General features: G+C 40.9%; 1 protein-coding gene, 1 long non-coding RNA gene and 1 pseudogene across 2 annotated transcripts; 2 read left to right on the forward strand and 1 right to left on the reverse strand.

Annotated features, from left to right (window-relative positions):
• Positions 1-37,263: 37,263 nt before the first annotated feature.
• On the reverse strand, positions 37,264-99,996 carry MRPS9 (mitochondrial ribosomal protein S9). Its single transcript, XM_025463135.3, has 11 exons — positions 99,809-99,996; positions 88,032-88,211; positions 66,448-66,510; positions 66,327-66,357; positions 57,293-57,372; positions 48,015-48,100; positions 47,108-47,183; positions 44,490-44,655; positions 42,834-42,942; positions 39,174-39,343; positions 37,264-37,458 (listed from the first exon to the last, which is right to left on the reverse strand). The coding sequence occupies exons 1-11, from the start codon at positions 99,941-99,943 to the stop codon at positions 37,367-37,369; spliced, it is 1,188 nt and encodes a 395-aa protein (XP_025318920.1). The 5' UTR covers positions 99,944-99,996; the 3' UTR covers positions 37,264-37,366.
• Positions 99,997-100,044: 48 nt separating this feature from the next.
• LOC125755940 (uncharacterized) lies at positions 100,045-101,241 on the forward strand. Its single transcript, XR_007413546.1, has 2 exons — positions 100,045-100,501; positions 100,938-101,241. It is a non-coding gene; the product is annotated as an uncharacterized LOC125755940 (long non-coding RNA).
• Positions 101,242-107,068: 5,827 nt separating this feature from the next.
• LOC125755870 (heterogeneous nuclear ribonucleoprotein A1-like) lies at positions 107,069-121,283 on the forward strand (annotated as a pseudogene).
• The last annotated feature ends 18,665 nt before the right edge of the window (positions 121,284-139,948 follow it).

Genomic DNA, 139,948 nt, shown 5'->3' on the forward strand with positions numbered 1-139,948 from the left:
ACACACAAGAAAGCCCCTGCACAATTCCCACAAGGAGGTACTATTGAGATTCCCCCGTTACTGTTAAGAGCCCCCATTCTATGCAGCCTTCTACCAGCGAATGGATGTATTGATCTGCATGGACACCGATGCGTTCTTTGGTCCTTCCTGTTACAATAGAAGAGTGGAGGTGATTCCGCCTCCTGTCCTCTCCTCTCTTGCATCCCCGGGTCTTCTTTCCAGCATCTTCACCTCCTTTCCTAACATCCACTTTATCCCCCATCTTCATTGACCCATTCCATCAGAATTTAAACACACTCAGGCAGAGGCATCTTGACACAGGACCAAACCCTCCTGGGGACCCACCTTTCCCTCTTGCTTCTCTCTGCGTGGCCCCCGACTCATGCTCTCCCCCACGTAGTGTGGCTTTCTGCCCACCACCCACTGAGCCTGTTCTTGCCAAGGTCACCGATGATCTCACTTGTGCTGAATCCAGTGGACACTCTTGAGTCTCTACCTGACATCTATCAGCACTGGGTTGACCCGGTTGACCCCCCTCACCCCTTCCATGGAGGGCTGCATTTCCTTGATCTCTGAGACTGCTGCTTTATTCTTTTTGTCTCTCTGTCTGGTCCTTTGAAACCTTCATTTTCCTCTCTCTCTCTCTCTCTTTCCTTGTCCTTTGAATGTCACTGGACCTCATAAGGCTTTTTCTTTTTCATTCAACATTATCCATTCACTCTCATGGCTTCAGATACCAGCCATAGGCCCCCCAATCCAGGTATCTCTCTCTGTCCCTTCTTCTGGGTTCTAGACTCTTCCCCTCTCTGCCCATCAGACACCTGCATGTGGATGGCTCATCAAGTGGCCTTCATTCCTGACTCCTCTTTCTCCACTCTAATCAAATTGCCAGGTTTGGGAGAGTCTATTGTCTAACTCAACCCCCTAGTCCATTTACTTCATTCCGCCACTACTACTCCAGGCTGTGCCACTTCCTCTAGGACACATGTTGATACTGTGATTTATAATAAATATGTATTTGGTCTTCTCCCTGTATCTGTGCCAGATCCTAAAACCCATAGGATTTCCTGAGAGATAAGAGTTATAAGGGGGTCTTCTGTTATCCGTAGGAGCTCCCTTTTGAGGACACCTCAGTTTATGCTAATGAGGTGACAGAGTGGGGCCCCTAGATCACCTCACGATGGAGCTGGTCATTAGAGAGACTAACTGGCTGGAAGGTTGGAACTTCCAGCTTCATCTGCCAACCTCTGGGAAGGACTGGGGGGCTGCATATCAAACTTTATAAAAACTCTTGAACGATGTGATCTGTTGAGTTTCTGGGTTGCTAAATACATCCACATGCTGGGAGGGTGGTGTGCCCTACTTCCATGGGGGCAGCAGCTCCTATGTCTGCCACCTTTCCAGACCTCACCCTATGTACTTTTCACCTGGCTATTCATCTGTATCCCTTATAATATCCTTTATAAAGAACTGAGAAACGTAAGCAAGTATTTCTCTGAGCTTTGTGAGCCATTCTACAAAATTATCAGACCCAAGATGGGGGTCGCAAAAATCCTGATTTCAACCAGTTATTTAGAAGTACAGGTGGCAAACTGGACTTGAGACTGATGTTTGAAGTGGGGGCAGTCTTGTGGCGCTGAGCACTTACCTGTGAGATCCAATGTATCTTCAGGTAGCTGATGTCAGAATTGAGTTAAATCTGTAAGACATCCATTCAGCGTCCGATGGAATTGGGGAATTGCTGGCAGTATCACAAAACACACAAGAATACGCCAAATCTTGAGACAAGCTGCTAATCACAGTATTTAGTAGTATTTACATCACCATATTTATTTTTGAGCTATTTTGTTTTATTTTTAATATTTAGTTTTAAAGATTTTATTTATTTATTCGTGAGACACACACACACACACACACACAGAGAGAGAGAGAGAGAGAGAGAGGCAGAGACACAGGCAGAGGGAGAAGCAGGCTCCATGCAGGGAGCCCGACGTGGGACTCGATCCCAGGCCTCCAGGATCATGCCCTGGGCTGAAGGTGGCGCTAAACCGCTGAGCCACCCGGGCTGCCCATATTTTTAATATTTTTTTTATTTATTCATTTGAAAGAGAGAGAGCATGAGCAGGGGGGAGGGGCAGAGGAAGAGGACGAAGCAGACTTTCTGCTGAGCAGGGAGCCCCATGTGGGGCTCGATCCCAGGACCTTGAGATCATGACCTGAGCTGCAGGCGTATGTTTAACCAACTGAGTCACCCAGGTGCCCCTTATGACCTATTTTAAGAAGCATTGATGGTTTCTCTCCACGATTAAAATATAGGCTCCATGGGAGAGGGATCTTGCCTGGTTTACTGATTTAGCTTCAGTGCCAAGCATACTACCTGGCATGGAGGAAAGGAGAGCGGGAAGGATGAGGAAATACAGAATGATGTCTGGTTGAATTTCTTAGGAAAAAAAAGGAAAGGCTGAATGTTTCTTCCAGATCTGACGCAGAAGAATATGAAGAAGTTAAGTGTGGAAACTGAGTGATGGGTTTGAGCTGCCAGGCCCTGGACCTCAGACTAGGCTAGATCTACATCTCTGAGGGACAGAGCAGAGAACTTCACCAGGTTACATGTGTGCCCTTTGTTGGGTGAAGGATGTTCCCCCGTTCGCCCACCTCCCCCAGTCACACCCAAGCCAGTACCTACTCATCCGTTTCTTCCTGGTGGTATGTATCACTCACCATAATTGTCAGCACCCTGCCAGCTCATAGGCTCTCCAAGGAACATATCCCACCCCCTTGTTCTCTGCAACATCTCCCTGCTAGTCCTGTGCTGGGCCCAGACTAGATGCTAGTTAAGATGAATAAATAAATGAAAAGCTTTTACTTGCAAGGAAACTGACCATGAGAGGTTAAAGTTCTTATCAGAGTCAAAATAGCTATAGATATTTGAACCTTTGTCTGAAAATCTGTGCACTTTCTTCTCTATGTGGCTGACACTCCTGTGCTACATTTGAAACATTCAGCCATTCCCTACATTTCACCAGCCCCATCGCCAGTGGACTTATTGCCACCACCTATTTTTCGCCCTCTATGCCTCTATGATGAATGAATGGATCAGAGAAATCATGTAAAAATACAATTTACATTATTTGGAATTCTCGCATTCCTTTTGATGTTTTTTTTTTTTTTATGATCTGATTTAAGATGTAAGATATCAAGGCAAAACCAAAGTAGTTTTTGGCTGTTACTTTACCATTTATGTTAGATTATATTATTTTTCGGTACGTTCACCATCCCTCCCCAGGGGAGAATTACACGTTCCCACCCTACTGAGGTCAGACCTGCTCATATGACATGCTTTGACGTATAAAATCTGCATCAGGTGTTGTGCTTCTGAGCAGAAGCACAGAATTGCCATGTGGTCCTGCCATCTTTTTCCTTCCCTCTGCCCCAAGACCAGCCACATCCCAGACAGGAGCGGCTCCAACAGCTGGGGTCTGCAGTAAATAAATCTTGGAGCAGAGCCATGGCTGACCCTGTGATGTGAGTGAGTTGCTGCAAACCACTGAGATTTATGCTTGTTAATTATGCTTGCAGCGTGATTTAGTGTGAATTCACTGATAACCCGTCTACAATGCATCTTATCGGTGGCCAGCAAAAATAAATTTTGTTGAGTATTTTTGTCTCCTACTTCAAAGCATTTTACCTTTAGACAATGGATTAGAACAACAATCACAGCTTAGTACTCATGAATTTCAACTGCTTCAATCAATTGGATGTTTTCCTCTATCAGTGGCCTTGGTAAACTAGGAAGGATTTGAGGTCGAGTCCGCTCCTGCATTCACATATGGTGTGACTTTGAGCTTTCAGTTTTCTCATCTCCAGTGAGGAAGAGGGTGAAGGCCTCCAGCATGCTATTGACACAGAATATGAACTCAGTGTATTCTGGGGATTTTTGAAGGTGGGGGGGAATGTACAAAAATTCCACCAGAAACTTTAATTTTTCATTTGGTTCATTCCATCATTAAATTACATTTTTCATAACTCAAAGATTTACCTCTTGCAACAAACTTTCCTTGATGCATATTAACCACATTTGAAACTTACCTGGTCCTCCAATGTCCATTAAGCCCTCTCAGCATGTGTGCAGATTATGTATTTGTTTTTTTCTTACTTGGCAGCAGAAATTTAATGGAAATGTGTGGAACTAAACTGATTTTTGTGTTTTGCACATCTATGAATATTACATATATGTGTATCAGATATGACTATAACTCTGAGACAAATTTTTAAATGAATTTATTGTGTAGCATTGGATTTAAAAGAATTTGGGTGCCTGTGGCTCAGTTGGTTGAGCATCCAACTCTTGATTTCAGCTCAGGTTATGATCTCAGGGTCCTGGGATTGAGCCCTGCATCTGGCTCCGTGCTCAGTATGTAGAGTCTGCTTGTCCCTCTCCCTCTGCTCTTCCCACAGCTTGTGTGCTCTCTCTCTCTCTCTCTCTCTAAAATAAATAAATAGATAATTTTTTTAAAAAAGGATTTGTGTCATATGTATTAATAAAACAAACACCTGTCACCTCACCACCCTGCCTCGCCAACATATTTCCAGTACTGTCAAACTTCTTGTCTGCCCCTGACCTGTCCCATCATCTTGCTCTCCCTAGAAGTGATCACTACCTTGAAAATACTTTATTGACAATCATGCCAAACATCACCTAACCCATGAGAGTTCACCCCTTCAAAGTAGTCAGTGCACTGCTCAGAATATTTTTGATTGGCCCTCATGGAATTACCTTCGGAGCTTCAGCATGTACTTCAAATATCATCACTTACAAGGATTTATTTTTCAAAACAGTAAAGTGCTAACAGCACTCCCTATCATGTATTCAATATTTATTATATACCAGGCACTGTTCTATGATCCCTGGATTTATAGCTTCCTTAGTCCTCACTATGCCCCCGAGTCTATTTTACATCTAAGCAATGGAGACTTAGCAAGGTAACTCATCCTGAGTCCCTGGTTCGTAAGTAGCAAAGCTAGGTAAGTCTGTCATTGTTGAAACCTCATCCTACTTACTGCTGTGTAACCCTGAAAAAGTCAGCTTGTGATCAAGGGGAAAAGTGGGGTTCATCAGGACAGGAAATACCACCTGTGATTAAAAAATAAAAGCAAAAGGCACCTGGGTGGCTCAGTCGTTAAGCACCTGCCTTTGGCTCAGGTTGTGATCCCGGGGTCCTGGGAAGTTCATGGAAAGGGTTTGGGGTTTGAATTGGATAAAGAGTCCCAGGGCGACTGTCTTGGAAAGGCTCAGCAAGGTTTGGAAATGTGAGCTTCAGGCTTGTTAAATTGTTAACACCATGCGTACATACCTGTCCTATCCCCTTTCCTACACAGGCGCTCCCCTGCTACATGAATCACTCTCGCTGCCAGTACACCACAGCATGTGAACCTTCTGTGTTGATAAAGAGGAAGACACAGAAGGTGATAAGGTGATACCCAATATTTGATTCCACTAATCTTGCATTTCTCTTTAGAAACAAACACTGCTATGCATGTCTGTGATCAAAAGATCCAACTAATTTTGACAAAAGTACAAAAATAATTCAATGGAGGACGATGGCGCTGAGCAGTGGAATAGCCATAGGCAAAAAAAAAAAAAAAAAGTGAACCTTGACTTCACATCATACCTCATGCAAAGAAACCTTATTCAAAATGGGTCGCAGATTTTTAAAAATGTAAATGTTAAGAATGTAAATCTGTGAAGTTTTTAGGAAAAAATAGGAGAATATCTTTGGGACCTAGAGCTAGGAGAGGCATTCTTAGACTTGACATCAAAAAAAGGATCCATAAAAGGAAAACTTGATCTTCCTGAAGTGCACTTGGTCATCTGCTTTGCTCCTCAAAAGATCCCATTGTATATAAAATATCCCATATTACAGGATGAGAAGCTACAGAGGAACAGCAAACCACACATCTTATAAAGGACTTGTAACGCAATATGTAAAGAACTCTCAAGAGTCAACAGTAAAAAGCCAACAATCCAACTAGAAAATGGGCAAAAGACATGAATGGAAACATGACATGTCTTTGCAGAGGGGGATGCACAGATGGCCAATGAGCATGCAAGAAAGTGTCATCTGCTATTCAGGAAATGCAAGTTAAAACCACAATAAGACATCAATATGTACCCACCAGAATGGCTAAAATTTAAAATGGTGACAACACCAAATGCTAGCAAGGATGTAGAGAAACTGGATCGCTCACACATTGCTGGGGGGAATGCAAAATGATGCAGCCACTCTGGCCAGCAGTTTGGCAGATTCTTATAAAACCAAACATGCAGCTGACACAGCAATTGCGCTCCTAGGCCTCTGCCCCAGAAAAATGAAGACTTAGGTACACATAAAAACATGTGCACAGACGCTCATCGCATTTTAATGCAGCCTCAAATTGCAGTAAGAGATATTTTAAGTTGGAGAGAAAATTTAAAATCAGCCATATTCATCAGTGCTTGCAAAAATAACTCCCTCCCCCCCTTAACACAATACAGTCAGTAGCTTAAAAATGCCTTTTATGAAATTCTTTTCTGCTTTGTAGATGATAAAAATCAATGAATAATCAGGAAAAATTCTTATATGAAAAGAAGGGAAATTTTCCATTTAATTTATTAATATTCCAAGAAGAATTTCTAACACCTGAACTGGCTTTTGATAAAAGAGAAATAGAAAACCCCGTGGTTTAAAGGCAGAGCCACTTTCAGACCTTGGTCAAGAGCAGCAGTGTCTCCCCCCACAACATCCTAATTCCGCTTGTCATCTAAATGAATCATCAGAAATTCCCATTTGGCTTTATTTCTTGCCTTTCTCATTAGAAAAGCCCATAAACTTTAAACTTTACTTGTGCTAATGTTTAAAAACAAACCTTGCTATCTTATTTGCATAATATCCGAATATTGTTTGAAATCTTGCGTTTATCTTAGTTAACTTTGAGCTCAGAGACACGCGAGCACTAACATGAGTTAAGCCTCCTGGGACTCCCCCTCCACTCTGAAATCCAGGCCCCCCTGCCTGACGCTTTTGTCATCATCACTGCTGGCCTGCGATGCCTGCCATGAGGGGAGAAGGGTCTCAACGGACCAGCCTATGCATTACAGCTTCCAGAATTGGAGGGATTCCTCCCTCAGTTTGGTGCCGAGTCCAAGCCTTAGCTTACTATGTGCCAGGCACTGTACTGAGCATCCTACATATGTTCATTTATTCCTTATAGCCACCTTATGAAGTAACTAGTATTTCCCCCCATTTTACAGATAAGAAAAGTGATGCACAGGAAGGCAAATAAACTGCTCAAAATCTGCCAAACAGGTGGCAGAGGTAGGTTTCAGACTAAGCAACTCATAGTTCTTAGCTATGCTGTCTCCCAGATGAATTAATGAGTGGATGGATGGATGGATGGATGGATGGGGGGATGGATGGATGGATGGGCGGATGGATGGATGGATGGATGGATGGGGGGATGGATGGATGGATGGGGGGATGGATTGATATACAAATGATTGAATGGACAAATGAACAAGTTTGTCCCAACAAACAGAATCCCCATTAGTCTGGGAGCTCTATGGTTCTCAGGGACTATCTGTGGCCTCCACATGTCAGCATTTAGCCTTGTTCTGGCTCAGGACTAGCTTTCTCATGAATGCCATGGCTGCCAAGGTATAATATCATGAGTCCATGGTTGGGAGGCAGGAAACATGGGTTCTTATTTTGGCTGTACCACCAACTTGTTATATATTTTCAAGTAAATCAATGACCTATTTTCCCCACCTATAAAGGAGAGTGTTTAACTAGAATAGTCTCTAATATTTCACAATTCCAAGTGAAAGTCCATCAGCAAGACCAGAAATATAGGAGATGGGCATGAATCAAACCTCACAGACACAGAGGGTGAGGCACTGGAGATCCCTGCAGAGGCTGTGTGTTGTTCAAAGTCATGGTCCAAGAGACCACAGTAGTGTTGTGTGGCTGCAGCTCAGGAAGAGGTAGCAGATGAGGCCAGAAAAGGTGAGCTGAGACTGATCCTCAAGGACTTACAGCACATGCTGTGGTGTTGCAACTTTGTAGACAATGGGAGACACTAAGTTTTTTTAAACTCTGGCAAAAAATGCATAAAATATTTTTAAACCATTTTTATGTGAACTGTCCAGTGGCAGTAAATACATTCACATTGTTGTACAATCATCACCCCCAACCATCTCCAGAACTTTTCCATTTTCCCAAACTGAAATTCTGTGCCCATGAGACAGTAATTCTCCATTTGCCCTTCCATCCTCCATCCCCTGGCAGCCACCTTATGACCTGTTTCTATGGATTTGACTATTCTGGATGCCTGAAAGTGGAATCACACAGTATTTGTCCTTTTGTGACTGGTCTATTTCACTTACATAATGTCCTCAAGACTTATCCATTCTATAGGACGCATCAGAATTTCCTTCCTTTTGAAGGCTTAATAATATTCTATTGCAGGATGCCTGGGTGGCTCAGTGGTTGAGCACCTACCTTCGACCCAGGGTGTGATCCCGGAGACCAGGGATCGAGTCCTGCATCAGGCTCCCTTCTGGGAGCCTGCTTCTCCCTTTGCCTGTGTCTCTGCCTCTCTCTCTCTCTCTGTCTTTCATGAATAAATAGATAAAATCTTTAAAAAAATAATATTCTATTGCATGTACACACCACCTTTTGTTTATCCATTCATCCATCCATGGACACTGGATTGTTTTCACCCTCTGGCTATTGCAAAGAACACTTCTATAAGGATGGATGTACAAATGTGTTTGAATTGAAAGATTTTGAGTAGCATACAGGCTGGAACAGATTTTTCTTTTAGAAAGTTCCACCTGGTGGTGCAGAAGAAGAGGATGATGATGATGATAACAGCAATGAACATTTAATGAGTGCCTACAATATGCCAGGTGCTGTCTCAGGTGCCACACATGTACGCACACGTAGTCCCCATCCTGTCTCACGCCTACTCCCTTGAGGTAGATGCTGTTATGTTTCCCTCAAAAGGAAAGAAGTTAAAGAATCTGCCCAAAGCTGCAGAAGATACAGTATGTAATTGAATCAGGAAAGTCTGCCCTAGAACCTACCTGCTCTCTTGATGGCTGGGAGAACAGGCTACAGAATGGAGGCCATTTGTGGGGCTGTTGGAATAACCCAGGCAGGAGTTGACAAGAGTTGTGAGGTGAACTCAGGAAGCAGTGAAGGATGGACATGAGGGGAGAGATTGGAGAGCTTTAGGAGGTTGGATGGACAAGCTCCTAGTGAATAAGTGGCCCTGGATGTGAGGAAGGGGAAGAAGTCTGTAGTGATACACAGCTTTTGAACTTGATCACAGAGGTGGAGAGTGGTGTCATTCATTAATGCAACATGAGTAAACTGTCAGGTAAGTTTGGGGGCGGGATTCTATTGAGCACCTGCTGGATCTGACATACCTACAGGACCTTAGATAAGAGTCAAATTCAATAGAAAAACCGTGTTGGAGGCACAGATGGAAAAGCCATTGACAAAGGGAAGATTATGATCTTGGAAGCAGATGAGCTTGTTCATGAATCACGTGTGTAGAACTAAAAGAAGGGGGAGGTTGAATCCAGGATTGAGAGTCACAAAGCCAGGATAGAAGACACACTAGGGTTTGTAAATTTTAGAACCCACATGGCAGCATGGAGATAGGGCATGAGGCCCCATTGCATTACGTTCCATTTATCCCATTTGGGGGAACACCAAGGGTTAAGGGCTGAGTCTTCAAAGAGAAAACAGCAGACATCTGCAGAGAAACATCAGAAGGATAGGAAGACATGGAAGCCAAGGCAGGAGGAAGTTTCCAGAAGAGAGGTGTCATTTGCTTCACAGAGAGCAAATGCAAAGTGCCTCACAATGTCCCCTGACTTTTGCAGTTAACGTCACTGGTGGCTCTGGAAAGAGCCATTCCATTGAAGAGGTGGAAGCAGCAGCCAGATTGCCTGGAGTGAGGCAGGAAGGGGAAGTTGGAGCATCCATGGGGTGCGGAAGCACACCTGGGGAGGAGAGGAACTGACCCCGGGCCACTGGAGGGCCCCTGAGGAACTGTGGGCACATTCGCAGCATGGGGTGGGGGGACTCTGTTGAGGGTGCCCAGAGGATAACCATGGGCCCAGGCCCAGTGGGGGCAGGGTATGGGGGCTGGGATACGGTGCATGCACACAATCATCTACCTTCAGTAGGAAGGCCACCCCGGAACAGAGAGGGACAGTAAAGAATGTGCGTCTAAGGGACAGACTGTGGGAAAGCTGGAGGCTTCCAAAAATGAAAATGCCCAGTGCCCGTGTGGATGCAGGGAGACGCAAGTTCTTCTTGGGAAGTCATTTGGGAAAGTCATGAGGTATAAAGTCATAGCTGGGGCCCATCGACTCGATGAAGCCAGTTTGGAGAATTCACCCTAGGGACAAATGAAAAGAAAAGCATGCACCCAAATGTGCTTGTGGCATGTTGTTTACAATATTATTTTTTAAAAAGCCCATGTGGCTAACGGTATGAAAACTAGTTAATTATGGAACATATGCTCAATGGGTGGAATATTATGAGGTCATTAAAATCATAATTATGACGCTTAGAGCTGCACCGAAAACTGATTATGACAGTAAATGGAAAACCCATTGGGAAATCGTATGTATACTCTAATTGCAACCACATGAAATACGCCTTCACGTGAAAACACACCACAATAGAATTCCTAAAAATGATAGTAGCTGTTGGCTGGGGATAATGGTTAGATGATTTGTTTTCTTTCTCCACGTGGTAGGCTCCTTCTGAATCCTAATGCTACAGGTGCTGGTTAGAAAGATAAAAAACTAGCGTTGCATGTTCTGAGGCATTACCTCACCCAAAAGGGACCAGGGCTGATGCTCCCCGGGCTGTACTCCGATGGTACTGAGGTCCGCTGAGATGGATTTCATGGGGTGCAGTGATTCTGTCAGGCCCCCGTCCCATGGGATGTCAGCGCTGAGTGTGCAGAGTAACCGACCGGGCCTCCTGCGATCGGTGGTCAGCAGCACGCGGTGCACTGGGTGCTTCGGCAGGAGACACGCAGCCAAGCTCTGAACCACATTAGCAGCCCAGGGGGGCTTGGCAGGGGGGAGAGGCCTCTGCCGAGCCTGGACCCAGGAACCAGGGAGGTTCTCCCTCGGCAGGGGCTAGTCCTCACTCAGCCAATGCTCAGCTGCCCCCCAGCCTCTCTCCCCGGAGGCTCGCAGGGAATGTGGCCCAACACCTTATTTCTGGGTCTCAGGCTCTTATTATTGGTCTTCTTTTTTTTTTTTTTTGGTCTTCTTTTCTTTTAAGTCCTCCCTTTCCTTTTCTTTTCTTTTCTTTTTTTCTACATTAACATTTAGAGAGCTTATTAGAGGTTCAAAACATTGATGTAAATACATGTTTTGAAATGAAGTCAAACACTTGCAGGTCCATGTTGGGCCGCAGGGCAGCTTGAGGCGGAGCCTTGGGGACCCGTCCTCCTCCTGCACGTGCAAGGGTTTTCCTTCATTAGAAGAAGCTGCTGTAAGTACAGTTTCGGCTTCTAGTCTTCTCTAACAGTTCACCTTTCATTCAAAGAAATCAAGGTAATAAGAGGGAATTCTACGTTCAGAATGTAAGCGTCGGAAAAATCAGAATTTGGAAATTCATTTGCAATAGGTGGACTTTAAAATACAATTAGTGCCTGATGTTCTCAAGAGGCCCTACAAGGCACTGAGTCACCGAGAGGAAATTCTGGAAGGGGGCAGGAATCCCACTCCTCCGGCCTCTGCCGGCACTGAGCTGCTTATTCGATTGTAAACTACCCCATCTTGTGGCTGAACGGGGGAACTCAGCGCTGGAAACCTGGACACTCGTCACAGCCCAATCACTGTTCTCTCCTATCAAAGTTACGAATGAGCTGTAAAAAACCGAAACCACACTTAAAAGAAAAAAGTAAAATGTATCAATACTTTCATTGTCTAGAGCTATCGAGACACATATTTTATAAGTCGAGTGTAGGTACTTGACATTGGCACTTTCTTCTATGTAAGAAATAGTGGTTACCATGTGCCTGTTTTCACTTCAAATGAATCACCCCCATCCCAATACAGTTCAGGAGACAGCTGATTGGTGTTTGGTTTGCAGGTTGGAATAAAAATGGAGTATTTTCATATCAGTTAGGGTAACCACGGCCTCCGTGGGCCTCAGTTTCCCGATCTGTTGCAGGGGGAAGGGGTGGGTGTAGAGTCCCACCGGGGAATCCTGATCCTGCCCCCAGCCCTTCTGGTGCCCGTGGTCTCACACCGGTTCCGTACATTTATGGTGCCGCCCCGGGGAAGCATTTGGTCTGCAACAGTTAGTAAATGATTCTTTCTTTTCTTAAAATATTTTATTTATTTGAGAGAGAGCGAGCATATGAGCAGGGGAAAGGGGTAGAGGGAGATGCAGACTCCCCATGGAGCGGGGATCCCGACAAGGGGCTCGATCCCAGGACCCTGGGATCACCATCTGAGCCCAAGGCAGACAATTAGCCGAATGAGCCCTGCAGGCGCCCCAGTAAATGAGTCTTAGGTTCTCCTCTGCTTGAGACAGTCAAAGATTCTGTTCCTATCCTGAGAGCCAGTGGTTCTCAAAGTGTGGTCCTTGGACACTGGTAGCATCAGCCTCCGAAAAACAAACTCCCGGGGCCTTTCCGACCCCCTGAATCAGAAACTCAGGGAGGCAGGACCTGGATGTGGCCTAACAAGCCTCCCAGGTGACTCTGATGAACGCTTAAGTTTGCCATCAATGACACATCCCACCCGTTCTTACTCGCTTATCTCTCACCTCACTATTAATTTTCAAAGTTTCCCCTCCATGCAGGACTGGGGTACTGCAGTCCATCGGGTCATAATACGTGTTATAATATTAATTGGTCCTGCAGTTAGTGGCAAGGGTGCCACTGATAAAGGAACAGGGCAGAGTAACATCAGCTTTAGATGAATCAAGAATGACTTGAATCAGGACCTGGCTTTCCAAGTCGAGTCTGAACCTTTTCTCTACCTCCACCGTTAGCACTGGGTCCAATAGCATCGCGCCACCTAATTTGGCACAGGAGCCCCCTGTCTGGCCTCCCTGCTCTCCCACCCCACTTCCTACAGTCACTGCCGGGCACATCAGCCTCTGCTTAGAACGATCGTGACTCCCCTGAACCTCCAAGACAAATTACTGCCTAAGTAACTTGAGGGCCCTATATCCGCCCCCTACCATCTCTCTGGCCTCATCTTCTACTATTTCTACCCACGCTCCCACCCTCTGCTCCAGCCACATCTGCCTGTTCCTGGTCTCACCTCAGGGCCTTTGCATAAACCAGCCCTTGCCTGCAGCCCTCTGGTCCCGGATGTACCTGTTGCTCACTGTCCCGCTGCCTCCACATCCCCTCTTAAACTGGCTCCCTGTGACTTCACTGTTAAAGCTGCAGCCTCTCTGCCTCCTCCTCGATACCCCCTTCTTCCCTGCTTCCTGGCACTTTCCACACCAGGTACCTGACTTAGTTTACTGTTTGTGTCCTGGGTGGAGTGGGAGCCCCGAGAGCGTCAGAATTTTGTTTTCTTCTCTGGGACATCCTCAGCCACTTCACACGGGGCTGCAGGGAGTAGTGGTCACTTGCTGGGTAAGTGAAGGAGCATCTGGGCATCTCTGGCTTGGAGGGACCCTACTCCTCTTGGAGGGGCGTCAGCCCGTGAACAACAGGAAGATGGAACTCCACTGGGGAAGGAAGTGCTAGTGTGACCCAGGGGGGGCTTTAGTCTCCCGTGTGGTCGGGCTCTTTCCTGTCCAGCTGAACTTGGATTCAGAATCCTCCCGGTACAGAGATCCTCAGTCCTGCACCCAGTCGATCCATCCATGCGCTGTGCCCAAGGCTTTGGCTCAAAGGGGCTCATAAGGCAATATGTGTTAAAAGGAACTTTCTTTTTTTGCTGTTGTTTTTTAGTTTTGGGTTAAAAGTTGCACATCACAGACTCAAATCCCTCCTTCTGGAAGTGAGCTTTTATGGCAGAGCCTCGGGGAGGTGCAAAATTATCCCACACAAGCTCTTCTTCAGGCCCGGCCTGCCATGGAAACAGCTCAAGAGAAGGCTGGGTTGCATTTGGGAATTCAATTTACAGATCTCGCCCAGAAGTCCTTGCCTCCTGTGACTCCGTGATATGCTTGGAACAGCTCCCTGGGACCTCTGCCCGGCACCTCGAGGGCTGGCGCCAGCTTGATCTCATTCTTTCCAAGACTCTGGTATAAAAGTAACAGCAAAGTAGATTCAATACACACCTGTATTAGTTTTCTATGTCCGCTGTGACAAACCAGAAGTTTAATGGCTACAAATAGCCCAAATGTATTATCTTTACGGTTCTGTAGATGAGAAATCCACCTGTGAAGGTTTAGTCTCACCGGGCTAAAGCCAGGGTGTGGGTAGTCTGTGTTCCTTTCTGGACATACATCCCACCTTATCATTAAGGCTAGGAATTCATTTGCTGGTTAGATTAAAAATAGGGAATATGACATCGATTATTCAATGTTTAAATTTTCCTTTATAATTTTCCTAACTGAAAGGAAATATATAGATTTACTGAGCCATGAGCAAGTTTTTGTTACTTTGCTAATTCAGCTCAGAAGTTAAGCAAACGGTTGGACAATGTTTGGAAAGACTCCAGTACTATAATGAAATAATGATAGGTATATACTAGGTATGTTAAAAAAATTTTTTTATTGAAGTATAGTTGACACACAATGCTATATCACTCTCAAGGGTACAACACAGTGACCCGAGTCTATACGTCATGCTATGCTCACCACTAAGGTAGCTCCCGTGTCTCACCATACATGCTATTATACCCTTGACTCGATCCCCTATACCGTACCTTTCATCCTGGTGACCAAGTCTTTCCTATAACAGGAAGGCTGTAGCTCCCCCGCCCTTTCTCCCATTCTGCCCAGCCCCTGCCACCCCTCTGGGAACCACCAGTTTGTTCTCTGTATTTATGGGCCTGTTTCTGCTTTTTGTTTGTTTTATTTTGTTTTTTAGATTCCGCATATAAGTGAAATCGCGTGGTATTTGTCTTTCTCTGTCTGACTCATCTCACTTAGCACAATACCTTCTAGGTCCATCTGTGTTGTAGAAAATGATAAGTTCTCCTCCTTTTTTATAGCTGAGTAATATTCCATTATGTGTGTGTATAAATATATAAAATGTGTCATAAATTTAAAACACCCATCGATTTACTCCGAAGCCACTAGAGTCCTCAAGCCTAACAAGCACTGGGTCATGCTCCACACATAGTATGACATCTCAGCTCCCATTCCAGTCTTACCCATGAGTAGGCTCCATTTTGTGGAAGGAGCTAAGTTTGTAGTTTAAAGATCTGCTTCAGAGTTTTGGGTGGCTTATTGTTGGCCTCCAGATTCTCCCTTCAAGCCCTCTGAGGTCTGAAAGGATTTCTACCCATCAGCCAGGAAGTTCTAGAGAAGGAGCAGCGTGTGCAGACAAGGAAGGGTAAGATGCTGATCGTGAGCTGCCACTTTTCTTAACATACCACCTTTCCTCCATTCAGATCCCAAGTTCAGAGGCAGGCTGGGTGGAAGGCAGGTGGAGGGAGGGAATTCAGGAAGGTTTGGACCGGGAGAGATCTCAGATGGTGGTGCCTTGCAGACAGTCAGAAACACCTATCACATACGTGTGACAATAACTGGGGCTTATATTTAGGGAGCGTCTAGGCAAAGGCCAAAATTAATCCATTGTGCTTTTTAAAACATGCATTTCAAAGGTAGGAACAAGAAAATCAGAAATTAAGTAAGTTGACTGGACGATTTTGAATTTGTCTCATCTCAGTAAACTCAATGGGAATTCTTAGCTTGGTGGCAAGTAGAAGCCCCAGCCCACGGATTAACTTTAGGGGTACTGTGAACCCCTCAATGTGATTGTATGATATTGCCAGTACAGGACGCTTCTCTAGGGCGAGAGAGTCCTTTGCTTTCATCTGATTCCATTTGGCCACCATGGACTAGTAGAATTGTTATATGGTTTAAATTAGCATCATCTGGAAAGAAAGCAAGTGCCAACGGTGTGCCTGATGGCCTCTAGCCTGGATGATATTTGTTTGCAAACATGTCTGTAGAGAAAACCCCCAGCATCTGTGTGTTGGGCCACAACTAACGAAGCCTTTGTCATAGTCTGTGAGCAAGGTCAAGGCAAAGAGAAACGGGAGGACCCCTAGAAACCACGAATCTCAAACAAGATAATTAAAGCCAAGCCAACTTACAGATAAAGAAATAATCGTAGCGTCATCCTCAGGGACCCTGTGACACATCCAGTTAGTGTTGTTTTCCTATTGATTCTGTTCACAGAAGAAAAGTCCTGGGGAGAATGACCATCCATGTCACCTGCCTCTCTAAACCCGGGAACGCTCGATAAACTTGTCGCCACATATGATAAAAAGACCCATGTGATTCAAAGATAAGATCAGAGTGGGCTCTGTAATATCCCATACCTGGGGCTTGCCATCACCTCTGCTACCAGCAATGTTAGCATCCGCACATCTGCACTCTCTGTTCGTAGGAGCAGGCCAGGTTGCAAAGCATCTGACACAGGAAACCTGCCCTCTGGCTTTGGGAGCCATAAATCTTGGTTTTGTCACCTGGCCAAATTAGTCCAGATTTCTTGGTCCATTCATATACAGTTTGGGGTGCTGGGTAGTCTAATCAGGGAGCAGCCGAGATACCCCAAATCACACAAGGGTGGCCCATGAACCATCAAAAACATAGCGGTTTGGCAAACATCTGTGTCCATGGGAGGTAGTGCTAGAGTCACCTTTAATTTCCTTGACATGTTTGAAGATGCCATCTACAGACTCAACCCACAACGATATTGTCTGCAATATCGTCCTGGTGTGTCACCCAAGAAGGTTTTCAATATAAAGGGAAACATTTCCACCTATTGTCTTTATCTGGGCAAGGGATAGTCTTTGACCTTCTATAGAGGTTTTCCCAGGCCCAGTAACTCACCTGAAGAAGAGGCAGAGGGACAGTTCTCTAGGAGCGGACACCATACCCTGCCATTCAGCCGTTTCCCATACTTAGTCCACTGCGTGTTCACATTGGCAGGAAAGAAAACCAGTTCAGATTCTTTTGCACTATTTTGGATGTTGACATAGTCAACAGTCATATTCATTAGCCAACACAGCCAGCGTTTGGTAAACTGACAAGAGGGGCTGTTGGGTCTGTGCCCAACCTGTTGGAAAGGTTACATTGGTGAGAACAAGATACAGGTTGAAAGAGAGCCATTGTGGAAACTCAGAGGGAGCAGGGGACACGCTGCTCAGCCTTCTAACAAATGATTAATAAATGTGGGGGGTTATGTTCACTAATAACAAAAGAGATGTGTGTGTGTGTGTGTGTGTGTGTGTGTATGTGTGTGTAGGGGGGCCTTAAAAGAGAGGGGAAGGGATGGGTGGAAGCAAGTTTAATAACCAATGATCTTGGGAACGGTGGTCTACTTGGTGACACGGCCTCTAGGAGTGCGGACAGCACTGAGTCCATCTTTGGCGCTCCACCTTGGTCACGCCCTGGGGTGACCTGCCTCAGGGCCACATGCTCCAGGTGGTGCAGAGGGTTAATATAAGCCCTGCCCCAGGTGTGGGAAGGCTTGTTCTGATCTTCCCTAAGGTGGCACCCAGAAGGCTCCACTTTAGGTAACTAGTGGTGATCCCCTGGTGCACAGACGGCCACAATTTAGGCAACTACCTTGTGACCGCACCGCCAAGATCCTCATCCTATAAAAGTTGGGGATTAAGGTCTGGACTGGAGAGATAATAGATGAAGGGGGTCCTGGATTCCCCCCGTTTTGGTGAGTTACCCCAAATAAGACTCTGTAAACGGTATGGAGTGGCTTGCTTATGTTGTGGTCTCAAAGTGCCTTCTCAGCGGGAAGGATATTTTGCTGATCTTTCTCCACCCTCTGCCAAGTGGCGAGCTAGGCACAGAGCAGAAATGAAACAAGCACGAATAAAGGGGTGGTGCTGGGGGCAGCTTGCCGTCCTCACTGAGGGCGGGACAGCCAGGGGATTGCGCAGGAAACCCCAAACTGGCCAGACACCACACATGGGGAGACTCGGCCAGGTGTTCTGGATCAGTGTGTGAGAATGGGGCTGGGGGCACCCTGCCAAGGCCCAGGAAATTATACGTGAACTGGGAATCAAGCGTGCCATTTACACCCAGCACTTCAGAGGCCCAGACGCAGAATGGTTTTCCTCTGGTGGGAAGGACTGTGTTGTACAGTCAGGCCTAGAGGCCATGGTGTGTGGGACTTGAGTATCTGTCCTTGTCCCTGTGTTTCATCGGCTCACAGCTATAGTAGCTGCTCTGGTGGCAGATTTATGTGAAATTCAAAGATTCTGTCACAAGGAAAAACGGTTGGGTTGAAAACCAGGGGAAAGCAAAGGACATTGTGAAGGACAAAACGGCAGACAGGGAGCCCCTTCACCGTCTCTCCTAAGCAGCTGTGGCAAGATCTAATATTATCTGGGACCCTGGGAGAAAATATGGACAAACAACCCAATCTGGTCTTGCAAAGCCTATGGAAGGTGTTGCCTAAGGACTGGCAGTCTAGTCCCTTGGAGGAGGGCTCAGAAAAGCCACGTGTGTCCCTGAGAGCCCTTCCACTAACAGAGTTTCAGGGGTGGATCCGCCTTACCCCTACAGACCAGGGCGTTAGGCCAACATTGCCCTCTAGTGCACGCACTGAGGGGCGACCAGAGGCCCCATGTAGAATTAACCGTTTATTGGTTTTGCACTAACAAACAGTGTAAGACTGTACCAGCTCTAATATTCACTGGCTGAATGTATACTTATTTATAGAAGCCCCTCAAAATTTCCGGGAGAAATAAAAGCTCTTGATGGTTATGGGAGACAAATTGTTACCAACTCAAGTCCTTGGGCTCTCCAAGCAGTAGAAATTGGCTGGGGCCAATAGGAATTTCCAGGTAAAACTTTTGTTGGGGCTTATCCTCAAGCATAGGGAGAGGATCCTTCATGTTGGGCTTCTAAACAAAGGCCAGGGAAAGTTCTTGAAAAGACTGAGGCCAGAAAGGATTGGTATCTAAGCATGTAGGGGTGGGGAGAGATACAGGAAGTTGGGCACATAGGCACAGCGGACAGAAAATGGTTGTCATACATCGAATGGCTCATCAGCATGTTAAATCTCTGTTCCTGGGTGTGATTTTTAGTAGTGTAATGTGGACAAAAGATCATGGCAGGTCAATGCTGGGGTCCATCTTGATGCAGACTGGTTCGGTGTGGTCTTCACCAGTCTTTGTAGTTGAGTACTTCCTTTGGTAAGCATCTTGCTTCCACCTTCCTGCAACACCTGCTGCTCAAGAGACATAGAGTGTTATTTATCAAGGAACACTGGATTTTGTGGTCAGGATTGAGGGGACCTGAGTCCAGTCCCTACTCCATTTCAAAATTAGTAAGGTCAGACAAACTAGTCTCTACCTACAGCCCAGCAGGCTTCCTCCCCACTCTTTTCTAGTGTGTATTTCCCCCATTCCTGAGTGTGTTTGGGGTATAGATGTTTTACAGGATCTGGATCCAACTACAACAGCAGGGGAATTCGAATTGTGTATCTGAATAGTGAAACCCGCCACAGTGGATATGCAAAACGAGAACCTATATATCTGCGGGTTCCCAGAGAGTGACAAATATAAAACACTATAAGCTACCAGGGGTGTGCTATGAGATTACTGTCACCATGACAGAATTGGAGAAGGTGGGGGTCATCAGGCCCACTCAAAACCCATTCAATAGTCTTGTTTGGCCTGTAAAGAAATCTAAGGGAACCTGGCAAATGGTGATAGCTTATAGGGAACTCAATAAAGTTACTTTGCCCATCCATGCTGTGGTGCCTAATATAGTCTTATATTTAGAAAAAAATCATTGCGTCCATTAAGACCTACCATTTTGTACCGAGCCTATCTAATGCCTTTTTAGCATGCCATTAGGACTTGAATCCCAAGACCAATTCGAAGTCACTTGGAAGGGGTGACAGTGGGCCTTCCAGGTATTGCCCCAAGGGAATCTCTATAGTCCCACAGTTTGTCATGGGATTGTAGGCAGAGATTTGGAAGAATGGATATTCCCAGAGGAGATAGTGCTTTCTCATGATATAGATGATGTCAAGTTAACTTGTGATGATTTAGCCTCCCTATTTCAAGCAGTCACATCTGGCATAAAATCACAAAGATGGGAGGTAAATGGCAGCAAGATCCAAGGGCCAGGTCAATCAGTACAGTGCCTGGGTGCCATCAGGTTGAGCAAGACACAGGTGATGAGGGAGGTGGTCATCAAAGGATCCAAGCCTTCCCAATCCCTAACATGGTAAAGGAATTACAGGCTTTTGTTGGTTTATTGGGTTACTAGAGACCTTTCACTTCCCATCTAGAGCAGATATTAAGCCCTTTATCAACAAGAACCTTTTTTTTTAAGATTTTTAATTTATTTATTCATGAGAGACAGAGAGACAGGCAGAGACATAAACAGAGGGAGAAGCAGGCTCATCACAGGGAGCCCGATGTAGAGCAGTGGAGTTGTGTGCCAAAGGCAGATGCTCAACCGCTGAGCCACCAGGCGTCCCAACAAGAGGCTTTCTTAAAGGCAAAAATGGTAGTGAAACCAATGTAGGCCCTGGGGGTATCAATGCCCAGTGATGTGTGCATTCATATCCAGAGGGCTTGGCTAGGGCTTGAGGCAATGGCAAAATGGGAAATGAATCCCATTAGGATTCTGGTCTCCATTATGCCAGGGTATAGTCCCATCAAGAAACAAACATGAGCTGTATATCTCCTACTGCGATAGATGCAGGACTGATAGTTGACCTGCCTCTGAAGGTAGAACCTCTCTGCAGATGGGAGAGTGGATTTAGGACACGTTCAGCAAACCCGAGACTGCCTATGCCCAGGGAAGCACCTTACAGCAATGGCACCCTTATCTACAGCAGACCTTATGCCTCCCTACCCTCAGATAAAGGAAGGGGTAGGCGGGCCTCTGGCAGACACGTGGTATGCTGATACTAGTTGCTGGCGAAACCCACCTATTTGGTGTTCCTCTGCCATCCTGCTGGATTCTGATGGACTTGGTTCGAGGAAAGCTATTTGGGAAGGATGCACTAAACCCGATGTAGCTGACCAAGTGCAGCATGTGTCTGCTCAGAACCCATCCACACCAGCACCACCAGGCATGAGGCAGAGCCACAAGCTGCAGTCAAGAATGCTCCTGATGCCACCTCAGGTGACAGTGGGCACATTGGTTAGATAACACACCCTCTTTCTCACAGGCAAATAGATGGCATAGGCCCTCTGCCAGGACTGGAGGACACCATCATGCACTGACCTGTGTGGATGTCTCCACAGGACTTGTACAGACCTTTACCTGTAAAAGAGCCAGTCAGGCTGCCACTACAAAGAGATTAACAAATGAGAGGGCAGGTGTGGAACCTGATTTGGTTAGTGACAAGGGACTCACTGGACCAGCTCTGAGTGTCAAGAATGGGGAGGGGCCTGGGACATCCTGTGGACTTGTCATCGGTCACACACTCCACTGCTGCAGGCCTAATTGAAAGGATGAATGGACTAATGACAAACATGTTTAAGACTTTGTCATCAAATGGCTTCCACAGAGGATGGTCTCCACAATGAACTGAGGCAGTTCCATTCTTTGATGTCTCACCCACAGCAGGACAGACGTCAGCCTATAATGTGTAACCAACAGCATCCTCGTAGCTTGGGTACTCGGGTGTGGGATTGTCAGGAGGTAGAGGCCTATCCAACAGAAGAAGGGACTCATTTTGCAATGGCCACAGGACCTCCCACCTGGTAAGACTTTCGTTCATTGGAAATTAGCTTGGAGTGCACCTCCAAGTAGCTTGGTTTCCTAAGGCCTGCAGGCCAAGGGCTCACATCCAGTATTAGTATTATTATTTATTTTTTTAGAGAGACAGAGAGTGTGCAAGTGGGGTGCAGGAGAGGGAGAGAAAATCTCAGACTCCCCACTCAGCGTGGAGCCTGACTCAGGGCTCAGTCTTCACAACCCTGACATCATGACCTGAGCTGAAACCAAGAGTCAGACACTTAACTGACTGAGCCACCCAGGCACCCCTCCGGTATTATTCTTAACACTTTGACATTGGTCAGGGCGTAACACATGCCTATAACTTCTGGCCTCCAAACTTTTTGCTGAGGTAGAGATGTTCTTACGGGTACCAACTAAGACAACTGTGTACAAAACAGACACACTGATGATATTAAGGAACAAAGTATGTGGTATCATCCCCCAGGGAAAATATCTAAGCCAACAATGGTGTTGAGTCATGGGGACCATGACCATCAGTTTCAAGATCCTGGAAATCCATTCTAGAAATCCTTCCTTTAAGGTCATCTGTAGAGATTGTCTTCCAATTATCTCAGAAGTGATGAGCTGGGTCTTTTTTGGCATAGCTTGCATGAATCCAAGAGGATTCTTCTTTTATTTTCATTGCAGTGCAGGTGGTCAGCAGTAGCCCACAAGGTCCTTTCCAGGGAGGGGACAGTGTGTGTTTTCTTCTAAAGACCTTGAGGTATATGGGTCTCCTGGTTGAGAGGGATGGCAAGGCTTATCCATCAGTGGAGCTCATGCCCCTTTTACCTGTTGGTGGTACACTTCACTTCAAGTGGACTTGTTAGTGCTTGCATATAGCCGGTCACAGTGTTAAATGGTTCACTTAAGTTCCATGATGTTCACTTAATCCGGGAATGGAGGGTGTTTTGTTGTTGTTGTGTGTTTTTTTTGTTGTTGTTTTTTTTTTTTTTTTTTTAGAGAGAGTGTGTGTGAGTGAGGGGAGGAGCAGAGAGAGAAGGACAAGCAGACTCTGCTCAGCACAGAGCCTGATGTAGGACTTGATCCCACAACTCTGAGATCATGACCTGAGCTGAAATCAAGAGTCTGACGCTTAACTGACTGAGCCACCCAGGTGCCCCCAGGGTGGAGGGTTTTAAATGCCAGGAGGCAATTGGGTGTCCAAACACTATTTCCAGAAGGATCAATTCCATGATCCTATTTGGAGTACTCTGGATCTTTATAAGGGGCAGGGGTAATGCATCTGGTCATTTAAGCCTAGTTTCTTGGCCAGTCTCTCCTACAGTCCTTCTTACGTCTAAATTTTATGTTCTACTTGCCCTGATGATTGAGGATGGCATAGAGTCTGAAACTGTGATGAATATCCCAAGTCTCTGCAAGCAGGTAGTTTATCTCTGCTGTAAAATGAATCCCTTGGTCTGACTCAATCCACAACACAACAATGAAACGTGGAATAATCTGTTAATTTCTTTACCTATTTTGGCATCAGCACATCTGGTCAGCTAGCATTCAGTCCATCCACCGAGCACACTGCAAAAAGTGAGGGGAGTCCAAGCCTGGAGGCAAATCTGTAGAATCCATTTGGAACACCGCTACTGTGTAGGCCCAGGAGGACTTCCTAGGGTATGTCAATTTCTTCTAGAAATTTGGTGAGACTGATAAGTGGGCCCACTGGGTGATCACCTGGTCAGCAATTCTGTGGATGTCAGCAATTGGGCAGAACCAATTGTCTTTTAGTTCCTTACCTATCTCCTGTCTGTACATATGTCCCATTTGGTGGGAGATAAGTGAAAGCCAACAAGGCCAAAGGAAAGTGGCCGCGGAAGTCTGTTTGGCCCAACGTGGAGTCCATCTGCTAACTTGTTTGGCACCTTTCAGTATCCATGTGTCTGTTTCAGACTGGGGTGGGCGAGCATTTGCCTGATAGTCGTACCAGTCAAGGATAAAGGCAGGCTTAGAAGTTGGGTGGAGAAAGGAAGAGGGTTCTGTTTGGGGCTGCACTCTTACCAGCCCTGGCTTCCCACTGCTTCCTTAGGACGTAACATCCGTTTCCTCAATGTGGGCTGAGCAGGGAACGTTGGAGATTTTAGGAGGAGGAGAGTAGCTTGTAATAGGGCAGCAATCATATGCACATTGGCAATGAGAGTACTGCAGAGGTTCCAGGGCCGAGGGATTCCTGGATTGCGCCAATAGCATGGCAGGCCCCAAAAGCCTATCTGGAGTCAGTGTAAAAAGCAGCAATTTTCCCTTCCACCAACAGACAAGCTGTGGTGACAGCCAGCGTTCAGCTGCTGGGGCTGATTTTATAGCGAGCAAGGAAGGAGTTGGCCACCAGTGTTTCACTTGGGGATGCTATGGCATAGCCAGTTTTTACATTTCCCTGGAAATTCCATTTATAGGAGCCACTACAAATGAGAAGGAAATCTGGGTTATCTAAGGGGGTGTCTAGGAGCTCCTCTTGTGGCTTTGAGCCTATCCCTAGAGTTGCAAGGCGACCATCATGGGGTGTCTGGGGAAGGGGACCACTGGTGGTGCAGGTGCAGGGTAGGTGATTGAAAGCATAACGATATAAGATGATGGAACTTTGGTCGAAGAACTTCGATGTAGGTGGTCTGTCACCGTGTGGAGACATACCGTGTCTATGAACTTGTCAGAGGGCAGATACCTCATGGGGAGCATAGGTGAAAGGGGGAGCCTGACGAGAGGCTATGTCCAGCAGTGGTGGCTGTAGCACACAAAGACGAGGGCCATGCCTGATGCCACAGGGTCTGACTGACAGGAGCTATGCCACAGGATAAACCTCAGAGGCAGAGGCTGTTCTGGGACCCTGTTATTTTCATGGCAGTACAGATAAAAAGGTTTGTCAAAATTAGATAAGCCAAGAGCCAGGGATGTGGACAATGTTTATTTTAAGGCTTCAAAGGAGGTTAATGCCTTCGAAGGCTGGCCAGGAAATGGGCTCTGGGATGTTCTCTGGGAGGACACACAGAGGTTTAGCAGGGGCAGCATAATTAGGAATCCGTCGGCTATAGTAACTGGTTGGTCTAGAAGTTTATGTAACTTTTTTGGTTTGAGGGTGAGGGGTGGGCAAAAGTGATTCAAAATGTTTTGGGATGAGCCTTTGAACATCCTGAGGACATCTCATGCCCTAAGTAGGTAACAGTTGTTTGCACCCACTGAAATTTAGATGGGCAGGTCTTATGGCCTCACTCAGCTGGTGCCTTTAGGAAGGTGAGGGTTTTTTTTTTTAAGATTTTATTTCTTTATTCATGAGAGACACAGAGGCAGAGACACAGGCAGAGGGAGAAGCAGGCTCCCTGTGGGGACCCTGATGCGGGATTTGACCCCAGGATCACCACCTGAGCTGAAGGCAGATGCTCAACCACTGAGCCACCAGGGCGCCCCAAGGTGAGGGGTTCTGTAAGAGCGGCAGGCCTATGTGGTTCTCGCTTTAAAGCTCATCAACATAGTGAATGAGAGTGGAGCCTTATGCGGAGCCTACGCCCACGTACGTCGGCTGTAGGGACTTGGGAAAGTAGCGAGGGCGAGGGCGAGCCGCAGGTCTTGGAGGTAGGCGAGCGGGCCCACGTTAAGGGCGTCCGACGGCGCGGGGATGCGGCTGCAGTGGGATCGCGGGGAAGCCGAGCAGAGGGCCGCTGCTCTGAGCCACACGGCGTTCCCGGGAACTGAGGCAAGAACAGTAGCTGGATTAGGGACACAGGGCGACGAGGCAGTGCAAGAGTTTATGGCTCTTAGGTCTTGCACAAATGGACAGATTTGGGTCCTGTCCCAGTCAAATGTACCTTCTTTCTTTACTGGCAACATTGAGGTGTTAAAGGGGAGGCAGTAAAGACCAGCGTGATCTTTGCCACCAAATCTCTTCGGGGCTCAGCGCCCTGCTCTGTGAGGCTGCGGACGGGGCGCTGGGTTGCTGATGGGAAGTGCTCATTCCTTTCCAAGAAATACACCCACCTGCTCAGCGCTCAGGAACCAGCCAACCTGGCTCACGTGCGTGGCCCAGAGACAACCCCGGGGCATCTTGGTCGGAGGGCTGGGAGGCCTACCCCTTTCTCGTTACATTTGACAGTGGCATTAAACTTACACATCTGCACCAGAAAGGTTTGCTGATGAGGAGCTGGATCCTAGAAGGGCATGAGGATATGGGGGTGGTTGGGAAGGGGCCATGGAATAGGTGCCCGGGGTCTCCAGCGGTTTGAATAGAATCAGGCGCCAGGCAGAGAGAAATCCTCCAAGCGGATGGTAGAGAAAGTCACATCAAGGTCGATGTAAACATCCTGTTCTAGGTCCTCTATCTCCAATATTTTTTAAAAAGATTTTATTTATTTATTAATGAGAGACACACACACACAGAGAGGCAGAGACACAGGCAGAGGGAGAAGCAGGGAGCCCAACGTGGGACTCGATCCCAGGACCCCAGGATCACACCCTGAGCCAAAGGCAGGCGCTCAACCACTGAGCCGCCCGGTGCCCCCTCTATTTCCAATGCACGGTGGGCTTGGATGTGACTGCGGATCAGCTGCCCCTGCCCGTGGATGGCGGGCTTTCCCACAGGAGACAAACCGGGGACGCCCGGGGCCCCCAGGGGATGGTTTCTTTGACTTTTCTCTCTGAAGTGCAGGACAGTTATTCTTCCAATATTGTTTTTTTATAATATCCTCAAATGTCTGGAGGCAAATTGGAAGGATCACAGTGGCCTTGGAGTAGCTTTGAGAGTTACAAATTGCAGAGAAAGAATAGTTGATTTTAACTTTTTTTCCCCCCCTCCAAGCTATTTTCAAAGAATTTAGTAGCTGTTTCATTTATAGGCTGGCCAGCCCATTCCACATTATTTTGAAGGTGCCGCTTTATATCAGGGCGAGAGTTTCCTACTAAGGTAGAAGTTAAAAGATTTTTACATTCTGGAGTTTCTGAGCTCAGCACAATCCCACATTTGAAGAGTTGGTATAAAGCACTCAGCAAAGGCCTTGGATGTTCTCCTTGCCTCTGAGTTCACAATTCAGCCTTGGACCAATTCACTTCAGGGAGAAAAGCCTCAACTATTGTTCTCATCAAGTCTTGATTATTAGCCTCCGGCCACTTCAGGGAGAAAAGCCTCAACTATTGTTCTCATCAAGTCTTGATTATTAGCCTCCGGCTGAGCCTTCTCCTGGTCGTTTGCAGAAGGGCCTTGGAGAATTTTGGGCCATCCGTGTCCTCTGCAAGGGTTTTTTTTCAGGGGGCTGTCTGGCCTGCCTAGTAACCACAGTAGGATCACGGGAGGGAAGAACTCTCCAGCAGCCAGTCGAGGTCTCTGGGAGCAGGGTTGTGAATGGCCACTAATCTAATTCCTCTCTGGGTTTGGTAGGATCTTCTGAAAGTGGAGGTAAGGGCTTTGTAATTTCACAGGTCTGCTGCGGTCCAGGGGCCACGGATTCTCTGTGGTGGGGAGTCCAGGATGCATCTGTAAGGGGCGTTGCTTAGGAAGGCCTGAGGCTGGCAGGCTCTGGAAGTAGGAGGAGCCATAGGGGCCAGTAAGGCAGCCTCACCACCTGCCATAGGGGCCTGACGTGCAATGTTTCCACAGGCAGCCCGGCCTGGGCTGGGAAGTCCGGCCAGAGTGCCCTCTGTAATGCTCGTGGGGGAATGGAAGTTAAAACAGGTATCTGGGCATTGAAGGGATTTTTCAGGGGCAGGTAGGAGAGTTTGGTGAGCCATGAGAATTTGCTGAGGATGGAAGCTGGCTTCTGAGAAGGGGGATTTTGACCCTAGGCGTGGAAATCCAAAAGATCTGGAGGGTAGGGGACAGGGAGGTGAGGGTAGCGTGGTACACGAGAAGGTGGAGACAGGGAATTTATGCTGAGTGTGGATTTTAACCTTTGTTCCCAGTCTAATTTCTGTTCCATCTTGTTAAGGGTGCTCCTAAGGTTACCTGTGGTGTCCCTGTTTTCAATCCAATCTTCCCAGAGATACCAATAAGGTAGCTCTGTAGCAGGAGAGCTCATTAATTTTTTTTTTTAATAGAGAAAATTTTCCCATTCAGAAGATTCATCATCTGCTCATTGATGAGTGGGGTCTCCATTAATATATTTATTCCAAATGTGACTCGATCCAATAATCCCCCCCCCCTTTTTTAATGAGAGACACAGAGAAGCCGAGACATATATAGTGGGAGAAGCAGGGAGCCTGATGCAGGACTCAATCCCAGGACCCAGGATCATGCCCTGAGCCAAAGGCCCAACCGCTGAGCCACCCAGGTGCCCCCCAGTACACCCGTTTAATGGAAGGACCTGGAGACCACTTCCCAGCCTTAGAATAAATTAATAAATCTTAACCATGGGTGTAAGAGGCATCTCCAAAGTGGGTGCAGAAGATGGAACCCCTGCAATCCAAGGTTTACTGGAGTTACTCTATGAAAACAGACTTTGGTCATCACAGGCCAATGGTGTAGTGAAATGGGTGTCTCCTGTCTGTCTAGGAACGTGAGACACCTGCAGTCACAGGTGCAAATCTGTGACACCAGGCAGGTGCTACTGGACTGGGGCTTCTGAGGCTTTTCTAACATTAGCAGGACAAAGAACGTTGGGATGACAAAGGCCCCTCATGAGCTGGGACCCCTTATGACAAAGTCCCCTGGGCGCAGGTGTGGAAGGACAAGGAGAGCTCCGCCCATGCCTCTGGGTCTCGGCTCCCCGGTAGCTTGGAGTGGCCACCAGATGCACACTGGCACATGCCCCTCCTAAATGCTGGGCACCAGAAGGAAGACTCTGTCACTGGTCACAGAGCCAAGCTCTCGGGTCACAGAACATGGCAGAGGAAAACCTCATCCAGTTTCTACTTAGAAGACCCACAGCAAAGTCGGTGCAAAGGGGCCGTGGTCTCCCCAGTGCGGGGCCGCTGGAACGGCAGGCTGCCGGGGCCCATGCCTGCGTTCTTCCCTTTGGGTTTCTTCCCTGTGACAAACGACACAAAAGACGACAGAAGAAAACAGTGAGCATCTGCAGGAGGAACAGGATGAGTTCAGGACCAAAGCACCCTGGCAAAGCTTTAGCAGAGGTGCTGTAGCCAAGGAGCCGGCCCACGCGGTACTTCTCCCGCTGGGAACAGGGCTCTCCGCATGTGGCTCCTGGGGCCCCCGCGGGCAGGGCCCTGGGGGGGGGTGGCGGGGGCTCCCCGTGGAGCAGGCAGGGTCCCGCCAGGCCCGGCCCGCACCTGCCGCCAGGGCTGCACGGGGCTTCCTGTGGGCGGCCGGAGACCCGCCTGGCGCGGCTCACCTGTGCTGCCTTCTGGGGACGGGACCTGCTTCTGTGTCCCTCTGCGTGGGCCCGTGTGTGGTCTCCTGGCGTCGCCGGGAAGCACCTTGAGGACTGGGCCAGACGTGACGTTTGAGAGCTGGTGGGAGTGTTTCTCGCCCGCAGGAGCAGCCGTTGTACACGAGCGAAGGAGGCAGGGGTGCTGGCACAGTATCCGGGGCCCCCAGGTGCCGCCCGCTTCCTCGGGGTGGCTGTGTGCCTCCTCTCGCAAGGGGGCCAGGTGCCCGACAGCTTCCCGAGAAAGCCCCTTCGCGGTTGAAAATGGCCCAAGTTTGGGGCTCTTGCAACCAGCAACCAGGAGATCCTGGTATGACCTAATCCTAACGGAGTAGCACCACGGGCTGGCACAAATGCTCAGCTCCTTAACTTCGTCCGCCAACCACCACTCTGAAAACCTACCTGCCCTCAGCCATGCCCTCCCCTCCCTTCAGGGAAGCTGTGCTCCAAAATTACAAGAGAAGTTCCACTTAATAGTGGGGGACACGCTGGGGAAACAGTTGCCTCCAGAAGCTATGATGGGGACGGCTTATGGGAAGGTTGCATACAATGTGCAGAGCTAGGTATGAATTTTCCTTTTTTTTTAAAAAAAAAGATATTTAAAAACTTATTTATTCATGAGAGACACAGAGAGAGGCAGAGACATAGGCAGAGGGAGAAGCAGGCTCCTTACTAGGAGCCAGCACGGGACTCGATCCCAGGACCCTGGGATCATGACCTGAGCTGAAGGCAGACGCTCAAGTAGTGGGCCACCTGGGTGCCGCCTTGGTATGCTTTCATCTCTGGATGGAGGGAGAGATCTCACTGGCTCCCCTGGAGAGGTTTCAATCTTTTTTTCAATCTTTTTTTTTTTTTTAAGAAATACAACCAGGTGCTGGGAAAATGAAAAAAATACCTTTGGACTTCTCTCATGAACAGTTTCCATAGAGGATTCCAAAGGGGTCCTAACTTTTGTTAAAGCTTAAGCAGCAGTGATTTAATGAAAAGTAATATGAATTTACCGCCCTAGTAAAGGGGTGTCCTCCCTTCTCTTACAAGCATTTCCTGGAAGGAGCTTATCTGGTTGATGCTAATGACCGTGGTAACTAAACGGCGAACAAAAATCGAGTAACAAAAAGCACTGGCGTAGAACAATTACGGCAGTCCTAGCACAGAGTGTCACAGTGTGACGGTGTCTGCCAAGTTTCAGGCCTTGTTTAAAACGTAGGTTTTACCATGATTCAGGTGTGGGGAGGCCAGCGCATCAGGAGGTGACTGCCACTGGAGAGATCGTCTGTTGTGATTCTCAAGAGAGGGGGGACACACCAACCACACTGGGCCCTGCAGGGAAGGGCCAGGGTTGGCTAGGAGACCAAGCAGGTGGAAAACCTGGTTTTTATTGTAGTTTTAAGGGATGGAATGCATGAAGCAGTGTAAGCAGGCTTGGGGGTGACTAGCTTCAGAGGGCTCTGGGACACAGCGGCTGTCCTTGCTGTAAGGTACACGGCCTGGAGATATTAGGACAGGTGGACGCAGGGGCGGCTGGAGGTGTGGATTGGTTTGCACGTGGAAGGCGTACTGGCAGGCAGGTCCGGCTCCCGTTGGCAAGGCCCAGGGTGTCAAGGCATCAGAAACATGCTTGATACAGGTCTCTGTTCCATGGATCACATTATGTGACTTACATGATGAAACTTTAAGTGTTTTCTAATCCTATGAAATACTCGATCCGCGTGGTTCCTTTTTTTTTTTTTTTTTAATATACATAACACTAATTGATTTGGTTTAAAAAGCTACCGTTTGTGGCTCAAGGGAAAGTAATATGACAGGACTTGAATTCTTCTTTTCAAATCTTTTTCACACTTTGTTCCTCGGGTAATAATTTGCGATCTATTTTCTGTGAATTGGCAGCAAAAATTCTTTGATGAGACTGCACACAGTGTTGACGTTCAGTAGTTTTTACAGGTTAGTGTTCAAAGATTACTTGTATTTCTTAGTAATGTGTTGTTGTAGTCACAGGCTTAGAAACTTGTTGTTTTTCACAAGGTTGTTCACCAAAGGGGAGATCATTTCCATGAGGTGATGATGAATTTTTATTTTGATGGTTCCTTGCCTGTTAATTCTGGGGACTGTTACAGCCCATTAAAGGCACTTGACTTCACTATTTGTAAGACACAACCTACTGATCCTTGCTTGTAAACGCCTGTAGTGCCTGCGGGTTGTTACCCACTGTGGCTCTGAGGGCTTCCCGAGGCTGGACACACCGTCTGAGGGGTTCTGTTTCCTGAATCGAGCCTGGCCTCGATAGGCTCACAGCACGGAGACCCTGGTCTGCCACCTCAGGTCACCCCATTTGTGCCATCGTGCTTTAGTTCTTTCTGGGTAGTCCGTGAACTCTGCAACAACAGGAGGGAACTCTTGCCAAATGACCTGGTCCTCCATTTCCAAGACCGCTCCGTTGCCCGCCACCTCTCCTCGTGCCCTTCTCCAAGCTTGCAGATCACCACGCGTTTTGTTGAACTAAATGACAGAAGGTCAAAGGGATTTTTTTTTTTTTTAATAATCCACATTTACAAGCTCTTCCTGTGGGCTTTGTGACTCCTCGTGATCTTCGGAGGGATGGTGGTGTTCTCCCCACTTCACGAATGAGCAATCAAGGCGTGAGGAGGCCAGCGTGCCCGGGGTCACGCATGACCTCCAGAGATGGTCTTCTGAAGCCTCCACGAACCATTGCAGGGTGGCCTTGTACCTTTATTGTATAACCGTTCATAACGAAAATCCTGGAAGGTATATTAAGTGGACATCCAGGGACCCACCTCCCCAACCCCCTGCCCTCTCCTGCTGCAGCGCCTCTCACCAGCGGCCTATCTGCCCTGCCTCACCCGCTACATTCAGTGCTGCACACAAACCCAGGCTTATTTTCCTTAAAAACAAAACAAAGCCAAAAACCAAAAGCCTCCTTATGCCTGTGGTTATTAACATTACGGACCCTCTGGGCATCTTGTGGGAGTGATGGACCAATGCCCAGGAAGAATTACACACCCATAAAACCTTGGGAAGGACTCTTAAGCTTTAACATGTGCCCTGAAGTGTGGGGAGCTAAACCCAGAGCTACTTAAGTGTCACAGAGATAACCCAGTGATACTGAGGGGTGCAGGCTGGGCAAATTGGAGGAGTCCTCACCTTCCTCAGGCTTCATCCCTAGACTCGTATTGCTGTTCATGCCTCGCCTGGAACCGTCTCCCACAGCATCTGGCCCACCCACTTTCCTCCTAGCACTGCCGTCTTGGTGGTGTGGCAGTAACAACCCTCTCTGGATGTGATGAAGGCTCCAGGTTGGTTATAGGGCACAGTGTAAATCCTAAGTAATTGATGCTCACCCTTCCATTAGGATCTGCCTGAAACTCCGCCCCCTTTCAAATCTTCTAACTGCACCAAACACCGCACATGTGAGCACGGGGCAGTCTGCACGGGCTCACGTGCTGAATCGTGTCCTGCCTCGATGTTCCAGACAGTTCAGAGCACATGTGCTGGAGCCAAGATTCCAGGTTCCAACCTGGCTTGGCCACACCCTCAACAAGCAACTTCAGGAAGTCACGTAACCTCCCTGGGCACTGATTTTTTCTCAGTGTCTACCTGCAAAGATTGCTGTGAGGATTGAGTACCTTGTTATTTGTAAAGTATTTAGAACAGTACTTGGCACCGAGTAGGAACGACAGAAGCATTAGCTCTTACCATGTTCTGAAGGCAGTAATCTTGTCAAATGCCTATTAAAAAAAAAATAGGGGCACCTCAGTAGCTTAGGTAATGGTCCCAGGGTCCTGTGATGGAGCCTCTTATCGGGCTCCCTGCTCATGAGGAGCCTGCTTCTCCCTCTCCCTCTGCAGCTCCCTCTGCCTGCTTGTCAAAATCTTATTTTTGTCAAATAAGTCTTTATTTTTAAATTATTTTAAATAGCGCCTATCAGCCCTTCCCAGAGCCGTGTACACAGTGGGCATTCAGAACACACTCCCCATGTTTCTGACCAAGGTGGTGAGAGGGTCAAGCATCAGAGGCTGGAGAGTCAAGTGCCCTTTGGCTCCTGCTCTAACCACTTGTTTGCAAAAGAGCCTGATTCAAGCTGAACAAAGAAACAAGGCCGGATCTGCTCTAATCCTCTCCGTTGGCTGCCTCGTGCCTACTCTGATGGCCCGGTTCCTGGGCAGACGGTCAGCGCTGTCCCACCCAACCTTATTTGATCCTCACAAAAGGGCAGGTGGAGCTGCCAGGGCAGACAGTGACCCCAATATGAAGGGAGGAAACTGGGACTGGGAGGGCAGCAAGACCTGCTGAGCACACAGGGCCCAGATGTCTGCCCGCACGGGGAAGGCACCTGCAGCTTCCTTCTCCAGTGTCCCTGGGCACCCCAACTTCCTCCCTCCTCCACCATCATTGCTGTCTCTCAAGAGCAGAGGCTTGGCCTTCTTCCTGCCGTACATCCCTCCGTGCTGATTCCAGCCGTGTTTCAAATGTCCCCCCCCCCCCCCGCCCCAGGGAGGAGCCAACCAAGCCAGCCCCCTGCATGACCCACCCTTCAGATTACAGCCCCTCCTTTCCAGCTGTGTGCCAGGCAGTTTGACTCTGGTCCCCAAATACCAGAAGCTTCCAGCCAGCCCCTCTTGTATCACCAGCCCCTCTGTGGCCAATTGCCCTTCCCGTGCTGGCAGTTCTCTGCGTTACCAGCTGCCTGCTAGCTCTCCTCCTTGGCATGTGCCCCTGACTCTTGCAGCCGGCCAGTCCCCCGGCCCTGCTCAGGGCCGCTCTGGAACATTCCGCACACCCACCCCTGCTCTGGTCACCTTGCCCAGTCCTTGAGTGTAACTGTAGTTGAGTCCCTCCTGTTCAGCAATAGCTGTGATCTTCCAGAGGTAGAGATTTTCCCTTGGAGCCTGTGGGCTCTCACAAGAGGCTGGACGCACCACTCAGATTCTGTTGTTACAGGCTGACCCTCGTACAACGTGGGGATTTGGGGGGTGCCGATCCCTGTGCAGGAGAAAATCCATGCAGAACTTCTGACCCGCCCCAAACTTAACTACTAATAGCCTACTGTTGACCGGAAGCCTTACCCATGACAGTTTAACACATACTTTGTATACTACATTTATTATATATTCTTATTAAAAAAGCTAGAGAAAATGTTAAGAAAATCATAACATACATTTACAGTACTGTACTTACTGGAAAAGACATCCACATGTAAGTAGACCTGTGCAGCTCAAAGGTCCACTGTATAACCTAATAGCTAAAATATTTGGGTCCCAACCCTCACTGGAGGACACACACCAACTCAGAGGCTCCTGGTGGGCAGCAAGCACCGACACACCTCCATGACCCAGCGGGCTGCCACAAACCCGCGCAGCACCTTCCCACCCCGCCCTGCCACAGGCTTCTGGTCCCCTGAACACTCTCAGGCTTGCCTTCTGCTGGTCTCTCTCCTGCTGCCGGAGTCTGCACCCCCACCTCCTACCCCACTCCTGTCTCAGCCACATCTCCCGTCCTTCAGGGTCCTGGCCTGTGGCCTGATTCCTGGCTTTCCCACGAGGCTTCCTCCGTGTCGGCTCTTCCAGAGAAGCCCCGGCGGCACTCGCTTGGTTCGCCCTGTTCTGCCTGATCCAGAGAACACGGCAGGTGCTCGCCAGATGCTGGTGGACCAGCGTGCCCACCCACGAGACCGCAGCGGCCCCGCCGCACAGGGCAGGACCACTTGGCTGCTCTCCATCAGGGGGATGGAGAGCACACTCTGACAGGGGCCAAAAAGAACCTGCCCGACTCCACAAGAGTGTCTGCCATGTAGAAAAAAACCAGAGCACACGTTTTCTATGATTTTGTCTGAGATGAATAATGCACTGGGCATGATGCAGTGACATGTGTGCTCTCCTATTCATCACGTTACTGTGTGGTTTAAAGTGTGAAGTGGGGATCCCTGGGTGGCGCAGCGGTTTGGCGCCTGCCTTTGGCCCAGGGCGCGATCCTGGAGACCCGGGATCGAATCCCACATCAGGCTCCCGGTGCATGGAGCCTGCTTCTCCCTCTGCCTGTGTCTCTGCCTCTCTCTCTCTCTATCATAAATAAATTAAAAAAAAAAAATTAAAAAAAAAAAAATTAAAGTGTGAAGTGTATGCACGTTTCAGAACTTAGTAACTTTAAAAATCTAGACTAAGAAATCGGTACTAGAGAACTCCCTACGGAAAGGTCAGCTGAACAGAGGGTCTAATTCTTGAAGTATTGCATTTATTAAGACAACTGTATATTAAAATGGACTTAAAGCACCCGTCGCCAATTACCCTTTTCCCCTCAAAAACCTACTGCAAAATTAGAATAAAGTTAAAATCGAAGTTTCTTAAAGAACTTTAGAAACCCTGTAAGCAACTCAATTTAACACTTAGCTATGACTGAGGAGACCAGCTGTTGGCTAAAAACCCGTGTGTGGTCTTTCAGACCTGGTGCAGACAACTTGATGCTGTCCCCACTGCTGCCAGGCACACGGCTAGTGCATGGCAGTCTCTGGGGGACCTGTAGTCCAGGACTCCGCACCTTGGCCCCACCCTCGCTCTTCTGCCTGTGTGAACTCCCGGCCTGCCCACCTTCATTCAGAGCCTCATAGCTCCTTGCTCAGGCACCTCTGCTGAGCCCTCCGTGGGCTGGGGAGCTCTTCGCCTGGGTTAGTCTCTTGTTTATACTACAGCAGTATGCGATGACAGACTTAACTATTAATTTCATTTGGCTTTCTTCCCAGCTTTCTTGAGGTAGAATTGACAAAGTTGTAATATATTTAAAATGTGTAATTTGATGATTTGATATACAGTAGTCCCCCCCGCCCCCCCTTATCTATGGTTTCAGATACCCACGGTCAACCGCAGTCTGGAAGTAAATGATCCTCCTCCTGGTCTATCAGAGGGTCAGCAGTGGCCTGCCGTCTCACCTTTCCTCTCATCTCATCACGTGGGCATTTAATCATCTCCCACCATCATGAGAAGGGTGAGTCCAGCACAATAAGGGATTTTGAGATACCACATTCACATAACATTTATTGCAGTATACTGTTAAAACTATTCTTTATTATCATTGTTAATCTCTTACAATGCCTGATTCATAAATTCGATATCATAGATATCTACATATAGAAAAAAGGCCCCGTGATGTACAGGGTATGGTACTATCTATGGTTTCAGGCACCCACCGCGATCTTGGAACAGGTGCCATGGATGGGGGTAGGGGAACTACTGTATATACTCAGGTTGTGAAAGGGTTCCTACCACCAAGTTAATGAACTCATCCATCACCCCGCCTTTTTGGGGTGAGAATGCTCCATTTCTACCCTCTGAGCAAATTTCCGTTATACAATACAGTATCATCAACCATAATCACCACATTAGATCCTCAGAACTAATTCATCTTCTAGTTGAAAGCCTGTACCTAACTTGGAGGGCATTATACTCAGGGAAATAAGCTGGATGAAGACAAATGCCACATGGTATCCCTTCTATGTAGTGCCTTAAAGCTGAACTCCTAGAAACAGTAGCATGGTGGCTGCCAGGGACTGGGGGAGATTGGCCAGTTGTCTGAATCCACTCCTTGGACACTTGGCAGCTCAGCCTTCTCTGGCTCTTGACAAAGACACTCACACCTTACTTGATTATTCTGAACAAGCATTCTCTCCTCTCATTTTGAAAAGTATTTGTAATAGCGGCCGTGTGGGAAAACAAGAGAATCCAGAGAAAGGAGTTCTCTCACTGGGATTAGTAACGTAGCTCTGGGAGGTCCCTTCGCTTTGGAGGCTGGGCCTTCTGGTCTGCAAAACGAGGTTACTTGACTAGATGTTGTTGAATGTTTCTTTCAGATCTAATATGCCAAGATTCTATGAATCATACTTCTAAAACTACCTTCTGAAAAAGTTTAAAAAATAAAGAATGAAGTTAAACATGTTTTTAAAATTATGTTTACAAGGTAACCTTTACAAAGCAGCATTTAAAAATAAATCATCTCACAACTCAAGTGCCTGATGGTGCTGCCCTTACACTGGCCAGCAAATATTTATTGTATGCTTTCTGCATGCCAGGTACATATACACTGCATTTCCTCTCCTCGCCTGTGAAAGAACACTCAGCGCTTCTTCCAGGTAAACTTTCTGCGGGCTCCCTCTTGGCCTGGCTTCTTCCGTTCTTTGACGCGTGGATCGGCAGTCAGCAGTCCAGCTGTGGTGCAGAAAGAGAAGCCTTTATGAACCATGAAAAATGCACGCAGCCTAGCAGGAAAGCAAGCAGACCTGTAATAATTTACCAGCCTGGTATAAATCTCATGACAGCACTTTGCTCTCACTCTTTTAGGAGTGTTCCCCCATTTCGGAGACAAACACCAGCTACACTGTTTGAGTCTGTTCTTCTCCTATGAGGGCTGTGGTTCCTTATAGGTTTTTAAGCCTGTTCCACTTAAGATAAGTCTGCTCTTGTGTGGGCAGCCACTATTCATTGAGACTGTACTTACACTGCCTGCTTATTATTAAAGGTATGAAAGTTCTAACGGAGACTCAAGGTAGAAAAGAAACAGTATCTGGTGGAGTAAGAGAAAGTGTAAGGACACTGTAGATTAAGAACATGAACATACAAACATAGACATACAGTATGATTTATCAAACCCATCTGAGGAAAGAAATTTCTGGAAGCTTTCACTCTCCTAATCATCAAGAGCGATTATGATTTCTAGGCAACTGATGAGTTACTCCAGCATATGCCCCGAAATAACATGCCCCCGTGGTGGCTGGAACCACAGATTTCAAGAATATCAGTGATGAGAAACCTCTTACACTGCTTTTATAAATATGTAAACAGACCATAGTTTTTCCTTGTCTTTTTTACTCTTCCAACACTAGCACTTCTTTTCCCTGCAGACAAGGTGTGGGTATCTTATTAGGAATATCCGAATGGGCATAAAGCAAGGGCAAACTTCAATCACTCATATACCCATTAAGTTCTTGAACTTACTTGTCTTTAAAAAGGCACAGAATAAATATTTTGGACAAAATGCTGACTAGACTTGTCTAAATTCTCATTTAAATTACAAGAAGAGTTTATTATGTTTCAATATGCACACTAGCAATATTGTGAAGGTCCTACAAGTTATCAGAATGACTAGACATGAATCCTACCAAATGGTGAGTTATCTATAAGCAAATGGATTTTTAAGTGACTTAAAGAATCAACCAGCCTCAGCTGCAAGTGGTGCCCACCTGCAGCATGGTGTCAGGATGATAGCGGCTCCCATGGGAGGGCAGGGAGCTCAGAGGTGCTAAGTGACTCGCCCAGTCACAGCTGGTTAGTAGCACCCGTGGAGCTTTCTTCCCTCCGGAAACAGTTCAAAGAGTCTTCACTACAACTCCCGTGCTTTATAATAAGTGCTTAAAGCAGTGCCCTAACAGACAAACCGATTGTATATTCTTGCAGACTCCTGTAGTCATGAAGAGATGACAGAGTCACCCAGCAAATATGACAACATACAATTAATTTAAAGTCACATCACACTAGAAAAATGGAAATCGCCAATGTTGGAAAGCTACAATATGGACTTCATCATCACATCGAATCGTTCCAGGTTTCTGTGATAAAACAATCACTGACTGAGCTGTTACACACAACAGAGCAGCGCTGGTTAAACTGGCCAAGAGGTTAGGCTGTAAAGGGCCAAAAGAAACCTTCCCTGACGCTGGGAGGGCCTCCTTTTCTTTTTCTAATTCAAATTCACTTCACAGAAATGAAAACTGAAAAGCACTGTTACGGTTCTGGGGCATAAAAAGGGAAGCCAGCACACTGCAATGCTATGTATTTAACTGAGTATGTTCTGATTTCGCTGCGGGAACCAGCGAACACTCACAGATCGTGCAAAGACAACCCTCCCACACCCCTGCAACTCGTACCTTGTCTCATCCACTCAACCTCTTCCTCTGTGACGAAACTGCACAAGGCTCTCGCCACTGCCAAGCGAATGGCTCCAGCCTGCGACGACCGCCCGCCCCCCGAGACAGTACAGGTCGTGTCATGTTTTCCAAGCCGGTCGAGGAAGTGGAAGGGGAACATCAACTGTTCTCTAAAACAGGTCACACGGAAAGGTAGTTTACTATAGAGATTTATAAACTGTTCACACTCTCAACAATTATAGAAAGCATATCAGGCATGTCAGCACTCAGACTTCGCAGTGCTGCTGGTACTGGGAAGGCTCTGCGGACAGCCACGTTTCTTCTTCTTCCTCTTCTTGGAGAAAGCAATACAGACTCTCTCACTGTTGATCCAATAGCTTTTCTCTTATGAGAACCCTGTGAAGCTTGAAAATAACCTTGTAAAGAAGTCTCAAAGCTGGGAAATGCCACTATAACCAGCTGAACCTCCCCGGATTCAGTGATCAATTATCAAATGCCATTAGACTCACTAAACAAAGTGTACCATAATGTATGATGTTCATCCTGACATGGTTTTTACAGTTCCTAGAACCACATGCAACTCCTACCCGACCCCTGCCCCCTGAAACACCTATTCTTATTACTGGTTCTTGGCAGTAGTGGCAGGGTCCCACTACTGGTCTGGCACCAGGAGACACACTGCACAACCCCAGCCAGGCCTGCTCCCCTCAGCAGCCTATGCCTGCATGGGCCCCACAGGCACCCAAGGATTAGAGAATGGAACACAGAATGTGGCCCTGGACCTTCTCTTGCTCAACCCAGCAAGTGTCTGTTGAACACCATTTATGTACCAGGTACAAGCACCACTGCCTTTGTCAAGTATATTGATCTTGCTATTTTGCCCTAATATCTCTACTGAATATTTAAAAGCCGATTCATACTGGATTTACTTGCTTTATCTGACAGTGTAGCTTTCTAGACCCCAAATAAAATTTATTACACCACAGCGATGCTGAAAGATAGATATGGACAGGATATAAAAGTGTTATTCCTCAGGATACACAGGCAAAATAATCACATGCAGACAGATGGAGAGAACCTTTTCTCTGAACGAGACCTTCCAAGAACACAGTAACTTGAATCTGCAATAGTGCTATTTCAACAGGGAAGTTGTTTCAACAGGGATGAAACAACATCCCTGGGTGGCGCAGCGGTTTGGCGCCTGCCTTTGGCCCAGGGCGTGATCCTGGAGACCCGGGATCAAATCCCACGTTGGGCTCCTGGTGCATGTGTCTCTGCCTCTCTCTCTCTGTGACTATCATAAATAAATAAAAAAAAAAACAAAAACAAAAAACAAAAAACAAAAAAAACAAACACAGGCCTGAAACAACATAAATCTATATCGCTTTGAATAAAGCAACCAAATAAAAAATAGGAATGTTATAAAAATAGTGCTATTTAAAGTAATAGCCATATTATCATAATAACTAAAGAAAACTTAGAGAATGATAATATAATTCCAGCATTTCACTTTTCTAGCAGGGAAAGACAGCCCAAGACAGAATCTATGGGATTATCTCACAGACTTGTGTGTGTGTGTGTGGGGTGTCTCTGTGTTTTCTGACATTGTTAAGTGGTTAGTGACGTAAGTGACATTACTGAGTAGCTCTAGTCACCCACTTGTTTGGGAGCTTAAACACTTACCCGTCTTAATTCCTAAAATTCTAAGATTCCTTAACAAATGCTTATATAAAGAACTATAGACAAATTCAGGAAAAAACACATTCTATAATCTACTCCAGATACACTAGAGTGACTGAGCCAGGGTGGTCAAGGCATGATAGGACCACCAAGAAGGGTCTGGACAGTTGGAAAGTCGGTGCATACTAAGGAAGAAAACTTAGTTTATAGGTAGGTGTGACCCGAAGAATAACAGTCAAAAATGGTTATATAGAGCTAACAATTTTAATTAAACTGGACTACAAACAAATATGTACAAAAAACATTCTTAATCTGCTCTCAGGCATCTCAGATCGAATCCTGAGTTTAAAGAATCAAATTTATTTTACTCTTTGTTATCTAATCAAAGTTATTTTGGAAAAAAAAAAAAAACAGTCTCCTTTCTATCTTCTCTGAACACAACTCCTTATGATAGCATTTGAAAAGCAAGTAACTTAGCGTACATACAAATGCATACTCTTTTTGATTCTCAGTTCAGCTATCTTCCGACTGGTCAGTGGTCACCTTGCTGCTGAATCTGTAAGCTCCTGAGCTGCTCCTGCATGATGAAAGGCCAGCCCAGGGCAAGCACAGCTACCACCAATCCCTACAACCACTTTAAGATGATGAGATGGCCTGGGTGCCCATTCCCACACCAAGACTCTCCTTAGGCTTCCCATTCAGAGAGGAAGTTTCTAGATGATAGAAACAGTATCTTACATAGCTCTGATATCTTCACAATGGTCAGAACAAGACTGTGCACACAGTCCTTAGTAAACACCTGATGAATTCAAACTGAAAAGTTCTAAGGATACCGTTTAATTATGAGATCAAGCCATAATGAGATTTATGGTTAAATCAAGAGTTATATCTGAAAGCAAACTAACAAGTTATTGGTCAAATGTCATTCCTCCAAGCAATTTCCAGTGCTGAAGTTCTGGGTCTCTCTCTGGCTGTTCTTAAGGGAAAGAAGAACTTCCTCTACCCATTTCCCTGTGAGAAGGATGGCAGGATTTGTCCACTGCATTTGAATGGAGTTAATTCCTTGACACAGACACACATACCAATAATATAAACATATATTTTCTGAAGTCATTTTTCAGTCCAGAAACTTGCCCATTAACAGGGTCCCCTTTTCTTACATAAGCACTGGGATCAGCAGAGCTTCGGCCCCTTTTCAGCTTAAATAGCACACTACACATTCAGCAAACAGGATTAAGAAGGAGGGCATAATCATGCAGAACCTGTGTTACCCATGGATCATGACAGTAACTACTAGAAAAAGAACTGTCTCTAAAAAAGGCCTGCAGATAGTGCCTCACAGAGATCGAAGATGAGTGTATTCAGAGGACTTGAATTAGTAATACCTACTTATGATTAATGTCGATTTCTCCATGGGTTACAAAGTCCAAAAAATAAAACTGCCATATTTGGCACTGGGAACTAAAGCCTGATGAGCTCTTATTTTAACACATCAATGTCAGGTTTCTTTGCTTGTTCAATATGTAATCAATTTCCTCTGAGGAGGAAAATATCCAGAGTGTAAAGCAGACTTTTTCTAATATTTATGGTGGTAAGGGCCAAAGCAGGTTTTAGTTGTTCTGTGCACGTCCACCTCCCAACTAGGGAAACAGAAGATGTGGTAATCTACTTTTCTTTCATTTCGGCATAGTATGCATTTTAGAATGTAAGCTACATCTAAAATATTCAACTTCTAGTAGGATCTGATGAAAAGAAAAGGAAGATTCAATTAATGAGGAATTCCAAAAGCTGCTTTTTCAAAATCTGGAGAACCAAAGAGAGTTTAAAAAAAGAGAGATAGCTTCCTTCCAGCTAGTTTGATTTAAATGAATTATACTGGTAAAGAGAAACAATCATTCAGACATATATAATCAGAAAAATCACAAACCTTTTTAACATCAAGTATAAAGACAAAGAGCAAATGCGAAACCAGAAACTAACCTGTCTTGTGTCACTGGGAAGTAAAGAAGATAGTCAATTCCATTTACTTTTATTCTTCCACTTCCATGCCCATAAACAATTGCTTCTGCTTTTGCACTCTTTCTTTTACCTTTGTAAATATAAAATTTATATTAGTCAAAATCTTAAAGGCCAATGTTCTGAGATAGGTAAAACTACACATTAGATTCTTTCCCTAGAATGACTGTATCATTACACTGTACGTAGGAAAGTTCTGTGAGTATTACAAGTCAAACAAGAAATAAAACAGGTAAACTAAACCATAATTTGATGTAATAGAGCTTATTATGGGGTAATTCTGTTCCTCAACTCCATTTTAGGAAAACCACAATGATTTAAAATTAGTTTCAAGGCATCTGGGTGGCATAGTCAGTTGAGCGTTTGCCTTCAGTTCGGGTCATGGTCCCAGGTCATGGGATCAAGCCCTGAGTCCAGCTCCTGGCTTGGCGGGGAGTCTGCTCCTCCCTCTGCCCCGCCCCCTGTTCATGCTTGTGCTCTATCTCTCTCCAAAATAAGTAAATAAGATCTTTAAAAAAAAAAAATTAGCTTCAATGAGCAATGACGTAATTCATATTTATTTACATTACTTTAGGAAAACAACCAATAGTGTTTTTTTTATTTTTTTAAAAGATTTTATTTATTTATTCATGAGAGACAGAGAGAAGCAGAGACACAGGTAGAGGGAGAAGCAGGCTCCATGCAAGGAGCTCAATGTGGGACTCAATCCCGGGACTCCAGGAACACGCCCTGGGCCGAAGGCAGGCACTAAATGCTGAGCCACTCAGGGATCCCTGTGTTCATCTTTTATAATCAATAAGAATATATCTAATCATCAAGTAACTTTTAAAAATATATGAATAGTATGATAAAATTGGTAGAAATGGAAGGAATCCCCAGGAGAGGTCTCATTTGTTTGAAAACATTAGTTGAAATGCCAAAGGAAGGATGATCAATTGTTAAGAGTTGCAGGTTTATCATTTAATAGGTCAGGCCTTAAAAGCTGCATCACAAGGAATGTCTGCATGGCTTTAAGGAAGATGTGAGGTTGAGGACTTAGAAGTTTTCACATTTCGGAGTTCCAGTATCTGACAAGCAGATTCCCTGAGCATTTTCATTTTACGTAGGAAATCTTTTTTTTTTTTTTTTTTTAAAGATTTTATTTATTTTTGCATGAGAGACATGGGTGGGTGGGGCAGAGACACAGGCAGAGGGAGAAGCAGGCCCCATGCAGGAAGCCCGACATGGGACTCAATCCCGAGTCTCCAGGATCCCACCCTGGACCAAAGGCAGCGCTAAACCGCTGAGCCACCAGGGCTGCCCGGAAATCTTTATTATAAACACTTTTTGTTTCTGCCAGTTGAAAATGTGAAAATGAAAATAAAAAGATTTAACATAAATCTGTAAAAATAAAAAGTGCTAGCAAGATGGTGTATGCACACATCCACATTTTTTCTTGGGACATGAGAAGGTTCAGATTTTTAAAACTTTCAACAGAGTCTTAAAAATCAGAAAATCCAACGTAGCAGTAGCAAAAAAAAAAAAAAAATCAAATGAATATCAGGGAGTGAGAGCAAATAAAAATAATTGTCATTTCTCAGTTCTCCCTATATTTATCTTCTCTCCACAGAATGTCATTACCTTCGCTGGTGCTGAAGGCCATTCCTTGCTCGTCATACTGCACAGGTTCAATCAGTTGTTTTTTTGATTGAATAGTTACACTCCTACGAAATCTCTGCACAAATTCTTCTTCAGAACCACAGTGCAGTGTCAATAACCTTTCTAGCAGCCGAATAAACTGTGCATACTGCAGACAATAAAATAAAAATTCATTAGAAGATGCAAGTGTAATTGCATTTGCTAAATTTTTTCTATTTTTGTATACTTGATCTTTCCAATGTTGCTTTTCTTGATGAATTTTGACAGGATGACACTCCTGCACCTTCATGCTGCTTTTATAACAGCATGCAGATGCTGTACTTCCCCTGTGTATCCCTCAGTGCCCAATCTTTTCTTTTGAGAAACAAAAGGGACTTACCAAGCAAAGAAAAATCTGCTTCTCTGTATTGTCATTACAAGAAATTGAGATTTAAGTTCATTTTTAAAAAATATTTAGATGATCTTCAAGTGTAATTTCTACTCTTTTATTAACTGGATCGAGAGGAGGTTTAAAAATAATTTCCTGTTAAGTTATGTATAGTAAAATGGGAAGAGTTTGATTTTGAGAAAATGTACCTCTTAAATTATATTTCATAATACATTTGGCAAATATATCTTTAGCTGTTCAAGCTGTGTTACTTTAATGTTTATGATTTCCTTTAAAACCGAACAATCAAGCTATTTAAAAATTCAAGAGATACTTGACTTAAAGGGCAACCTCTTGAAATAAATTATCCCTGCTACTCTGTGCGTTTTTTTTAATAGTTCTCGAACATGTGATTAGAAAGTAAACAACTTGGTATTAACCCCTTAAAATTAGACACCAGAGTAATCATTCTAAAGTGTTTATGCAGAAGGAGACAACTAATACTCAAGATCCTTAGTTAATGTGGAGTGTGAAACCCAATTTTTGATAACCTTATTTGTGTTTTTGTCAATCTTGAAAATCATACTCCTCTTTGTCACCTCTGACTTTATCGTGAACATCTGCCATTAATAATTTGAAATGTGGAAACATCTCCACAGTAAGTTTAAAAAAGCCTGCTTTGGTTACTCTTCTTTGTGCTGTTACAATAGAAGAGAAGGGCATTTTCTAAGTAAGGGTGACAAGACTTCGCCACCTACAGTACCTGGACTGATAACAGCTCTGTTCTTGCCCTCTGTTTACAGGCCTGTGCCCTCTGCTGTCAGTGGTTCTCTCAATTCCACCGCACACTTGACTATGAACGTATGGATGGGTACTTACTAGTAGGGCATGGCCTTTCTGATAGGCTAGAGGTAAGGTTTAAGAAGTCTCTGCCTCCCTCATCTTGATACCAGTCAGTAGCTTCAGGATTTCTTCTGCTATCCAGTACCCCAAAGTACAGATGACTATCATCTACACATCTACTGTCAATGTATATGACATATATGTATCATTGTGTGTATGTACAGAAAATGTATATATTTGGTCTTCCCAGCAGCACACTTGTAAAAAAGTCTTTGGGCTACGTTTTTTTTTTTTTTTTTTTTTTTCCATTTTGAAAACAACAACCAAAAGCAAAAAAGGCAAACTTGTATTATAAAAATCAAAGTAGCCAGAAAACATAGGAAACAATGAAATGATGGGTTCAATGAAGAAGCAAAGAGAGATTTTTTCAGTTAGATCCAAATGCAGCAATAGAGACTTGGCAGTTAGGATATTAGAAATTAACTCCAGATCTACCGCTCACCAAATGCCTGACACCTTGTTAAGCAAATTGCAACGTTTCCAAATCATTAATTTATCCAATATGTTAAATGAGAAAAAGAGCAATTTAAGTACATGACTTAAAATCAACACGGGTGGCAAGGTACTAACAATGTTAGCCAGTGCCATGGAAGAAAAAAACCCTTTTTGGAACAATTTGTGAAATTTACACTCAAATCTTCTAGAAATAATCTAAATTTAGAACATCAACATGTTTAAAACATCAAATTTCCTCTGATAATATTGGCATATATTAGAGCATTTAGCAAAAGAACACTCCAATTAAAACCTAAAGCAGGGGGCACAAACTTTATAGGGTATAAGACTCACCTTGGGAGCTTGTTAAAAATACGAATTCCTGGGTGACAACCAGGTCTGAATCTTAGGAAACTACATTTTCAAAGCAGTTTTCTGGCTGTATTTCAAGTGATTCTGACATGGGTGGGTCTGCAGATTCTAAGACGAAAAATGCTGCCCTTCTAGATACTACACACAAGCAAGCCAGCGAGCAGCAAATTGCATAAAGACGACCATGTGCTCCATTCTTTTTCTACTTAACCTCCTTATACTCGTCATTATTAGCTTGTAAAATTAGCTATCTGCTTTACTGAAGGAGATGAAAAATGACATCTGCCACACTTCCCTAGAACAACTGGCAGAGGACATAAGGGCACTTACATAGGAGGATCTGGAGACTAGGCATGTCACCCTCCTGACCGCAATTCGGCCCTATGGCAGAGATCAACTATAAATATGTTTTAGAAAGGAACACCTGCCTCTAAGAAACATTACTGTGACGATCCTAAATACAGCAATTGTCTGCATTCCTGTGGCACAAGGTCCCCTTAAATTTAAAAGATTAATTACTCACATCTTGATCTGACAGTTTTTCCACTAACATTTCTTCTAGTTCCTCCTTAATCAGCCATCTGCTGTCAATCAGGTCTCTGTTAAAATATCACATATATTCTCTTTTAAATTAACCATGCAATTAGAGTTCTAGCACAGAAGATCCCACATATAGTAGCGATTCTTGATTGGGAAACAAATTTTTGTATTCTAGAGCATTAAGATTTCACCCAAATAAACTATTTTTGAGAAGTGTTATTTAATTCCCTCATCCTACTTTAGAAAAGACACCCAGTGTAGCAAACGTTTTGTTGGAGAACTTAAACACATTACTGTGGAACTCATTTGATACACAAAGCTACCAGGTTTCTTAAAAATGAACACTGCGCTTATTTTTTGTTATTTACTTCAAAGGAGATGTTATGGACACAAAGTTGTTCTGTCAGTGGACTAAAGTAATAATAAAATCCAAATAAAGAGCTAGCAGTTGTTATGTATGACCTCACCAAGAGATTCTTGAAGACCTGTGTCTTCTGAGTAAGAAGTTGAGTGCATTACCAGGCCAGGCTGACAGATCTAACCTATCACTATGTGTCCACTGGAAGTCCAAATCTTAACAATTACATGGCTTAATTATTTCTGCCATTTCAGTTAATAAGCAGTTATATAAACAAAAATTCTGAGGACATCTTCAAATAAGTGCCATTTAATACATCAATCTGGAATGAAGTAACATAAAGATAACACCTGTAACATCTACTTCCTCCCAAACAAAAAACTCAACTGTTATTTGACCCATAACTTTAATCATCAATGCTGAAATAAGGAACACATTTCTAGGCTTTAAGTATGCCTAAAAAACACGAATGATAAGTGGCATGTTTTTCGTTCAAATTTTTCACATATTTTAATGCGAGAGAAGAACTTACTTGGTTTTAGTTTTTTCTGAAAATAGACCTTTGGCTTGCAACTGATTCTGACGTTTTTCTACTTCTAGTAGCTTTCCATATGCTTCCTGTGGCAAATAAAATATACACGCTAAAATAAGAGCTATGGCACATTATGACTTCTACTTCCTATTTTCCCTGTGAGCATCCCACATTTCAGAAGGGACCTCCTTACAGAATCTAGCTGCACAGCAAATAATACTGAAAATAGTTTTTAATTATACTACTTCTCACTCAAACAAAAGGATGGTAGAGAGATGCCTGTGTGGCTCAGCGGTTGAGTGTCTGCCTTTGGCTCAGGGTGTGATCCCGGGGTCCCGGGATCAAGTCCTGCATCTGGCTCCCTGCATGGAGCTGCTTCTCTCCCTCTGCCTGTGTCTCGACCTCTCTTTCTCTGTGTCTCTCATGAATAAATAAATAAAATCTTAAAAAAAAAAAGGATGATAGAGTAATTTCAATGAGAATTTAGTATATGTAATGGTACAGGTTAACTGATTTTTAAATAACTCTGTAAGAAATTTACTCTATAATGAACTCTACAAAAACACTCCAGTGAGGTTGGTAAAAACAAAAGAAAGCTATGAACTATTTTCCTTTAAGTTCCATAAACAGGACCAAAAATTTTCCTGTCATAATTCATATAGCAATATATACTTTAAATTTAGGGAATTAACCAGCAAAGTTATGTTCCTCACACCATATTAGTCTATATCTTAAAAAGTTTTCTATTATATTTATTTTTTATTATTTGATTTCTTCCCATTAATTTACTTTCTAACAAAGTCTGTAAATGTATGCCACTTGTTAAATTGTAACATAAACAGGGGGGAAAACTGCCATTTTGTTAGAACTTGTAAAAAGCAATAATCTGGCAATGAAGAGTATCAATAAAATACGTTTTGCAGGAAATAATTACAAAAGTAGAAGCATGCAAATTGTCTCCCAGTTTTTTGACTGAGCAAGTTTTAATTGAGGACTCACATCCAGTACGTATGAATTAACTTATAATTTAACATAATCTACCATACTGGTACCTAATGAGTAGACATTTTCAAAGGATGAACCAGAGATGATATAAATAACATTTTTTCTTGCTGATCATGCCACCTTCCCGTCTCATTAGCTACTGTCAGATAATGAAGACACAACTTGTTACTGTAGCCATGTCCATCCATATCTCAAACAGTCTTAATAATTTCAAATTTCTGAGGGGCAACTTCTTGTGGGCTTTGATTAAACTACCATATATATCACAGGGTCTATGACAATAGTTTTTCTAAGAAAGGTGAAGTGTCCCTTTGCACCAGTCTCTGTATGCACCAGTATGTATACATTAACAGCATGCATGAGTATCTCAAAGTGAAACCATTACCAGTTCAGTAACTGTAAAGGGAAGTTTCCAGGGCAGCGGTAGCAGCGGCAGCAGCAGCAGCAGCAGCAGCAGCAGCACCATAGAAGTGTAGAACTGGTTTGAAATGTAATTTCTCAGGCCCCAAACCAGACTTTCAGATGAGGAACCTTTGGGGTGGGGTGGGGTGGGGGGGGCAGTGATCTGTTTTAATGATGACCCCAAGTGACATACACTAAAGTTTGGATCTAAACATCAGAAGTAGGGCAATCCCTGGGTGGCTCAGAGGTTTAGCGCCTGCCTTTGGCTCAGGGCATGATCCTGGAGTCCCGGGATCAAGTCCCACATCAGGCTCCCTGCGTGGAGCCTGCTTCTCCCTCTGCCTGTGTCTCTGCCTCTGCCTCTCTCTCTCTCTCTCTCTCTCTCTCTCTCCCCCCCGTCTTAAATGAATGAATGAATGAATGAATGAATAAATAAATAAATAAATAAATAAATAAATAATAAATTACCAAAAAAAAAAAACACAACACATCAGCAGTACCAAGAATCTAGTTCAACATAATATAGCAAAGGGAAAATTCAGTTAATTCTATTCTAGTGTCCATATTAAGTGTAACAATCTCTATAACGATATTCCAAGTACATCCATTGCCTGTAGAAAACTACAACTAGGGATCCCTGGGTGGTGCAGCGGTTTGGCGCCTGCCTTTGGCCCAAGGCGTGATCCTGGAGACCCGGGATCGAATCCCACATCGGGCTCCCGGTGCATGGAGCCTGCTTCTCCCTCTGCCTGTGTCTCTGCCTCTCCCTCTCTCTCTCTCTCTGTGTGACTATCATAAATAAATAAAAATTAAAAAAAAAAAAGAAAGAAAACTACAACTGTCTACCCAAAGAAAACAAACATGAATGTGAACCATCCACATGTGGTATGTATATCTGCTACTCAACTTAAAATTTTACAATTTATCTCCCAAGAATTGGCAAGCCTCATTTGACTTTTAACTCATTTTAAAAGGCTAAGTAAGATACTGGATTGTGACTCCAACTGAATACCATATCAGAACAATTTCTGTGTCTGTTTCTAGAAAGCAATTGTCAAATGCTCTGAACAGGTAAAATAAAGGAAGAAATAACAATCCACAAGACGAATCCTGCCCTACTTGTACAAAGCAGACCGACACAGCACAAGTGGCATCTCTCTTGCACCTGGCACCAAGCTGTCAGCAGGTCGACCTCAACCACATTGCTATACCCTTGGGGCTCTGGTGAAGGAATAGCACCAGTCTCTCTGGTCTGCTCCAGAGCCTGGACGTTCTGAGGGTACGTAAATCAGAGATGTCGTATCTTTCAAATCCAGCTAAAAAAAATATGAATCTAAGAGAACACCACCAGCAGTAATAAGATGCCTTCCCCAGCTTGTAAGGCTGTTATTTTCTGGAACAACTATGGCAAGTAGAAAATAATAGTAATAACAGACCTGCCTCATAGTCCATTTTAGTCCATGTGTGGACTACTAAAGTCATCATCATTTTCTAGTGACTCTGGACAGACTTTTAAGTCCATACACTTCTTCACACATTTTTTTTTTTAAATCATGCTATTACCTTCCATTGTTATATTTAGCTCCATAATCATTTTTAAACAGTGGAAGTGAAATAATCAGGAAAAAATGTGTACCATGAAAAACCCAACCATGAATAGTACATGTCAAATTTTAAACATGGTCAATTCTATTCATTTACAGCAGATGCTTACACTTTGGTGGTTGTAATCCATCGAATTACATAATTCTCATTAAGATACCCTAACCATTTCTTTAAATAGGAAAACGTGTCAAGTATTTAGCACAGTACCTGACCTATAGTAATGGTCAAGAAATGACAGCAGGGGGGAGATATGGCTTTCAAGAGTCTAACAACTGAAACAATTTTACTGGTGTACCGTTTCTACTTATTCTTTCTCTTTTATATAATAAAACCACTCTAGAGATTCTATCTTGGTTAGTTAAGGACAACAGTTCTCTAGAAAGTAGATTCTATAGCTTCAGCTCCTTGAAGGGATGTGTACTAACCTGCATCAAAAAAATCCCTGAGGGTATAAAATATGCCAGGAACTGTCAACATCACAGATTATCACTGGTAGCTTCTGGTATATTGTTAAGTTTCCACTTAATTTTTAAAGGACACTAGAGAATTAGTGTGACCCCACCTACACTAAGTTTATATACTGTATTTAATAGTATAATTTTCAAATATGACAGGAATAACCCAGATGTGAAATGCTGAATCATTAATCACAGCTATGATTAATATTTCATAAAATCAAAGCAAGCCTATCCACCCCTCGTGTCATCAGATTTCCATAATGTATGAGTCAAATTTAGAAGGTGCCTAATTTGAAAATACCAGATGCTCAGGTTGCAGAAAAGGGATGCTTAAACTAAACCCTTCCAAGAGCATGAGCAATATGATTTTTGGTATCTTTCTAAAATCTGTTTTGGCTATATTAATCATGCAGAAATTCCAATTTTAGGAAGGGTAAACAAATAACATTTCTTGTGGGGGTGGTACAGGAAAAGTCAACTATATTTTGATACTCAAAACATACAATAATAAACGAATAGTAATTATCATCTTAGATACTAGTTAAATAACAGAAAACTAACGGACTTAAAATACGTATTTGTCAAAAAAAAATCACAGAAAATCATATTTCCTAAGTAGTAATCTTCTCAATTGTTTAGCTATTGGCATATACAATGAAATAAAATGAAATAAACATAATATATAATTTACTTATCATGGTTATTGTTATTTATCTAATGTTTCAAGAGACATACTGCTATCACAGACCCTTGCTATCACTTAGTGAAAACAATATGCTATATATATAGTTTTAAAAGAGCATGCAAAGATTTGTCAGTACTGCTCTGTACCTTTTTAAAAATCAGCATTTTGCAGTTTTAAAGGAGTTATTTCGTAATACCTCATTGTGAGAAGGGTTACTATTTAAAATTTCATTTTTAAAGATAAAGGCACTAAACTGAAAGTTTTCAATATTCACTACAAGGTTACAAAGACAATGCAAACTATATAAGGATTTTGTGGCACTAAGTCCCCAGGACTTTTGCTTACTGGAGTCTGGAATCTTCACATAGTCAAGATGCTTCTGGGGTTGCTGTTCTCATGCTTTATGAACATAGAAGGTTACTTAAGTCATTTAAAACAAACCAGAGAATTTCTAAATAAGCCAGCCTTCTTTCAAAAGGCAAATGAATGCTGTTTATGTGTAAATTATCAGGATTAGAATTAACTTGGGTTTTCTTTCAAATTTTAACTTTTCACTTCAGCAGTATAGTTTAAATAATATATAATGATCTACTTATTTAATTTCAAACTTCTTTGGGTACAGATTTCATCTGTGGCCATGTAATTCCTTCAATTTACAGAAATACTTTGAAAATATTCCATTGTTTACTGTAAAACGAGTCCTAAAAATGAGGCTTTTATATGATAATCACGGATGCAGTAAAAACTGCATCTATAAAGAGATGCACAACCATATCATAGAAATTGGGGTGAGGGAGTTTGTGTAAAATTTCAGCAAATGCCTATGGTATCTGAAAACTGATTTTTTCAATGTCTGTACAGCCTTTCACAAGCATTAGTCTCATGGAAGATTAAAAGGTGCCCTGGAGGGGCACTTGGATACATCAGTGGTTGAGTGTCTGCCTTTGGCTCAGGTCGTGATCCAGAGGTCCGGGGACTGAGTCCCGCATCAGGCTTCTGCTTCTCCTTCTGCTTATGAATCTGCCTTTCTCTCTGTGTCTCTCATGAATAAATTAATACAATCTTAAAGAAATTAAATAAGATAAAATAAAATAAAAGGTGCCCTGGGTACAAAGGGTTCTGTGACTGGATGCAGTAGGTTACTGCAACAGGCTTCTTTACTGCTGAACTTTATCATGCTATCACATAGCTCCTAGGACATGTTTTCCTAGGACACAATGGGTGGCACTGCCAGCTCACTTTGTGGCAGAACCTTTTTCATGAAAAGTATTTTATAACCTGTGTTTCTTAGCAAACACTTTGGGAAAGGCTGCAGTGGACATGACTGGACTTCACGAATCATAGTTTACAAAGGGTTCCCACTTCAGAGTCAAACTATCACCTCTTGTAATGAACTTTAATCTTCAATTCGCTTTTAGTGAATGACTTTAAAAATTTTCAAAAACATGTATATAACGAGTAAACCTGAATTAACGTTTTTCCTACAATTAAAGGCCCTGCCCATACTCAACCATGACTAGCCAGGTTGTAAATGTCTTGCTCATGGGTATAGCCTTCTTCATCACCAGCATAGCCAGCTTGGACAGGCTCCGGATGTGGACAAGGGGTATCCCCCCCAATCAAGCTGGCAGGCCCTAAGGGCAGACAGACCACCCCTCAGGCCTGTCCCTTGACTACACACACACAGTTTTCTCCCTCATCTAGACCAAGGCTATTCACAGCTCACTTGTGCCATGGCATAGCGTTTTCTTTTCTGCACATACACATATTATCCTCTTTAAAAATTCTTTCCATTCCTTTACACTTTGACTCAGTTGTTTCAAGAAACTTCTCTTCTTCTGCCTCTGTTTCCTCCTTCTGCTCCTGAAATCCTAAGCTGAAACTCTAAATTATGCCTGAAAAGTATACAAGTTCTACTTGTCACATGGCTCTTAAGGAAATGGAAGCCATCCATTTTGGATGAGAAAAGACAGATGAGCCAGTACCATCAAAATTGGGAGCTCCCTTTCAGTACTCAACAATCCGATCCTTCGAGAAACTCCTTAAGTGTCTTATTTCTCCTTAAACTACTTTTTACTGTTTAAGACACTCCTTGTTTACACTATCCTATACTTTTTACATTATGTATGCACACCATATTCACTCACTACAGTGTAAAATAAGTGGGTTTTTTCACTTTCCCAGAAACCTGAAGACATACATTGTATCCACAGGAAAAAGGGAGTTCCAAGGAAGGTGGTAACAACCTTTGGAAAGTAACACATTTACAAAGTCTGAGACAACATGGATCAGCACGTTTCTTCCACTTCAGGCTTTCCTATTATGCTTCACCTCTGGGCAGGAACAATAAATTGCTTCTTTCTTCTTGTCCTCATCTCCCCTGAAATGCTTCTCCACAAAGACCGGATGGGCTGATGATAGGCCAATTGGAACCAGTGTTCACTAAAGCACTGTATGTTATCCTTAACTGCAAGCCACATCAGGACTCTCTTGTATTAGTTTCTGTGAGGTAATATATAAGCTTATTATACAAACAGTGACCAAATACTAAAAAGAGGAATTGGCATTATTACAGAAGAGAAGAAGGTTAATTGATGTCAGAAAGGTCTCTTGGGCAAAACTGCACACATGCTTTAGATCTGTGAGTTGTTTGTCAAAAAGCTTGGCTCATGACTGCCATGCTTCACACAATTACAGGTGGCCAATGATAAAAACCTAGTTTGGTTTAGGGTCTTTTTACCCCTTCACATGGTCAGAAACGGTAACAACAAACATATATTTCTAAGCATTTGAGGCCTGCCACAGTCTTTGGGGGCTGACTCCTTGCTGCAGTGGGACAGTAGGAGGGGGCGATCACCCTCCCACAGAACAGAAGGGTATCCGCCCTTCATCCCAAGAGAATGCAGAACAAAGGAGTGAGCAAACACACGAAGCAATTTCCAGTTTTATTCTTTTTCTTTATACCCAATGCCTGACTTCCCTACAAAATTGCCTGTTAAGTGACCAGTGGATATTTAGTCACACGCTATTGCAAAGTAACAGTCTCTAGGAGGACGTTCACCTGCATGACCTAGGAAATGTGCCTGGTAGGACTGCAGTTGTTAATTAATAATACTGGCCAGACAGGACACTAAAGTGATCGGCATAAGAAGTTTTGGAAACACAAGGTTTTATTAATTATCTGAATTAAAATGCTCCAGGTAAACCAAAAGATCTACAATTCATACGTGTAAACTGTTCTGATGAGCAATACAACCAATGCTAAGCCCCATACTGCTTGGGGAGTCAAAACTCCCAACAAAATAAACAGACCTAAATTACTGAGTTTGACTAAAATCGAAAAGCCCAAAGAATTCTGCTCTACGTAACAGAAACTATTACTCAAAAAGGAAAACCAAAACAAAACCCCAAACCTTTATTAATCAGATGTAATTTGACATTTCAGTCAGCGTACAGTCGTATTTTATCCACTGAGAAACCGACTGGTTTCTCTAGCAGTACCTTTCTAAAACACATAAACCAACCCAAATAGAAGTTAGGCCTCTTCTACAATGTGTAATTTCTTCATTATGATGGAATGCAACAAAATATCTTGCCCTTGGGTTGCTCAGTTTCAGCCCAAACAAATGCAAATGGCTTGTCAGATGACAGCTGTTTGATAAGGCTCCTCTACAAGACCTGCATGCTTTACTTTTTTCCGTGAAACTCGGGATGAAAGGCAGAAGGCAGGAAGAGAATTAATGTAGCATACAGTCTAAAGGCAATGCTACAACCGTGATTAAGTAGAAAAGTTAAAAGGCACAGATTTTCCACAGCTTCGCTGTGTGCAACCCATCCGTGTAACAAGTTGACAGGCCTAGCGCGTCAGCTCCATCATCCCCTCCGACAGCTAAAACGCAGCACTGCATCCCTTTTCAGAGAAAATTTGCGTCTGCACCATGAAGCGTTGTACATTATTTCTTAGCACTGCAGGGGGCTCAAGTCCATATGGAACCTTCACAAATATTACCACAGATCAAACCGGCGGCATTGGGAGGCAGATTTGACATACCTATTTAAATGAACAGCAGGGGTCCTCGGGCAGCCTCGGGCTGCGGAGAAGCTCGGCGGAGAGCCAGCCCGGCTCCATTAGTCAGCAAAGACACACTCTACATTTATCATTCATTTCATTTCTGCCAGGGCAAGAAGCTCATTTGCCCAAGGTCAACAAAAAGCGAAAAGAAGGTTTTCTTTTTTTTTTTTTCCCCAAGAAATAAATGTACCTGACAAGTGAGGATTTTGTCCTTTGGGTGTGTGGAGCACAAATAAACACCAGAGAGTTCTAAAAGCGCCGAGTGAATGTGTGCCTGGGATTCAGGCAACCTGAAAGCTGACTGAGGACGTGGGGGGAGGGGGAGGGGGAAAGCCTGCTGAATGTTTTTGCAACTTTCAAAAATCATGTAATGAAGAAATAAAATCCGACATCGTGTTCTTAAAGGAAAATGGGGTCTGTTGTAAAAAACTGGGTATTAGCAATCTAGCCGTTTTGTTCACAGTACCCGAGGGAACCCCCAAATTTGCACACTATCAAACACTTAGAGCTCTGAAACAAAATAAAAGCCGTTCCCAAGGACACTTGAACCCAGTTGCAAGTCAAAGTGTAATAAAACCATTTCTTAGGTCTTTCGGAGGCACAGATTCTAGACTCATAAGGCTGCATTCGTTTCTGAAAAGCTAAAACTGTGTATGAATAAACAAAAAGTACAGAGGACAATCTGACTCTCTCCATGGTAAATGCCTCACAGCCCATGACAGCAGCATATCCTCGCCCCTTTCCTGCTTCGTGCCTTACCTTCAATACACACACATGCATTATTACTGAGTGGGGCATCTATCTCCTACAATGATCTCAATCTGTAAGTAGCAGCATTTTAAGGCCAAACCATCCTGATATAAATTCTATGATGCTTATTTACCTTCAGCAAAAATGAACAAATAAAATAGTCTTTTGACATACTGCCTTATCTCTAGAGGTCTTAGTTCCATTCAATATGAAACATACTAGGTGATCCTGAAGCTGAGCAAAATGTCTGGTACACTTAGCTTACAGTTCATATTATTAATCATCGATATAATATACTTACATGCATTAATGAATAATACGCCTGTTTGCCAGTATAAAAGAGAAAATGAAATGGACGGCCATCTTCTCCCCATTGGATTGCTAATAAAAAGCCAGATGAAAACAAATAAAAATAAAAATGTATACAGAGACCAAATAGCTATACTTAACAGAAGTTAAAAGACATGTCTACAATTCTGATTAACTTTTAAAATGACAAAACAGCTTTAATATTTAGGTCAGCATGTTTAACATGTAAATATTTAGAATATTTAATATTCCATATCATTAACATAAAACAATGTTTATGCCTGATAAAATATTCCTATATATTTCATTATGAGAATTTCTAGAACCTGTTTTAAATAAACACATAAAACAGCAAAAATCATCTTGTTAGAACAAAGAAATTAGGTTTGGCTGTAAATATAACACGGTCTCATATTCTTAAAAAGGGAAACTGATAGAGTTAATGTCGTTACACATTCAGAAAATTAGGAAAAGGCATAATATAACAAAGAAAAAAACTAAATGGATTTTTCCATGCCACATTGTTGTTCCAACTCTGTGGTGACATACCTCAGAGAGTTTCAATGTCTAAAACAGAAGGGGCCCCCACAAGGTGTTATGTGTAATTCCTTTTGAAATACAGATGGTCATTCACATCTAATAAACACCAAATGAACAGGAATGGAGTCACTGTAGTAAATAAACCAAACCTGACTCCACATCCTTTGCCCTTATTTCTACCAAGTTGTTTCTGTTAACCATTTCTGGAAACTCCAATACATTAAAAGTACACTTCTCTGTCAATTACAGAAATTGAAAACTCTTTTCTCTCAATCTGTCATTTACTTTTTTTTTTTGTTTAAGAGACAGCATCTTTCTTCTTCTTTTTTTTTTTTTTTTTTTAAAGGAACAAGGTACTTTATCTTTTGGGCAGGTGGACAAACACCAAGAGCTTCAATGTGTTTAAATCCTGTGTCACCTTTTAATTTGGTTTACAGTGTCTTTCATAATCAAGAAGTTTAAAATATATGTGTACTGTAGAATCTGTCATTGTCCTCTTGGCTGATTTCCACTATCACCCCTACTAAGGAGCCTTGTTAGACATCTTTTCCCTAACTGCCTCCCTCCTCAAGAACTTTTAATATCACACATATACTGTGTATCTGTTGATGTACACAGTGGCCCTTTGAAGGTCCATAAACATTCTAACAGCTCAGACTTTTCTCACCTCCTATGGATTCATTTATGCCCTCTCCCGGACAACACCACTCCTATGGAGAGAGCATGCTTTAAGACTTTGGGCTTTCTAAAAACTATTTTTCTATATTTTCTTCTGGAATTTGAATTTTTTTCATGTTCAGAAATTTCACCTATCTGAAATCTATGTTCATCAGGCAGAAACCCAAGTTATCAATTACCTTGTCCAGCAAAGAGTCATTATCCCACTATCTTGTATCATTATTACAAGAGCAAGAATGAGCAGAGGGAAGGGCCAAGGGAGAAGAAAGTATCTCAAGCCGACTCCACATGGGGCTTGATCTCATGACCCAAGATCACGAACTGAACCAAAACCAAGAGTCAGACACTTAAGAGTGCACCACCCAGATGCTCCACTACGCTCTTCTGTTGAAATACCATCTGTACAGTGAGTAGGATATTTTTGTCTTCTGAGGATAACTGACATTACACATAGGCCACTTTAAGTGAATATATTTAAAACAAAGCCCAAAATTTCATAATAAACTACGAAGAAAAATCAATTTTGATAGGGATTTTTGCTTAAAAAAGGAAACCAGATTCTTATATGCCATTGGCTATGGATGAATTAAATACTTCAGGGGATCCCTGGGTGGCTCAGCGGTTTGGTACCTGCCTTTGGCCCAGGGCATGATCCTGGGGTCCTGGGATCGAGTCCCGTGTTGGGCTCCCGGCATGGAGCCTGCTTCTCCCACCTCCTGTGTCTCTGCCTCTCTCTCTCTCATGAATAAATAAATAAATCTTTTTTTAAAAAATAAATACCTTGCCAACATCGTTTTCATAGACTTCATGAAATCCTGTATATCTTCCAAATAACTTCACTATGTAATTCATTTTCATTGTATTGCTAAGGCAGTTAGACAAATAACATGGTTGCAGGTAAGAGACTACCTTAAAACTTGGGAGGTGATGTTGAGCTGGGTCTCATTGCACGTCTGAGTATGTGAGTATGTAGTGATGTATGAGTATGTATATACTTGACTTCATAATATTTCATTCAATCTAAGATATTACAGATTTAAGATGCCCCATCATGCATCTTATACAAAGGAAAAAATGTTGATCATTATAGTTTACATTAATTGTAAAATGAATCCAGTTGTCAAATGTTAAAACTGAAAAAACTCAGAATTCACAAAATATGGCATAAACAAACATGCTGATGCTGAATACTCTAATCTGACCCACTGGTCTGTCAGAATACTGCACCACTGCCATCATTTGATTAAAATAAGCTTTTTGCTGCATTTTGATAGCTGGTAGGGTGTTTCCTACATTATTCTTATTTCTCTTTAAAAAATGTCTTGCTGCTTCTTGAACATTTACTCTCTCAAATAAAGTGCAGAAGTTTTTTCCAAAAGTCCTAGCGGGACTTTGATAAAAAATTTATTACAGTTATTAATAGTTTTTAAAGAAGCAACCTTGCAGTATCTTTCCTTAGAGGAACATGAAATCTTTTCTCTAGCTGTTAGAGTTTCACTTATGAGCTTTAAGTTTTATAATTTTCTACATAAAACTCTTGCATATTTTTATAAGTTTTATCTGTATTTTTGTTTTTCTTGACACTGCCCTCATTTAATTATTTTCTATAAAATTAACTTTATTACACAATATATACCCTTCTTTCACTACTTTTTCAACAGACTTTTTTAACAGTTCACAGCAGAGTTGAGAGTAAAGTAGAGATTTCCTATATACCATCTTTGCCCCCACATATGCATAGCCACCTCCCCTACCCTTGTGGTACTTTTGTTATAAGTGATGAAACTACTCTGGCACATCATTATCACTCTAAGTCCAGAGTTCACATTACGGTTTACTTGTGCTGCATACTCGGTGGGTTTGGATCCATCACTATAATATCACAGAGTAGTTTCAGAGCCCTAAGAATCCTGTGTTCGGAGTGCCTGGGTGGCTCAGTGGTTGAGCATCTGCCTTCAGCTCAGGTTGGATACCAGGGAAGTACCACATCAGGCTCCTCACAGAGAGCCTGCTTCTCCCTCTACCTGTGTCTCTGCCTCTGTGTCTCTCATGAATAAATAAAATCTTAAAAAAAAAAAAAAAAAAAAGAATTCTCTGTGTTCCACCTACTCCCCTTCACCGCTGGCAACCACTAATGTTTCCACTGCTTCCATAGTTTAGCCTTTTCCAGAATGTCATATACTTAGAACCATACGGTAGGTACCCATTGCAGATTGGCTTCTTTCACTTGGTCATTTGCATTTAAGTCTCTTCCCTGTCTTCTCATGGCTTGATAGCACCTTTCTTTCTAGTGCTAAAGAATATTCCACTGTCTATTGATACCACAGTTTAATTACCCATTCATATGCCAAAGGACACCTTGGTTACTTCCAAGTTTCAGCAATAATGAACAGAGCTGCTATAAACATCTGTCTGCAGGTTTCTGTGTGGATTTAAGAGTTCAATCCCTCTGGATAAATACCAAGGAACACAAATGCTGGATTGTATAGAAGAGTATGTTTAGAAATCGCCAAACTATCTTTCCAAGTGTTTGTAGCATTTTTGCATTTCCATCAGTGATGAATGAGAACTCCTGTTGATCAACATCCTTGGACAATTTGGTGGTATCAGTGTTGTGGATTTTGGCCATTCTAATAGGTGTGTAGTGGTATCTCACTGTTGCTTTAATTGGTATTTCCCTGATGTGAAGCATCTTTTCATATGCTTGTTTGCCATGTATACACGTTCTGTGGTATCTAATAAGAACTTCGGCCAATTTTTAAATTGGTCACTGGTTTTCTCACTGTTGAGTTTAAGAGTTCCTTGTGTATTTTGGATAACAGTCTTTTATCAGGTATGCCTTTTCCAAATATTTTCTACAACCTGTGGCTTGTCTTTTCATTCTCTTGACAGTGTCTTTCTCACAGCAGAAAGTTTTAATTTTAATGAAATCCAGCTTCTCCTTTGGTGTTGTATATAAAAAGCCATGGCCAAACCCAAGGTCTTCTGGGTTATTAATTATTGATTCAATTTCTTTAATTGATATAGGCCTATTCAAATTGTCTATTTCTGCTGTAAGTTGTGGCAGATTGTATCTAATCTACAAGGAATTGGTCCACTTCACGTAGGTTATCAAATCTATAGGCACAGAGTTGTTCACAGTATTCCTTGATTATCCTTTTAATGTCTCTGGGATCTGCAGCGGTATCCCCTCTTTCATTTCTGGTACTAGTAATCTGTGTCCTTGCTCCTTTCTTTCAAGTAGGACACTAGAGGCTCATCGATTTTACTGATAAAATAAAACTGACATATAAAATCTATTATCAAAGAACCAGCTTTTGTTGATTTTCTCCACTGCTTTCCTGTTTTTAACTTCACTGACTTTTGCTGTAATTTTTATCAATTCTTTCTTCTACTTCCTTTGGATTTAATTTGCTCTTCTTTGTCTAGTTTCCTAAGATGGAAGCTTAGATAAGTGATTTCAGATAGTCTTTTCTACTACACACATTCAATGCTATAAATTTCCCTCTGAACGCTTCTTTGCTCACTCTTTTTATAAAGATTAAATATTAGAATTCACTTGCCAGAGGCAAAGCTGAAGTTTATTGTTCTAAACTCTTTCAGTACATTTACCTATGTCTATCTACTGAAATACAGAGGACTGTCTGCATGTTTTTTAAAAACACAAATGGTATTAGGCTGTATTTACTTCCTATAGATTATTTGTTTTCCCCTCCCCCAAAATTCATTTTGGAACCTAATCCCTGATGTGCTGGTATTTTGGTGTGGGGCCTTTGGGAGGTGATCAGGTCATAGGGGCAAAGCCCTCATAAACAGGATGAGTGACTTCACAGAAGGAACCCCAGAGATCCTGGGTCCCTTCACCATGTGAGGACACAGGGAAAGATAGTGGTCTATGAGCCAAGAAGCAGGCTCTCACCTGGTGTCTTGATTTTGGACTTTCCAGCCTCTAGGACTAGGAAAAATAAATTTCTGGGGTTTATACACCACCCAGTGTATGGTAGCTTGAATGGACTAAGACAACACTACACCATTTTCACTTCCTTTTCTCACCTAACAGCGTGTCTTATCTGTACTAATACAACTAGAACTACTTCTTTCTTTTTTTTGGAGAGCAAGAGGTGAGAGAGACAGGGTGCACAGGTGAGCAAGCATCAATGAGTCTGGGCAGGGAGTAGGGGCAGAGGGAGAGGGAGAGGGAGAATCTTAAGTAGGCTCCAGTATCAGTGCAGAGCCCAACACAAGGCTGGATCTCAAAACTCTGAGATCATGGCCTAAACTGAAATTAAGAGTCAGACACTTAAAAAAGACTAAGCCACTCAGGCACCCCTGGAACTACCTCTCTTGATCATCAGTATACTACTCTATAGTAGAATTCTCTGATGGTTTAGTTAGCTACCCTAAATTTTTGCTGATATATAATATTTACAATTTTTAATCTGATAAGTGATAATGACCACCTGTCATTTTAATAGAACACTGTTTCTGATCTGATAATTTCCTATGTTTACTACTTGTATTTTCGTTTATGAATAACCTACTTTGTTGGATACTTAACTGACTGTGCCCCTGTTGCTTTTTAAATTTATGCTTTTTCCCAAAGAGAATTTGAATTTTAAAATAGATTATTTATTGATCTTTGTCCTCTGCATTTTTGTATGACTTAAGGGTATAACATTATCCATTATTTGACAGTTATATGTTTATCCTCCAACTAGCCATTTTATTAAATTCTATTTTAGAATGTAAATTTCTTAATTCCAAAATCATAATGAACTTTTAAGGAATGGTAGTGGTACCACCTGGGCTGCCCTATTCAAATTCTTTAGAGCCTTATTTAACAGCTTTTCCTATGAACATCTCAATGTTAAATGCATGGTACAAAAAGGCTCACCATGGTCGTCAAATCCATTTAAAAGATATTAGATTCCATTAATATAAATTAACATTCTTGTCTCATCAAACCACTCTTCAACTTCCTCGAATTCTATTTCATCTAGTGTTAGGTGCTATTCCTTGTGTGTGTCATCAATCTGGTATATATCTTTGTTTTTTCTGATATTTTTATCACTTGTCTTAAACAATGGAGCAGGATTTTTATGTTAACTCAATCTGGAAGCTTCTATCTTTTAAGAAAGGAAGTAACAGCACTTTACAACAATTATAAACTATTCAAATCTAAATTTCACTGATATTTCTTAACACGAAAATTAGTTTGTCACATGTTTACAAAGTACAAAATTGGTAGGTAGGTGGCAAAAAATATTTTGCTAATTCTAAAGGAATCCCGTCTAAATACAGTTAACTACAATGTAATAAAATCCTACGATACTAACATAGTTCCAAAAAAACAGGAGCATTTTGCAGGGATGTCTAGGAGTTTCAGTTGTTACATTCCAGCTGATAGTAATAAACTTCTAAGAAGCTGGTATGATTTGAAAGAAATAGTTTCAGAGGGGCAGATGTACAATAGATGCAACTAGTAGATAGAGATACACAAAGAGAAGACATGTAAATGAGGAGCCTGTGAAGCTGAAAAATAGGGAAGCCACTAACAATAATTTTTTAAAAGTCAGTTATAACATTTACAGAAATCCACTAAATTTAAGTTTCTATGCCTTGTATATAGTTTTGTTTCAATAAGCCTGAGCTGCATCTTTAAAGTGACATACACTTGTAATACAGCCTTCATTTATTATCTCCCCAAGAGCTATCAACTGAAATGATATTATAGTTTATAATCAACTATGTCAAAGAATTCAGGAAAATATAAAACACAATACAGTTATGAAAAGACCCTTAATTTTTATAACAAGATTCAAAATAAAAGTTCAAAGAGTAAAATGGAGCAGCAGAATGGAAGCAGGCCTAGCTCTGGGGACGCCCATGTGGCTCAGCCTGTTAAACATCTACCTTCGGCTCGGGTCATGGTCCAAGGGTCCTGAGATCGAGCCCCACAATCAATCGCTCTACTCAGCGGGGTGTCTGCTTCTCCCTCTCCTCTTTGCCCTTCCTCATACTCTCTCTCAAATAAATAAATAAAATCTTAAAAAAAAAAAAAAAAGAATCCCTAGCTCTGAACACAGACTTAGCAGAAATATCAATGTAAAAACAAATACATTTTTTATTGAAATACCTGCTCTCTAATCAATCTCTACCAAATCGGCTCTAAAAGATACTGAGTAATGCTGCCTGCACAATGAGTATCTGTGGCTACCATGATCTTCTCTAGGATATCCACACATTTTGCTGCTGAGTTACATGCTTACTAAGAGTCAGCTGTGTCAATTCTCAAACCTGTTTATTACAATAGTACTTATTTCTATAATTACATGAATTAAGTATTACATAAACAGATGAAATAAGAGTGGAAACAGAAGAGAGAGTTTTTGCTTCTATGAAACTAGGTTAAATGCTTTTTAAAAACTGAAAGGCAAATTACTTAAAAAAAAAAAAAAAGGTTTATTTCACTTCAGTGTGGCTAGAGGAAAAATCTGTAGAAATACAGAAACATTCTGCACTCAGATCTCTTAGGAACTTTAAGTTCTTTGCTCCACTGTGAGGAAACCAAAACTAAAAAAACTTTGATGATTCCTCAGTGACAGCAGGGGTATGCAAAATAAATAGGAAAAAACAGATACCTACTCAAAGAAAAAAAAAAATCCTCTACAATTGTAGCAAAAGATGAACATATATAAATTTATGCTGAATGTTTTTAAGAAGTAATTTCTAGCTTTAGTACTTTAAAAAAAAATTTTTTAGTACTAAAAAAAAAATTGTTTTTCAAAATAGGCTTGACACCCAGTGTGGAGCCCAATGAGTGGCTTGAACTCATGACCCAGAGATTAAGACCTGAACTGAGATCAAGAGTTGGATGCTTAACCCACTGAGTCACCCAGGCCACCTCCTAGCTTTAGTACTTTTTAAATTACCAGACAACTACCACCAGTCCATACTGGCTAACAGGCTTTTAATGTAAATTAGGAAAGAGTAAATATATTATTTCCTTGAAAGCTTAAAGCCTGCTGTATGTTTCTGTCAAAATTTAATTTTACACATTTAAGAGACAAAGAGAAAATTTTAAAAGAAGCAAGGAAAACAGAAGGCTATGCAAGAACAATGGCTACCTGCTCATTAGAAACAGTGTGAGGCAAAAGACAATGGAATTATATCAATAAAGGAAAGACCAAAAAAGGGGGGGGGGGGGGGGAGGAACCTATATTCAGTGAAAATGCTTCCGAAATGAACAAAAATTTTAAATTTTCAAATAAAAAAAGGCAAATCAGTTTCCAGCAGATCTGTACCAAACTCAAAAAAGGCATGTTAGGGGATCCCTGGGTGGCGCAGCGGTTTGGCACCTGCCTTTGGCCCAGGGCGTGATCCTGGAGACCTGGGATCGAATCCCATGTCGGGCTCCCGGTGCATGCAGCCTGCTTCTCCCTCTGCCTGTGTCTCTGCCTCTCTCTCTCTCTCTCTGTGTGACTATCATAAAATAAAAAAAAAATAAAAAAAAAAAAAATTTAAAAATTAAAAAAAAAAAAAAAGGCATGTTAGAATGCAAATAAATCAGTCTAATAGTACAGGCATAAACTCTATCCTGATCTAATTATGGTATTATTTAATTAAAAAGAAATAATTTGTAAATTCCAGTCATTTATTATTAGTTATAAAATATCACTGACTGACTTCACAACTGCCAAGATACAGGAATATGTCTCCACCTTTTGTGGGCAACTGCTAATATGTAATGTAACACTGTAACACTACAGTAAAGAAAGAACTGTTCATTCATTCTTGAGCAAACTCACCTCTTTGTTTTGGAAAAATCTGTTCAGGATGCTGTAAAATAAATTACAGTGCATTAGATAATTACTGTAAGATATTATAAATCTAAGTGAAATTTTAAAAAATATTAATGAAGATAACTACCTTCATTATTGGCCTGGCTTGCTTCTCAAACAAACCACTTGGAAAAAGGTAAGCAATAGCTTTCTGAAAATATACACAAAGGTTAATTAATGACTGTTATAAACACAAGTTAATGTTATGACAAACAGTTACTGAGTACTCAGTATCAAACTAAGGATATCAAACTAAGAATTTCATATACATTGTCTCATCTTATAATCCTTTAAATGGGTAATAAAATAACCACATATACATCCCCCCAAAGAAAAATTATTTGTAACTCTTAAACTGGTTATTAACAATTTCCAAGTGTCAGTTTCAAACATGAATATGACACCACAAATCTCTCTTTTTTAAAAGCAAATGGAGGTGTTCCTATACAACCTCCACAGTAATGTGCTCAAGAGCACCCCTTCTAACTTCTCTTTGGCAGTGCAAATATCAAAGACCGAATACTGAGAAGAGCAGGCTCCAAGCCTCATCCACCGTGACAGCCCTAACGTTTTTAGATGCTCTTTGAACTCTTCCCTAGGAAGTTGTGAGAGGTTTTTAAACTACATTTTTCCAACCAAGTTCTCTTAAATGTCTATTTCTCAATGGGGATGCTATTGGCATTTTGAGTGTGACAGCTCTGTTGCAGGCAGCCTTCCCCTTCTCCTATACTGCAGGGTGCTTAACACCCCTGGTCCTTCTCTACAATCAATGCCAGGAACATCCTAGTGCCTGTGAAAAATCTTGCCCCCACACATTGCCTAAAGCCCCTCACCTCCTAGTACTGCCACCAACTTGAGAACCACCGTGTAAGCCATGACAGCGTCTTCTCCAACACGCTCCTCACAATTAAAAGCAAACCATATGCATTTTCATTTCCCTTGCATGGTGTCAGATGAGACGTCTGTGGCCTTGGATCTTATTAGCACTACATCTGAACTCTGAAGGAACTGGTAGTTCATGTAAACACAGTGCTGCTCCTTTAGAGAGGCTGCTCTTTGGACAGGCCTTTCTGCCTTCCCACACAGTAAATGTGCTAGATCAGATTCCGCTGCTCAAAGTAGGGACCTACAACTTGGGGCTTATAAAATCAATTCTATTAGGGAGCCCATCTGTGTTTCTGGGTCAACCTCATTCTTCCATTCAGCCTTTGGGCAATAGAACGGACACTAAAGGAACCCTTAGATCAAACATCAGAGTGCTAATTTTGTGAACATTTTTTAAAAAAACAGGGACTCCTCTGCCTTCCTTCTCTGAGGGAGAAAAGGTGGACTTTTTAAGAAGTGATGTTGAGACAACTCATTGCCACTTGGAAAAAGATAAAAGTGGATGCAAGCCCAACAACGTACAGGAGAATAACCTGCAGATGGGGCAGACAGCTAAATAGCAGAAATCAAATCAAACAAGAACTACAAGAAAACATAGCATATTCCTTTATATAACCTATATCCCCACAGGCAAAACCAACATCATTACAGGTTATTCACCGATTTATAACAAAATTTAGAACACCGCCCCCCTCCCCAACAAGGTTGGTTGCATAAATGATGGCATATCCATCCCACTCTAGTCATTTTAAAAAAGACTGATAAAAGCAAGATGCAAAGGAAATGTACTTAGAGTGTGACCTTTGGTGTAAGAAAAGGAAGAAAACACAAACAGGAATAGGGGAAAATATACACAGGTTTCTTTCCACAAGGGAAAGTACAGTAGAAACTAATAAAAGTCATGCTTTATAAAGGAGTGTGTGGCAGCAGGGTGAGGGACACAGAGATGAGTAAAGCTTCCCTGGGCATGCCTTTAATTCAGCTTAACTTTGAAGCACAAATAGGTTGTACATATTAAAGACTAAAATTTTCAAAAGAAACTCTAAAATTTAATATAAACAAATAAACCTAATTTCTAATGACAAAAGAAAAACAGCAAAATCTTCAACTTTACTTGGAAGGTTTATGGCCAGTAACATTAATGTTAAAATTAATATTAAAATTCAGAAACATTTTGTGTATATTATACCATAAAGTAAATGAATGTATTAATTTCACGGTGACCAAAATGTTACTGTAGGAGAAGAGATACAAATATAAAAGAAGAAATGTAATGTTAAATTTGAATTGGACAAATCAATGCATACTTGTGATCTTTTAAAAATACTATTCCCTGGATTATTCCTACAATTTAAACGATAATACTTTTTAGTTCTGTCCCCTGAAGGAGCATAGAAGCAATGAAACTCTAGGAGCAATGAGTGGCCCCTAGCATCCAAATCTTGGTTTCTAAATACAATTTCCTAGTATATGCAACAGAGTATCTTAGAAAAATGGTTAATTCTAGGCCCAAGGCAGGGAAAGTACAAAATAAGTCTGAGACACCTTCCCATGCCAGAAAGCAAGAAAGTGTATGAAAGGACAGAGAAGCCTGCTTCAAGGAGCTCCCACTGGCCACACTTGGGACAATGTGAACATCAAAAAGAAAAGGCAATGCCTTATAATACACTCAATATGTACATGTTGAAGAATGTGCCTCTACAGACACACACACACTCTCTCTCACTCTCCAGGGTTCTGAGGTAGGAGGCAAAGAGAAAAGGAAAGCCTCTTTATGAAACAATACCTCTTTATGAAATAATACCCGTTAATAAAAGTAGTAGGAGGAATGGCAGAAGGAGAAAAATCACTGTTTTATAACTTCCAAAGTAAACATCAATTTCAGGAAAGCATCAGTAGTGGATGCCAAAGTCATCTTCTTAGCTACAAGAGGAAAAAGTTCCCTTTACAATGAAGAGGTCTACTGGTCACCACATTAAATAAGGGATCAGACATACAATCAATAGTGGGACAAACTCATTATGTACCTCCTGGTATGAAGGAATAAGAAGTATACAGAATCATGTAAGTATTACCCTTTATACATTCTAGATCTAATCACAAGGAAGCAAGTAGAAAGCCAGAATGTGGACAACTGCAGAAGCCAGACAAGTGGTCTGGATTCTACAAAAAAACTAGCCAGCTATAGAGACATCTTGGGGAAAACTGAGGAAATTTAAGTATAGACTATATAATACATGGCATTATAGAATTATTATAATTGTATTAAATATAATAGTGGTATCGTGGAAAAATGATATAAAGGATGTACGTATTTAGGGGTACATGCTGATATGTTTATTTAGGGGTTAGGTGTTATGCTATGTGCATTTTCAATGGCTCACTCAAACTTTTATATATACAGAGACAAGGGAAATGTGGCAAAATGCTAAAAACTGGCAAATCTACGTGAAAGATGTATATATGTGTGTGTGTTTGTATTCACTGAATATTCAAGTCTTCTGGAAATTTGAAAAATATTCAAGTCTTCTGGAAATTTGAAAAATAAAAAGCTGAGGAAAATGTTAAAAATTAAAAAGTCATTTAAATCTTTCCAAACCTAACCTGTCTCAGCAGGGCCACCATGAGCCTACAGCACCTGTGGACCAGATGGACATCAGGCCTGGTTCCCACAGTCAGACACAGTAGCCCCAAGGCTGGTCACACATCGTAGCCAAGAGGCTACTGACCCCAGGGCTTGCATAAGACTATTAGCGTGAACACTGAAGTACAACCTGCAGCCTGAGGTGAGCGTGCCAGAGTTATGGGGGATAGGGGACAGAGCTGCAACCAACTTTCAAGTCACATTCAAGCTGTCACTGGCATTCATCTTCAAATATAAAAATTACTAGTAACCTAGGTGAGAGTCCATGAGGGTAGTGAAAATGTAAAGGATTCTAGCCTGCAGTTAGATTTCTCATGAAAACTAAGATGCAGACAAGTCACCAGGAAGTTAACTGGTAGAACGTGAAAATAAAGCCTCGATTGCAAAGGCTGTCTAGGTCTTACAAATAAAAAACAAGTTAATAAAGAATTTGCTGGAAATTTCCTGATTTCCTAAAGGAATCCGGAAAAGTAGCACTGCCTCAAAAACAAAAACAAAACTTTTCAGCTAAGAATAAATTAACAGATATTTACTAATTCAGAATTCCTCACTATATTAAGTGATTATATTTTATTTATTTATTTTAGAGAGGGCATGCAATTGGGGCGGGGGGCGGGAAGAAGGGGAGGGTCAAGCTAACTTGGCACTGAGCATGACACAGAACTCAATACGATGACCCTGAGATCAAAATCTGAGCCAGACACAAGACAGATGCTTAACCAACTGAGCCACTCAGGCGCTCCTAAGTGAGAATAATAACACAACCAACTATACTGTATTGTACTATTTTATACTATACTACACACTATATACTCTATTACTAATTATTGATATGGCATATACAATGTACTACGCTTATATATTGTACCAAGTATTATTACATTTGTACCAAACTACATTAGTTTTGTACTAAGTACTATGGAAAAGGACCACAGAGCAAGATACCATGGTAGAGAAATAACCAAATCACAAATTCAGTAAAAACAATGAAAAACCAAGGATGGCAGAAAAAGGAACAAAGGAAGAAACAGCACATAAGGTAAACTTTTTTTTTTTTCAAAATCTGTATTATATCTTTTCTACCAGATTATGAGGAATATGCTTCCTAATTCCAGTGTTCTATTGGTCATACACTGGTTACTGTTTTCAACCAAAGAGAAGATACAAAACAGGAAAGTCACACTCCTGAGTGGTCTGTCATCTGTTCAGCAGACCTAACCTATTATTTCCATTTATCTCCTATGGGCACTCTAAATAGATTTCTTACAAGTTCTGAGGCAAATAGACCTGGATTTTATGAAAAAATAATTTTGTTGGCTTTCTGGGTCTGTATAACTTGTTTTAATAGTTGTTAAAACTCAAGTCAGTGAATATCGTTTGGAAAAAAATAGTACTCACAGGAAAAGAATTTTGAGTGTTAGGATGAAGTTGAGTAGCCCACTGATGTGTTCTGGGCACAGCATCATGTGCTGTACCACAGTAAAACCCTTACTTTCACTGCACTTCAGAATTCAGAACAGAGGGAGTGGTGAATGTGTAAATAACCTAAGACCCTTACTATGTCCTATAACCATAAAAATATCCTCTGGTAACACCATTCCCAGTGATTCTAACTTGTAAGGACATCAGCTTTATCTAGTTGTTGTGGGGATTAAATAAGGTACTGGCAAAAGTACAGCACCCAGTAGGCACTAGATAAATGTTAGCTATACAAAAATGTTCTATGTGAAATACTTCCTCACAGTATTTTAAGACTTAAAGTGGCAAAGCTAGAACTTGAACCTTCTGATATTTGATTTCTGAATGTGCTCTTCCCTGCTGAGGTTAGGGAACCAACCTAAGTCTCTCAGAAAACAGATTTACTTCTCCACTGGTATCAAGGACATTCAGCTATTTAGCAATAAAATTAGGAGAAAGCCCAACTGTGCTCAAAGGAAAAAACAGTGACCATTCACCGTGAATCAATTTTACTCAACAAATACTCATCACACCGAAGTTCTAGGTACTCTGCTAGTTTAGGAAGATATAGTTCCTGATCGCATTCTAGCAGTGGAGACAGAGTCACACATAATCTCAAATACGGGGGTCACTGTCACAGTGTATATTGCTTAGTAAAATATACCCAGGACCTGTGCTGGAACTATTTCTAGGTTACATGGCAGGAACTAAGGGAAGTGGTCACTTACTTTTCTCAACAATATTTTTCATCTGGCTCTTCTTAGCAGTTCTTGCCAAGTAAGGTTACCTTTACATTGTTTTCTTTGCCTACAATACCATTGTTCCATTTCTCCATTAAACATATTGTCTTCTGAGACCTAGATCAAATACCAGCCCTCCTGAGGGATCTCTCCTAACTTCCTGGGGGCTCTGTGATTTCCCCTCTTTGTCTATACCTACTGGGGCAATCTCCAGACTTGCCTCCGCCCTATCACCTCAAACAAACTGGAGAGACAGAGGTCTTAGGTGTCTCCAGACCCACACCATTTGGCCAGTCTATTCTCTCCCCCGTCCTTCCTGGCTTGAATTTCCATACTTCTTGCAGCAACCACAAAGGCTGATGCTCACCTTTCCTTTACATACGAATTCCTGCCCTATTTGTGAGCCACCTACACAAGACTCCTCATGTCATCCAGGCCAATAAGCCACCCTTAATTTCCATTCTTATTTCCGTTCTTAGAAGGACACACTCACTTCCTCAACTACCTCAATTCTTTCACCCACAGATTTCAATTTGGCCTCACAAGAATTCTGATCCTGCAATTTTGGCTCACCAAGACTTCCTTCCGAATCTCATGACTGACAGCCAGGTCTCTTCCATAGGAGGCTTCAGTCTTTGCCTCACTTCCAGCCATGTTCCCCTCCTACCTCTCTCCAAGTTCTTCCCTGGTCTCGTTTTTTTTGTTTGTTTGTTTGTTTTTGTTTTTAAGAGATAGTATTTTTTTTTAAGATTTTACTTATTTATTCATGAGAGACACACCCACAGAGAGAGAGAGAGAGAGAGAGAGAGAGAGAGAGGCAGAGACACAGGCAGAGGGAGAAGAAGCAGGCTCCATGCAAGGAGCCCGATGTGGGACTTGATCCTGGGTCTTCAGGATCACACTCTGGGCTGCAGGCGGCGCTAAACCGCCGCGCCACCGGGGCTGCCCTTCCCTGGTCTCTTGTAAACACATCTCTGCTTCTCCCTGAAATGCTAGTTCCCTCAGAGTGCCATCTCTGATTCTCTAGAGCGAACTGAGATAGGCTAAATCTATTTCTGTAGTTTCCAAACCATTCCCAACTGTCAACTGTCTTAGGGCTATTCCACTGAAGTATCCTTTTTTTTTTTTAAATAGAATTCTTTTTTAATTTTTTATTTATTTTTTTATTTATGATAGTCACACACACACACACAGAGAGAGAGAGAGAGAGAGAGAGAGAGAGGCAGAGACATAGGCAGAGGGAGAAGCAGGCTCCATGCACCAGGAGCCCGACGTGGGATTCGATCCCCGGTCTCCAGGATCGCGCCCTGGGCCAAAGGCAGGCACTAAACTGCTGCGCCACCCAGGTATCCCCCACTGAAGTATCCTAAGAGCACGTTCAAAGCTGCTCCTCAGATAACTTGCTTTTGCCTTCTCACTGTTCTTCCTCCCAGGCCGGTTACCAAGTTTTTGGATCTTAGCTTGGTCACATGCAGAGGGTGCTCTGGAAGGCAAAGGGCCTTGGTTTCTTAGTCACCGTTTTCCCACCCTAGATGGAGAATATTGGCAGATACCACAGTCCGTCTCATTCATAGGAGATACATTCCAAGACCCTCAGCAGCCTAAAGCCGCAAACAGTACTGACCCTTATATATGTACTACACTTTTTCCTATACACACATGCCTATGATAAAGTCTAATTTATAAATTAGATACAGTAGGAGATTAACAATAAAACAATTAAAAAACAATTTTTAAAATTAAAAAAAAACAAAACAATTAAAAATAAAATATACTGTAATAAAAGTTATGCAAATATGGTCTCTCAAAATACCTGATTGTACTGTACTCATATTTTGTGACAGTATGAGATGATAAAATGCCTACGTGATAAGATAATGTGAGGTGAATGATGTAGGCACTGTGACATAATGTTAGGCTCCTACTGACCTTCTGATATGTCAGAAGGGGGGGTCATCTGCTTCTGGACAGACAGGTAGCAGAGGAATACAGTACTCAAAGGATAAATGGAGAAGGAAATTGACAGCAGAGTCTTTGAGTGACTCAACTAGAAAATACAACACTTTATAAATAATTGGCAAAATTTAAATACTGATCAATATCCTGCTACAGACTATATTCAAATTAATTTTGTTAAATGTGATAATGGTATTGTGGTTATATGGGAAAATATCCTGATTTTTTTGGAAATATATACTCAAGTATAAAGGGATAAAGTGTCATAACATTTGTAACTGATTTTATTTTTTAAAGATTTATTTATTTATTTGACGGGGGGGGAAGAGAGAGAGAGAGAGAGAGAGCATGCGCACACGCACACACAAGCAGGGGGAGCAGCAGAAGGAGAGGGAGAAGCAGGCTCGACACTGAGCAGGGAACCGGACATGGGGCTCCATCCCAGGACTCTGGGATCATGACCTGACTGAAGGCAGATTTTAAAAGAAAATAGTTCAGAGGTGCCTGGGTGGCTCAGTCAGTTAGGCTCAGGTCATGATCTCCAGGTCCTGGGATCAAGCCCAGGTCAGGCTTCCTGCTCAGCAGGGAGTCTGCTTCTCCCTCTCCCTTCCCCATCCCACTCATGCTCTCTCTCACGCTCTTTCTCAAATAAATAAATATATAAAAACCCTTAAAAAAAAAAAAAAGAAAATAGTTCAGCTATAAAATACACAGGGGGGGATCCCTGGGTGGAGCAGCGGTTTAGCGCCTGCCTTTGGCCCAGGGCACGATCCTGGAGACCCAGGATCAAATCCCACATCGGGCTCCCGGTATAGGGAACCTGCTTCTCCCTCTGCCTATGTCTCTGCCTCTCTCTCTCTCTCTCTCTGTGTGACTATCATAAATAAATAAAAATTAAAAAAATAAATAAATAAAATACACAGGGGAAGCAAATATAGCAAAATGCTATTTAAACTAGGTGATGGTCATAGGGTATACATTATCTAATTATTTCTCCTTTTCTGTATGACCGAAATTTTCACAAGAAATAGTATACAAACTAAGGTTTAATGCTATTGCTATTAGCCTAGAATATTTTCACTTTTTCAATTCTGGTTCCTACCCCCATGTAATATACATACATAAATATGTATATGTATGTATGTGTACACACACTCACACACATATTTATATATACACACAAGTCATGAATCTTTTGCTCTTCTATAATTGAATAACCAAATAACTGAACTTGTTTTAGTAAACCTGTTGTTTCACTCAGATAAAAGCAACCGTTTTCTACCTTCTAAATTTCTATTTATTCCTACAGTGTATTTCTGAACTGTTTTCAAAGCCCAATTCTTCAAGGATTTTGAATTGTTTCAATGAAAGCAATTTTAAAAATGAAATTGCAAAATGATATTACTTATACTTCTAAAGTGTTCTCTTTCTTTTAAATAACACAAGGCAGACTAAAAATTCTTACTTGGGAGGAAATGACAGAGCAATCCTCTGGTCAACACAGTCCAAAAGCACTTTCTCTGATGATGGAAATATTCTATAATCGCTGCTGGCTGGTATGACAGCCTGTAGTCCATGTGGTTATTGTGTACTTCACATGTGGCTAGTGTGACTGCAGAACTAAACTTTAATGTTAATTAATATTAACTAACTTTAAACAACCACACATTAGGTAGTGGCAACCACACAGCTTTAGATGATTTTAACCAAAGCCTTCAAGCAGTATGGACAGCACTGCACTGACATTACTATTGTGAACCTCAGCATGGTTTTCAAACCTCATTAAACTGTTACAGAGTTATAAAGTCTATAATTTAATTTTACTGGTCTAACTTAACAAATACCCACGTTCACGAGAGAATATTAACTACCAAATAGTCTTTGAATAGAAGATCTCTATGATGAATTTGGTAATGACAGCCATTCCTCATATTCTCTTCTGTGAGGTGAAAGCATTTTAATACTCAGATCTGTGATTTGATTCCTTGGGGATTTTTTTTTAAAGATTTTATTTATTATGAGAGACACAAAGAGAGAGAGAGAGACGGAGACAGAGACACAGACAGAGGGAGAAGCAGGCTCCATGCAGGGAGCCTGATATGGGACTCGATCCCAGGTCTCCAGGATCAGGCCCTGTGCCAAAGGGGGCGCTAAACCCCTGAGCCATCCAAGCTGCCCTCCTTGGGGATTTGAATGGGGAACTTAGTATCATGGAAACCATGTGGAAAGTCGAATTTCCTGACATCTCACCATTGAGGCTGTCTGCTACTAACCTGAATGACTTTGACTTACTGTATCTAAGGCAAGAGCACTTGGATTTTATACTTCTTTTCAGCCTAGATTTCAATGCTGGGGCAGAAGGTAGAAACATTTATAAGACTCCAGAAACCTCATTAGTCTCCTCGTAATGTCTATTAATTCAGGAGAGCTCCCACTGTCCTCCCCACTGCCTCTATCCTCTGTTGTTCCTTTTCCATAGTTAATCTTAACTTGCGACTGGAAAGAAAAAGATATAAATATCAAGTTGTGACCAATACTGAAAACTCCTGGTTTTGCACCTCTTTCTTCCTAGAACAAAGGAAAAGGAAGAAAAACCCAACCAAACATAATGACAAAAATGAAAAGCATCCACCTCTTTCTTGCAGACTCAGAACGCCTACCTGAAGCAACAAGGTTATCCTCCAGAGCCCAGGAGGACACAGCCATATCTGCAATGTACTCTCTAGGGAACACTCCACCCAGAGTGCAAGGCTTTCAGTCCAGGTCCACAGTAATGTCCCTACCACCATATTATAGACAGGAATGGTGAGGGGAAGAAAGTATGTATCACCTTCCTCTCTAAAGCCTGCTGGTAATGACACAGCTCCCGGACATTCTACACGTTTGCAAAATATGAGAACATGTGTACTGCAGTATGCTGTTCCGGCACCAATCTCATCAGCATGGTCTCCCTGAAGTCACTGCCATTCTGTTACTAGAAGCCCTGCCTCTATGAGGGCACTGGATCCACCAGAGAACCCAACAGCTTTCCTGCTTCTTGCCTCTCACACTTCTTACGCTGCAAGCACTTATGATAAGATTTCACCTTCTCTGGCCAGGATCATTTGGTTGTAAACCAAATGAGAAACAAAGGCAAAGAAAGTGTTGAAAAACTTCAGCTGTTTTTCAGTTTTCCTGATGTTATTCAGAAATATCTGTATTGGCATGGTAAAAATGCAGAATTTAAATATTGTAAGGGAAAATTAAGTCAATCAGAAAACCAGTGGAAGAAGGTGGTGAGGGAAATACTGGACTTTCTGCTAATGTTAACCTACCTATAATGTTCTAGGATTCCCTGGTGCATGTGGCACTGACTAGGCACTAGAGAAGATGTACCAGCAGGACATGACCTAGGTCTTAAATTAGAGGACACTTGGCATTTCACATGTGAATTGTAGTTTGGCCAACTTGGGTCCACATTTATTAACCACAAGAGAATTAACTGAAATTTCCTAATTTTTTTTTAAGATTTTATTTATTTATTTATGAGAGACCGACAGAGGCACAGACATAGGCAGAGGGAGAAGCAGGCTCCCTGCAAGGAGCCTGATTCGGGACTCAATTCCAGGACCCTGGGATCACGACCTGAGCCAAAGGCAGATGCTCAACCACTGAGCCACCCAGGTGCCCCCTTAATTTTCTGGAATAAGCACTTTTTCACTTCTAAACAATCTACATAAAACAGATATATAAACTGAGAAACACCCAATTCTTCTACAAAAACAAAAATATAGGGACGCGTGGGTGGCTCAGGATGTGATCCTAGAGTCCCGGGATCAAGTCTCACACTGGACTCCCTGCATGGAGCCTGCTTCTCTTTCTGCCTATGTCTCTGCCTCTCTCTCTGTCTCTCATGAATAAATAAAATCTTAAAAAAACAGAACACAAAAATATATGCATTTGACCCGTGAAGAACAAAGGTCTGAACTTCTACAGGTCCATGTAGGCGATGATTTTTGTTTTTGATAAACAGAGTATTGCTGTAAATGTATTTTCCTTATGAGTTTCTTAACATTTTTCTCTCACTTGCTTTATTGTAATCATACGATATATAATACACATCACATACGAAATATGTTAATCAACTATGTTACTAGTAAGGCATTCAAACAACAGTAGGCTATTAGTAGTTAAGTTTTGGGGGAGTCAAAAGGCCTATGTGGATTTTTTACTCTACAGGAGGGCAACACCCCTAACTCCTGTGTTGTACAAGGGCCAAGTGTATATCAGTTGGGACTCAATTCTTCAAGAAGCTTGAAAAAAATATTACTAGCCTAATATTGTTATTTGTTTTAGGCTAGCATTTGTGTTTCAAGAAAACCCTTTCCCAATCCAGGAGCCAGATTCTGGATGTAGCCTGTAGTTCACAATGGTATTTAACATCACCAATATCCATGAACACACAACAAATCATTGCCTTACTCTGATTTTGAGGCTGTTGATGACTTAGCCTTTCAGTTTTATGTTCCCTCAGAAAAAGCTCTGAGCCATGGGTATAGGGAGGGGGAAAAAAGCACTTTCCTATAATAAATTCTAGCTTAATAGTTCTTATAACGAAGTTCTGGAATTTGTATGGAATTCAGCTTGGCAAAGTTCTTAGTGTTTTAAACTTATGTTACATTTGAAAAAATAGCTTCAAGTTAGGGACAAACAGGGCTAGGTAGAGAGAGACAGGTAGGGGGCCACGGAATCAGGCTCACAAAAAACTCCAAAAATGCTGAGGTGTAAGGAAACCAGAGATGAGGAAACAAGCCAGACTACCCTGCCCTAGGTGTGGGCAGGGAAGGTAAGATGTCTTTTTATGACAGTCACCTGTGACCAACAAAGAATAACCAGATCCCAAAGTAGTAAGCCATTAAAGATGTTATCACTAGTCCCTACTCAACGGTGGTATCAAGAGATAATATTAAAAGGATTTAGGTTCCCTGGTTAGCTTTCAATAAAAGACCAACCCTACAAGCCCTCAGTGGTAACCCTGTGAGGATTATCAGTTGGGACTCAATTTTTCAAGAAGCTTGAAAATAATATTACTAGCCTAATATTGTTATTTGTTTTAGGCTAGCATTTGTTTCAAGAGAACCCTTTTCCTATCCAGGAACCAGATTCTGGATGTAACCTGTAGTTCATACTGGTATGTAAACCTCACCAATATCCATGAACATACACCTGAAAGAGATAACAAATCATTGCCTTGCTCTGATTTTGAGGCAATCAGAAAATCTCATTCACTTCTGAGAGCTTGCTCTGTATCTTTACTTAATAAATTTCTAAAGCTTTACTAACTCTTCTTTGCGAGATTCATTCTTTGACTCTGTGAGACAAGAACCAAGCTCTTCCACATTAGTTTCATATATGAAGTAGGTTCAATGGTTGGTTGTCACAGTAACAAAAAAAAAAAAAAAAAAAAAACACAAAAACCATGCTTCTTTTGGAAACAAAAAAGTGGAGTATACATTTAATGGCAAGTATAGAAACCTTTAAAAATGTATTGGACCGTAGCCCTGTTTACCTGAATCAAAAAGAAGTGCTGACAAAAATAAAGAATGTAAATTTTTAAAAAGTTAACCTTTTGGGGGGTTGATTTTTTTAAATCACGGAGTAAGGCAATTCCCCTTTGAAAATATGTCTCTTACATTTTTAGATGTTTAAAATGCTGGGAGTACTGGTAATTCAAGGGTTCCCTAAAATGAAGGCAAAGTATTTAACTACCTTCTTAGGCTTAAATCAAAGTATAAAAGGATTGCACGCTCAACCCAGGAGGAGCACTGGGTCAGGAATGCAATCTCTATTAATTAGGTATCCCAGCTGGGCAGTGGGTTTGCAGCTGTTAACTTGATCAATGACTTACCTAAATGTCATCTCTACTGATTCGCTTATAAATTACCAGCAAGTGAGACTAATGTACAGGTGCTAATTTATTTAAACTGTTCTCTACAGCTCTACATAGCTTTACAAACTGCATCTGGCACCTAATGTTAGCTGTCAGTTGTACTTAGACATGCCTGTCCTAACGACTCTGTTCATTAGAAGTGAGCACAAATTAGGAAATATTGTGAAAAATGATACATCAAATGGAATGGGCACAGCAAATCAATTAGAGAAACTTCATACAGCATATTCACACTGAGGAGAATAAAACATTCTGGTTTCAGAATGAGGTCTATAATACCAATTAAAAAGTAATTGGTAGACTTCAGCAGTGTTATATATCAATTTGCTGGCTTTTTTCCTGAATTTCTATAGTAATGTAGAACTTAACTTTTAATTCCCAAGTAAAGACATTAGTAAATGCAAGTGCAATTTTGTGTCCATAATATCTGATATAACTGAGATGTCTCCAACTTAACATTGATAACTGATACCACTTTATTCAAAAAGGAAAATGCAAAGAGCAGTGGTCCTCAACTTTTTTTGTGTGCAGACAGCCTGATTTTGAAATTACTGTAACTCAATATCTGCTCCAGCATAACAATGTGTTAGTGTCATGGACCAGGCTTTCCCTTTGGGTCACTGAGGGCAAATGCTGCAGCCCTGGCTTCCATCACACGTCCTGAGGCTCATTTCTTTACAGTCTCCATACACAGAGAATCTTCCCTTGGCCAAACTGTCACTGCTTTAAGCTAAATTACAGAACCCACTCAGCTCAGTGTTCAATCTGACAGTTCAATCCTCCTCATACTAACTATACAGTGAAAGCCAAAAATATTTCTTAGGTGCTGATCAACATTTGGCAGTAACCTGTGAAAGGCTTGAGGAATGGGAGTTGAGAACTACAGCACTAAGATATATTTTCAAAACATTTAACATGCTTATAAGTACTTGCAGCAAGTCACCATATATGCTACTACTATGAAAGAGGACCCATTTTTTCCTCCTGTCAGATCTACGATCACCTGTCACTGATAGGTGATCAGTGGCATCATAGTGGTTCAGTCAGGAGGTGCATTGGGTGGTTTCTTTTTAAAAGAACTTAAAATACTAGGCAAAAATTAAACTATCTCGATGTGGAGAAAACCCGTATATGCCAATAACTCATTTCTTTCCAGTTAATTTCTTATTTTACAAACCAAAAATAATTTTTTCATATAAATGCAATACCAAGATTGAGCATTAAATATAGCAAAGTAATTTTGCAAAAACAATTCTGGCAGATATACGATGATGTAGCTTTAATAATAAACTTCTAAATCACAGAACTTTAAGTAAATATTAAAAGCTACAAGTAGAATTATCTTTATTCATAAAATTTTATCTGTCACATCCTTTCTATTTAACTAACTCACATTTGTACTCTTAAAAGTCTTTATAACTCAGGGACGCCTGAGTGGCTCAGCGGTTAAAGCATCTGCCTTTGGCTCAGGGCATGATCCCGGGGTCCAGGGATGAAGTCCCCCATCGGGCTCCCTGCATGGAGCCTGCTTCTCCCTCTGCCTCTGTCTCTGCCTCTCTCTCGAATAAATAAAATCTTAAAAAAAAAGTCTTTATAACTCAAAGAAACAGTAGCATGTAAGATTAGCTAGGTATAATTTTCACATGTTCTGTATGTTGTACTCAGTAAGGCCAGGGACTAGATTTCTATTCAAGTTCAGCGTTCTAGAATAAAGTTCTAAACCCAGAAATCCCCAAAAGATGCCTATGAAGAGCTGAAATAGGTGACATAAATTCACTATTTTACTTAGAAGGGCACACAGGTTCTCACACCAAGTCCAAGTTTTAATTCACAAGCCTAACAAGTTTAGTTATGCCAGAAGGCTGGAGGGTGAGAGTGGGCAGAGGCGGGTACTCGCACATGCAGACGTCCTGACAGGAAAGGAGATGGCAGGAATCAGTACTAAGGCAAGGCCAGGCCATTCACTACAGGGACAAAGAGGAACTACAAGCTTCAGGCAAGGTATTACAGCTAAACAATCATATTAAAAGGAAAATCCTGAGGCACTGTGAGGTTAAATTATACTCACTACACTCCACTAAATAAGGGGGGGGGGGGGAGCACAATTTATTTTAGAAAATGTTACCCAAAAAATTAGTATCTGAAAGTGTGGAAAAGCAGACTTTGCATATAGGAAGGCCTTGTACAGCTTTGGATTCCTCAACAATAAATCCTGACCCCATGAGGTTTTTCTAAAGACTGAATGTGGTAATATAAATCAGGCTCCCAGGCAGCATCTTGAGCATATATAGGAGGTTTTTAATAATTGGTTGAATTTTTCATTACAAATAACAATTAAAAATAGATTTATCTGAGAACTTCATTTCTATGAAATATCTGATTTTCTGATTATATAAGAGAAAAATTACTATACCTGGTTTTAAATTCTGTATTAAAAGCCAAACACATTACAAAAAGCATTATAGTTTCTAAATATATATATAAAAAATTATCTGGAAGCTTAAAATATTTTCCTGATTTTAGATATCAAATTATTTGGTTTTGTCTTTAGAAATAACTAACCATTTTGTCAATATGGAAATGCTGGATAAGACTCATTAGCTATATACTTTCTTTTAGGTTATATTTACAGCCAAATCTCAAACAAAAATAAATTTCAAAAGCATACACAAAACCAGGAATCACAATAGTATGTAATTTTTATGCTTTGGTAACAATTATCACTGTCCTCTTTTGCTTTTACATTTACTTAGATGCCAAAGAGAGTCCACTAAATTTAATAAAATGCTCAGAGTTAACTGATGTAAAATGTGAGCCTTACTGAAGCAGATCAATCACTTGCAGGAAACTCTAACACAGCAGGATTACATCACTGGCAGCAAGGAAAAGGGCTAACACTTCCACACAGGCATTTCAGCAGTGTGCCAGGTGAGACACAATCCCTCAATCATATATCAATACACTCAACAATACTTCCTATTATTCTCTTCAACATGGTGTCTTTGGTGGGATGAAGATTCATGTGACAAAGGCGGAGAACTAGTAAATGATTCAAATTATGGTAGATTTTACTTATTGCATTTAATAGTAATGAGAACAATAACATGTTGCATTAATCTCATGCTCTTCAGTTATATTCTAAGATAGGCAAACAGGTATTATTTTAGAGATGAGAAAATCAAGTGACAGAGCACTGTGACTTGGTGAACATTACACTAGTTAGTGACACTGCAAGGAATCTTCCAATCCCAGGTTCTGCATCTTTGGATATTTCAACTATAATGAATTTATTTAAAAAAAAATTAACAAAGTCCTCTGTGTTCTGCAAATATACGTATTCCTCACAAGAAATTCTGCTTCATTTCAGAAAAATCTATTTTATTTTTCAGATGGTGGGAGGGGCAGAAGGAGAGAGAGAATCTTAAGCAGGCTCCATGCCCAGCACGGGGCTTGTTCTCAAGACCCTGAGATCATGACCTGAGCCAAAATCAAGAGTCTGATGCTGAACTAACTGAGCCACTCAAGTGCCCCAAACATTCTACATATTTTAAATGAGCAACTGGATGTTTTTCATATTAATTCAGGACTTTATTACTCTATTGGCTAAATCTAAGGGAGATTTTCATCATATTCTATTAGCAAAATGACACAAAATAGCATCAACTTACTTTCACCATCTATATACACATGCAGTTTTAAAAGTACAGAAAAGCCATCATCTCTCACATTCATACACTAATATTACACATCTTCTCTCTGGAATTCTATATTTTAAGAACCAGAACAAAATATATTGTTTCATTTGACTGAATGATAGGATCTTTTTAGATTTATCTAAATAATATAAAAAGAATATTCAAAATGGAGACCCTGATATGTGTCTGTGTAAACACCTTAATATTTTTTTAAGTAGGCTCCATACCCAGTGTGGAGCTCAATGCAGGGCTTGAACTCACAACCCTGAGATCAAGACCTGAGTGGAGATCAAGGGTCGGACGCTCAACAACTGAGCCACGCAGGTGCCCCAAAACTTTGACAAATTTTAAATATATTTTAATGTATGAAAAAAGTTGTTTTAAATATTTTTTTGAAGATTTATTTATTTATTCATGAGAGACACAAAGAGAGAGCAACAGAGACACAGGAAAAGGGAGAAGCAGGCTCCCTGTAGGGTGCCTGATGTGGGACTGATCCTGGATCCCCAGATCACATCTGAGCCAAAGGCAGACACTCAACCACTGAGTCACCCAGGCATCTCAAAGTTGTTTTAAATCTTAAGTATTTTTGCTTAAATACATTTTAGAAATAGTTTCAGATATCATTATTTTATAAACAAAAGGCATCCAGACTGGAAAGAAAGAAGTTAAACTATTTATATTTGCAACTGACAGTATCTTGTGTACAGAAAACTACAAAAACCATGAAACAAAGTAACAAATGGGCAACAAATATGTATCTACCAATAATTACTTTGAATGTAAATAGACTAAATGCTCCAATCAAAAGACAGAGGGTGACAGAATGGGTAACAAAACATGACCCAACTAAATGCTGTCTACAAGAGACTCATTTCAGGCCTAAGACACCTACAGATTGAAAGTGAGGGGATGGAGAAACTTCATTCAAATGTATATCAACAACAAGCTGGAGTAGTAATAGTGAGATTGGACAAAAATAGACTTTAAAACAAAGTTTGTAAAAAGATACAAAAAAAGACATTGTCTAACAATAAAGGGGAACAGTCCAACAAGAAAATATAACAACTATAAATATTTTGCACCCAACATGGGAGCACCCAAATACACAAAATGCTTAATAACAAATATAAAAGAACTAATTGATAATAATACAGTAATATTAGAGGACTTTAATACCCCACTTATGTCAATGAACAGGTCATCCAAACAGAAAATCAACAAGAAAAGAGTGGCTTTGAATAACACACTGGAACAGAAGGATTTAACAGATACAGTCAGAATATTCCATCCTAAATTAGCAGAATACATATTCTTTTCAAGTGCACATGGAATATTCTCCAGAACAGATCACGTATTAGGCCACAAAAGAAGCTTCAGCAAATTCAAAAAGATCAAAGTCATACCATACATCTTTTCTACCACAACACTATAAATTTAGAAATCAATCACAAGAAAAAAAACTAGAAAGACCACAAATACATGGAAGTTAAATAACATGCTACTAAACAATGAATGGGTCAGCCAAGAAATCAAAGAAAGCAAAAAGTACATGGAAACAAATGAAAAGGAAACCACAATGGCCCACCTTTGGGATGCAGCAAAAGCAGTTCTAAGAGGAAAGTTTATAGCAACACAGGCCTACCTCAAGAAACAAGAAAAATCATAAATAACCTACCCTTACCTATAAAGGAACTAGAACATGAAGAACAAACAAAACCCCAAACCAAGAGAAGTACGGATATAATGAAGTAGAGAGCAGAACTAAATGATATAGAAACTTAAAAAGCAATGGAACATAAAAATGACAACAGGAGTTGGTTCTTTGAAAAGATACAATAAAATTGATAAACCTCTCCCTAGACTCACAAAAAAAAAAAAAAAAAAAAAAAGAAAAAAAAGAAACGGACTCAAATAAATAATACGAAAGGGGAGAAATAACAATCAACACCATAGAAATACAAACAATTATAAAAGAATATTATGAAAAACTACATGCCAACAAATTAGACAACCTAGAAGAAAGAAATGGACAAATTCCTAGAAACATATAGCCTACCAAAAGTGAAAGTAGTAGTGGAGAATTTGAGTGGACCAATAACCAGCAAAAAAATTGATTATGTAACCCAAAACTCCAAACAAACAAGAGCCCAGGACCAGAGAGCTCAAGAGGCCAATTCTACCAAACATTTATAGAGTTAATAATACCTATTCTACTCAAACTATTCCAAAAAATAGAAGGAAATTTCCAAATTCATTCTATATCACCCTGATACCAAACCAGAGAAAGACATCACAAAAAAGGAGAACTGCATGCAAATATATCTGATAAATGTGGATACAAAAATCCTCAAAAAAATACTAGTAAACAGAATCCAACAATACATTAAAAAAAAAATCATTCACCACAATTAAGTGAGATTTATTTCCAGATGCAAGGGTGGTTCAGTATTCGCAAATCAATCAATATGATACATCACATCAATAAGAGAAAGGATTAAAGCCATATGATTATCTTAATAGATGCAGAAAAAGCATTTAACAAAGCACAACATCCAGTCAGGAAAAAAGTCCTTAACAAGGTAGGTTTAAGGGATACACCTCAACATAATAAAGGCCATAAATGAAAACCCACAGCTACCATCATTCTCAATTGGGAAAAACTGAGAGCTTTTCTCCTAAGGTCAGGAACAAGATAAGGATGTCCACTCTCACCACTTGTATTCAATACAGTACTAGAAGTTGTAGCCACAGCAATTAGACAACAGAGAGAAATAAAAAACTATAATAAGATATCACCTCACACCTGTCAGAATGTTGACACATTGTTTTTTGACACAAAAACAACAGATGTTGACAAGGATGTAGAGAAAAAGGACCCCTTCTGCACTGTTGGTGGGAATGCAATGTAGTGTAGCCAGTGTGGACACAGGACAGAGGTTCCTCAAAAAGTTAAAAATAGAACTATCCTATGATCCAGCAATCACACTACTAAGTATTTACCCCCCCCCAAAAAAAATCCAAAAATGCTAATTCAAAGGGATACATGCAACCCTATGTTTATAGCAGCTTTACTTACAATAGCCAAATCATGGAAGCAGCCCAAATGTCAATGGATATAGATGAATGGATAAAGAAGATATCACACACACACACTCACACACACACAGAGGAGTATTATTCAGCCATAAAAAAGAATGAAATCTTGCCATGTGCACTGACACGGATGGAGCTAGAGAGTATAATGCTAAGTGAAACATGTCAGTCACAGAAAAACAAATACCATTTGATTTCACTCATTTGTGGAATTTAGGAAACCAGCTAACAAAAAAACGAGCAAAGGGAAAAAGAGACAAACCAAGAAGCTGACTCTAAACTATAGAGAACACACTGATGGTTCCCGGTGGGGGGGAGGGGTATATGGGGGATATAGGTGACGGGGGATTAAGGAAGGCAGTTGTGATGAGCACTGAGTGTTGTATGAAGTGCTGAATCACTATATTGTATACCCAAAACTAACACAACATTGTACATTAACTATAATGGAATTCAAAATAAAATTTTAAAAAGTTAGAACAAACTTCAAATTGGTTAAATTTTAAGTACCTTTGCTAGCTATGTTGTGATGTCTAGCAAAAAAGTATTATTTATTATTACTACTTTTATCAGGGTCAGAACAACTCAAGAGTGGAACAATAACACAGTTCTAACTCTCTCAAATCATTTAGAACATGCCCTGACTGAAAATTCAAATGTATAGCTAAGATAATAATAAAAAAACACTAAACTCAGGTTTACTTATGGGACTTTCTATAAACTTGACTCTATTTCCATCATCATCTGTTTTACTATTTGTAAGAAAGCTGAGTTTAAAACTACAATAGGATAAATATTTCTACATTGTTCTAAATATTCACATTGGCTCCTAGGACCTTGAATCAAGACATTTATCCATTTCACATTAAAATCTAACACTCACTATGCTTCACAATGCTCCAAATACAGGGTAGCATTTCTCTTTGAAACCTGGGTTCCAACTTGCAATGCAGAGTGGTATTTCTCCTTATTCTTACAGTTTGATTAAAACTGACAGAGCTAGTGATGCCTGGGTGGCACAGTCGATTAAGTGTTGGATTCTTGGTTTTGTCTCAGGTCGTCCATGATCTCAGGGTCATGAGATGGAGGCCTGTATCAGGCTCTGAGCTCAGCACAGAGTCTGCTTACGTTTCTTTTTCCTTCTGCCTCTACCCTTCACTCTCTCCCTCACCTTGGCTAGTGCTCTCTCTCTCTCAAATAAATAAATAAATAAATCATAACAAACAAACTCTACAGCAATTACTTTCCCAACCGAGTAACTGTACTTACGTCAATATCCTCTTGCGTAAAAGTTTCTGGATCTTCTCCCATCATGTTGGCTAAATGTCTCTTTCCTATGTTGAACTCTTCAATCTGCTTTTTAATAAAATCCACTGTGTAAGTTTCACGTCTTAAGGCTGCAACATTTTTCTTTGTTGATACACCTGTGGTGTGCCTTAGCCTTAATATCTAGCAGAAAATATAAATGAAAAGAGAAAAGATTTTAAATTAATGTAATTATTTACATTATATTTACCTTACAATGTAATTAAACTGTGATTAACTTAGATTTTAAATTAAATAATGTAATTATTTACATTACAATGTAATGTCTTGTAGGCTATTGTCTCTACATAAAACAGGGTGTTCAAACAATTGTTTTTATTATAGTACTCAGTTGGCAAGAGTCTGGAAACAGGTAAAAGGCCTGTTAAGAAAGCTGTTAGGAAAAAAAAAAAAAAAAAAGAAAGCTGTTAGAAATCTTCCTCCACTCAAGGGACACCTGGGTGCCTCAGCGGTTGAGTCAGCCTTCGGCTCAGGGCGTGATCTGGGAGTACCAGGATCAAGTCCCACATCGGGCTCCTTGTGTGGAGCCTGCTTCTCCCTCTGCTTGTGTGTCTGCCTCTCTTTCTTCCTGTTGATCATAGAAAAGAAAAAGAAAAAGAAAAAGAAAAAGAAAAAGAAAAAGAAAAAGAAAAAGAAAAAGAAAAAGAAAAAGAAAAAGAAAAAGAAAAAGAAAAAGAAAAAGAAAAAGAAAAAGAAAAAGAAAAAGAAAAAGAAAAAGAAAAGAAAAAGAAAAGAAAAAGAGAAAGAGAAAAAGAAAAAGAAAAAAAAGAAAAGAAATCGTCCTCCACTCAAAAGCTAGCTTTTAAAAGCCTCTACTTACACAGTAGTTTAAACTACTAGCATTTCACACAGTTAAACCCAAAATACCTAGAAGTGATATGAAAACATCCTTGTCTAATGCAAATATCCACATTTCATACTGATTGGTCAATGTCAACTACTTGTGATATTTGACACACAGGTAATGAAGAGATGACACTCCCTTTGAAAAGAAGTAAATGCCCTTGCAGACAGACAGCAAGCAGAGGACAAAGGAGAAAAGAGGCATGTACTGCAGAATAGCACACTTAGGCTATAGGTAGTCATCTTGCTTTAGGGTACAAATACAGCTCATCTTTCAAGGCTTTAAAATAACAGTTTAGCTTAGCTTGAGACTATTTTAAGCTGATGCAGTGAAGAAACTGCTTCAGTAAGCACTGACAAGCTTTATCATTAATTTGGTTCAATACACTAACTTACAGAAATAAGGGCTTTCCCATCCTTCTAAATTATCAGTAATGGTATCACTTGCCGCTGTTGATCCTTCTATGCTATAGCACTAAGAATTTCCCAAGGCATAAATAGTTCACCTGCAATAAAAGGTGCTAAGGAACCAGAAAAATGTTTTCAAATGACTATTTAGCCACATTCAGTAGATGGATATAACTAGAATAGATATTCTTGGTCCTGGTTTTTCTCAAAATCTTAATCTGTGGTTCTCGACCATTATCCCAGCCTCAACAATGTTAAGCACTCTTAAGCAATTCAGACCTTAACTATAATTTTTAGTAACTCCCTCACTTACCTCTTCATCAACAAACAAACCTCTCTCGCACATACCACCACCACCATCATCTCTCACTCATCCATTCCCTAACCCTTTGAGAATCAGAGATTCAAATAACTATAATAATTTGTCACTGTAGTTACAATAAAAAGTAAAAGAAAAAATACAGGACAAATATTACAAATATTACAATGCTCTATTAATAGTAAAAATTATGTTCTTAAACTCTCACAAATCAAAATAGTGATAAAATTATTTCTTGCAACTCCTTAATGAGTAAAATAAGGCAATTTAAAATCCCATGAAACTTTATAGTTTATTTTTCCTTGGGGAGCACAAAGGAGTTTCTTCTCTCTTCATATTATTAATCAAGAATCTTAAGATGTTTTTATAAAGATACAGTGTCACTATCAATGAGTAAAAACATGACCCAAACTTGCTTACGTATAGCCTCTTTGTACACTCCTAATCCTGCTCCCTCTCCCCACAGTTAGTGCCAACAGCATCAAATCCTTGTCTCAGGAGTTTTTCCATCTTGTTTTTACTTTTCCCAGGGTTCTGCTTCTGTGTGTGTGTTTCAATGATTTCATGTTTTCTTTGAACACTGGAAGATGTTGCTTCCTGTATTCAAAATGAAGAGAAAATACTGATCTGGATTTGGAGAAAGTAGCTGTCACGCAATAGAGGTGATTTTCCCCAATGTTCCACTGCCAAAAGGATGATTACACTGCTGGTTTTCTAAGTCACGTGACAAAATGTTTTTGTCCATAACCAAAACGATTTGTAATACAGGTGTCCCCACTACACTTGCCACCAACCACCAATCACAGCCCTCAGGAGAAATGAGTCTCCCAGTGAATATGAGACTTCCATTCACTGAAGTAATGAGTTCTAAAGGAACAGTAAGATAGGGAGGAAAGTGATGAGTTCAATTTGGGGCATGACAAGTTTGAGATGCTTGATGGGCATCTCCAGAGAGATAGGTGTCCTGGAGGCAGATGGCTCTGTGGGTATGTACACAGGAGAGATCTGAGCTAGAGATGCCGTCTGTTAATAATCAGCAAGGGACATGACATGACACCATCAAAGTAGGGGGAATGGCAGGCATTAGTGTTAGGATAAGAAACATCTATTTTACTATGCAAAGAAACAACATAGTTTGTGAGGGAAAAAGACGGAAAGGTAAGATTACTTATGTGTTATGGCCATTATTTTTATGAAACAGGACATGAGATGGGTCTGCAGAGTAAGAGGTGACAGGTTTGATGAACTGAATACTTCATGTTCAAAAAGCAATGATACAGTGGTTATAAAGTAGACAATAAAATTAAAGAAAGAATATTAGAAAAAAATTTTAAGCACTCCTTTATACTGGATGTGAGCCAGAAAAAAATACCAAAGAAACAGTTATGAATCTATATCCATACAATAGCTTTAATCTTAATTATCTTTTCGTTTCTTGTATTTTTCCTTTGTATGTTTCAGTGGTATATCCAATGTACTCTCTGAAGAGAGTTCTATCTTAAGGCAGATTGTACCCTTCAAATTATAAAGTGTTGCACTCCTAGGCAATACTTTTACCTTGAATTTCATTCTGTTGGATCGTAATATTGCAACCCTTTCAGACTTCCATTTGCCTTTCCCTGGAATATCACTGACCGTATTTTTTTTTTTTAATTTTTATTTATTTATGATAGTCACACAGAGAGAGAGAGAGGCAGAGACACAGGCAGAGGGAGAAGAAGGCTCCATGCACCGGGAGCCCAATGTGGGATTCAATCCTGGGTCTCCAGGATCGCGCCCTGGGCCAAAGGCAGGCGCCTAACCGCTGCGCCACCCAGGGATCCCACTGACCGTATTTTTCATTTAAATTTTAAATCACTTTAGGTTTTGTTTTTTGGGCCAATCTGAGTTTTTTACAAATATGAGAATACCTTATTTAAATGGATTTAATAGATACTGTCACATTTTCCATCTTATTTTATTTTTGTATGCTTCCATTCCTGTTTTCTTTCTTTTGCTAAATGGTCTGCAGTTTTTTATATTTGTCTTTTTTTTGATCCAGCAATTTGGACATTACACAGCCTTTTATTTTAGTAGTGATTACCTATATGTCTCCAAATAAAATGCTTAGATTATTTCTCCTATCAACCTCAGAAAGTAATACTCACCAACTCTCACCTTACTATTCTCTTCTCCGACCACAGAGGTGATCTGGTTTCCTGTCCTCTATCTCCGTTCTCTCAGTCTTATTTATCCCTTTGTTCTGCATTATGAATGATGTTTAAATTTTTACTCCTGGGTTTTTTTTTGTTTTGTTTTCTGCGGTGTCAATTCTGCAGCCACTCCGAATTTTTAGCTTTTTCAATCACTGGTCTATCTCCAAATATCTTCCCTTAACCATTTTTTCAATCGTATTTTCTTGTCTTATCTACTATTTCATATAGCTCTCCCTTACCCAATCTTTTAAGAATGTCCTTGACAGTGTGAAGCAGTTATAGAAAAATAATTCTTCCATTTTGTTGAGTAAATATTCCTTTGTGTTTTCTTCATCTCTCTCTCCCACAGTTCCTTTTCTTCTTTTGTTCTGACAACATTTGAGTATTACCTCCAGCAAAAGAGTTGATTATTAGCCTGAAGATTCATTTCTTCACTTGAATTAAAATTATCTTGTGTCTAGATTCTTAAGACTCTGTGACATGTGGCAGCTTTCTTAGTTTTAACATAAATGATGCTTTAAAAACTAAAATTTAAAAAAAAAATAAAAAAATAAAAACTAAAATTTTTTATTGTTCATTTAGAAAGGGCTTTTTTAAAAAGTCCACACTTTGCTATTTTTCAATCTCCTTAGGATCTTTTCAAAGACATTTGTATACACTGCCTAAGAATGTGACATTCTGGAATTCATATTTTTCTAAAACCATCACAGCATCAGTACCAGACTACTGAATATATTTATAAATATTCTAAATTATTCCAGCAGTGATTCACACAAAAATATTTACATTCAATAGAGTCCATTATTCATTAGCACAATCCATTAAGTAAGATAAGGCTGAATGTGAATTGACTAGATCTTTAGCTATAAACAGCTAGAATTCCTGGAGAGAACATGCTTCACTACTGTTAAGTACAAATCCCCAACAAAATTTTCTACAGGTTCTGTTTCCAACTGAAAAGCTATGACAGAGAATTTTCCTCACACTTTGTTTTTATGGACTGGTATAGATACAACTTGACAGATTTGTTTCTTTTTTAAGATAATCAGTGGGTCAGACAACTATAATTTCAATCAAGCGGGTTGCCAAAGAAGCAGACACATCCTGACAGAGCAGTGATGTCCCAAATCTGGCCAAATGCCAGTGCCACACACTACTTTAATGATATTACGAGTATTCAGGAGTTTCCTTTTTGTTCAATTGGATAAAAATGGAACAAAGAAGAAGCTGCTGCTAATCTGAATAGAAAAGGCAAAAGAAAAAATACTTGGAGGACTCAAAGAAAAGGTAAAGACTAAAGTCATATTAGAGAAAACATGGATAGAAAGAAACATTAGAAGGACACCAAGAGAGAGAGAGGACAGTAAGTTTTTTTGAATGAGTTTATATTTTTATCAACTAGAGATCTCTGGATGCAAGCAAAAGAATATGATTTTGCTCAAGCAAAAGAGACATTTCTTAGAAGAGTAACAGGGGCCCAGGACTATACTTGAAGCAGGGAGCTAAGAAGCAGGAACTCCAATGAGCCACGGCATGTGCAATGAAGTCTATGGCCATTAAGATAAAACGGTATTGCAACTGTCATTAGCTTTCTGCTCAAGATCTCATGGGAGGGACTATCTAATGGGGCTACTTTGGGTCAGATGCCCCAGATTATAGTCCTTCTAGATTGTATCCAGTGGTGAAGAACTCATCCCTCCTGAGAAAGCAGCAGTGCCCTGGTGAAAGGGAAGTGGACACCAGGTTAAACAAACATGGAAATCTACTACACTACTTGAGCAAAATTCACGATTTATATTCTTTCCACAAACTTATAAATTTAGAGCCTTAACACACTTACAAATCAAATAAAATATATGGGCTTTGTCTGAATCGTGCTTTAGACAAACTATAAAAAATTATTGCTAACACAACCAGGGAAATTTGAACATGGATGGAATAAGTAGCAGATATATTAAGAAATTATTGTTCATTCTGCCTGATATATCCATAGTGGCATGGAAGCCTTTTTTTTTTTTTTTTTTTTTTTTTAAGATTTTACTTATTTATTTGAGAGCAAGAAGACACACGCAGGCAGTAGGGGGAGAGGGAGAGGGAGAGGGAGAAGCAGACTTCCTGCTTAAGCAGGAAGCCCAACATGGCGCCTGATCCCAGAACCCTGAGATCATGACTTGACCCAAAGGCAAGGAGGGACACTTAACTGACTGAGCCACCCAGGCACCCCCATGTTTTTTTTTTTCTTTTTTTCTATTTTAAAAGCAACTTGGTGGCACCCGGGTGGCTCAGTGGTTGAGTGTCTGCCTTTGGCTCAGGTCGTGATCCTGGGGTCCTGGGACTGAGTCCCTCATCGGGCTCCCTGGATGGAGCCAGCTTCTCCCTCTGCCTGTGTCTCTGCCTCCCTCTCCCTCTCTCTCATGAATAAATAATTTTTAAAAACAAAAAATCTACTTGTTAGAGATGCACATTCAAGTATATATACAAGTAATATAATGGAAAGCCTGAGATTTACATAAAAGCTTCTAGAAAAAAAAAGGTAGGGAGACAGATGAAACAGAATTCAGAAAACAGTAGTAACTATTGAAGCCTGCTGACATATACAGGGAGTTCATTACAGTATTCTATTTTTGTAAATGCTTGAACATGCTTTATTTTTCATAAAATTCCAAGAAAGTAAACTATTTTACAAGTTAATTTAACAAAATTTAAGCAATTATTATGAGCCAGGCTATCTCCTGAGTTTTGACAGAAATAACTGTCAAGCAGAAGTGACTGATGTTAAAATGAGAATGTTGCCACAGTGAGAGAAGGAAGTATGAAACATGGTCAAAATGCAGTTTTCTTAAGTTACTAATCTATCTGGCAAAAAGGAGCATGGCAGGTGCTCACACACATGTGCATACACAACATGTGCACACACATATATCCCTACACGTAAGAACTCTTCACATGTTTAATTCAGGAAATGATCAGTGAGCATCTAGGAGGTGTCTGTGGGTCCTGTAATAGGCATCAGAGTAGGGATACAAAAGTTATGCTATTTTTCTCAAGAGGTTTACAAACCAAATGTAAGGGAAAGACCTATAAACACACAAGTCACTTAAGTAATAAAAAAGAACATAGTTGCAGGCAGCTTACAGGATGGTTCCCATGATTCTACCAGTTGGTATTCATCCTGTTGTTCAATCTCCTCCCCTTGAATGTGGGCTTCTGCAAATTGCTTGAGAAACTTGCTTCCCACGAATAGAATACTACTAAAGTGACAGAATGTCACCACTCAGATTAAGTTATAAAAAGACTGTCTTCCCTCTTGCCCCTCCCCCTTGATCAACCTGATAGAAGCCAGATGTGGTGAGGTGTCCTACAGAGGCCCATGTGACAAGAACGGAGGGTGGCCTCCAGCCAACGGCCAGTCCAATAACCTGCTAACACCCACATGAGCGAACTGAGAGACAGATTTCCACCCTCCAGCCTTGAGATAACAGGAGCCACAGCCACCACCTGGACTACTAAATTATGGGAGGCCCAAAGGGAAAACCCAGTAAAGCTGTGCCTACAAACTCGACCCGCAGAAACCATGAGATAACAAATGTCTGCTGTTTTAAGCTGCTCAGTTTGGGGGTACAGCAATAAGTAACTAATTAATTCATCATCCTAATTACAACAATGAAGCATAGTACAAGTAGATTTAGATCCATCCTTAAAAGGATGGATTTCAAAAGAAACAACTTATCCCATCAAAAAGGTTTTCATTTCCATTGCTAATAAAATAGGCTTTTTAAAAAAATCAAGTTATCTGGAGGAAAACATAACGAATTTACAGAGCTACATACAGCATTTGATACAAATGCAAGTCAATTTTTAATTTCAAAGAGTTTTTAAGCAATTTATCAATAAAGTTTATTTAGACCCTACTATAAACCAACTGGATGTCATGATAAATATACAATATTATAATCCCTAGGAGCCCGTTAAGATTAAAGAATAGATACTTAAGACAAAAATAACACTGTTTTTACAATAAAATCAAAATATACAGGGCCAACCCACCAAATGCCATTGAGCATTCTTCAGCAAACAGACCAATTCAATAAGGGGTGTACTGACTCAATAAAAATGTAAAGTTTAAGCACTGAGTGTTTAATAGAAAATAAAATTAAGAGGACATATCATTGATATTTGGTAATTCTAGCTTTCAAAATAGAAAATTAGTCTACTGTTTTTCCTTAATATAAGCCATAAGGGCTCAGTGGGTACAACATGCAACTCTTGATCTCAAGGACTTAGGTTCAAGCCCCCACTGGGTATACAGATTACTTAAAAATAATATCTTAAAAAATACATACATATATATACATACATATATATATATAGGGGTGCTTGGATGTCACAGTCAGTTAAGCATCTGACTCCTGGTTTCAGCTCAGGTTACAAGCTCAGGGTCCTAGGATCCAACCTGAAGCAGGGCTCCATGTTCAACGGGGAGTCTACTTGAGGATTCTCTCTCCCTCTCCCTCTGTACCTCCCCGTTAGCATGCACATGCACTCCTCTCTCTATATATAAAATAAATAAATCTTTCTTAAGAAGTCATAAGTATTTCAGAAAGCTAAATTAGCATTCTTACATTATATTGATAGAGGATTTAAGAATCCATGGGTAACCTTTGTAGTATACCATGACTGTCAACTGCTTATAATAATGCCAGTGAGATTTTCATTAGTGAAAGATTAAAAAAAAAAAAAAAAAAAAAAGGCATGTACATTAGTATAGCAACACAGACCATAATCTGGGTCCCATCAAACTTTCCCACCTCTCACCATTCTTGCACTAATTATTATACCAATTATAACAGCTATAACCAATTAGTCGTTGCCAGATCAACTGACTATATATCTTCCTAGAACAGAGTATCTTTCTTTTTTATCTAACTCCTAATTGCTCCAGAAAACTCTATCATCTCCTTGGAGAAGGGGCCCATCCCACCACTCTACCCATTTCAACTCAATTGCATTAGGCACTGCACTTTTGTGTTCTTCTGTATTCACCTCTGTAAACCTTATGATAAACTGTGAATAGGTAGGTACCTGATAACCAGGGGTTTATAATCTGAAGTTTCGCCATTCACAAGTTAAGATTCCCTCCTCTATCCCAAATTTGGTACACTTAGATATTTGCAATTGTAGAGGCATTAATATGAAACGTATATACCACAAGATTGGTACACAAGAGGGAGTCTGTTAGTGAGGGTCCCAACTGGGCACAAAAGAGTCACAATTTTTAGCAAAACTTGTTTCTTTTTCCTTGTGGCATCAGTGTTTCTCAAGCGTTTTTGACTGTGATCCACAGTAATAGGTACTATTTGTATCACAACCTAGGACACACTCATACGTATAAACAAAATGCAAAAAAAATCTTGTACAAGATGGATTTATTATTATTATATTGTTTTATGAAACACGGCCTTTAAGAAAATGTAACTTTTTTTTTTTTTCTGAGAGACAGAGGATAGTATGTGCAAGTGTGCAGGAGAGGGGACAGAGAGGGAGACAGAGAGAATTCCAAGCAGGCTCCACCCACAGTGCAGAGTCCCAGGCCGGGCTTGCTCTCACCTACCCTGAGATCAAGATGTGAGACCAAATCAAGATCCGAAGCCCAACCGACTGAGCCACCTACATGGCCTGAGAAAAATGTAATACTAACATTAGAGATGGGATATGCAGAAGTATTAATACTTAAGACAGACAAACTCTGTGCCAGAAAAAAGCTTTATAAATGTCTTTAACCATATATGTGGTAATAGTAAGGGTCTGACGGGGGTCAGTTAAATCTTTCAGTTATATATCTTAGTTGTACTTCATATGGTAAAACATAGGCTGTTACAATACTAAGGAATTTAGGGATGCAGCAGTTTCAGGATCATCCCTGGAGAGGGTAAGGGTCAATACTGTCTGGTAATTATTTGATAATGATTTGTTTACTTCACAGTGCCTGACTCAAGTAAAGTGCTCAGTAAACATTTGCCATATGGAGGGGGAAAAAAGCTTTATTTCAAGTCGGGGAGATGAAAATTAAAGAAGCAAGGAGGAATCACTGTTTACCATCTTATTGAAAAAAAAATACCTAATGCTAGTTGAAAAGGGGGCACTTTCATACATCAATGATGGAGTGTGATTGCCACAGCCTTCCTGGAAAGCTATGTGGAAATATCTTTTAAAATTTAAGATGTACACACACTTTGCAGCAATAAACTCACAACTTTCCTACAGAAATAAAAGCAATGTAAGTACCTAAGAATTATTACAGGATGTTTACTAAACATTTTATTAATGGTTAGAAAATGGAAACAAAATAAATGGCCATCAACTATTAGCACTGACATAGATGCACGCTTATGATAAAAAGAACGTAAAGACAGAGAAGGATACATAGATTCTGGAGGTTGAGAGAGGGAGAGAAAATTAGTAGCCCCTTCCCCCATACACACACACAGTGTCAGCAATTAAAACATTCCATACGCTATAGCTAACTAAGCATATATAGGGAAAACATACTCAAAAGAGATGCATGAAAAAAATAAAAACTTCCAACGTATTCTGTAATAAAAAAGTAGTAAAGAGCACTTGGATACCTCAGTCATTTAAACATCTATCTGACTCTTGGTTTCAGCTCAGGTCATGATCTCAGGATCCTGGGAAAGAGCCCTGAGTAGGGCTCCCCACTGAGCCAGGAGAATGCTTAGGCTTCCGCTTCTCCTTCTACCTTTGCCTCTCCCCATGCTTGTGCACTTGCGCACACACACTCTCTCTCTCACAAATAAACAAATAAAATCTTTAAAAAAAAATAAAAGAATGAATGAAAAATAAGTGATGGATAAAAGAATAGATGGACTGGTCGATTTAGGTTAAAATATAAAAACGATGTTTAAAAATACACAGTATTCCTTTTTTCAATAGTTTTTATATCATAATATTTGGCCTCTATACAATATTTGGTACTTGTTTATCACTTTGCCTACTTAAAACATTCACTTGTTTTCCATGACACCACACTGGTTTCCCCCGTTTCTTTGGCACTTCATTCTCAATCTCTGGGAGGCTCTTCTTCGCCGTTGTCCTTCAGGGCCCTGTCCCTCTACTCATTCCAATTCGGTACACCATCATTAGGTGTTTGAATTCACTTCCAAGGCCTCGATTACCATCTACAAGTTGACAGAGGGCTTGTAGAGAAGTTCTTCTTGAACTATAAACTTGTCAATCTTTGGGCCTACTGGAAATCTCCACGTGGACAACCCAATTATTACTGTATAATAACTATAATTATATCCAAAACTAAGCTCGTTTTCTTCCCTCTCAAAACTTTCCCCTCCTTTCGAGATCCCAAGTCAGCATCACCAAAACAGCTGTGAAGCTAGAATACTGGCTTCTCACCGCCCTCGGGGGAGTAAAGGAAATGTACAAGTTCTGGTCTCCATCTCTCCGGAGAACCGGCGTTGGGGGAAATTAAGAAAACAGAAGCCGCACAGATGCAAGGCACTTTTAAGGCCGCTATGAATCCTATCCACTGTGTGACTTTATCCACTGAGTCTTCCAGCCCACTGCAGGAGTCCAGTCCTTCACCTCCTCGGGTGAATGGACCGCAGGGCGAGCGGGGAGCTCCAGACCCTACACACCTGGGCACCGACTCCCCTTAGCTCCGCAGACAACTCAAGGAAGGGGGTCGCTCTAGGTCCGTCTGCAGAACACTTCCTCCCTCACTGCACCCTGCAAAACCCAGAAACCACCTCGAGTGGCCGCTGCAAACCAACACCCACTCCTCCTCTCTCAACCACAGGCCTCTCCGAAACACCCCAGACCCTTTTCAGTCCCGGCCCGGGCGCACGCGAGACGCCAGGAGAAAGCAGCGGCGCCGGCTCCACATCCTCGCGCTACACGGACCCGTGCATCCACTTCCGCCTCACCTGAGATCCGGTACCTGTCTGCAACTCCGCAGCTGCGGCTTTCCAGACGCCTTGTTTCTGGGAGAGGCTAACCCTACCTCCGAGAAAGAGTCGGCAGGAAAGTGCGGCGTAGCAGGACACACAGGGAGCCGCCATGTTGGCCGCCGGAGGGCCAGGCGGGAGGGCGAGGGGGCGGGGCCTCAGGGCTGCGCAGGCGCCGGAGGGAGCTAGGTTCCGGGGGCTGTCGGGAAGGGGCGGGGGCGTGTCCCGCGGTCGGGGCGGCTCGTCGCTGGTTGGGTGTGTGAGTCCGCGGGGCGGGCCCGACTCCGCCCCCTGGCGCTCCGCGGCGCCCTCTCGGCCCCTGTCTCCTCCTGCGGGTGCTGAAGCCTGTCCTCGTCCAGGTCTTAGTAACGACTCTCCCGTGGGCCTTCCTTCCCTTGCCGGGTGCTGCACGTCCAACTGCAGAACCCGCGCCGCCCGCCCGCCCGACTCCTGCGGTCTGACTTCGCGCGCCCCGAGCGACGCTGCGCTCCTTGCTCACCGAGGAACGGACTCCAAACCTTGGCTCCTGTGCGTCTTTCAGCGACGGGTCTCCGCTTCTCTCTGCCTTTCCACAGTTTCCAGGAGCCAGGGTCTGCACCCCCTCCAGCAGCCTTCCCGGCGCTCACATGTCCCTCGTGTATCAGTGTAACGCACAGGCTACACCACTCACAGGTGAGAATGAAACAGTCTTACCAGGTTTGCATGCCTCCTCCCGTGTGTTAGCGCCCAGACTTAGCTGAAACCCGATCAGAATTAAATGCACCGTCACGAAATAGAAACGAGTATAGCTTGGTTTCTGAGCCTTGTGTGCTCCTGAGAGGAACTCCCAAGGTGCTGTCTACAAAATCCACTTTAAGTGATGCACTAAGCCGCTCTGAAAGGATTTCCAAACACTTAGAATTGAAGGATAAGTGAAATTAAAACACAAATACAAAGTTGTCAAGCAAATGAATACACCAGCATTTCTTAAAACACATTTAGTCATTAAAAAGGTAGAGATGACATATTCCCAGAAAAAAAAAAAAAGAAAGAAAAAGGGTTCCTTTAAATGGAATTCACTTCGTTGTACTGAAAAGCTCATTCTGTTGTTCTGTCACTTATCTTTTAGGCTAGTAAAACTTTCATCAGAGATTGGCATAGGTTCTCGGACCAGCATTTGGGAACCAAAACTTTATAGCCCATCAAAATAGATGCCTTTAGGGGCGCCTGGGTGGCTCAGTTGGTTGGACGTTGGCTCAGGTCATGATCTCAGGATTTTGGGATGGAGCCCCACATCAGGCTCCTTGCTCAGCGGGGAGCCTGCTTCTCCCTCTCCCTCTGCCTGCCTCTCCCTCTGCTTGTGTTTTCTCTTCTGTGTGTCAAATGAATAAATAAAATCTTAAAAAAAATAAAATAGATGCCTTTAAAAAGTGGTTCCTATACATTGTCACAAAAATGTTTTTAACTTAATTGTGGAAATTTAAATGGAAAACAACCAAATAAGTATGTGAAAGTGGGATTTTTACTATTTCTTTTTAAAAAAATGACATGTTGGAATATATAAGAACTAAGTAAGTTCTGAAATTAAGGTTAGGAATTTTGGAGGTTTTTCTTTTTTCCTTTTCTCTAAAATTCATGTTACAGGCTTTTACTAGATTACAGTAAAACGAGTGTAATATATTTCCTACCTCTAGGGGCAACACTTGGACGGCTGCATGAAATTTCCTGTGTAGACTTTGAGTTTGGAAAAAATATACCACTATAGGTTGGCATTAGGTACATAATCTGAAGTCAGGAGGAAAGATTGGAATCAAGAACATGCTGATAGACATTTAAAATATGAGAAAAATGTACTTTTACCAAAAAGCCACAGCTTAGACTCATTTTATTTTCCTCTCATTTACTGAGCACCTGTTATGTCAGAGACATCAGGTCTCCTAGGCAGGAGGATCATAAAATCCCCAAAGTCCAATACGGTAGAGTGACATCTAATGTGAGAGTTTGGTTCTAAGGTCAGCCTTTTGGGTAAATATCAGGAGAGTCAAAATGTTGAACTAACAACAAGTGCTGCTGAGATGTGAGATAGTGATAACTTCTAGATGCTTCTTGTGGGAGTGTACTAGTATTGCCCTCCTGAAATCAACCAACCAATCAATGCTGTTAAGGGGAGTATACCCTCCAATCCAGCAGTTACATTCCTAGGTGTATACCCTGCAGAAATTCTTGCACAGCATACCAGACGACTTGTATCTGTCATCAGGGAGACCCCTGAACTCAGGAAACTCCATAGAAGCTTCTGCCAAACTATGTTATCTTTTAGAAACTAACAAATTGCTGGAACAAGAAAAGAAATATTTGAATATGACCTCCCAGGACAGACACCTGTGCAAGTGAATCATAAAGTGTCTGATAGTTACCTGAGCTTCATTATAATGTTAAAATCCCCATCCTGAAAGGGATATAAGCCTCATTAGCATAACATGCAACATACGTAATGGCATGTTTTATGAGTGGGAATGTGTAATTCTATACCTGCCCATTACATGTGATGATGATGCCTCTCCCTCTGAATATTCATCCCAAACCCTAATAAAAGAAACCTGCTCATTCCTGCTTTGGCAGACATGGCTTTGGAAATTATTCCTGTGATCTCCTTATTTGCTTACAAATCTCAATGACCTTCTGAAGCAACTCAACCTGGTGTAGTCTCTGTCTAACTCACTAAGGAGCAGACACACATCAGCACACAAACATAAGAATGTTCATAACATTTTTTTAATGACAAAAGTAACCTGCCTATTAGTCAGAGGATGGGTAGACATCAATGACAATGAGTGAACCACAATCACACAGTATGGATGGGTTTCACCAGGTTGAGGAAAAAATAGAAAGTCACCTAGGCTTGCCAAGTCTGATTCCATTTACATGAAGTTCAAAACCAGGTAAAGTTAAGGAAGATATTGTTTAAGGTTCTATCCCTCTGTAGTAAAACCATAAAGAAAAGCAAAAGAGCGATAAACACAGACTTGGGAATAGAAAATAACCCAGGAAAGAGGGAGAGGATGCTGTGAGCAGGACACCAGAGGTGTCAGTGCTCCTGCCAATGTTCTTTGTCTTTAGGTGGCTGGTGGATACACAGGTGTTCATTTCATCCTTGAAAAATATAGATATATATAACAGGGAAAGTTAATTTCATCTCACTTCCCACCATGACTCACATTGGAAGATGTGGCAGGCTATGGTGGGAGTGTAAATTGATACAGTTTTTATTTCTTTTTCCTGTATTTCTCATATCCCATTTCCTTACTCCTCTCTCTTTCATTATCTCCTCTTCATCTCCTACTCTCTCTCTTCTCCTTCCCAGTGTAGATGGCTTACGTGATGAATGATGTAGTTTCCAGAAAATTCACACATACACACACACTCACACACACCTCTTAAAAGGATTCCTGAACTACAGAACTTTGTGAGGCAACCTTAACCTAGAAAAAGCACAAAGGCTCAATGAGTCCACAGATAATTGAGATCTTCAGAGAACTTTGGTCAAAGATGACCAAATACTCTGTGGCTCTGGGAAGTGCACTGAACGTGGATCAAGAAATATGTGTTATCATCTGAACTCGGCCACAAACTCACTCTTTGACATTGATGGTTTTGTTTAGCTTATGGAAAACTTACATTTCTCATTAGTGTAACCGAGGGGTGGATTAGAACAGTGATTCTCAAAAGTATGGTACCCAGAGCAGGAACCTCAGCATTACCTAATTATACTAAGTGTTAAACTGGATTCAATTCAAAAGATGTTGAGGTCCTAATACTTAGTACCTCATAATGTGAACTTACTTGGAAATAAGGGTTGTTCCAGAGGTAATCAGGTAAAATAAAAAAAGGTCATTTGAGTGGGCCCTAATCCAATATGACTATTACAGGGAAATTTTGATTTATAGATAGATGTGTACAGAGGGAAACCAATGTAAATACACAGGAAGATGGGCATCTGTAAGCTGTAAGCCATAGAACAGGTGAGGCTACTGGAAGCACGGAAAGAGATCTGGAACAAATTTTCCCTCACAGGCCTCGGGAGAAACCAGCCCTACTTACACCTTGATCTTGGACTTCCAGACTCTAGAATTGTGAGACAATAAATTTCTGTTGTTTAAGTCACCCAGTTTATGGCCCTTTCTTACAGCAGCCCCAAGAATATACCCAGTGTGTTCGTTTTTTAAAACATCTACAATTTTTCAGTACTCCTCCTTTTTTCTTTTTAAAGATTTTATTTATTTATTTGAGAGAGAAAGAGCATACAAGAGAGAGCATGAGCAGTGGGGAGGGATAGAGGGAAAAGCAGACTCCCAAGTGAGCAGGAAGCCCGATCTAGGGCTCAATCCCAGGACCCTGGGATCATGACCCAAGCTAAAGGCAGATGCTTAACCAACTGAGCCATGCAGGCACCCCAGTACCCCTCCTTTTAAAAGGTAGGTCCCTCCTTTTGAATATGAGCTAGATTTAATGACTTGTCTCTGAAGAATAGAGTTTGGATATTAGTTGCAAAAGCTGGCTTCCTGCTTGCTCTCTCTTTCTTGAAGCACCCACTCTGAGGAACTCAGATGCCCTGAGGTGAGACAGCCATACGGAAAGATCTGTCTAGTAAAGAACTAAAGCCTTCTGCTAACAGCAGTGGGAGTGAGCCATCCTAAAAGTGGGTCCTCCAGCCAAGTCTTCACACGATTTCAGCCCTCCAATCAACAGCTTGATTGCCACTCCAGGAGAGATCCTGAACCAGAGCCACTAATCTCAGACTCCTGGGCCACAGAAATCATGAGATAATAAATGCGTGTTCTTTTAAGCTACTAACATATGACGTAATTTGTTATGCAGCGATAGATGACAAGTATACCTGGGAATTTGTTAGAAATGGAAATTCTTGGGGTCCCAGCCCAGACCTACTACATTTCGGAGTGAGACCCAGCATGAAACCCTACAAATCACTCATGGCTCTTGTTAGGTCAGATTCCATGACATTTCAACCAGCGTCAATACTCTTTCATCTGGACCATCTGGTCTGACCATGCAGATTCCTACATGTCTTTTATGTACACATGTGGTTAAACAATACATCACATGAATTTTACCATTTTAACACTTTTTAAGTATACAGTTCAGTGGCATGAAATATATTCACGTTGTGCAACTATTACCACCATCCAGCTACAGAACACGTCAATCTTCCCAAATTGAAACTCTGTCCCCATTAAATACTTCCCAATCACCCTCTTCCCAACCCCTATAACCACCATTCCACTTTCTGTCTTTATGAGTTTGATTATTTTAAGTACTGCACATGAGTAGAATCTCACAATATTTGTCCATTTGGGCCTGACTTATTTTACTTAGCATCACATTTTCAAGTTTCACCCACGTGGTAGCATATTTCAGAATTTCATTCCTTTTTAAGGATAAATAATATTCCATTGTGTGTATATGCCACATATGTTTATCCATCCATCCATTGGGGGACACACGAGTTGTTTCCACTTTCTGGCTATCACGAATAATGGTGCTATGAGCATGAGCGCCAAAGTATCTGTTTGCATACCTGCTTTCAATTCTTTGGGGTATATACCCAGAAGGGGCATTACAGGATTCTCGTTTTTAATGGGGCCAGGTTTTTAACTTAACTTACACAGGCAGGTAGATGCCCACACAACTTCAGTTGCATTTAAATCTACACCTTAAAGACTTGTTATTATCGAGACCACTCCCAGCTAAATAAGCAATGTACATGGAGGAAGGACATGAGTAATGTAAATTACACCGAAGTGTAAAAATATTTATGAGAGGTAATTTTAGTACATAATCGCTATACATGAAGCTTCTATAACAGTTTAAAAACTGAATCTGAAAAAAAAACTCAATCTGTCTCAGCCTACAAGTAAATCTATTCTCCTAAAATGCATATATTTTACCATATTAATTGAATTTTAATTAATAACAAATAGAACAGATATCTTCTTTGGTGTTTTCCCCCACTGTGTTCAACGTGGACCCAATCCATCTACATATGCTCTTTACCTATGAGCTGTCAATTATGGTTGCTATAAAAGACACAGCACTTAGGGGGCTGTCAATCAATGCTGTTACGATGCTTCAAGAATTATTTCTCTAGACCTCGTTATCAAAAATAAAACAAATTTACATGGAACATAAAGGTGGATCAATCACACCATTTGCTGTGCACGGAAAATTGTCTCCAACATACATAGCTTCAGGGGCAGCGTGCTTAGGGCCAGAGCCTTCTTGACCATATTTGCAATTATTTTGCATAGATTAAGTCATTTTTTTTTTTTGAGTGCATGTGGATGGTAGAAGTAGTTACTCTGTGTGGTAGAATTAGAAGTTGTTTCCTATCAGGAATAGCGGCATGTACAAAATGTCCTGTGACACTATGGGTGTTTCTTTCATCCATGCCCTCCCTACCCATGGATTTGGGCTCGACCCAGTTCTCCCTTGTGATGAACTCTGAACAGAGATAAAGTAGGTCTAGAAAAAGGTAGCTAAATGGCCAAGATTACACACTGAATATAGTCAAGGTGCTAGGATTTCAGAGCAAAAACAAACAAACAACAACAACTAAAGAATTTTAAGAAGGAATATAATTGAAATCAATAACATTAGTGAGGGCCTGGCCTAAATAAATACAGACTTAAAAACTAAATTTCAGAAAACTAGAGCCAAAATAAACTGCTTGAGGCATAAAAGAGACTATTTTAGGACAAAGAAAGGAGGTACCACTTTACACAGCAGGGAGGCAACTTAAAAAGTACATTGAGGGGAAGAAATTGATGCAGCCTGAAAATGTAAATAAGTAGAAGATTGTCATCTGGACCTGAAAAAAAAAAAGAGAGATTCTGAAGTATAATCTTCATTCTTATGCTTTTGAGGAAGTGAAGGTAAGAGCAACATATGTGTCTCTATCAGAGAAAGTGTATTATGCATTTAGATGGACCATGAGATACAATTCCAAGAAATGTGAAAGAGAGTTATAGAAATGATATATACAAGTGAACATACACAAACTATTAATTGAAAGAGCATCATATAACATTATATGCCACTAACTGAGGGCTTTTCTAAGTTTTGCCTCATTGAATCATAACATCCTTATGAGGGAGACACTATTATTATCCTCATCTTAGACATAAGGAAGTTGAAGCATGGATGTGTTAAATAACTTGCATTGGGTCCCACAACTAGGAAGGGATGGCGCCTCGCAACATCCTAACCACTCTTCCACATTTTGTCCAGTCCCAGGAGAACTGTGAGTTAGTTAACAAGGGTGTCTTTAAGAAGCTCACTCTCCCCTTTATACATAGTATCTGCTTGCTGTTAACCATTCTCTTCCAGGACCCAGCTCACTTGTCCTCTTCTGTTAGCCTCCAACTCCCCTTGATTCTGTCTGCTGCCCTCACACTTCTCATCCATCCCAGCTCCTCTGTAAGGACATGAGAATACATCTGTCTACGCTGCTCTTTAGAGGTCAAAAACTGGCTGCCCTTCAGATACGTTTTCTTTTGTCTACACAGTGGTGTATGTGTGTGTGAAGTTGAAATGAGGATACTTTAAGTTGACCACATTCACCATATCCCCTCCACTCTTGGGGTCCCACTTCAGGCAGTTCCCACACATGCCCATATTCCATCCTGCTTTCTGTAGTGCCCACCATGAGTGCAACACATATGAATTTGAAAAATGCTTCCTGGCATAAACATGAACCCCAGAACTACTCAGATTGTGCCAACTCAAAGATTTCTAGGAATGCTAAGGCTCTAGGTCTCAAAGGATTCTTCCAGAAAGGCCAACCAAGAAAGTGGTTATTTCATAATTTGGAGACCTAGATAAACCTGCCTAGTATTTCTGGTGACTTCACTGCCCAACTGAAAAGTAGAAATTTGGTACTTTAGGATTGAAGTAAGACTTTACTCTATGCAAAACTGTTGTATCTTTATCACCCAATATTTGTTGATACTACTTTGCAATGCTCTGTGACAGAAACCATCTAAGTATTAATATGATACCTGTCTTTCAGTAGCTTAAGAACTTTTAGGCAGAAAAAGATATTTACACAAACATCATTCTAGAAAGATTGTGATATAGTCATGAAAGAATTGCAAAGTAATTTGGGAGTTTAAGAAGGAAAACATTACTTCCTGCCAAATGGATCAAGATGGTTTTATTTCCTAAATGTTTTATAGAGCTGCAAATCAAAATAAGAAAACCATCTAACTCATTTCTTTACCATTATGCAGAACCACTTCCAAACCCTCTCTGAAAGCAATTAACCTACCCCATTTTATAATACCTACAAAGTAGAATTTTCTACCTCAATTTATCAAATCAGGTGATTAAAAATTATTCTTCACTATCCTTAAATGACTCTTCAGCATTTGCATGCCACCTTTCCGATTTCCACTGAAGATACATTGCTGGCCCATTTTCCAAGTGTTTTCCAAAATCAAGTATCGTATCTGAAATCTGAAATTGTGTCCAATTTCAAGAAGCACATCAGAGCCTAGCGTCTGATTAAACTATCTCATCTCTTTATGAATAGTTTGCTGTGATTAGATTGTAAACACCTGCATGGAGTTATTTTGACTTTAGACTCAAAGGAACATTTTATCCTGGGAAATACAGATTCCTGAAATAAGCAAGTCAGTTTCAAACCACGCTTTTAGAGTTACATTCTTAATGACCTTTGAAACTTACAAATATTTATGCTTATGTGGTAAATCCATGATTTCCTGTCATATGTACTTATTAGATATAAGTTGCCTACCTTAAGGCACACATTCATCAAATACTCATATTTCTTTTAATTTCTTATCCAATCAGGGCAAGGTGTTTCTTTCTGTAGTCAGAATCAAGAGTTCAATGTAAGAATTCAACAACTCATGGAGTTATGCCAGGGAAGATAAAATTGGTAGTATGAAGTAGCACAGCTTCCAGATTTTTTTTTTTAATGTATACATTTGGCCTATTGTTGCAAAGAGACAATGTGAGAAAAGAAACAAGATTTTGGTTTTGACTGTCTGTCTTTTGTGTGTCCATAATCACACAAACCAGACAAAAGTATTGTAGATTTGCAGCTTCCCAGCAGGGGGTAGGGATTCCTTCTAGACAATAGGTACTTTGGGTTAAAAACACTGTGTGAGTTTGTGTTCACTTTCAGGCGATAGTATCCACTCTAACTGGTTTCAGTAGAAAGGGATTTATTACCAGGTATTCAAAAATCATTGAAAGGGACAGTGGATCGAGCTACAGCTGCACTTTGAGGAACATCTCCCAGAGGACTACACAGCTATTATGTGCACCAGCCAAGTGGATATGCCTCACGCTCTGTTCATCTTTTCCTACTTAAACCAGTTATAAATTCAAGTCTCACATGGATACCTCTGATCAGCAGAAATGAAACCATACCTGGGACTCAAGCTGCAAGGGAGTCTTTGACGTTCCTGCTTTGGCAGTACAGGAGGGAAATAATTTTCTAATTATTTTGCTCGCTGCACTACCCCTAACAGTTTTTCAGATAGTACCCAGGACCTGGAATACACCCAGTCGAAGGAAGGAAATTGAAAAGGATGCTGAGCAAGCTAATCCACGGTTTTTGCAACAACCACTTATTAGGGATATTACAAAGGGGGCTTAAGCCTCTAGTAGATGCTTACATGAGATGAATCTGAAGTCCTTTTCAAATCCCTTGAGCACAGAGCCCATGTCTGTTTTGCTCATTTTGTAACCCCAGCTGGACTATGCCTGGCACAATACTAGGCAATCAATAAATGCGTGTTGGTTAAATGAATGAATACATGAAACATAAAATTGTCCTTTTTTCCTATCTCCACAATCCTTCAGTGGTCAAGGTTCATATACAGATTATTCTCCAATTTTTGTTTGATGTCACATAGATATCTTTGCTAATTTTTCATTTGATTTCCTTTTCCTAAGTTAAGGATGTGTACAAACTGAGAATTTGTGAGCACGTTTGGATGGATGTACCTTCTCTTTATCCTGGCAGTTACATTTATTTTGATGCCTAGGCAGCTCAGTGTAAGTATAATGGCCATTACAGTAACAGTGTGGTTACCCAATGGGTCCATTTCCACTTTTATTATACAGAAAATGTCCACTGATGATTTTTACTCCTCAGAAAATGCCTTCTTTCTAACCTTAGAAAGTGGCATCTTAGATATTGAAACAAGGCAAATACAACACTATTAGTTAGAAAATGATCATCAGAACAGTTTTCCAAAGAGCATGTCCTCCATGTGGCTTTGTTTCTGTGATTTGGGGTGAAAGATAACAAGGAAAACTGCCAGTTTCTTGGCAAATGCTTCTCTCCTTTGTTTTATATTCATAATACTTTTTTTAACTTATTTTTTTACTCCTTATATTGCAAACCTTGACTTTTTTCATTTCCTAAAATACTTCACTGGTATTTCATTTCTGTCCAGACATCTCCATTATCTTCTCTATGCAGACCCAGTGTACATATCTCCATAAATGAGTTATGTAATGATTATTTAATTGAGGTACCCAAAGTTCAGCACCTTTAGGAATTAATTAAAGTGAATGTATCACACATTATACACAACTCCATGTTTTATTTTCCAAATTTTCACTTTGTAAGATTTGTCTTTCTCCAAAACTAGATTTATAATCATATCCAGACCAAAATGCATACCTTAACTTTACTCAATAATTTATATTTTTCAAAGTGTTTTTATATATTTTATCTCAATTGATTCTCACAACAACCAATTAGATTTTAAGCATACCAGAAACTGTCAAGTTAGATACACTGGCTTACATATTTCAAATGTCAAAAGCACATATTAACATTGGAAATGTGTTATTTGATCTTTAGAAAGAAAAAAACATATTAAACACTATGAAAATAAAATACTTCAAAGGAAAAATAAAATTATTTTCTATCTAGGTAGATTGTGAAAATGGAATTGCGTCTTAAATTTCTTAGATGTTTTTAATTTCTTCACACACACACACACACACACACACAGAATGAACATACCCTGAATAATGAGAAAAAATCCTTTAATGATTTTTGAAATAATTTCATGACCCCAAACACTAATTCAGCCTAAATATTGGTATCCAGGTTTCATGAAATACTCCCTTGGCCAGGGATTCAAGCTTATTCTCCAACTTCAGAGTAAGAGTGAGTGAATAAGGATTTAGAAAAACAATGGGCTGAGATATCCCTTCTATTTTTTCCTCACCAGTTTCCTTCTTTGACTTATCATCCTTTCCACATAACCCTTTCTCTCTTAGCTTGATATTAATCTCTCTCTTTTTTTCTTGTGGTAAAATACACATAATGTAATATTTACCATCCTAATTATTTGAAGTGTACAGTCTAGCGGCGTTAAGTATTTCTTTCTTCTTTTTTAAGATTTAATTTATTTATTCATGAGAGAAACAGAGAGAGAAGCAGAGACATAGGCAGAGGGAGGAGCAGGCTCCATGCGGGGAGCCCGATATGGGACTTGATTCTGGGACTTTAGGATCATGCCCTGAGCTGAAGGCAGACGCTTAACTGCTGAGCCACCCACGCGGCCAGGCATTAAGTATTTCTATGCTGTTGTGTGACCATCACCACCATCCATCTCCAGAATTCTTTCTGTCTTGCAAACCTGAAACTGTGAACCTATATAAAAAAAAAAAAAATCCCCCTCTCTCCCAAACCTTGACAACCACCATTCTCTTTTTTGTCCTTACAAATTTGATGACTTAAGGAAACATATAAGTAGAATCTGATAGTATATACCTTTTGGTTACCTGCTTATCTCACTTAGGATATCCTCAATGTTAATCCATGGTATAGCATGTGCCAGAATTTCCTTTCTTTTTTAAGGCTGAATAACATTCCATTTTATGAATGTGCCACATTTTGCTTATCCCTTCATCTGCCAACTTGGGTTGCTTCCACATTCTTGCTATTGTGAATAATGCTGCTATTTGGTTACTATTTGCACAGAATATCTTTTTCCATACTTTCACTTCTAACTTATTTGTCTTTTATCTAAATGAATCTCTTGCAGACAACAGATAGATCATGTTCTTAAAGCTATTCTGCCAATCTCTGTCTTTTGACTCTAGAGTTTAATCCATTTACCTTTAAAGTGATTACTGAGGAGAGGGACTTATTTCTGTCACTTTGCCATTTGTTTTCTATATGCCTTATCACCTTTTGTCACTCATTGCCCACATTACTATCTTTTTTTGTGTTTAGTTGATGTTTTCATGATGAAATGTATTAGTTTCCTTCTCATTTCCCTTTTTGCATATTCCATAGATATTTTCTTTGTGATTACCACGAGGATTACATTTGATAGTCTAAAGTCATAACACTTTAATTTGAACTTATACCAACTTAACTTCAACAACACAGAAAACTTTCCTATACAGCTCCATCCCCACCACTTTCAGTTGTCAGTGTCTTGAAATTACATCTTTACACATTGTGTGTCCAAAACATAAACTAAAATCATACTTATTTATGCATTAGTCTCTTCAATTATGCACAAAACAAAATGTAGAGTTATGAACCAAAGTTAAAGTAATACTAGCTTTTAGACTGGTAAGTTTTAAAAACATGTTTGGTCTCTTAAATCATGCATAGAACAAAAAGTGGAGTTACCAATTAAAATAACATTAATACTAGCTTTTATAATTGCCAGTTATTTAATTTTCCCGAGATCTTTATTTCTTCATATGGCTTTGAGTTTTCTGGTGTCCAAGCATTTCAACCTGCAGGATTCCCTTTGCATTTCCTATGGGGCAGGTCTAGCAGTCACAGATGCCCTCAGCTTTTGTTGATCTGGGAATGTCTTAATATCTCCCTCACTTCTGAAGGACAGTTTTGCTGAATCTAGGATTCCCGATTGACAGTTGTTGTTTTTTTTTTTTTTCCATCACTTTGAATGTCTCAGTGTACTGCCTCTGGTTCCAAAGTTTCTGAAGACAAGTCTGCCGATTATTTTATTGAGGATTCTTGTTTGTTAAAAACCACTTCTCTTGCTATTGTTAAGATTCACTCTTCATCTTTGGCTGTCAACAGCTTGACTGTAATGTGTCTTGGTATGGATCCCTTCAAGTTCATTCTGCTCGGAGTTCATCAAACTTCTTGTTTATATTCATGTCTTTCATCACATTTGGGGAGTTGGGGGCCATTATTTCTTTAAATAATCTCTCTCCCCCTTTCTCTCTCTTCCCTCTTTTGAGATGCCCACAATGTGTGTGTTGATTGGTTTATGCTGTCCCACCAGGCCCTTAGACTCCCTTCAATTTTCTTCAATCTTTTTTCCTTTCCTCAGGCTTGATCTTTTCAATTTTTCCATATTCACACTCACTGATTCTTTCTTCTGCCTCAAATCTGCCTCTGTATCCCTCTAGTGAATTTTTCATTTCAGTTACTGTACTTTTCAGCTTCAGAATTTCTGTTTCTTTAATTTTTTAGATTTTCAAATTTCTTTATTGTGATTCTCATTTTGTTTAGACGTCATTTCCTTTATTTCCTCTAAGTCTGTCTTAAGTTCTTTAAGCATCTTTAAAACAGATGTTTTAGAGTCTTTGTCTAGTAGGTCCATCCTGTGGTCTTTCTCAGGGACAGTGTCTATTGTTTTCCCCCTCTCTGTTTCATTGAATGCCTTGTGATTTTGTTTTATTAAAAACTGGGCCTTTGAATCAAATAATGAGGTAACTCTCGAAATCAGATTTTCCCTATACCCAGGGTTTCCTGATTTTTGTTTTTGTTTTTATTTTTTGATTGTTGTAGGCTGCTCTGTGCTGGGGATCAGACTCACGTATAAACTAAAGATCTTCTCAAGTTTTTTTCTGAGCCTGCATTTTTCCCTGGGAATGCATCATGACTTTCTAAATTCCTTCCATATATGTGGTTGCTTTTGAATATCTAAAGCTTAACTATCTGGCTCCTCAAAGAGGAAAATGGTTGGGCAGGGAGGGTATATAAAAGAAAATTTTAAAGGACACTGGCCCTTTAAATCCTCTGACAGTCATTTCAGCCTGAAAAGGAAAGAAAGGCTTGTAACAGTGGAAGGGTGAAGGCAACAATGCCTCTCTGTGTCTGCACTCTGTGCCTGTTCTTCTGTGATCAGAAACAGCAATCAGTGATCAGAGCACAGATCCCTGATATTTGGAGGCAGAGTCCTTATTATCCACCCTGGCTCCCTCAAGCTGTATGCAAGCTGCTCCTGAAACATGTGCACAGCTGTCTATTGTGGGGCCAGAGGATGGAGATGGGTAGTTGCTACAATGAAATTGACTGAAATTAAGTGCAATTTACCATCCAGAATATTTACTTCCCCTGGAAGTAGCAAGCCTTCAATAGACTCCAGAGTTCCAAAATAGTTATAGCAGACAGAGTCTGCCAGTGCAATTACTGTCTAGGTGGGGATTCAGATTCCTTGTGCTTCCTACTCTGCCATCTTCCCAGAATCCTTCATTTTTATAAGATAAAAAGGTAGTTTTCTTATTATTTCTTAAAATAGTTTTCTTTGTTTTGTATTCTTAAGACAATAAAATGTTTCCCTGTAGATTTCTGCAAAACTCTGAATAACTTGTCCCTGCACCAATTAAACAATTTTTAAATAAGTACCAAATAATATATTAATAAGGGAAATAGGCTGATATTTTTACCCAAGGCAAGATACTTTCCCACTAACATGCTATCATATTATGAAGCAGATTTTTGTTTGCTTGTTTGTTTGTTTGTTGTTTTTTACAGACTCTGAACAGAAACCATTTTAGGAAAGGCAACATCATCCTTTTGCAAATGCCAACAATATTGAGACCATATCCTATGCCAAAGGTTCTTAACACTGACTACATGTTGAAAAGACACTGCTGTCTGGCCCCAGGCCCAGAGATTGTGATTGAATGGTCTGGGGTATGTCCTGGGCTTTGGGAGTTCTAAAAGCTCCCAGGTGATTGTAATGAGCATGGGGGTCTCTGGTCTGTGCTTTCTTTCTCTTGCGGCAATGAGCATGCTACTCAAAATATGACTGCTCAGACATTATTGTACTCTTCCAGGACGGAGCTCATGATTTCTGAATGAGCACTCTCCTCACTTTACAATTCCAAGCATATTGTCTAATGTTCCTGTGTGTATTGGACACTGCTGGGGCTCAGCCAGATTCAGTCGAATCTCTTTTATTCTTATGCATCCCTCCTTTGGCTTCTGTATGCTTTTGCTTGTAACTGTCCACACCTGCGTCTTTCTTTGGAGGTCTGCCCAAGGTCTGCTGAAGTCACTTTGGGCACAAGTACAGAAAGCAGGAAATGCCTGGGAGGTCTTGTCTCCTCGGGGAAGCCCCTAGCCAATAGCTGACACATGCAGCCAATGAAAGCCCAGCTCTCTTGCCTGCAGTTGGGATAAACTGAGGCAAAGCTTGTAATCCCCTGCTAGGTCAGGCTAGGTCTTCTCTGCAGCAAACTTCACCTGAGATCATACCCTTGCTTGCCTCTTCCCTTTCCATGTCTTGCTTCCCCAGTCTCTTATTAGTTTCTCCTGGGAGCACTTCCTGAATAAATCATTTGCACAACATATCTTTGTCTCAGTATCTGCTTCTGTTGGCTCCATGGTAACTAACCCTAGAAGTAGGTTAGTTGAGAGAGGAAAGAGAAAGTAAGAAAGAGTGAAACATCGATTGGAAACAAACAAACTTATTCAGCAATGCTTGAAGAAATTTCAGAGTCAACAAAAAGGACTTCCTATGTTTAATCATTTGAAAGTTAAAAGACTGTTTTGAGTGTTTTTACAAACCGCCTGGGGCCCATCAGGCCATGACTGCTGATGTTTTCATCTCTTAGGGAACAGCACCAACAGCAAAATGCTTTTGTATTATATGAGCATAAGTATCAAATTTGTAGAGGTGAGTGTATGTATGCTGCCTGCATGACTTAACCGGGCAGACTTTTGCAAACTTACATATCCTCTTTATGTTCTTTGGTTACTGGTGTGAGAATTATGACATGCCTGTGAAGGGACATGGATTCCATGAAAAGTCAAAGCAGACAGGGTTTCTCTTCCACTCATGCAAAGGAAACACTGGATTACTTTTAAATAGGTTGTGATAGTGCAAGAATCATTTTGGACCAGTTGCAGGTGGAAAAACATAGTGGACTTCAATTTTCTTTCTGACACATGAGGCTCCAGAAAGCCCTGCTGTAACAGATGCTCATTCCACCCCCCACCCCAAAGACTGTAACCTTAGCAAAGAAGCAAATGGAAGCTGAAGGTTAAAAGTGACCTTAGCCTTCAAGTCCCACTATGGAATGGAGGCCAACAGCAGCGTGAAGGTAGTTCTTTTCTGAAGACACAGATTCTGAGCCTGAATAAAAGGCTTCATTTTCCAGAGTTGTCAGTCTGATGCATATCTCAACAATTAGATTTACTAAAGAATTTTATAGGGAATAAAAAAGAGAGAAATTAAGCAAAATGTCCAGATGTCATCTGTTAAAAATGTTTTATTGAGACAATAAACAAATAACATCAACAAGTACTAAAATTTTAATTAAAATATGATTTACAATGTTGCTATACACCACTAGAAGCGTTCTTATTGATAGGAAATAAGATTGCATTGCTTGTATCCTTAGGACACTCAAACATCCCATTTGACTTTGTGGGTCTCCCCCCAAGTAGGGTGCTCTTATGATGTACTTTCCATGCCCATGAGCATGAAAATTTTCTCCAACGCTTTAAAACACAATGGCAGTATCAATCGTTCCCTTTCATTGCTGGCTACATCACTAAATAGATGTATATTATGTTCTCGTGCCTTCTGCTCAGAAAAATCTAAGTATTGCATTTCTGTCAATTCATTGATTGAAGAGCTTCCCCCTCAGAATGTTGACAGCTGTTTCAGACATTTATAAAATAACTTGGATAACAGCTGCAAACGGATTGGCTAAAGAAGATTTGGAAGCATGTAATTAGCATTCATCAAATGCACACATTTCCATTGAAAACCCTCTTCAGCCCAAAAGTTGACTACCAGGAAGCTGATGACTCTTGTTCAATCTGGGAACAGGCCTTGCTAACACTTAACTTTCCATTAGCTGATTTTAAAAGGAGCTTATTAATATAGTTACTATTGAATACTATTGAATAAGTTATTGGTGAATGCTGTCTGTAACCGACACTGCTTTAATTTTTGTCCTGTATCCTTCAGACAAGCATCCATGTGAGAGTGGCAGGCCGTCTCTTGGTAATGTAATTCACTGATAAATTCCTCATACTTGAGCGCATATAATTCCCAGATATAAAGTAGAAATACACCCAGCTAATTAATTACCTTTAGGGACAAAAAATACTCGTCATGAGAAGCAACAATGTATATATCTGATAGTCACCCCTGTGTTAAAAATTGCATTAAAAGCTTCAAGGTAAGGGAACCTGGGTGGCTCAGTTGGTTAAGTGTCTGCTTTCAGCTCACATCACGATCCCAGGGGCCTGGGATCGATCAGTCCCCATGTTGAGCCCCGTATAGGGCTCCCTGCTCAGCAGGGAGTCTGCTTCTTCCTCTTCCTCTGCCCCTTACCCTGCTTGTGCATTCTCTGTCTGTCTCTCAAATAAAGAAAAGCTTTAAAAAGTAAAAAAACAAACAACAAAAGCCTCAAAGTAAACGCCAACACATTAACAGCAGATTAGTGTGGCATGACTGTGAGAGGTTTTCCCTTCTTCCTGTATATGGTTAGGTATTTTATTTGAATACATGATTCGTATATGATTGATTGAAAAAAATCAACTTTATATGAAAAGGCTTTGAGTACTTCAAGGACACTACAAGTGTACTTCCAGAGCCAAAAGGAGCACCAGTCTTCCTTAACTATCTTGAAAGGACCTTTAACTTAAAAAGAACTTCCCCAGGCCCTGGGTTCCTGCAGATATATGAGTAGATACTACAGTGCTTACAACACAAACAATGAGGTGCTTATAAAAGGGCCAGAGTCCTAAAACACTGAGGACATTCAGACAGGTCTCATATTAAGAAAGAAACTATTTTATCTTATTTATAATATGACTACAGATCTGAATAACTGTATAGCAAAACATATGCTATCTAGAGGAGGCGATATTGCTCTTAAGCCCTGTTCAAAAGCATATCTAAATCTGTACATTTGTTAAGACTGTTCAGTCTATATGGCGTTCATTCCTTCTTTCTCACTCAGTGTGAATTCTTCAGGGTTCATCTGGAATGTTGGTATCTTCCCTGGGCTCTTCCCTCATTCCTGGACTAGGTGTGCATTCTCTTCCTTGACCTCATCTTCTCTCTTCTCTAATACACTGATTGGCTCTGGCATCATTCTTGTAGACCATGCATAGCTCTCTCACCAAGGCCACCATGAGATATTATTTTGTTTTTGTGTATGATGCATGTATTTATTTTAATTTTTACTTGATAATTGACTAGTAATTTTTTACAGCTTCATTGAGGTATAATTGACATATGTAAAATGCATGTCTTTGAAGTATACAACTTAATAAATTATTATATATGTATACATCTGTGAAACCATCACCACAACCATAATAGTGAACAGAGCCACATGCCCAAAAGTTTCTTTGTGCCCCTTTGTCATCCTTCCATTCAGCTCCAGTCCCAGCAAGCAGTCCCAGGTGACCACTGAGCTGCTTTCTGTCACTTAGAGTTGGGTTTGAACTTTCTAGAATTTTAGGTAGAACTATGATTGTTTTAACCCATACAAGTCTTTAAACATTCATCCATGTACTTTTGTATCAGTAGTTCATTTGTTTCTATTTTATTTCTAAGTGATATTCCTTGGTATAGATTAATCACAACTGGATTATCCATTCACTGGTTAATGGACACTTAGGTTGTATCCTGTTTTGGGTTATTTATAAATAAAGTGCAAGTTCTTTTACATACATATGCTTCCATTTCCCCTGATTAGATAAATATCTAAGAGTGGAATAGCTGGGTCCTAGGATAGATGTATGCTTAACTTTTTAAGGAAGTGAATGTTGCTTTGGATCCTTGCCAACACTTGGTGTGGTCAGTCTTTTTATGGTTGGCTATGTAGTGGATATGAAGGTGTGACTCGTGGTTTTAATTTGCAATTCTCTGATAACTAAGGATACCAAGCATCTTTTCATGTGCTTATTTGCCATCTGTATATCTTCTTTGGCTAAGTATCTGTTCAAATCTTTGCCCACTTAAAAATTGGCTTGTCTTATTCTTGGGTTATAAGTTCTTTATCCTTTTAGGATATATGTTTTGCAAATAATTTCTTCTAGTATGTGGCTTGCCTTTTGTTTTCTTAATATTGTTTTTAGAAGAACAAAAGCTTTTCATGACAATTGTTTTGATTATTCCTTTTATAATTCATACTTTTAGTGTCATATTTAAGAACTCCTTGTTGAACCCAAGGTTTTCTATTATTTTTTATTCTGGATGTGTTTTAGTTTTTGCTTTTATGTGTAGATAAAAGATTTCAAGTTCATATTTTTATATGGTGTAACATAAAGGTTGAGGCTATTTTCTGCATATGGCTATCCAATTACTCTAACACCATTTGGTGAAAAGATTATCTTTTAGTTGATGAGTTGCTTTGCCACTTTTGTTGACAATTAATTTACCATATACTGTAATTCTATTTCTAGAATCTCTATTTTATGGATCTGTTTGTCTAAAACTAATAAACTATATTCTACTATGATTTTATTTTAAAGATTAAAAACAAAAAATTTAATGGGCACCTGGATAGATTAGTCAGTTGGGCAACTGACTCTTGATTTTGACTCAGGTCATTATCTCAGGGTTGTGAAATTGAACCTCATGTCTGGCTTTGCATTGAGCATAGAATCTGCTTGGGATTCTCTCTCCCTCTTCCTCTGCTCCTCCTTGCTCATGCTCACTCTCTCTCTCTCTCTAAAAAAAAAAAAATAATAGTTAAAAAACCAGTTTAAGTCTTTTATCTTTGCTCATCTTTTCCAATATCATTCCAATGAATTCTAGGGAACCCACTTGAGCTTCAATATCCAGGATCTTTATTGGACCTTTATCACATAGGCATGACGGATGATTGTTTGCCATGTGGTTGACCTCAATTTTCAGGCCAACTGTGTGACCATGATCTAGAAGGAAGGAGGCAAATAAAAGAAATGCTAGTTGGAGGGTAGAAATCTGGACACGACTTGGGAAACAGAGACTGATTAAAACCCAGAGTCGCAGAGTGGTCAATAAAAGGCTTTTAGCCTCTTATACTGTTGGTGGGAATTCTAATTGGTGTAGCCACTATAGAAAACAGTCTGGAGCTTCCTCAAAAAGTTAAAAATAGAACTACCCTACAATGTGGTCCTACTAGATATTTACTCGGAGAATACAAAATACTAATTTGGGGTGCCTGGGCGGCTTAGTTGGTTAAGTGTCCAACTCTTGGTTTCAGCTCAGGTCATGATCTCAGGGTCTTGAGATTGAGCCCCACATCAGGCAACCTGCTCACTGTGGAGTCTGCTTGTCTCTCTCCCTCTACTCTTCTCTCTGATTTCTCCCTCTCTCTCTAGAATAAATAAAATCTTTCTAATAAATAATACAAAAATACTAATTCAAACAGATACATGCACCCTGATGCTTATAGCAACATTACCTATAATAGCCAAATTATGGAAGCAGCCCAAGTATCTATCAACAGATGATTAGATAAAGATGTGGTCCTGTCTGCCCATGGTTGCTACTAAGTAAGTATTGTTAAAGTCTCCCCTCCCACCACAGTCACATTGAAGTCAGAGTCTCTCAAAGAGCCTAAACAGCTGTGGAGGCTCTTCATCAGAGGTTTAAACTTTGAAACAACCAATGAGAGTCTGAGGGGCCATTTTAAGCAATGGGGAATACTAATGGACTGCGTGGTAATGATTGATCCAAACACCAGACACTCCAGACGCTTTGGGTTTGTCATGTATGCCACTGTGGAAAAGGTGGATGCAGCTGTGAATGTAAGGCCACACAAAGTGAATGAAGGATTGGGAAGCCAAAGATGGCTGTCTCTAGAGAAGATTCTCAAAGACCTGGTGCCCACTTAACTGGGAAAAAGACTTTTGTCGGTGGCATTAAAGAAGACACTGAGGAACATCATCTAAGACATTATTTTGAACAGTATGGGGAAATTAGAATGATTGAAATCATGACTGACCAAGGCAGTGACAAGAAGAGAGGCTTTGCTTTTGTAACATGTGATGACCATGACTCTATTGATAAGATTGTCATTCAAAAACAGCATACTGTGAATGGCCACAACTGTGAAGTAAGGAGAGCCCTATCTAAGCAAGAAATGGCTAGTGCTTCAACCAGCCGGAGGTCGAAGTGGTGGTTCTGGAAACTTTGATGGTGGTTGTGGAGGTAACTTCAGTGGGTGAAGTGGATTTGGTGGCAGTTGAGTTGGTGGTAGATATGGTGGCAGTGGGAATGGTTATATTGGATTTGGTAATGATGGAAGCAATTTTGGTGAATTTGTTAACTCAGCCAAGCGCAGTGGGAGCAGGACCTAGCTGCTACAAAGGAGACAGGTTTTATTTATTTATTTTTTAAAAATTATTTATTTATTCATGAGAGACACAGAGAGAGAGGCAGAGACACAGGCAGAGGGAGAAGCAGGCTCCCTATGGGGAGCCTGATGCAGGACTTGATCCCAGGACCCTGGAATCATGACATGATCCAAAGGCAGATACTCAGGCAGCCCTGGTGGCTCAGCGGTTTAGTGCCGCCTTAAGTCCAGGGCATGATCCTGGAGACCTGGGATCGAGTCCCACATCAGGCTCCCTGCATGGAACCTGTTCCTCCCTCTGCCTGTCTCTGCCTCTCTCTCTCTCTCTCTCTCTGTGTCTCTCATGAGTAAATAAATAAAATCTTTAAAAAGAACAAAGAACAACAACAACAAAAAAGCAAAGGCAGATGCTCAACCACTGAGCTACCCAGGTGCCCCAAGAAGATAGATTTTTAGACAATACTCATATGCATAGGCAAAAAACTCGAAGACTGGATTTATGACTAATTGTATAACAAGTTATTTTAGTTTCTGTTCTGTGGAAAGTATAATGCATTCCAACAAAGGGTTTTAATGTAGATTTTTTTTCTTTTTGCACCCATGCTGTTGATTGCTAATATAACAGATCATGAAACTGAATAAATGTCTTTAAAAAGAAGCCTGGGTGGTTCAGTGGTTGAGTGTCTGCCTTTGGCTTAGGTCATGATCCCAGGGTCCTGGAATTGAGTCCCACATCAGGCTTCCCAGAGGGAGCCTGCTTCTCCCTCTTCCTATGTCTCTGCCTCTCTCTCCATGTCTCTCATGAATAAATAAAATCTTTAATATATACATATAGATAGATATACATAATAGAATATTACTCAGTTATGAAAAAGAATGACATCTTGCTACTTGCAATGATGCGGATGGAGCTAAGGAGTATTATGCTAAGGAAATAAGTCAATAAGAGAAAAAATACCATATGATTTCACTCATATGTGGAATTTAAGGAACAAACAAAATGAGCGAAGGAAAAAAATGTAGAGACAAACCAAACCAAGAAGTAGATTCTTAACTACAGAGAACAAACTGATAGTTACCAGAGGGGATGTGTGTGTGTGTGTGTGTGGGGGGGGGGAATGATGAAACAGGTGATGGGGATTAAGAAGGGAGCTTGTGATGAGCACCGGCTATTGCATGGCAGTGTTGAATCACTAAATGTACACCTGAAACTAATATTACACTGTATGTTAACTAACTGGAATTTAAATAAAAACTTTTTAAAAAGACTTTTAACAATAGGAATGGTTAACAAGGAATTTAAACTTTGCTATGTAATACATATGGACACTCCTTCCTATAAATAAGACTTTATAAAATTTATATTCTCATAAATTTGGGCTCCATTATGTTATCCCTAAATTCATATTGGAGGGAGAGTTGAAGTTCTAATGCTCCATTACCTCAGGATGTGACTGTATTTGGATCAGGATCTTTTATTTATATATATATTTTAAAGATTTTATTTTTATTTATTCATGAGAGACACACACAGAGAGAGGCAGAGACAGGCAGAGGGAGAAGTAGGCTCCATGCAGGAACCCCGACATGGGACTCAAACCCCGGTCTCCGGGATCACACCCTGGGCTGAAGGCGGCGCTAAACCACTGAGCCACCTGGAGTGCCCTGGATCAAGATCTTTTAAAAGGTAAATGAAAATGGGGTCATTAGGGTGGGCTCTAGTCCAATATGACTGGTGTCTTTTTAAGAAGAGGAGATTAGGACACAGATGCACAGAGAGGGAAGGCCATGAAAGACTCAGGGAGAAGATGGCCATCCACAAGCCAACGAGAGAGGCCTCAGGAGAATTGAACCCTGCCGTCACCCTGACCTAGGACTTCCAGCCTCCAGAATTTTGAGAAAATAAATCTCATTGTTGAAGCCACCCTGTGTGTGGTACTTTGTCGTAATAGCCTTAGCAAAATGATAGAGTCACCAAAATATAGTGTAAATAGTTTAATAAGTATATAAATCAATGAATACCTTATGTACATAAACTAGGGCAGACCAGGTACAGAACAGAAGCAACCCATGCAAAGCCAAAGTCTAGAGCTAAAATTCACCTTGAGAAATCTTGAAATCCATGAAAACCTTGGGAGAAGGATTGGACACCCATGGGGACATAAGGCCAATATTACCCAGATCCAGCCCTCTATAGGGGACTGGTGTTCATTTTGGCAAATGCTTGCTTACATCTAACTCAGACCTGTTAGCCAACTCCTTCCCACTGCCTGTTTTGGTAAATAAAATGTCACTGGCACCCAGCCATAACTGTTTACATATCGTCTATGGCTGCTTTCCTGCAAAATGGCAGAACCGCACCGTTGCTACGGAGGCCATATGGCCTGTGAAATCTAAAATAGTCACTAAACTTTGCAGAAAAAGTTTGGAAAGTTTGAAATGAAGTGAGTATTACAACAACGTAATTTCCAAACACATAATGAACTTGCAGCCATTCGGGCCTCTCTCGTTTAAGGCGATTCATGTGTACCTCAAATGGAACTCGGTGAGCCCTGGCTTCTGGGTGACCTCGTGGATCGGTGAACTGCAGAAAGCAGGAGAGGTGTGTTCAGGGCATTTTGGAAAATGCCGTTTGGACAAAAGTTAGGAAGTAAAGGCGAGCGAAAAAAGACAGACTGAGGACAGGGGAGTGAACTGAGAAAGTTTTGAGGACCCAGGGCTATGGGAGACATTTGTCAGGGGATTTATACAGGGAAACCCCAAGGTGCAGGAACCACCCTGGAGAACACTGTTTTGTTCTGGAGGTGGAAGTGCTAGTCACCCAGATGTCAGCTGGAATGAAATCTCCCGGACCCTGGCTGTCCAGATGGACTTGACTCAGAGCTTTGTGGATGTCCTATCCTCTCTGCCTCCTAAGATTTCTAAAAATATTGGGAGTTTACATCCTTTTGGTGATCTTTGTCTCCAAGCTCCTCATCTCAATGAGGCTGTCTTTTCTACTACACATCAATCCAGATAGCATATCCAGCCTCTTCTGTTGAGTTTGTTACAACACAACACACACACACACACACACACACACACACACACTCATAGCATTCAGCAGAAGAAAATATTTTACTGTAAATTTCTGAACCATGGCTCAGGTAATTCTTCAAAACTATTGTCCTTAAATATTCTTTGCCTATTTCACCAATTGAGACATTTCTTTTGGCTGTGTTTCCTGGCATCCTCTCCAGCCTCAGACCAGCTTGCTCTCCCCTACTATCTTTTTGGTCCATGTCTTTCCCCTCTTTTCTTGTCTCTCAGAGACAGGAAGGAATGCAGTCCCATTTAGCTATCCCCTTTAGGCATGTTTCATGTGTTACCACTGTCTTCTGGTTGCCAGTGATATTGAAAGTCTGTTTTATTTTGGTTCTTTGTATGTGATTTGCTTTTTTCTCTAAAGTTCGGAGAATTTTGAGGCATAATTTTTTTCAAATGCTTCTTCTCCTCTGTTTCTCTCTGCCCTGTTTGGCACTCCTGTTATTAGTACACTGAGTTTCTTTTCTTTTCTTTCTTTCTTTCTTTTCTTTCTTTCTTTCTTTCTTTCTTTCTTTCTTTCTTTCTTTCTTTCTTTCTCTTTCTTTCTTTCTTTCTTTCTTCTTTCTTTCTTTCTTTCTCTTTCCTTTCCTCTTTCTTAAATTAGTTTCTGAGGTAGAATTACTACTTTCTGATGAGAGGGTTCCTCGACCCGATCTTCTGCTCATAAAGTCTACTTTCGGTGGAATCCATGTTGACATTCACCCTACCCATTCAATTCTTTATGTTGGCAGGTACAGTTTTCAATTATTATTTCCACTTGGCTTCTTTTTTAAAATAACTGCCTGTTGTTAAATAGAATTTAATATTCCATTTTCTAGAAGGAAAGGAATAATAAAAGATTTCAGGTTGGAAAAGTTAACAGGCTAGGTAATAAAATCAATTCTACCTCCAAGTATGGTATGGTCAAATTGAGAATCTCAAAGATAAGGAGAAAGTTTAGTGTGTTTTCTTAGTTTCCTTTCAAATGGGAGTAATCTGTAGATAGCAGCCATCTTTGACCTCTTCTTTATTTAATAATGATCATCTTTTGGATGACTTGTGTAAGTATGGTATTGGCTATTGTTTTACGTTAGATAATCTTTTTCATAAAAAGTTCTATTTATTTATTTTTAGTCATCTCTGCACCCAGTGTGGGGCTCAAACTCATGACCCCTAAGACAAAGGGTCTCATGCTCTTTCAACCAGGCCAGGCAGGCGCCCCTTAAATTAGATATTCTTTATCATGTCCAGGTGATAGTGCTGTATTTTTAGTTTTCCAAGAGGTTTTTTTTTCCATTATAATTCTATTTTTTAAAGATGTTATTTATTTATTCATGAGAGACACACAGAGAGAGGCACAGACACAGGCAGAGAGAAGCAGGCTCCATGCAGGGAGCCCGACTTGGGACTTGATCTCAGGTCTCCAGGACCACACCCTGGGCTGAAGGCAGCACTAAACCACTGAGCCACCTGGGCTGCACTCCATTATAATTAGATGTTAGTTTTAACCATATACTTTCTAAAGCGTATAAAATCTGCACAGTTTTGCTGTTTGTAAGGACTATTGGTACGGATTGCTTGCCATAAGCAACTTTTAATTTACACTCTTCAATTTACTAGACAGTCAATGTCTTGAATTCTCTTGTAGGAAAAGTGCGAAGACTTTTACTTAGTCTACCTTTTGCCTTGAAGTCTGATTGAAATTTGACATTTTGGGGCACCTGGGTGTCTCAGTCAGTTAAGTGACTGCCTTTGGCTCAGGTCATGATCCCTAGTATGGAGTCCTGAGTCTGGCTCTTTGCTCAGCGGGGAGCCTGCTTCTCCCTCTCCCTCTGCCTTTCTCCCTGCTCATGCTTTCCCTCAAATAAATAAATAAAATTGTTTTTTAAAGAAAGCAATTTAACAGTTCTCACATTAATTTCTTAAAAAACAATGTAAATATAAGATTACTCTACCCTAGTGACCTCAGCTGAACCCAGTATTTTTAACAGTCTATTCAGACCCTCTGCTCATCTGGTGTGGGGAGAAGCCTCTCTGGCTGTGTGCTCCTTTTAGAAAATGCTGCCACAGGCTCACATGCCCACCTTTTTACCTTTGCCCTTTGCCCTACTATCCTTTAATGGATGATAATGGTCTGAAGGCCATATTTTTCCCAGGTGACTGTAGTCTCTCCAACTCTGTTCCCTGGGGCAGGGTTCTTACAATTTTGAACGTCTCCATGGGGTACAGAGCTTAGTGTGTATACATTAATTGGCTTGTATTCATTATACATGTCATTCGAGCATTTTATTTTATTTTTTAAAAATATTTTATTTATTTATTCATGAGAGAGAGAGACAGAGACACAGGAAGAGGGAGAAGCAGGCTCCACATAGGGAGCCTGACATGGGACTCGATCCTGGGGTCTCCAAGATCAAACCCTGCCGAAGGTGGCGCTTAACCCCTAAGCCACCCGGGCTGCCCCTCATTTGGGCATTTTAAAATGTGTCCTTTACATCATGAAATATAGAAGACATGCATATTCACTCAATGCTTCATGTCTTTTAACCTGTGTCTCATACTTTATCTCCTTCATGTCTCTGTAAATTTTCCATACTATCTCTTTGCTTCTAGCTTTCAGGTAAGTCTTTCCTCAGCCCTGTCCATCTGGTCTGCTGCTAAATGGATCAGCTGAATTTTAAATTCTGTTTACTGTATTTTTCACTTCTGAAAGCCCTCATTGGCTTCATTCAGAATTGTTTGCCCTTTTGTCATGTTTCCAAGCCTCTCTTGAGGAACGCATCTAACATAGTTGCACCACACACTGGTTCTTTACATTTAATATTTAGAGCAGTGGTTCCTAAATTTGAGTGTACATCAGAATGACCTGAGAACCCCTTAAATCGCACATGGCTGGGCCTCACCCTTAGAGTTTGTGATTAGCAGGAATTTCTATGTCCAACAAATTGCCACATGATGCTGATGCTGCTTAGTTTAGGGACTGTATTTTGAGAATGAGTCATCTAAAGTATTTGTAGGTCAGAATTTTCTAGCTCTGGTTGGTGCTATCTCTCATGGTGCTTGTGTTTTCTTGTGTTTCATGGTTTGGTTTGGTTTTGACTGAAAGCTACTCATTTTCCTTGTTTTTTTTGTTTGTTTGTTTTTTGTTTTTTGTTTTGATTTTTGGAAGGGGTGGGGGGAATACTTGGGACCTGGGATAAAGGTGCATTTCTGAAAAAAAGGATTTTTTTTTTTTTTTTTACTTTTGCTAGATTTCTGGGGACATTCCCAGACATTCTAGATTAAATTCTTGCCTTGAGGCTTTTGGAACCCCCTGGTTAAGTCAAATTCAGGCTGTTTCATTGCCTTAAGGATGGGTGATAGTTTTGCTATTCAACCACCAGCTTTGAGATCGGCCATGTCTTTCCAGTCCAATGGAGTAGGGGAAGTGTTATTTCTAGTTTGACTTTACTGTGAGATTGTTGCCCCTTGATGTTTCAGGTTTGTGGGGTGGGTAACACCCTTAGCTCCCTCCTAGTTCCCTCTTTGGGCCTTTTCTTCTACCCCTACTCCACTGAGCTGTTGAAAATTAATGATTAGGCTCACCAGGTCACCAAGCCTCTCAGGTTGAAAGGAGAATGCAGCGCCCTGCTGTCCCCTCTGTGTTCTCTGAGTTGTAAACATTGTCTCTTAATCTGTTTCATCTTTTCACTTTGTCTATGGTATTTTAAAAAATATTTTATTTATTTATTCGTGAGAGACACACACAGAGAGGCAAAGACACAGGCAGAGGGAGAAGCAGGGTCCATGCAGAGAACCTGATGCGGAACTCGATCCCAGGACTCCAGGATCACACCCTGGGCTGAAGGCAGACTCTAAACCACTGAGCCACCCAGGGATGCCCTGTCTATGGCAGTTTTTTTCAACATAGAACAAGTTTAAATTTTAGTAGGAAAATCTAGGAATTATGTCCAATTTTCTCTGGCTTCTGGAAATTATGTAGAAGGTCATTATCCAATAAAGATTAAAAAAAAACTTTTCTTTAAAATTTTCTCTAATAGTTTTGTAAACTACCACTGATACATATCTCACAATATAGTTCTCACAATATTATATATATACATATACATATATATATATCTCACAATATATATCCTCACTGATATATCTATGTATATCTCACAATGTAGTAATCTAAATTTGATTTACTCAAAATGGATATTCAGTTGTTCCATATCCATATATTGAATAATTCATTTTTTACCTACTGATTTAAAATGTTATATATTTCATGTATCAAATGGATATGATATGTGTTTCTGGATTATATTCTGATATAATATACAGTTGTCTTTTCCTGACATAATTACATGCTACTTTAATTATAATAGTTTTTAAGGACATCTTCACATCTGATAAGACACATCTCTACTCGTTATTCTGTTTTTCAAACATTTCTAGGCAGTTCTTATGGAGTGACTGTTCCAGATGAAATTTAATATCAATTTATTAAGTCTCTACAAAATTCCATTGATATTCTGATTGAAAAAGCATGATGCTTATATATGGCACTGGGAAGATTGACATCTTTATGTTATTTGAGTCTTCCTGTCTAAAAGTATGGTGGGTTTTCCCAATCAACAGAGCCTTATTTCATGTTTATCAGTAAAGCTACATAGTTTTTTTTTTTTTGTACAGGTGTATATATATTTTTTTCTTATTGAAAATTTTTTTGGTTCTTCATTTTACAAATGGGATTTTGTTTTAAATTCCTTCCTAACTAGTTATGGTTAGTTAGAAACAAAGATATTAACTTGTAAATGCTTATTTTTTTAAATTGAGATACAATTGACATGTAACATTATATTCATTTCAGGTAGTTTTTGTCTATGTAGACAGTCATATCTTATGTAAATATTGCCTCCTTATCTATTCTCCTCATCTTGTCTTCTAGACTTATTCCATTAAATAGACTACCCAATGTACTTCAGTATTGAATAATGCAGATACTGAGCATACTTGTCTTGTTCCTGACATTAGTCAGAATACCTTTAATTTTTCAGAATTATTTACTACTGACTTCTGATAAATGCTGTTTAAAATATTGAAGAAAATTTTCTTTTGTTAAAGATTTTTTATGATAAATATATAATTTTATTCATATTTTGTACCTATAAAAATCACCACCAGTTATTTGGCTTTTATTTTTGATTCATTAATGTAACATTTAATTTAAAACAATTTTTTCTCTTTTTAAAGACAGAGAGACAGAGAGTTCCAGAGATAGGGGCAGAGGGAGAGGGAGAGAGAGAATATTTTTTTCTAAAGATTTTATTTTATTTATCCATGAGACACACAGAGAGAGGCAGAGACATAAGCAGAGAGAAGCAGGCTCCATGCAGGGAGCCTGATGGGACTCATGCCCTGGGCTGAAGGCAGATGCTTAACTGCTGAGCCACCGAGGTGTCCCAGTGAGAGATAAAATCTTAAGCAGCTCTGTCCCAATGCAGAATGGATGTGGGCTCAATCTGAGGACCCTGAAATCATAACCTGAGCAGAAATCAAGAGTCCAGATGCTTAACCAACTGAGCCATCTAGGCGCCTTACAGTTGAAATTTTTAATGCTGAAGGATTTTTTTAAAAAAGATTTTTATTTATTTATTTGAGAAAGAATGAGAGTGAGAGCAAGAGAGATCACAGAGGGAGAAGGAGAAGCAAAATTGTCATTGAGCAGGGAGCCCAATGTGGGTCTTGATCCCAGGACCCCGAGATCATGACCCTAGCCAAAGGCAAATGCTTAACCGAGTGAACTACCCAGGTGCCCTAATGCTGAAGTATCTTACCAATGCAAAAAAATAAATCCTTTTTAGTCATTTTATATTATTGTAAAACTTGCTGCTTGACTGTATGTGTTGATATTTTAGAATTCTTAGAATTTTGGTTATTTATTCTTATGCTATTGTTTTCTCATGTAGAACATGGTATGTATCTGCATAAAATTTATGGAAAGTTCATTTGGGATTATTGTTCACCTTTGAATGAGATGAGTTCTTCCCAGACCAGTTATATCTATGGGAGGTGTGTGTAGATAGCAGGCGAGGTCATGCTCCAGGCTGGAAAGAATTCCTGTGACAGGAGGCTGTGTGAGTGTTCTCTTGGCTCTGACTTCTCCCTGGATATGGGACATAAGCCCTACAGACAGTTCATGAGGCTGAGCCCCTGACCTCCCCTTCCATTACACCAAGACACCTCTTTCTGCAACGGTGATCTATATGATGGTTTATCCAGCATCACCCTCCTTGCTTCTGAAAGCTTCCTAATAAACCAATAAATTGCATCAACCAGCCCTCGAGAATGATTAATTTTACCCCTTGAGTGTATTTCTTACTTCTGAGGATGGTGCTTTCTTATCACTCAGAGTCCAGTTGGAAAACAGAACTCCACATTATTGTAGAAGAGTGAGTTTAGTATAAGAGCTTGATACTGGAACAGATACTGGAAGATGGAAAATGGGAAAAGGAACACTGACCTAACATAGCAATAAGAACTGCAGGAGGCAGCTACTACTCCTAGCACTGGAGAAGTCAGGGGAGAGCCTGGAAACATCACAACAGGGGAGCTTGGTGGGTGGGGAACACAGACCTCTGCAAGGATGTTAGCCAGTTGGTTGCTATTTCAGAGGGGATCAGATTATGTTCTAGGAGAAAAAACTGGAAACCGAAATCAGCTGTTTGTGGACCCGACTGCCACTACTGGGATGAACCCCAGCCCTGAACACACTCCTCTCCCCCCTCCTCCTGGTCCTCTTCTAGCAACCTCTACTGGCAGACTCCAGCAGGATACATGTGGTTTGCCAGCAGCAGCACACAGCAAGGGAAGGGTGCTTGGGCTGGAGGCTAAGAGGAGCTTCACCATCCACTTGTTTTTTTTTTTTTAAGATTTTATTTATTAATTCATGAGAGACACAGATTGAGAGAGAGAGAGGCAGAGACACAGGCAGAGGGAGAAACATGCTCCATGTAGGGAGCCCGATGTGGGACTCGATCCTTGATTCTGGGATCACACCCTGGGCCGAAGGCAGACACTCAACCACTGAACCATCTAGGTGTCCCCATCCGCTTGTGTCTCTGGAGACCTGGGACACCTCCCACTTCTGTTTGACCTTCCCCACTTTTACCAGCCCCTCCTCACAGGTTGCAGTTGTCTCCTTATCCCAGTGGGATCGGATTTTGCTTCTGTTTTTTTGTTCTTTTAATATTCTTTTTTTTTTTAAGATTTTATTTATTTATTCATGATAGTCACACACACACACAGAGAGAGAGAGAGGTAGAGACACAGGCAGAGGGAGAAGCAGGCTCCATGCAGGGAGCCCGACGTGGGACTCGATCCTGGGTCTCCAGGATCGCGCCCTGGGCCAAAGGCAGGTGCCAAACCGCTGAGCCACCCAGGGATCCCCTGTTCTTTTAGTATTCTTGTATGTACTTTCTCTTTTAGCGGTCCAGCATGATTTTTGAGGAGGAGGCAAGGCAATCCTCTTTACCCCACCATTTAAAAACTTGAAGTCTTAAATGTGCTATTGGCTGTTTAAGCTCCTTTAACAAATCCTTATCTCTCCCAGCCTTCTGGATAGCATTTTATTACTTTCTTTTTCTTGAGTCATTGAGAACACAGTTGTCTTTTCTCGCCCTAATAAGATGCCTACTTACATACTTTAAACTTTCTTCTGATTTCTATAGTCATTATCAGAAATAAGTTTTCCTTCTATACTTTGAGAAGGATGATCTATTCCCCTAATGAGCAATAAAAACAGATGTATAGACAGACAGATAGACACACACACACACACACACACACACACACACTAAACTAGAATGGGAAAGAAGCCATCCAAGACTTGGTTTCTACCAGTTAACAGGGTGTGTAGATTTCCCTAGACCCCAGACATTGGTCATTTTTATTTTGCTAGAATCTCATTCTCATTTATTTTCTGGAGTTCAGATTGAATTCACCACACAGCCCAGACCAGTTCTGAGTGTTTGGCAGCTATCTGTAAATGTCACTGTGTGGTATTGCAATGGTAAAAGGATGGGGAACAGCCACTGGTGTGGCTTTTCCTCTAGCTTCCCCTAGGGACACCAGAGGTGTTGATTGAACGCCCTTTCCAATACAGATAAGAATCCATCAAGAGGATCCCTATGTGAGATCCAAGATAAATAGAATTCAGCCTAGGTCTATGTACCAGCGCTAGCACCCGGGCCTTATTGTTGAGATTGCTTACTGAGTGATGAGAAACCAGTATTGGTTAAATGGAGAATGGGAGGCACAGGTCTAACCAGCTGAAGGCTTCCGTGAGCCACCCCTGCTCAGCCCCATCTCTGGTGACCCATCCTGAATGAATGACCAGGATATGGGAACCTGTGCCTGGCAATCATGAGACTTCATGTTGGCTGTTATTGTGTGTGCTCTATTCCCATCCTGCAGCCTTCTTCGTTTTGTTCAAAGCTTTTATTTTGGGGGATGCCTGGATAGCTCAGTCAGTTTAGCATCTGACTCTTGATTTTGGCTCAGGTCATGATCTCAGGGTTGTGAGATCAAGGCCCACGCTGGGCTCCAGTGCTGGGGCATAGAGTCTGCTTTGGATTCTACCTCTGCCTCTCTTTTTGCCTCTTGCTTGAGCGCTCTCTCTCTCTCTTTCTACCTCTCTTACTCCTCCTCTCTAAAAACAGCACAACAACAAAACCACAAAAACTTAAAATTTTTATTCTGAAATCATTAGAGAGTGGCCAAAATTTAAGGTATGATTATATATTAAACATTTAAAAATTCAAAATAATTATAGATTAAAGAGTTGCAAAAAGCATACTTGCAAGTTTCATGTACCTTTCACCCAGTTCCTCTCAAGCATGGGAACATCTTGCATAACTATAGAATAATGTCACATCAGGAAATCAATAATTTACAGAGCCTATCAGATTTTACCAGTTCTATATGCCCTTTAAGGGATGAGGATCTTGGAGGGAGAGGAAGATAGAGAGAGAGAGAGAGAGAGAGAATGTCCAAATGTATCTCCTGTGTAGATTCATGTACTCGCCACCACAGTCAAGATACACAAGAGTTCCATAACCACAAAGCTTCTCTTGTGCTATCTTTTTATAGCATCCCCTCACAACTACCACCCCCAAACCTCTGGTGACTGCCAATCTAGTCTGTCTCTATAATTATGTTATTTTAAGAATGTTATATAAATGGAATGATGCAAAGATTTGAGATTTTTTTTCATCAGCATAATTCCCTGGAGATTTATGCAAGTAGTTATGTGGGTCAAAAGTCTGCTCCTTGCTACTGGTGAGTAGTATTCCATGGCATGGATATACCACAGGTTGTCTACCCTTTGCTCCTTGAAGGTCATCTGGTTTGTTTCCAGTTTTCAGCTATTATGAACAAAACAGCTACGAACATTTATGTACAGGTTTTTGTATGCACGTAAATTTTTCTCTTTCTGGGATAATTGCCCAGGAATGTCATTACTGGTTGCATGATAGTTACAAGTTTAGTTTTAGTGAAAACTGCCAGACTGTTTTCTGGAGCAGTGGTACCATTTTACATTATCACTGGTAATGTCTGAGTGATCCAATTTCTCTACATCTTCACCAGCATTGGGTGTTAACACTATTTTAAAAAAATTATTATTCTAGCCATCTAATCAGTGTGTAATGGTATTTCATGGTGATTTTAATTTGTATTTCCCTGATGACTAATGAAATTGAAGAGTTTACTACGTGCTTATTTGCCATCTGTGTATCTTCATGTATTTTGCCTATTTTCTAACAAGAATTTTTTTAAAAGATGACTTTGGGACTTCCTTACATATTCCAGATATAAGTCCTTTGTTAGATACATGGTTTTCAGATATTTTCTTCTACTGTGTAGTTTGTCTTTTCATATTTTTTGTTTTTAAGGATTTATTTATTTTAGAGAGAGAGAGTAAACAGGAGAGGGTGAGGGGCAAAGGGAGACGGAGACAGGCAGACTCCCCACTGAGTGGGGAGCCCACACAGTGCTCGATCCCAGGCCCCTGAGAGCATGACTTGAGCCAAAAAGACCAAGAGATAGAGGCACCTAGGTACTTTTGTCTTTTCATACTCTTAATGGGGTCTTTCATAGAGCAAATGTTTTTAATTCTGTTGAGTTCTAATCTATTACATTTTCCTTTTATAGATCACACTTAAAAATTTTTTTATTGGAGTTCAATTTGCCAACATATAGCATATCATCCAGTGTTCTTCCCATCAAATGCCCCCCTCAGTTCCCATCACCCAGTCACCCCAACCACCCGTCCACCTCCCTTTCCACTACCCCTTGTTCATTTTCCAGAGTTAGGAGTCTCTCATGTTCTGTCTCCCTCACTGATATTTTCACTCATTTTCTCTCCTTTCCCCTTTATTCCCTTTCACTATTATTTATATTCCCTGTATGAGTGAACCCATGTGATGAGTGTCTTTCTCTGATTGACTTACTTCACTCAGTATAATACCCTCCAGTTCTATCCACGTTGAAGCAAATGGTGGGTATTTGTCATTTCTAATGGCTGAGTAATATCCCATTGTATACATAGACCACATCTCCTTTATCCATTGATCTTTCAATGGACACTGAGGCTCATTCCACAGTTTGGCTACTGTGGACATTGCTGCTCTAAACATTGGAGTGTAGGTGTCCTGCCATTTCACAGCATCTATATCTTTGGGGTAAATCCCCAACAGTGCAATTGCTGGGTCGTAGGGCAGGTCTATTTTTAACTCTTTGAGGAACCTCCACACAGTTTTCCAGAGTGGCTGCACCAGTTCACATTCCCACCAACAGTGCAAGAGGGTTCCCCTTTCTCCACATCCTCTCCAACATTTGTGGTTTCCTGCCTTGTTAATTTTCCCCATTCTCACTGGTGTGAGGTGGGATCTCACTGTGGTTTTGATTTGTATTTCCCTGATGGCCAGTGATGCAGAGCATTTTCTCATGTGCGTGTTGGCCACATCTATGTCTTCCTCTGTGAAATTTCTGTTCATGTCTTTTGCCCATTTCATGATTGGATTGTTTGTTTCTTTGCATATAGATCACACTTTTGATGTCCAGAGTAAAAACTTAAAGATTTTGCCCTGTGTTATTTTTTTTCTCAAAGTTTCATATTTTACATTCTCAACTGTAAAATGATCGTATGGTCTGTGATCCATTTGTATTTTTTTCATAAAGAACTAAATTTGCTGCTAAGTGAAGACTATTGCGTCTTGTAAGTTATATCACCAACACCAGCCCACGATTGTTACTGCTAGTAGAATATACTGGGCATCCACACTATCTTCTCTTTCCTTTTACTGTCTAGTTCTCTAAAATATAGGATTGATCTGATATATGGAGACATATAGCTCCTGGGAATTTTTAAAAATTATTTATATTAAGTAATCTCTACACCCAACATGGGGCTTGAACTCATGATCCTGTGATAAAGAGTCGCATGCTCCTCTGACCAAGTCAGCCAGGTATACCACTCCTAAGAACATTTTAGAGACTACTAAGCTTAGAAATAATTTGCCACCTCTGAGCCAGGCAATTTTCTGATTCCTTTTAAATTGTATATTTAGGACACCAGAAGGAAAAGTGGTTAAGTCAAAACCACTCAAAAGTGGTTAAGTCAAAACCAACTCAAAAGTGGTTGAGTCAAAGTGGTTAACACACCAGTTTTTCCCTTCTGAATGTAATATTGCAGGAGGACCTGATTATCACCTACACAAATTCTGGCCCTTTACGGGGAAGCTACAAGCTTCAAGGTGAGGATTAGATCCCTCTGATGTACCATCCTATCTACAATGAACAAATCTTTAAACTTGACTTAGCTGAAAACTGCTCCCCTGCCCAGCTGGTGACTTCTGTAGGAGGACCAAGGAAGTGGAGTGTGGTCCTTTCTCTCTTCCTTTGGGTGTGCTCCCCATTTGCTCACCAAAGCAGTGTGGAGCAGAAAGCAGGAGAGAGGTAAGTGAGGAGAAACATCTGCCTGCTACTTTCCTAGGACAGTCTTGTGCCCTCTTATCCTGCCAGAGTTGTCGTATTTAGTCTTTATTTTGGAGGTACTTCTGTTGATTCTTTGGAGATTCTTGTCATTGAGAACCTTTAATCTATAGCTCTTTCAACCCAGGGGAATGCTTTTCTTTTGGCTTAATTTGTTTAATAGACTAGAATTAATTTCTTTGTTGCCCAACATACCTTATCTAGGAAACCTTTTGATTTTCACAATTAAGCTTGTCTTCTTCAGGCATATAAACTAGTTGCTGATATAATCACCTTTGGCAGATAAAGATCTGTTAGAAACAATGTCCTTTCAGTGGAAAGGATTGAGGACAGGGAATCACTGTTAAGAGGGCTGTGATGGCCTATAGTTTTTGTAACAGTTACCTATCACTGTGTAACAAATACCTCAAACTTGGACAATTTGGGCTGAGCTCGCTGGGGTGCCTCTCTGGTCTGTTCTCAGCTTGACTTTTCTTGCCAAGTCTCCCTCACATGTCTGGGCCTCAGCTGGGAAGCCTGGGACAGCTGTAAGGTCAGCCCCAAGTGGTTTCATTGTCTAGCACACCAGGCTGGGCTTGTCCACATGTGGCAAAAGGGTTCCCAGCAGCAAGAGAAGTGGCAGCAAGGCCTCTTGACACCTGCACTTGGAATTCATACAACCTCACTTCCACAGGATTTTTTTGTTCGGAGCAGGTCACAGAGGCTGGAGAAATAGACTTTAGGTTTTGATGGCAGAGTTACAAATTGTGACTACATTTAGTAATCTCCCATAATGCTTAATCTGTATGCCTCCTTCTTATCTCTCTCAAAAGAATAAGCCAAGGGACAGAAAATAGGGAACCAAGTGGCCAAGCCAGTCAATAAGACAGGTCATTCAATCTGTCTTTGACCATTTACAACCATCCTGAGTAAGAGTGCCCAGATCATGAAGACAAGGGAGTCAGAATAGAAAGATGGGAGATTAATGCAATTTATATCTTCTCTTTTTGATGCACAATATCAAATAAATAGGCCCTTTGTTTCCTTTTATAAGTACCACATTCTAAGACTGTTTAATTTGGGCTAAGGAGAACTGAAATAGGCTTTCTGTAAATAGCCCAAGCTGCGACCAAAGCCATTTTGCAATGAAATTCAAGTTCAACTACTGATACTGTATGCAGATGCTATATACTACTTCCCATTTGTCTGACACTCAGTGTGGGAAGAGGAGGCATACATAGCTTGACTGCCATCTCCCATCCAGGTTTTTAGAAATTCTTTGGTTGCCACAGATTTGTTACACTTGAGTTTAAGAAGATATTTGGGGGTGCCTGGGTGGCTCAGTCTGTTGGGCAACTACATTCAGTCAGGCCATGATCCCATGATCCTGGCATCAGGCCCCGAGTTGGGTTCCCTGCTCAGCAGGATGTCTGCTTCTCCCTCTGCCCCTCCCCCCTGCTGTGTTCTCTCTCATTTTCTCAAATGAATAAAAAATCTTAAAAAAAGAGACATTTGCTTTTTCCTTGCATCCACAGCAAGTAACTTTTTGAAAAGACAAGTCCCAGATGTACTGAAATGGTCTTGATCTAATTGTCCTGTGTGCAAGTGAAGGTTCAATGCAAAACAATAAGTATGATAAACATTTCAGCCTATGAGCCTAACTATTTAGGGCTGTTTATTTTGAACTGTTTTCAAGGTTTCAATAACATAAATAAATCAGCTGGAAATGATACATTTCTACCGATTTCCATCCACCCACTCAGATGGAAAAGCCAGTATATTTTTATAACTTAAAAAGTCAGTTATTTTCCCGGGCAAATGCACGAGTGGAATTTTCAAGGCATTTTCCAACATTACACCTGCATTCTGGAGAGCAGAATAAGTTTCTTTGTGTCTCAGGAAAGGGGAAAACACCAACTACTGAATACCTCTTGGCTTTGCACAATGACACTATTTAGTATGATACGTATTTAAATTATAGATGCAAACCAGGATTTAGGCACTTAGCCAATATCTAATTACTGACATTATTGCTGAAATGGCAATATAATATGGTTTAACATGATGATGGAAACTTGACCCATTCTGTCTAGATTTTTTGGTCTGCTGCGGAATATTAACGAGGCCTGGTTCTCTGGGTAGATGACAGAATTATGCAAAGTGTTAAAAATATGTATAGCAAGGGCGTACTTTGCTCCTTTAGGTCCAACATGGCCACACTTAAGAGTAATCTTAGGATGAAACTGCTCAAATATCTACAATCTTACCAGCTGAGTTCATAAAGTGTTTGAACATCTCTTGTGGACCACTGTGTGAGGGACCTCTTTTGAGCTATCTTGTATTCTCCAGAAGGAACAGGATGCATTCAGGGCTACAGAGTGCTGAATTACCCTTGTCCATTTTCCTGTAGGTAGTATTTTATTCTTAAATGTGCAATTCTCATTTTCCCCAGGAAGTTTTTTGTGAGACATGAGCAGAAAGTTATTTATTTCTGGTTTTGTTTTTTTTTGTTGTTTGTTTGTTTGTTGTTGGTTTTTTTTTTTTTTTGGTAAGGGTGCAAGGGTAAAAACACGAACTTTGCTGTCAGACACCAAGAATTCAGTCGGCATCCACTATGGCCCCTTTCTAGCTCCTTTAGCTTCAGCCTCTGCATCTGCATCATTGGGATGATAGCCTCAGCAATGCAGGTGGTTGGTGATAATTAACGAAAAGGAATAAATTTCTTAGCAGACGGTATGTCACAAATAGTGGGTGTTGTTATAATTGTACTTTGCACAGAATATGCCTGTACTTATACGTGTAGTTCATCTTTTAGTTGTGTGATCTGAAATTTTCTTTTGCTATATGAAACTTCTGTTTATACATTCGACTAATTCCCACATTCTGTTAGGCTCATTAGTATTCCTGATGACTGTTTAGCCAGCAGCACTTTGTTTCTGCTCAACACCTAAGTGGGTGCTGTGGGGACAGAGCGTGGTTAACTGCATTGTCTGCTCACTGTATGGCATCAAGGGAAAAGCACTGCCTCTGGAGGTAGGACACTTATACTTTGTTTTTGAAATTATAAACTCTGGTTGATGGCATTTGTCCCGATTAGCCCACAGAACAGTGCATGATAAAAATATGACCACTTTTTAAAATGTAATTATTTTATTTTAAAGATTTCATTTATTTATTAGAGAGAGAGAGAGAGAAAGAGCTAGTGAATGGGGGGAAGAACAGAGGGAGAGAATCCTCAAGCAGACTCCCTGCTGCGTGTGGAGCCTGATGCAGAACACAGAGCCTGGGGCAGGGCTTGATCCCGTGACCCTGAGATCACAACCTGAGCTGAAGCCAAGAGTCTGACACTTAATGGACTGAGTCACACAAGAGCCCCTAAAATGTTATTATTTTAAATGGAAACTTAAATTATTTAAAAATGTTTTTAATTATTTAAAAATGATACTTTGAATATTA

Source organism: Canis lupus, chromosome 10 (assembly GCF_003254725.2).
Source record: "Canis lupus dingo isolate Sandy chromosome 10, ASM325472v2, whole genome shotgun sequence".
NCBI classification, from domain to species: Eukaryota; Metazoa; Chordata; class Mammalia; order Carnivora; family Canidae; genus Canis; species Canis lupus.

Excerpts from the sequence above, each read along its gene's own strand:
- MRPS9 (XM_025463135.3), bottom strand. The coding sequence starts at position 99,943 with ATGGCGGCTCCCTGTGTGTCCTGCTACGCCGCACTTTCCTGCCGACTC. Across the intron at positions 42,943-44,489 it reads GGCCTTCAGCACCAGCGAAG|GTAAAAGAAAGAGTGCAAAA; the intron begins GTAATGACATTC and ends ATATTTACAAAG. Across the intron at positions 39,344-42,833 it reads TTCCCAGTGACACAAGACAG|AGAACAGTTGATGTTCCCCT; the intron begins GTTAGTTTCTGG and ends GACCTGTTTTAG.